The following is a 109,085-nucleotide window of genomic DNA, read 5'->3' as shown; positions in this document are numbered from 1 at the left end:
AGATTCAAATATATGTAAAAGTCGGATTTGAATTTGGATTCAGATATAACTTTTCTTAGTTCACATTTGAATCCAAATAATGTGAATATCAGATTAAGGGTATATTCGGTTTGAATTTGATCTGTTGACATCTCTATACTTGCGGTTTGTCTTGGGTGACATCCCTAAATGTCATTCTAGAGGCAAAATGTTGTTGCCTTCAAAACAGTGTTTAAGGCATGTTTGGGTGACAGTCCAAATTAGGTCCATGAAAAACTTAGTATTTGACAAAACACCATTCGCCAAAGGGAGTAAATAATTATTAATTAGAAAATGCCATTTTCATGTTGGTATCCAAGCGCGTATTCTAATTTAAAATTGGTTAAAATCCATGTCATAAAACAGAGCATACCAAATGTCATTTTTTGAAGTTGTCATCCAAACAAAACCATAGTCTCTTCCTAACAATGTAAAAATGGTTCTAATCTCCATAAAAAAAACTGTACACAACTAACTTACCTTGATTGCCTAAATCTAGAGAAATCATGCATTTAGGAACTCTTGTTTGATCATTGTTTTAATAAATTCATGTATTATGATGAATCCAACATCTAATTTTTATATGATTTAAAATGCAGTTGAAGATGAGGGGATGTATTGTGGGAATTATAGCAAACATATTTTTTTAGCTATCCCGTATATTGATATGGCCTTTATATGCAAGTTCCATATGAATGCATGCACAATATGCACATGGACACACAAAGTATGGGCCAGTAGACAGAGATATGTTTTTGTTCTCACTCTATCATTTGGTAGATTGAGTTGAGCTCGAAAATTTGGATCAAGACGATATTCATTGAGGAACCAATCAGTTTTTTGCCAACGCCTTTTTTCCCAACATAGTATTGGAATGTATTCTTGATTCCAATTACTTCATTGGTGATCCATATCACGTCTTCGTCCCTTGAGTTAACTGCCAATACCCCTCGTCAGTACTCCTTGTCTCGGTCCTCTTTGTAAAAAAGCAATAATCTTCGTCCGCAACAGCGCTAACTGTAGAAATGGCAAGAAAAAAGAACAAAGAACAAAGACAACGATGTTAATGGCAACCCAAAATCCTAAAATGCTTTATTGCAAATCTTTGTCACGTAAATATTGATATGGAAAGTTTTTTTTTCTTGTAATTTTCAGGAGGTTGACATCTGCGAGAATCGAACAAGTGATTAGTGATCTACCAGCGGCTAGCCTAACCAAGTTACACTATGCTCTTTTGGATGGAGGAAAAGGAAGATGAAGGGAGGGAAAGGACAGTCATTCATGTGTTTGGTTGGCTAATTAAAAATGAAGGAAAAGAAAGGACGACAAAAAAAACCTGTTTGGATGCAAGAGAGAGAAAATGAGAGGTAAGGAAAGGGAAGGAATAATCAATGTAAATCCAATCGCTCCAAAATTGAAGAGATTAAGATGCAAAAGAAAGATGTTTGACATTATTTCCTTTCTTCTTATTTCCCTCCTCATTCCTTTTCTTTCGTTTCCATTCCTCCATTTCCCTCTTTTCCTCATCCAAACAATGGCATAAACATCTTTTAACATGACCCTTTTATGGATATTTTTTTCTACTTCCCTGTTAGCACTTGAGCGGAAATACAAGTTGAAGCCAGGGCTGACAAGGGCTATATATATATGCTTGCATGTGATTTTGGAAAAGAAATTATTATTTTAGAAAATTTTTACATTTTCTCTTCAAAATTTTTGAATAATATAGTTTGGCCAGTTTAATTTTTTAAAAAAATATAGTTCAGCCCCCTACTATGAATGTTTAATCTCATATTAAAGATTATTGAGAGAATTCAAGTATAGAGGGTTGTTATGTGATTGGTTGTCCTAAATTCTAGTCTTGTTGGTGGCCGAAACCAAACTTGTTAAGGGGTGGGCTGAGATCCACCAAACCATGAGTTTGAGCCCGATGTATGGACCTAGTTGTTACAATGATATCAGAGAACTGTTCAACACATTAACTTCGGGTCCTGTATGCAGAAGTGTATGCTTTAAAAGGACTGAATTGTAACACTTCACAATGATAAGTTTAGTCATGTATTCAAGAGTATGAGAGATTTTCAAAAACCTATAAAGGGGGTTGTTATATGATTGGTTGTCCTATTTCTTAGTTTTTTTCAGACAGGAACCAAAGCTACTATGGAGCAAGTGAGATATGGTAACCCCTTCTAAGAGGAGGTCGGGTTGTTACATTATTAGTTCTACCTTTGTGGACATCATGCAAGTTGTGGTGAAAGTGTGTTTAGATTTCAAAAATAAGTTACACACAATAATACAAAGTGCTCTTAAATCAACTATTTTGGGGAAAAAAATACAAAATACATAAAACTATACGATACTGCAATTAAAAGCTTCAAGAGAGATATAGATCTCTACTGTTAGGTCCCAGGATCAGAACGATATATATCCAACTCTTGGATCGTCTGACGTTCATTTGGGTTCTTATGCTTTGGGACCAAGTGAACCATTATCAAGTGGGTCCCTGCAAAAGCCATGGTTAAAAACCCTGTAGCTCCTCGCTCTCTCTAGCCTCCAAAGTGGGTGGTGGGTATAACTTTCACCATAAGCACCCTTTTATACTTAGAAAAGTGGTGGATCATCTTTTTTTTTTTTGCATTTTAGGGGTGCACATTCCTTTTTTTTGGATTTCCCACAACCAAATCCTTTTTATCCATATATATTTCTTAAAAATCTTATAAACTCATTACACATTAAGATCTTATAAGATCACATGCATCTTTTGGAAGTGTCACTTTTATATGAAAGATGTCTAGGTGGCTTATCAGCATGAAGTTCTCAAGTGTGAGAAGGTTTGGAAGATAAGTATTCTTTTTTGGATCGGTTTCTAGGGTGATAAATGATTATCTTACATGTGTATGTTTTTTGGATTTATTTCTACACTTGATAAATTATCTTTATAATTTGGATGTAGTAAGTTGTTATGCTCATAATAATCTCTCATTTACACCCAATGACCTGTTATATTTCCAAACATTACCTAAAATATTTATTTAGTTTCCAAAACAATATAGCTGAAGTAAAATATTTGACTTTTAGATGATCATAAAAAGGTAAATTATTTAACTGATTTCACATTTCAAAAAGATCTGTTGAACTACTACTCTGTCCTCTGTGTGTGTGTGTGTGTGTGTGTGAGTGTGTGCACAGGTGCAGATGTGTGAGGGAGAACAAAGAACTCCTTTAAACATTACTATAACTTCCACCTCTAATAAAGGGGAACAACGATCAAAAGACCAAGACATACATCGACCTCCAAACAAGAGAATAAAAACGAAACATAGCACACACACACACACACACACACAAAAAGAACAGTCAAGAAAATCCACAATCAACAAAAAGATCCCATCGATCCAAACCCAAGCAACAACAAGAAATCCTCAACCAGCACAATGCCAAAAGCCAAAAGAATTATCATCACAAATAATCACAACAGATAGACGGAACCGAACCTAGAGAGCCCCACAACGGTGGCCAAAAGGCAAACTCAAGCAGCCCAGGTAAAGCAGAACATCCACCAAGAAGAGAGCCAACGACCAAAGAAGAATGTGAAGAGATGACAGCCGACCAGCTATCAAAAGAAGAGCTTAGGTCATTGAATCTCAGACAATGTTTGAGGAGGGTCTGAAATGGGCATCATCTTCTGACCTTTTTTCACCATAGATGACCGAGGCTTATGGGGAATGATCTCCTAGCCCAAGGACAACCAGATAAAAGGATTTCAACTCCTGAACCTTAGGAAAGGGCAAGTGACATGGAGGGAATCAAACATCTTTTCAATTAAGCACCCCTCAGGGGAAAACAACTACCAACTCATTGTCAGACAGCTGCAAAGGAGAAGAGATGTTCATCCAAGGCAAACACGGTTCAAGCCAAGAGCATAGGAAAAATGTCATCCGGACATACACTCATCGAAATAGATGGCTTCATGAGGAAAGGCTAGCACTCGCACGTTCAACAAAAAAGATGAGGGCAAGAAAAAGATGAGTAGGGAAAACTCTGGAATCAGCAAAGCGTACTAAGAAGAAAGATGCAAGATAACCGAAGCAGAGCAAGGTAGAGTGGGTGAAGGTAATAGTGATGAGGTGCCCCGTTGCAATGCGGAGGAAGGAAGGGTAGCATTAGGAACTGAAAGGACCAATAGGGAACAAAACCACAAAACGACATCAAAACTGAGGAGAGACAAAAGGACCCTCAAGACAAAAAAAAATGCAACCTCTGAAGGGGCTAAGGCGCCAAGCTGCTTATATACGTCACCTTTGTGTATATAATTTCATGCGTCATTTTAAATATGACAAAAAAAACCCATGATTAATACAAAGAGAAACATTTTGTAGGGATAAAAACGAAAACCACAAAATTAAGATTTGGGGATTTGATAAAGGTTAAATTTGTTATTTTGTATATGCATATCTTCATGACCAATACACCTTTTTAAGTAGTAAAAAAATGTTTTTGTTGTTTTTCCCGATTATAGCATTATGTCATAAATATTTTATTATATCATAAAGATTATCTCATTCTTATATTTAGTGTTATCTCATATATCCGTCCATTATCTCATTATCTCATAATATTTTATTATCTCAAAAGCAAGTAACCAATATTAGTCTGAATTATTTTGTTGACCTTTTAGAGCATATGCATCAAAATCTATGCCTTAGAATATATAATATAAGGGCAGATTTCGTGGTGCATAACTTTCCTCATGTTATATTCCATTATGTAACCTTCACATTGGAAAAATTATTGTTCATACTAACATATGTATAACAGCATGTTGTGTTGTTTCCATTGACAGATGACACTATGGCCTTGATGACAGATGTCATAGTCGGGAAATAAAAATGAGTTCATTGTTGAAGTTGAAATGGTTGTTCTTTTCGTAGTTTCTTAAATCTCTTGCTCTTATTTTACCCTATTATGGTTGTTTTCTATTGCCCATATTTTTCAAATTTTGTTTCCTTCAGTATGGGTGGAAAAGGCACATATTGTATTGTACATCCTCCACAACGTAAAAAAAAAAACAAGTGCACATATACGATCCATGTGTAGGCTATGGTGACTACCAAATTGTGGAAGACCTCTACGGACTGATATGCAGTTTATCCTGAACTGTTGTTAAGATAACTTCTATTTCTTGTTTAAGAAGTTTTGGTGCTTTTATAGAAATATTGCCTCAGACATGTCTTCAACATCTCTTCAACATCAAAATGTTTGACAACTACAAACTTTTACCAGCAAAATGTTCACAACAAAGAAACAACTATGATTAAGGTGTGTTTGTGATGACATACATGTAGAAGATAACATCTGGAAAGAAACTAGCTTCACCCAAGCTGATGTTACCAATAGGATTAGAAGATCTTTTAGAAACTTGATTCAAACAAGTAGATGTACTGAGATTTGAATAATATCATCCTTGTAACCATTTCTATTAGTTATTGTGTCATTGTAACCATTTCTTCTAATTAACGCATTTGTAAACGCTACGTTATCTCATTCTCTCTTTTAATTATCACATTAGTTTGTCTTCATTTAGTTAACACATTTAGTCGTCTTCATACGGACGGATTGTTATCCCATTCTCTCGTCTTCGTATGCAACTATGCATTCTCTATAGAAGCGTTATCTGACTATCTCATTCTCTCGTCACCGCGTGCCATGTCATATCCATTCTATCACATTAATTCATTTTCGTTTAATTATTGTCATCTTGGCAGACACATTATTATATCATTTTCTCATGTACGTACCAATTTACGTATTCTGTTGATGTGTTGCAATCTCATTCTCTCGTCGCCGTGTGCCCTATTGTATCTATTCATGTCCTTTCTGTTGTTATCTCTTTCTCTTGTTATGATAGACTCGTTATTATCTCATTATTTTGTTACGTTAATTTTTTGCATTACTGGATGTCAATTTACTTATTGCCTTCTTTATACAGCCATTGTTATCTCATTCACTCGTCACCATGTGTATTGTCGTGCCCATTTTGGCCCTTCCTATCGTTATTGAATTAATTTGTCTCTGTTTACATATCATATTCTTGGCAAACACATTGTTATTCTCATTCTCTTGTAACTGTGTGCATTGTCATATCCATTGCGGCCCTTCCTAGCGTTATAGAACATCCTCTATATATTAAAGCATGCTTTGAAGTTTGCTTCTCTTATAGAACTTCCTCTAAATCAGTACCAGCAAAACATATTGATGCAACTCAATTTGTTAATTGAAAAAATGTTAAAAGTGGTTGAGCATGGTAAAGCCTATTGTCAAACGGTGGCTAGAAAATTTGCAAGTCAGTTATAGAGAGACATTTCAAACTGAATAACTTGGTCCAACGATCCGTGGTGTATCTCAAAGGAAGACCTCATGGCAAGTTTGTTCCCAATTTGGAAAACTCGTATGTTGTTAAGGTAGTCTTGCCCAATAACTCATATAGATTGATTGATGTTGATCAGGTGGAACTCACTGATCCAGTTAACACTCTTCATCTCAAGAAATTGTATGTTTAGTCCTCTTATATTCACATTTTAATCAATGACAAATACTTATGTTAAACATATTTTATCTTTCATCTCTTTGGATCTTCCTCAGTTGTAAAAATAATAATTATACTTGGGCATTTTTTTTAGTATTATTATGTAAAAACTCAAGAGCAACCTATGCAGATAAAGGGTTACACTTGGACGGAAGCCAAAACAACCTACTCAATTAAACGGTTAAACCTGAACTCAATCTTGGCAAACCCATACAGGTAAGAGGTTATGCCTACAACAAACTCAAATAATCCAATCAAACAAGTGGTTAAACTTGAGATGTCATTCTAAACATGTTTTTGTTTTCAAAATTTCTAGTGCTCGTCTTTGCCGCTAAGCAAAGGGTATATATATATATATATATATTTCTCTCTTTCTAAAATCTTTCTCCATCTCCCTCTTTCTCTTTCTAAAATCTCGTTCTCTCTCTCCCTCTCTCCCACTGATTTAAAGTCCTCTTTTATCTATTTTCAAACACACACACACACACATATACATCTTTCTCCATCTCCTTCTTTCTCTTTCTAAAAATTATTTCCCTCTCCCTTTTTTCTCTATTTATTTTGGCTTAAAATCATCTTTTATGAATGATCATACACGTAAGTGTGTGTGTGTGTGTGTGTGTGTGTATATATATATATAAGTCATTTTCACCTAAATCTCTTCCTCTCTCTTTTTCTTCTTTCTTTTTTTTTCTCTTTCACTCATCCAAAAGTCTCTTTGATAAGACCTAAAATTTTTCATTTTTATTTATCGACTTTATTAAGACCAAACTCAAGTAATGACCTAATGTTAAAACCATGCTTGATGATTTATCGACTTTATTCATGTGTTTGGTTGGTTAATTAAGAAGGAGAGAAAGAAAATAAATAAATAAATAAACATGTGATAATGTAAATCCAATTCTTCCAAAATTAAAGGGATAGAGATAGAAATGAAAATGGTTGGTTTTTTCTTTTTCTTTTCTATCCAAACAATTTTTAACCATCTTTTTCTTTCCTTTCCTTCCCTTTTCCTCCTCATTTTCTTCCCCTCCCTTTCCTTCCCTTTCATTGTCATCCCTCCCTTCCCTTTCCCTTCCGTCCATCTATACAGCCGCGTAAGATCCCCATCCAAAGCCAACAATTCTCCATCATTGCATTAGTCCAGGGAGAGACAAGTCAGAAAGTGATAGTTGAGGAAGGAGGAACCACAGTGAGGAAGGAGAGGAAGCATGTATTACTGGAAATGCAGCTTGAAATGGAGAACAGAAAAAGCAAATTGCAGTCAAGGAGGAGTTAGAAGCAGTAAAATCTTAGCATTCCCATCCATTGGATTGATGAAAAATTAATGCCAATAGTTCCTGAATACATATATATATATATATATATATATATATATATATATATATATATATATATACATATATATATATATATATATATATATAAGAAAGAATGAAAAAACAACAAACAAACTTAGCATTAAAAAAGTTCCACTAATTCTAGTTAATTGGCTTCCCCTCCTGTATATCGCTGCAACGCTAAGGGTGATGCCACCAGTTCTTGTAATTCATGGCCTTTAATGGGAGGCACCTAGCAAGTATGCATTCTCCTGCTCTCACTCGATCATGGAACTTGCTTCTTTTACTTCCATCATAGAGCTTGTTAGTTTGATCCAGTTGAAGATGCCGAAGAGGAAGATGATGTGTCATCTACAGAATAAAGCTCACATATTGTGTACTCCGCCTGTTCATTGCACAATTCCAAGTACCATTAGTTCAACACGGTTTAAACGAAGAGTGAAAACCAAATTTTCATTCATTCTTCCATTGCTTTCAAGAATTTAAAAAACGAGTAAAAGACTTGTTCTTCCGGGTTGAGCATATAAGCAATTATACTAATTGGATCAAATATGCTCGATTTCTTTTTGGTAGTAGCAGGAGAGTAATGTCTAACTGGGTCCGATCGGATATTGTGGACCTTCTTGCCCATATAATTTTTTTTTATGGTTGAAAAATGCTCGGGTTTCAGTTTCATAATTAGGAATGTTTGATTACTTTAGACTGTAGATCTAGGGATTTGATCTGACATGGTTGTTAGTACAACAAAAGTTTCATCCTAAGTCCATGGTTTATCAAACTAAGGATCGTAGACTAGAGGTCCACACTTGAGATAATAATTTGCTTTTTGCATTGCAAAATGTTCTTGTCCAAAATATAGAGGGAGAGTCTACAAATATTAAATCCTGACAATCGTAATTCAGAGTAGATCAAATGCAGTCGGACACCACCTTGCATCCTACTTGGATACGGATGTCCATATATCGAATTTGAATCAGATATCCAACCGAACCATTCCGAAAGAATAGGATATGAAAAAAACACTTAATATCTGTTTGAAAAAGTGGATTGAATTCAGATATAAGAGATGACATCTGATCGGATTCAGATTCGGATATACATGAAAATTTTATTGAATTTGGATCCAGATTTAGATCTGATTTAATTTTAAATAAATATCTTATATCCAGTGCTCTTGCATTTTGAAGATTGATCAGATTCAGTTCAAAATCGGATTCAGATTCAAATATATGTAAAAGACGGATTTGAATTTGGATTCAGATATAACTTTTCTTTGTTCACATTTGAATCCAAATATGTGAATATCAGATTAAGGGTATATTCGGTTTGAATTTGATCTGTTGACATCTCTATACTTGCGGTTTGTCTTGGGTGACATCCCTAAATGTCATTTCTAGAGGCAAAATGTTGTTGCCTTCAAAACAGTGTTTAAGGCATGTTTGGGTGACAGTCCAAATTAGGTCCATGAAAAACTTAGTATTTGACAAAACACCATTCGCCAAAGGGAGTAAATAACTATTAATTAGAAAATGCCATTTTCATGTTGGTATCCAAGCGCGTATTCTAATTTAAAATTGGTTAAAATCCATGTCATAAAACAGAGCATATACCAAATGTCATTTTTTGAAGTTGTCATCCAAACAAAACCATAGTCTCTTCCTAACAATGTAAAAATGGTTCTAATCTCCATAAAAAAACTATACACAACTAACTTACCTTGATTGGCCTAAATCTAGAGAAATCATGCATTTAGGAACTCTTGTTTGATCATTGTTTTAATAAATTCATGTATTATGATGAATCCAACATCTAATTTTTATATGATTTAAAATGCAGTTGAAGATGAGGGGATGTATTGTGGGAATTATAGCAAACATATTTTTTTTAGCTATCCGTATATTGATATGGCCTTTATATGCAAGTTCCATATGAATGCAAATGCATGCACAATATGCACATGGACACACAAAGTATGGGCCAGTAGACAGAGATATGTTTTTGTTCTCACTCTATCATTTGGTAGATTGAGTTGAGCTCGAAAATTTGGATCAAGACGATATTCATTGAGGAACCAATCAGTTTTTTTGCCAACGCCTTTTTTCCCAACATAGTATTGGAATGTATTCTTGATTCCAATTACTTCATTGGTGATCCATATCACGTCTTCGTCCCCTTGAGTTAACTGCCAATACCCCTCGTCAGTACTCCTTGTCTCGGTCCTCTTTGTAAAAAAGCAATAATCTTCGTCCGCAACAGCGCTAACTGTAGAAATGGCAAGAAAAAAGAACAAAGAACAAAGACAACGATGTTAATGGCAACCCTAAAATCCTAAAATGCTTTATTGCAAATCTTTGTCACGTAAATATTGATATGGAAAGTTTTTTTTTCTTGTAATTTTCAGGAGGTTGACATCTGCGAGAATCGAACAAGTGATTAGTGATCTACCAGCGGCTAGCCTAACCAAGTTACACTATGCTCTTTTGGATGGAGGAAAAGGAAGATGAAGGGAGGGAAAGGACAGTCATTCATGTGTTTGGTTGGCTAATTAAAAATGAAGGAAAAGAAAGGACGACAAAAAAAACCTGTTTGGATGCAAGAGAGAGAAAATGAGAGGTAAGGAAAGGGAAGGAATAATCAATGTAAATCCAATCGCTCCAAAATTGAAGAGATTAAGATGCAAAAGAAAGATGTTTGACATTATTTCCTTTCTTCTTATTTCCCTCCTCATTCCTTTTCTTTCGTTTCCATTCCTCCATTTCCCTCTTTTCCTCATCCAAACATGGCATAAACATCTTTTAACATGACCCTTTTATGGATATTTTTTTCTACTTCCCTGTTAGCACTTGAGCGGAAATACAAGGTTGAAGCCAGGGCTGACAAGGGCTATATATATATGCTTGCATGTGATTTTGGAAAAGAAATTATTATTTTAGAAAATTTTTACATTTTCTCTTCAAAATTTTTGAATAATATAGTTTGGCCAGTTTAATTTTTTAAAAAAAATATAGTTCAGCCCCCTACTATGAATGTTTAATCTCATATTAAAGATTATTGAGAGAACTTCAAGTATAGAGGGTTGTTATGTGATTGGTTGTCCTAAATTCTAGTCTTGTTGGTGGCCGAAACCAAACTTGTTAAGGGGTGGGCTGAGATCCACCAAACCATGAGTTTGAGCCCGATGTATGGACCTAGTTGTTACAATGATATCAGAGAACTGTTCAACACATTAACTTCGGGTCCTGTATGCAGAAGTGTATGCTTTAAAAGGACTGAATTGTAACACTTCACAATGATAAGTTTAGTCATGTATTCAAGAGTATGAGAGATTTTCAAAAACCTATAAAGGGGGTTGTTATATGATTGGTTGTCCTATTTCTTAGTTTTTTTCAGACAGGAACCAAAGCTACTATGGAGCAAGTTGAGATATGGTAAACCCCTTCTAAGAGGAGGTCGGGTTGTTACATTATTAGTTCTACCTTTGTGGACATCATGCAAGTTGTGGTGAAAGTGTGTTTAGATTCAAAAATAAGTTACACCACAATAATACAAAGTGCTCTTAAATCAACTATTTTGGGGAAAAAAATACAAAATACATAAAACTATACGATACTGCAATTAAAAGCTTCAAGAGAGATATAGATCTCTACCTGTTAGGTCCCAAGGATCAGAACGATATATATCCAACTCTTGGATCGTCTGACGTTCATTTGGGTTCTTATGCTTTGGGACCAAGTGAACCATTATCAAGTGGGTCCCTGCAAAAGCCATGGTTAAAAACCCTGTAGCTCCTCGCTCTCTCTAGCCTCCAAAGTGGGTGGTGGTATAACTTTCACCATAAGCACCCTTTTATACTTAGAAAAGTGGTGGATCAATCTTTTTTTTTTTTGCATTTTAGGGTGCACATTCCTTTTTTTGGATTTCCCACAACCAAATCCTTTTTATCCATATATATTTCTTAAAAATCTTATAAACTCATTACACATTAAGATCTTATAAGATCACATGCATCTTTTGGAAGTGTCACTTTTTATATGAAAGATGTCTAGGTGGCTTATCCAGCATGAAGTTCTCAAGTGTGAGAAGGTTTGGAAGATAAGTATTCTTTTTTGGATCGGTTTCTAGGGTTGATAAATGATTATCTTACATGTGTATGTTTTTTGGATTTATTTCTACACTTGATAAATTATCTTTATAATTTGGATGTAGTAAGTTGTTATGCTCATAATAATCTCTCATTTACACCCAATGACCTGTTATATTTCCAAAACATTAACTAAAATAAATTATTTAGTTTCCAAAACAATATAGCTGAAGTAAAATATTTGACTTTTTGATTATCATAAAAAGGTAAATTATTTAACTGATTTCACATTTCAAAATGATCTGTTGAACTACTACTTTGTCCTCTATGTGTGTGTGTGTGGGAGTGTGCGCAGGCGCAGGTGCAGATGTGTGAGGGAGAGCAAAGAACTCCTTTAAACATTACTATAACTTCCACCTCTAATAAAGGGGAACAACGATCAAAAGACCAAGACATACATCGACCTCCAAACAAGAGAATAAAAAACAAAACGTAGCACACACACACACACAAAAAAAAAAGAACAGTCAAGAAAATCCACAATCAACAAAAAGATCCCATCGATCCAAACCCAAGCAACAACAACAAATCCTCGACCAGCACAATGCCAAAAGCCAAAAAGAATTATCACCACAAATAATCACAACAGAAAGACGGAACCGAACCTAGAGAGCCCCACAACGGTGGCCAAAAGGCAAACTCAAGCAGCCCAGGTAAAGCAGAACATCCACCAAGAAGAGAGCCAACGACCAAAGAAGAATGTGAAGAGATGACAGCCGACCAGCTATCGAAAGAAGAGCTTGGGTCATCGAATCTGACACAATCTATGAGGAGGGTCTGAAATGGGCATCATCTTCTGACCTTTTTTCACCATAGATGACCGAGGCTCATGGGGAATGATCTCCTAGCCCAAGGACAACCAGATGAAAAGGATTTCAAATCCTGAACCTTAGGAAAGGGCAAGTGACATGGAGGGAATCAAACATCTTTTCAACTAAGCACCCCCCAGGGGAAAACAACTACCAACTCATTGTCAAACAGCTGCAAAGGAGGAAGAAGATGTTCATCCAAGGCAAACACGGTTCAAGCAGAGAGCATAGGAAAAAATGTGATCTGGACATACACTCGTCGAAAGAGATGGCTTCAGGAGGAAAGGCTAGCACTCGCACGTTCAACAAAAAAAGATGAGGCCAAGAAAAAGATGAGTAGGGAAAACTCTGGAATCAGCAAAGCGCACTAAGAAGAAAGATGCAAGATAACCGAAGCAGAGCATGGTAGAGTGGGTGAAGGTAATAGTGATGAGGTGCCACGTTGCAATGCAGAGGAAGGAAGGGTAGCATTAGGAACTGAAAGGACCAATAGGGAGCAAAACCACAAAACGACATCAAAATTGAGGAGAGACAAACGACATCAAAACTGAGGAGAGACAAAAGGGACCCTCAATACAAAAAAAAAATTCAACCTCTGAAGGGGCTAGGGCGCCAAGCTGTTGATATATGTCACCTTTGTCTATATAATTTCATGCATCATTTTAAATATGAAAAAAAATCCCATGATTAATACAAAGAGAAACTTTTTGTAGGAATAAAAGAGAAAACCACAAAATTAAGATTTGGGGATTTGATAAAGGTAAAATTTGTTATTTTGTATATACATATGGTCATGACCAATACATCTTTTTAAGTAGTAAAAGAATGTTTTTGTTTTTTTGTCCTGATTATAACATTATGTTTTAAATATTTTATTATATCATAAATATTATCTCATACTTATGTTTAGTGTTATCTCATACATCTGTCCATTATCTTATTATCTTATATATATTTTATTATCTCATACTTATGTTTAGCGTTGTCTCATGTATCCATTTGTTATCTTTAAATTTTTTGTAATCTCATAAACATTATTTCATAACATTATTTTATACTTATGTTTGGTGTTATCTCATATACATTATAATCTCATAAAGATTATTTCATACTTATAATTAGTGTTATCTCATATACATTACCATTCATTATCTGATAAATCTTTTGTTATCTCATAAATACTATCTCCTACTTATTTGTTATTTTGTAATGTTTAGACATAAAAATAAATGCAATGTTAGTAGTGTAGGGTCTACTCCCGGCATTCACTCATTAAGTACGCCTGAGGTGGCGCACATAAGCCGGTACCGTTAGGGGCTAGAAACTTACTAAAAAGTGAGGCAAAGAGTGAAATACAACACATATGAAGAATATAAAGAGGGATCTCGAGCACCATCATCAGCTGAAATGGACGGACAGCAAAAAAGAGACCCAAATACCAAACTCTCTGTAGAAGGGCGAGGGACCGAAATGAAGTTACCTAAGCAAATCGGGATAAAGCCAACAAGCAGGGAGGACTCTGAAACACGAACAGGGGAAGGCTGTTGGGGAACAACAAGGGATGGTAATGCTTGGAGATGAAACTCCTGCGTAGCACAGTGAGCACACCAAAAGCAGTCAGGTCGTCGGTGAAAATTGACTGTTTCACAGGAATCACACTGCCAATTGTGGGGAAGGGAACACAAAATTTGCAAGCAACCATAAAAAAATCAAGACTTGTGTCATAAAAGTGCGGGAAAAGAAGATCACCAAGCGGTGGAGTTGTAGAGAAGAAAGGGTGTCAGAAGGATATCCAAACATCAGAAAACTATAGGACCTCTATTCGGATGAAATGAACTAAACCTGTGACATCTGCGACAGACAACAGAAGCAAAGATGATGTCCCAACACTAAAAGACTTTGTTGAGAGACCAAAACAAGGAAGTGCACTGAAACACCCTTTAAACAAAGTAGGCGAGTCAAGCCGAATGAATTCATGTCCTAAATCAACTCGTCAAGGCCGAGAACGAGAGAGAACAAAGAGAGAAAAAGAGACATGGAGTTGATGAGGGAGAGAGGCATGGAGTCTTCAGCCAATGAAGGGGAAAGGTGGGGCAAGTGAAAGGAAAGCAGGAAAAAAGGAGAGCAACAAGAAGGAAAAAGATTGAAGAGAGAGGCAGGCAGGCGGGCAGCAAGGAAAAAATAGAATAGGTGTAGAAGAAGAAAAGGAGAAGGCGACATAGTTAGGGGATTACGACGACGTATAGCAGAAAAACAGGGTTGTGGACTGGAAAATAGTGAGGGAGGCTGCTGGCAAACCAGCACATGGCAGTCGGATGGAGGTACAAATGTTGGTCAACTGGTAGACAAAACGATGAATGCAGTTGCCAAGTGGCCGGTTGAAGATAAATGAACGGCAGGTGGTAAAATAAAAAAGCTACATCTAGGAGGAGGCCGTAAAGCAGAAACGGTGAATGTCAACCGGTAGTTGAGATGATGGTGATGGCTACATCATCTCGATGGTCAGTAGGCAGAGGTCCTAGGGCTGGCAAAAGCAGCCAAGGTATCAGGGAAGACGGGTCGAAATTCAAACCTGAGACGCAAGAGAGAGAGAGAGAAGCGACAAAATGAAAATTCAATAACAAAAATTAGGTGACAAGTAGTCACCAGAAAAACGAACTGCAAAGTAAACAAAGAATCCATAGAGCAGCAAGAACAGAAGGAAAAGGAATAGCTGGTCTGCAACTGACTGCAACCGCTGGACAAGGCAAATTGTAATATGTACATCAAACTTAACTAGATATCCAACAGAATCTGTTGAAGTGGCTGGGTATCTGAATACCCTATTATTGCATTTCTCCCAGCTCTCCAACCAGCAACTGATAAGCCACAACCACCAAGTATAATGCGAAAGCCAAGAGGCAGAGAGAGAAGAGGTAAGAAGGAGGAAAAGGTGACCTGAAGGAGGAGGCAAACTAAGGCAGGAACAACGGAAGTTGCATCAAACAAGGCAACCAAAGGAGATGATGTGGCAAAAAAAGAGCAAGAAATGAAAAGGTGAATGTATGACTCAACAACTGAATAGCAAAGGGCGCACTAGTTGGGTAGGTAGAGGCCAAACTACTAGAGATGGTTTAATGCTTTCCACGCAAAGATATTGGCAAGAGGGAAGGGCCAAAGGTGCAAATTAGCAAGAGGCAAAGGTGTAAATTTGAACAGAGGTGATGGGCCAATGAAGGTTACTTGAGGCGGGCAATGGGAAAAATATAGGAAGGAAGGGAGAGCATCAATTATGCATGTCTAAAGGTGGGAGGTTATAGATGAACCCAAACATGTGGGACAGGGATGTCTTTTTTGAAACAGAGGAAGACAAACAAATGAGAGTCAATAGTAATCAAACGCCACAACCAGGATGATTGCAATGATAGATTAGTACGACTAAGGTCAGGAATTCCAGCATCCCAGAGGCATCGAAAGTGAGCAACGACTTCCCATCGCACGATGCAATTTGAAGGATGGTTTCCACCTGAGAAGAACCGACAGAGGATGAAATCCAGCCAACTAAAAATTTGGCAATGGGAGGCTGATAGAAGGCAAGGTATGCATAGGAATGGAGATCATGCAGTGCTTAGCCAAGTAATCCTACCAGGTATTGACACCACTTGCCCTGTCAAGCCAGCATGTGCTACCCAATAGAGACCAGATTGAAGTAGTGAGGGTGATGGAAAGGCCAAGTTAATCAAAAGGTAGATTAGAAGACTTGCTACCAAAGCATGAGTCAGTGAAATGAGTCATAGTCAGGTCAGTACAAAAAAGAAAATTGACACTTTGCAGGGTTGATGGAAAGACTAGAAGCAAACTCAAAAACCATTAGTCATGTCCTAATAATCGATTGCAGATAGGTGGCACTGAAAATGACAAAGTTGTCAACATACTCAAGGATAGAGAAGTGTGTTAGATTAAGAATGGGAAGATCATGGAGGAAGCCTAACTGAATAGCTGAATGGAAAAAAGAGGAAAAGGACTCTGCAACAAGATTAAAAAGAAGGTGAGAGAGCAGACAACTCCAACACAGACCATGTTTGAGGGGAAAGAATTTACAAAATACCCATTGAAACATATGGCAAGCTAGGCACCAATAACAAGACCCTGGATCCAACTGCAGAAGTTAGGGCCAAAATCTATATTGCATAGGAGATGAAAGAGGAAATCTCAATTGATAGAGTCAAAAGCTTTAGTGATGTCAAGTATGTATGTGGAAAAATGAATGAGTGGAAAGAGTAGACAACTTTGTTAGTGAGGAGGACTGCAATGACCGGGAGTGAAGGTGGCTCCATAATAAGCTTGTAAGGGATGCCATAGATGGAAATGAGGTAAAAATCACTCTCATCCATGGGTTGAGACTTCTGGAGGATGAGGACACAGATTGTTGGAAATTTCTGGTAGGGAATCTAGTGCACCAAAACAGGAGAACAGATCACGCCAAAAAATCAGGAAAACAGAGCAGATCGAGTCAAGCTAAAATCGGGAGCAGATCAGATCAAGCTGTTACAAATTCTTTGGAATGAGACGAGATTTTTTTCTGTTATTGAAAGATTAACTTCCTTTTTTGGTTTCTGTGAAGATCATGTTAATCAAATTCCTGTTTATGTGCTCTTGTCTTCTATATATTGGAGTTGTACCTAGATCAAAGGCACTTCAATTCAATGAGAATCTAATCTCTCCCTTCTCGTGGATGTAGGCTTAAATTGCCGAACCATGTAGTCCATGTTTTCTCTAGTATTCTGTTTTCTCTACAATGTTTTTTAACATGGTGTCAGAGCAGGCATTGTGAGTCATTGCTTTCTCTAGTCTTCATGGCAGAATCTAATCAAGGCAGCTCCAGCAACGTCAAAGACAATCCATGAAACAGCGATCATCATACCAACAGTGAATATTTCCTCTATGCTTCTCAATGGTGTAAACTATCTAAGTTGGGCAAAGGCTGCTCGTTTGTTCCTCAACAGACAATCAAAACTTGGATTCATCAATGGCTCTATAAAACAGCCTAACAAAGATGATCCAAAGTACCAAGAGTGGGAGTCAAAAAACGACATGATTATGTTGTGGCTAATCAACTCCATGGAGCAGCCGACTACAAATTTGTTTCTTTACCAAGATCAACAAAAGAAGTTTGGGATACCTTGAAAGAGCTGTATGGGGAGCAGAACAATCTGGCTCGTATATATGAAATTCAAATAGAAATCACTAAACTTACTATGGGAGACAAGCCGATTTAGCTTTACCTTGGTCAGTTACAAAGTCTCTATGATGAACTTCTACAATACCAACCAGCCACTTCTGATCCTAATGTTTACAAACGTAGAATTGAAGAAGATAAGATCTTCAAAGTTCTTGCTGGTCTAGCTGATGATTACAAAGTTGTCAAAGTCAGATTCTGATGACGTCTCCTCTTCCAACGTTTAACAATGTGTGCTAAACCATACAAAGAGAGGTAGCCCATCGAAAAGTTATGAATGTGTCTTCCCAAAATAGTAGTGAAGAAAGTCTTGAGAAAATGGCATGTTATGTTAACATCGACAACAGAAAGGGAGATTCCAAACTACCCAATGATAGTAGCAATGGCCAGAGAATCTGAAGCAAGTTCAAATGCAATCGCTGCAAGAAGATAGGGCACACACGTGATAGATGTTGGGAGTTAATTGGTCATCCAACTAGATAGAAATCATTATCCAAGCAGTCAGATCTGGCGAACTTTGGGACCAAGGAAGACCTTGAAAAGTTCTTCCAAAAATTTTTGAAGGCAATCTGGTTTCATCTCAACCAGTTGAATCTGAAGGTAAGAACCATGCTCTTATTTTTGTATCTATTGTTTCTACTTGAATTGTTGACTCTGGGGCCACCGTTCACATGACTAGAAATTCTTTTAAGCTTACTAATTTAGACAAAGAACAAAAACAGCATGTTTTTACTGCAGATGGGTCACCTATAGTAGTTGAAGGAGTCGGTAGAACTACATTTCTTGAAAAGGATATCAAATCTAGTGTTCTTTATGTCCCTAAGATCTCTGCCAATCTAATGTCTATGAGCAAAATAACAAAAACTCATAATTGCTTGGCTGTTTTCTCTTCAAATAAGGTGATTTTTCAGGATTGAAACTTGAAGAAAGTGATTGGTAGAGGACGTGAGCAGGGAGGTCTTTATATGATTGATGCATGTGATGTTAGTTTTCTTACTTGCAAAAAAAAAGAATCTGAGTACCAAAAGTGGCATGCTCGACTTGGACATGTCTTTGATAGAAGTCTAAAGCGGCTGGTTCCTAACCTCACCATTGAAAGTTGGGCGTGTGATGCTTGTGAGTTTTTCAAATCAACAAGATTGTCGTTCCAACCTAATAGTGAGAGATCTTCTAGTATTTTCATTTTAGTTCATTCTAATGTGTGGGGGCCTGCCCTTGAAGAGTCTTATGCTGGTTTAAAGTATTATGTCTCGTTTATTGATGATAAGTCTAGAATGACATGGATCTATTTCTTTAAAATAAAAGTGAAGTTCCCACATTGTTTGAGGAATTTTATAACATCGTTCTCACATAGTATGGTTCTAAGATATAAAAGCTTCGGTCAGACAATGTAGGAGAATATGTCAATACATCCTAAAATGTTTCTTAAAAGAGAATGGCATCCAACCTCAATATACATGTGCAGAAACTCTTCAACAAAATGGAGTTGGAAAACGAAAAATTGTCAGTTACTCAATATTTCTTGATCTCTTATGATGCATATGAATGTTCCTTCACGTTTTTGGACTGATGCTATTGCCACAACATGTTATTTAAGCAATAAAACTCCAAGTTATAGCATAGATGACAAGTTTCTTATCGAATTTCTTTTAAAAAGGACAGTTTCGATTCAACATCTCAAAGTTTTTGGGTGCAAATGCTATGTTCATGTTCAAGAAAGTTTTAGAAACAAGTTTCAGAAACGACCTACAAAATGTATTTTTTTGGGTTACTCTAGTAGGAAAAGAGGAGACAAATGTTATGATCTTATCTGTAGAAAATTACTTGTTGCTTGTGATGTTAAGTTTTTTTAGCATGAGCCATACTTTGGCACCTCAGTTCAACAGGAGCAAATAAGTAATGAAGATTTGCAGCATAGTGAACATGTCTAGCCTCTTATTGATGTTTTTAGCAAAGCTCCCACTACCAGCCACCAGCCTATAGAATCTAATTCCATAGTCGAAAGTATAGATCATAGAGAGGAGTCAATCATGAAGAACCTGAACAACTATCCCTAGAGATCGATATATCCCTAGAGATCGACATATTTGAATCAACCCAAAGCCAAGGTCCTGAGCCACTTATTCACCGTTCCACCCGTAATGCCAGACCACTAATAAAACTAAGTGACTACTATACCTACTTGACTACAGACAAAGTTCATTCAATAGAAAAGTATGTAACGTTTCATACCCTATCTCGTCCTTACCAAACCTATGTGTTAAATACCTACTCTCAAACCGAACCAAGAACCTTTGACGAGGCCAATAGGGATAGTAGGTGGAGAAAGGCTATGAAAGAAGAACTTACTGCATTGCAAAAAAAAAAACCAAACTTGGGATTTTGTTCCTCTCCCTGAAGGAAAGAAATTGGTTGGATGCAAGTGGGTGTATAAAATAAAGTTTAAAAGTGATGAGACTATGAAACGGTTCAAGGCTTGTTTAGTAGAAAGGGTTTCATACAAACTAGAGGAATAGATTACAATGAAACATTCTCTCTAGTTGTCAAAATGAACACTATCAGGATTTTACTTTCTATTGCAGCTAATAAAAGGTGGAAACTAATGCAGCTTGATGTAAAAAATGCTTTTTTTGTATGGAGAACTTCATGAAGAAATGTATATGGAAGTTCTGCTGGGTATTCTGAACCAAATTGGGTATGTCTATAAGTTAAAAAAGGCTTTATATGGACTAAAACAGTCTTCTTGTGTTTGGCCCTCTCGCTTAAGCAATGTTCTTACTCGGATTGGCTTTAAAAGGAGGTCTACATATCATACCATGTTCACCTATACTAGAGGATTGAAAATTGTTATTTTATTTTGATAGGTGATGACAGAAAATTCATGTCCCAAGTCAAAAACCTCCTTAATAAGCAGTTTGAAATCAAAGATCTAGGTGTTTTAAAGTATTTTTTGGGCATTGAAGTTGCGCACTCTGACAAAGGTATTTTTTATTTTCCAGCGAAAATATATTTTTGATTTATTAAAAGAGACAGGGTACATTGGAGGTAAGGCTGCCGTCACTCCTTTGGAACTAAACTACAAACTGAGCAAAGATCAAGCTGATATCGAAAGTGTTCCATGAATGGGAATAGGACTGAGGATGGAGACATTGTTGAGAATGTTCAAGGCTTTTAGAAACTCGTTGGTAAACTCATATATTTAACTGTGACCAGACCTGACATTGCTTATGTTGTTAGGTTAATAAGTTAGTTCGTGCATAAACCAAGATCCACACATGTCGAAACTGCTCATAGAGTGTTGAGGTATCTAAAAGGGACTCCAGGAAAAGGAATACTCATGAAATGTGATCAACAACTTGAAGTAGTCGGATATGCGGATGCTGATTGGGCAGAAGATCCAAATGATTGTAGACCTATGCCTGGCTATTGTACATTTGTTGGAGGAAATTTGGTAACATGGAAAAGCAAAAGACAAACTATTGTGGCAAGATCAAGTGTTGAAGCTGAATACAGAGCAATGGCAGCTTGCACTTGTGAACTTATGTTGGTCAAAGCATTGCCAAAAGATATGAACATTGAAATAAAGAGAGCTATGAAATTTAACGTGCCACAACATGGCTGCAATATATATTGGAACTAACCCTGTCTTTCACGAGCACACCAAACATATGGAAGTTAATTGTCATTTTATTAGGGAGAAGGTTCAAGATGGTACCATCATAACTCCGCACGTTAAAAGCGAAAGGCAACTAGCTGACATCTTCACTAAGACTCTTGCAAAGGACAAACATCTATACATATCAAACAAGTTGGCACAGATTGATATCTGCTCACCAACTTGAGAGAGAGATTGTTGGAAATTTCTGGAAAGGAATCTAGTGCACCAAAACAGGAGAACAGATCACGCCAAAAAAATAGGAAAACATAGCAAATCGAGTCAAGCTAAAATCGGGAGCAGATCAGATCAAGCTGTTACAAATTCTTTGGAAAGAGATAAGAGATTTTTTCTTTTATTGAAAGAATTTTTTCTATTATTGAAAGATTAACTTCCTTTTTTTGTTGCGGTGAAGATCATGTTTATCAAATTCATGTTTCTATGCTCTTGTCTTCTATAAATTGGAGTTTTACCAAGATCAGAGGCACTTCAATTCAATGAGAATCTAATCTCTCCCTTCTCGTGGATGTAGGCTTAAATTGTTGAACCACGTAATCCATGTTTTCTCTAGTATTTTGTTTTCTCTCCTTCATCTAGCCTGTTTCTCTTGGATACAATGTTTTTTAACAGAGATAACTCAATTAAGTTCTCTAAGAAGAATAGAATTGGCAGAAAAAATTTTTGTGAAGTATAATTGTCACAATTGCAAGATCTTCAAAAGGTCCTAAAAGACTAAGGAGAGAACCCATCAATGCAAGGGGACTTTCCTGCTTTGAGGCACAGACAACAAACTTAATCTCCTCTTGATAGAACGATCTATCAAGGGTAATAGAAGCCGTGATAAGAAGTGAATGAAGCAATAAGCAATGAATATCATAACATCTCATCCTTACTGAAATAACGAGTGATAATGGTTGGATAAGGGAGATATCATAACATCTCTAGTGGCAACTATGTCTCAGACATGGAGGAAAGGGATGTAGGAGCAACACTTTTTGTGAGAAGCATAAAGATGAAAAAAACGAGTGCTATAATTTCCTTAGGATAGCCAAAAATCATAAAACACTGCTGCCATTGGATGGAGTCCTCACTTGTGAGCAAGGTTAATGAGAGGCATTAGATAGGTGGCCTCAGAATGGGAGAGGGAGGTGGAGGACTGGAGCTAGGAAATATCCTTTTATCAAACAGTGATGCTAGAAAATTTGTCTTTCAAGAAAAACGTTTTCTAAAGAATGGTCTACTTTCTAACAACATGATGCTTACAAGAAAGCTTAAATGCATCTTATCGGTGATGGGGTTGCTCCAATGAAAGTTACGAAAAGGGCGAATGTGGAGATGGTGAGAAAATTCGGTCGAAAGGGGTGCATGGTCCAAGAGTAAGTTTGGGCATCGAGTCGGGTACCCGACGGGTACTTGGTACCCGGCCCGACTCGGGTCCGGGCTCGGGCCATAAAAAAGGAACCGGACCGGCCCAATAAGTTATCGGGCTGGTCCAGTGGGCCCAACGGAGCCCGGATCATCCCAATCAATTTTTTTATATTTTATTAATTTTTATATATTTTATTAATTTTTATATATAATTATAATATTTTATTAAGATTAATTATCTTTATACATTATTTTATATTTAAAATATATGTTTTAAATTTAATCGGGTCGGCCTTGGGTTTTAGGTGTCGAGCCAGGCCCGGGCCTGGGTTTCGGGTGTTGGGTCGGCCACAGCCCGACTCCTTATCAGGCCAACGCAATGCCCAGGCTTATCCAAGAGGTATTTAGCACCCGTAATAGCATAAATAAGACAGAAGAAAGAAAGCAAGTCTGCAAAGGCATACAATTATTAGACCAAGTAAACTGCACCCCAACCAAAGGGACATCATATAGTCCATGGAGGATGATAAAATCAGAAAATGCTATTATGGAGACATAAGAAGTGACAAGGTCAAAGAATTCAATGGGACTAGGTTGAATCCCCAGCAAAAGCCAAGGGTCAGTGCATAGGGAACAAGCAAGGTTGAGCTCGGTCCAAAACATCGACTTAAGGGAACAAATACAAGGATCGTGCACAATATTAACAATGATGAACGTAGATGATGCAAGATTATTGATGCACGTAGAAATGGAAACGCTAAGAACAAAGCCAAGTTATCCCACTAAGATGGGAGACCAACTTAAAAGGATGCCCCCTACAGACCCACAACGACCTTTGAGTTAGTGCGGAAGCGAGTAGGTCGCCTGATGGTGCAGAGTTGGAAAGGTGGGAGATGGAAGTACTCCCAAGCCAATGCAACTCAGCTTGAGTCTAGAGATAACTAGAGTGAATAGAGGTTTCGTTGTCGTGTGAAAAGATGAATAGATGATGTCTTTGCAACTAGGATTGAAGGAGACACCAAGGAGACCTAGTGCAATAGAAAGGAGGATACTCAGCTCAATATCAAAGGCAGAAGGGTTGGGGTCCACCCTAAGGGTGACGACGAAGCCAATGCAGGCCTAGTATGGTCGTTGTGGGGTGATGAGTGCAGGATGAGTGGTGAAGGCAAACAACAGAGGTAATGGAGCTGACAAGGAAGAAAAGTTGGGTGGGAAGAGCGAAACGAGTGTCAGATGGGAGAAAATCAGAACAGACAGTGATATAAGGGAGGGATAGGTTCAGGCTGTGGTTGGGGATGGTGGGCTTGAGTCAACAAGGGGGAGGGGGGTTGGACGGAGATGCAGGGTAGACTTGGGGTGAAAGGGGTGGAAAAAGAGACAGCATCAGTGGCAGGGGAACAGAGAAAAGGGGGAGGGCGGCAGGATGGGAGGGCTAGAAAGGAGGAAGAGTAGGAGGAGGAGATGGCAAGCAGTGGCATTAGGGACACACGAGAAAGGAACTAGTGAAGGGCAGTTAGAAACGATATTTAGTATGATTGAAGCAGGTAGAGGGGAAGGAGGAGGGACAGTTGGCGAGGTGGATGGTGAAATTTCAAGGCATTGACCAGTGCAACAGCAATGGTAAGCGAGGTAAAGCATAATGGAGCTAGACATGAGGTGTTGCATAGAACGGGTAGCAGAAGTGCATGTTGTGACACAAAATGAAACAACTAGTAACAAAACAATAATGGAACGCCATACCTTATGTTGCACACAATGAACTTTACAAAGCAACTTTTGAATTAGAGGAAAAGAGCACTCATACAACTCACTACTCTCATAAGGCTACCTTGTCACATCTTACATTTGCTACAAATAACACAAACCAAGACACCTACTTATAGGCTACCTTAAGGCAGTCAGCTTATGACTCATAAACCTCCACACTAATGGTCATTACAACCATGATATTAAAAGACATTAAAAATAAAAAACATCCCCATAACTCTTAACATTAAACTCTTAATTTATTATGCCTTAACTCTATGACATTAAAACAAAAACTGTAATATTTATTCCACACATTTACTAAAATTAATTGCATCATATTTTAATACTTCCCTTTAATGCAAAACTCGATACTTAAAGAGATGACCTGAAGTTTACAACTTTTGAATGGTCGAGCGCTTTCTTAAATTTGCCTGCAACTTACTCATTTGTGGAACAATATTTCATTATTATTGTTCCATCAACAACAACTTCACAGATAAAGTGATGACGTAACTAAATGTATTTAGTTCTTTCATGGAACATCGGATTTTTGTCATAGAGATTGTCATTTGATTATCACAAAAAAGTTTAGTCGCCTCATCTTGATTTTGGTGCAAGTCACTCAAAATTCTTTGAATCCAAATAGCTTGACATGAAAATGTGGTGACTGAAATATATTCCGCTTCAGAAGATAATAGAGCCACAGTTGTTTGCGTTTTGGACATCAATGACACAACCTCCAACCCAAGAGTAAAAGTACCCACTTGTGCTTTTACTATCATTCAGAAAAGCCAGATAACTTAAAATTAGAATTAGATCGGTACCAAATCCTGTAGTTGGTTGTTGATCAGATGTAACGAAGAATTTGTTTTGCTGCTCCAAAATGATGTATTGATGGACAAGGCATAAACCTTGAAATCAGACCAATTCGGTACCTAATATCTGGGCATGTTTATAAGAGGTACATTTAATTTCCCAACTAAACTCAAGTATAACTTTTCATCAATTCTCACAGTACTATCATTTATAGCTAACTTCTCATTAGTGTTCATGGGAGTAGAACATGATGCATGATAACATATTAAATTTCTTAAGTATGTTCAAAGCATTTTTAAAAAAAATAATAAAAATACTATCATGAATCTGTTGATCTAACATCAAATTCGCACATCATGCTTGCTTGAAATTTTTCAATGAGACTATTAGAGGAGCTTGTATAAATGATGTCATCTACATAAACACATACTATGAAAACATCATTACATATTCTCTTCAGGTATAAAGTGGGCTTACTTTCACTTTTGTGAAAACCATTATGCATTAAGTATATGTCTAAATCTCATACCAAGCTCGTGGTGCTTGCTTAATACTATAAAGATCTTTTTCCAATTTGTATATTTTCTCTTTTTGTCCATTAATAACAAATCTCTGTGGTTAGCAAACATAGACTTCTTCTCCCAAAAAGCCATTTAAAAATGTTGACTTTACATCAAACTCAAAAACTGACCATTTCATATGAGCAGCTAATACCAAAATGATTCTAACATTTTTAAAACATTGAGCATAGCCTTTTGCAACAAGTATTGTTTTGTATTTTTGCATGCTTCCATCAACATTGTATTTTATTTTGTAGACTCATTTAACACCAATGGCATTTTGGCCATCTGGTAGATCTACAAGTTCCCAACTATTTCTTCTTTCATGGATTTCCTCCATTCTTGTTTTCCACATGCATCTTTATCGCATGTTGGTCCGATAACCATCAAAGCAAGTGAACAATTATAAAGATCAACAAGTATTGTTTTGTATTTTTGCATGCTTCCATCAACATTGTATTTTATTTTGTAGACTCATTTAACACCAATGGCATTTTGGCCATCTGGTAGATCTACAAGTTCCCAACTATTTCTTCTTTCATGGATTTCCTCCATTCTTGTTTTCCACATGCATCTTTATCGCATGTTGGTCCGATAACCATCAAAGCAAGTGAACAATTATAAAGATCATCAACTCTCCTTAACTTTCTTGAAAGACTATCAAAGTTCATAGTATGTTCAATATCTTGGTTAATTTGAGCTCTCCATGAAAATGATGTTGTTGGTGGAGGCTGAGATTTATCTTTTCCAAATTTATTTTGTCATTTTCAATAACCAAATGTTCATCCTTGTTATCCCACTTCCAAAAGCTGCTTTCATAAGAAACAACATCTCGCCGAATAATAAGTTTCTTGGTATTAGGGTTATACAACTGATACCCTTTTGTAACATCTGAATATCCAACAAATATACATTTTTCACTTTCCTTGTCCAACTTAGTATGCTCACTTGAATCAATTAACACATATGAAATACATCGAAAAACTCATAAATTACTTACATTAGGTTTGTGTTTCCACCAAGCTTCATAAGGTGTTCGATTGCATACTACTTTAGTTGGTGAAATATTTAAAATATGAACCACAATAGCCACTGCTTCTGCCATAAAATTATTTGGAAGTTGACTTTCACTTAGCATGCTACTACAGTTCTGTTCTTTTGCTCAAACAATGCCATTTTGCTAAGGTGTCTTCCTTATGATCAACTGTCTATGAATTCCATTTTTTTTTGTAAAAATCATTAAAATCATTGGATAAAGTTTTGAACTTTTGAAATTTTTCAAAAGCTTATGACTTTTGGGTAAGAAAATATACCCAATTCATATGAGTAAAACCATCAATGAACACCAAAAAATATCTATTGTTGTTCAAGAAAGGAGTATTCATAGGCCCACAGATGTCTCCATGAACTAGTTCAAGAGGCTTCTTGACCCTTCTTGCCTTTTCAATTGGGAAAGACATATGATATTGTTTTTCATATAAACATCTTTCATAAATCTATCACTACATGTGATATGAGGTAAACCCAATACCATGTTTTTATTGTCTAATAATTTTAGGCCATTATAATGCAAATGACCATACCTTAAGTGTCAAAGTTAAGATATTTTATCAACATCACTGACTAATGCAACTTCATCTATATGTAAAAGTTCAAGTGGAAACATCTTATTTGGAGTCATTTTCACTGTAATGAAAGACTTACTATGTGAGTGTTTTCTCTTGATTTCAGATGTTTTACTATTAAAATTAAGTAAATAACCATTTTCACGCAATTGTCCAACACTCAATAAGTTGTAAGTTAAACCAGGTATACAATAAACATCATGGGTTAATTTTTTACTACTTGATTTAATCTTAACTTCAAGAGTTCCTTTGCCTTCACTTTGTACTTGCTTGTTATTTGCGAGTTGTACACATACCTTCACAGATTCGTCAATATGAAGGAAAAGATTTTTTTCACATGTCATATAGTTACTGCAACCACTATCTAAAAACCACACATAATCGACCTTAGCTTCTAAATGAGCAGTGAAAATGTTACCTCGATTACTTTCTTCCTTTTCTTCAATTACATTGGCTTGTTTTTTTGCCTTCTCTCAGCTCTTTGCCTCGACATACCCATATTTTTTGCAAAAATAACATTGCTTGTCCCCATAACTTGGTCTTTGATTATTACCATGGTTAGTGTTCTGCCGACCTCCATCAAATCTCTCATGGCCACAGCCATAACCATGACCATAGTAGCCACTTCTGCCACTTCCTCTACCTGCATATTTGCTATTTGGCATACTTTAGTCATCCTTTTGCTTGTTAGGAACTTTTGTCTTAGCCTAAACTGCATGCTTAGTGCTTTTTTTTATTGACCTGTTCAATCTTGCTTCATGTGTTAAAAGCGAGCCCATCAATTTGTTAATAGAATAAGTACTCGTGTCTTTAGATTCTTCTATAATAGTTATGACATGAGATGGCAAACTTCATAAAATCTTTTCTAGTACCTTTTTGTCATCCATTAAAGGTTTTCATTTAATTTATGGTAGTAGACATTCGAGATAAGAAATTTTGAATGCATTAATTTTCTTTCATTTGTAAGGTCCCAATTCTCTATGTAGATTTTTGAAGTTTTACTATCATTACCTTGCTATCTTCATAATAAGTTTTCTTCAAAATATTCCAAGCTTCACTTGACTTGGTCATTGCTGCGATGCAATGAAAAATGTTTTCAATCACAGCTTGCTGCAAAACAAAAAGAGCTTTTGCATCCTTTTTGTGTGTCTCATTTGCTTTGTTTGAAGACTCTGCCACATCACTTTCAACTAGATCTCAAAGATCTTGTGATATAAAAAATGTCTTAATTTTAATGCTCCAAAATTCATAATTTTCTCCATTAAACATAAGTACCAAACTGTGTGAGAGGTTGAGAGTAGTATTCAAATTAATACCATTTGATGACATTTTTCAATTAGGCGTTTATAAGCAACCTTGAAAAATCAACTTCAAAACAATCTTCACAACGTACTAATTCGCTCTAATGAATACGCCCAGCTTGATCAAGTCTGAGTTTTGATACCACAATGTTGGTAATAAAACAGTAATGGAACACAATACCTTATGTTGCACATAGTGGACTTTACAAAACAACTACTGAATTAGAGGAAGAAAGCACTCATACAACTCACTACTCCCATGAGGCCACCTTGTCACACCTTATACTTGATACAAATGACACAAACCAATACACCTATTTATAGACTACCTCAAAACCCTCAACTTATGACTCATAAACTCCACACTAATGGTCATTACAACCATGATATTAAAAGACATTAAAAATAAAAAACATCTTCATAACTCTTGACATTAAGCCTTTAATTTTACTATGTCATAGCTCTATGATATTAAAACAAAAACTGCAATATTTATTCACATGGGAGAAAGCATCGGTGCAGGAAGCAATCACAAAGGTCCCTAAAGGCAGCACTACTGCAACAAGTGCAACCAGGAGCAATGATACATAGGGCTGCACACGAGCCAAGTCGAGCTCAAGTTTTGGCCAGCTCGAGCTCGATTCGGCTCAAAAAACTCGAGCTCGGCTTGAACTCAACTCAACTCGACTATACAAAATCGAGCTCGAACTCAACTCGTTTAACCCATTTAGGCATTAATTCGTTTAGCATTAATTCGCGTAAGCATTAACTCGTTCAACTCATGTAAACACTAACTCGTATAACTCATTTATCTCGTGTAACATGTGAAACTAGTTTTGGCAATATTATATATATTATCGGTTTGCAAGTCCAGTCGAGTATAAATGAGTCGAGTTCTTGAAACTCAAACTCAACTCGTTTATTGTTTTGAGGATCTTTGTAAGCTCAAACTCGGCTCGTTTATAAATGAGTCAAGCACGAGCTGAGTTTTTTCGAGCGAGTTCGAGTCAAGCTTGAGTTGGCTCGGCTCGTTGTGCAGCCCTAAAGATGCGGCTAGTGGCACAGCTAGAATAGGGTTGGAGGAGGCATGAGTAGTACAAGGTGCGACAGCTATAGGGAAAGAAGGCTGCGTTAAGGCAGGCCAACTGGTTGGCCGGACATGCAACGGCCTGGAAAGCCCCTCCTACGCAGGCGCGGGAATGGGTGGCGGCCGCCATTGTGAACAGAGAGACCCAAAGAATATGACAAGGATATGTGCGGTCGTGGAGGAAAGTGCTTTAAGGTAGAAGGGGAGGGATAATGATCAAGCAACGAAGCCATGGCATCAACAACGCAAGCGATGGTCATTTTTAGCCACCGAAAGAGAGCAAAACAAGACCATGTGAGGGCATGGCACTGCTTAAGGAAATGCAGCAAAACGATGAAGGCAGAGCAGTCGTGCACGCATTTGAAGGGCAGTCCTGGAAGTTGCAGATGTGGGACAATGGACGACCAGGACATGGGTTGGTGAGGACGACGCAGAACTTCACCCGAGCTGCTGCAGGAGGAACTGCTGACGTGATGAAGGGAAGAAGCCATTAAAGAAGGGCTAGACGTCTGAGACATGAAGAATGCCTGCAATAACACAGTAAAAGAGACTGGTCTTCCAGACTAATGAGCATTGGCGCAGGGGCCACCTCCTAATGCCCAGGCCAGGGGGCGGCAACATCCATGGGGGATCAGGCAGTACAAGCCGCATTCAGAAGAGAGAGAGAGAGAGAGAGAGAGAGAGAGAGCTTTCTGATGACGACGAGCTCGAGCAGGGTCCTGTTTTTTGCTTATAATGGCAGGTGAGTAGATGTAGAGAAAACTATTCACGGTGATCGATGACGAGCAGAGGAACGAACAAAGAGGGGGATATCTGAACCAGAGAACTGCGGAAATGGGAGACACCCGTGTGCTTGGTGTCGACTAATTGCTTGCTGCCGGACTGCTATCGCTGTTGGGGAACAGGATAACATCGTTGGAGAGTGTGCAATAGGTTGCCAATGACTTCCAGTCGCCGTTGGGGAGAGGGCATCGAAGGAGAGGTTACTAAGGTTGTGTCCCACAATAGTTTGAACAAGCAAAGTTTACAACTGAGTTAAACAGATAAAATGAGTCAAGAAACTGAAATCAGGAAATATATTCCATTTCCATTTACATGTGATGAAAAAATCATCAAGCATCTTGAAAGTCGTGAACGGGACGTCTAACTTGGTGTGTATGTAAATCATGCCGTTCCTGCACATCCAAATATCCTTCCAAAAAGTGTAAACTCATATATATGTATATATATATATATATATAAGTGTAAAGGCATGATTGACTGATGCTTCTTGTCAAGAGTTGTTTCTTTGTAAAGCATTTTTCTTGAAAGTTTTTCCATAAGTTTGTCATGTATATGTGAAACATATTTTCAAAATTTATGTCAAAGATGCTGAAAATTTGTATTACAGACATGTCATTTCGATGGATATTAATACTTTGATCAAGACAAGTATACCCTTACTTCTGTTCATATAGAACCTACGAATAAGACAATTAGAACTACTTTTTCAAAGAAGAATAGCATAAGGATAACTTTAAAATTTATAAAGGAGACAGCGCGCGTAGATTATATTATAGCATTTGTTTTAAAAACTGTTAAAGTAAACAAAAGTTAAACGCTAAACTTACTTCCGGCCTTTTTAATATTAGAAACTAAGACGAAACATGAAAACCCGTTTCAAATGAAAGCGGCGTAATGTTATTATAAAATTTTGATACACATATACTTACATACATATAATGCTGAGGGTTTCAATTATAAAAATGTCATTTCAGAAATCCTCAACCAATGAAGGGAAAAATAAGAACATTGATAGACTGCTGTTGCTTGGTCTTTATAATATATAAGATTAGATAAAAATAAGAAAACTGGTTTATTGAAAATGAAATAATTACCTTTCAATATGAGAAAAATCAGCACTTGGTAGAATTTCAACACAACCCATTTTCGCAGATAACCTGATCATGGTCAGTCGTTAACCATGGTTAAAGTCACTAAAGCCTAAAATGCATTTCAAAAGTTCCAGGAATTGGATAGGTTGTGTTGTCAGGAAATCAGAATTAATTATGACAAAGAGCTAATCTTCTTTCTTGAGAGATCTTCATATTTAGTATTATATTAAGTAGAGGCTCCCATGCGGTTGACCATGTCACTGCACGCCCCAAAGCTGCACCTTTGAATATCTCGAGTATCAACATCTTATACCAAACATTAGCTGCATTTTTAAATATAGCGAATATCAATACTTTAGAGTACCAAAGATTCCGTTCGAGTGTCCCTACCTTTCTTTATATATATAAATTCGGTTCGAGGGTCCCGACCTCTCTTCATATATATATATATATATATATATATATATATATATATATATATATATTGATTGGTCAAAACCAGACTAATAGGTCAGGACAAAAATCAGATCCTTTTAAATATGATATCTAAAGTGTTTGTTTTTTAATCTAACCTTACCAATATAATTTTAAAAATAGGTTTATGCAAAATATTTATTAAATTGATCATTTTGTAGGTTTTAATAGTGTTTTTGTAATAAGAAAAAATAAATTGTTCTCATAGCGTCTACATTTTGGTAACAGGAAAATCAACATTTTCCATAAAAACAATTTGATTCAAAACATGTTTTATATCAAAATAGTTTTTATAAATATATGAGGACGTTTATGTTTTATTGAAAATATTTTTAGCCAAAAATTAAAAGGTCTGGTTTTTGTGTGTGTGAGTGAGTGTGTGTGTGTGTGTATATATATATATATAGTGAGAAACATATATTAAGTTAGTTGTTCTCTTACTTAAATAAAGCTTTTTTAATATTAAAAAATGAATGGTTGTTATAATTTTAAAATTTTGGTGGTAGAAAGATTTTTTTTTAACATAAATGAATTGAACTAAAGCTTGATTAATATTAAATTAATATTTATAAACACATTAGAATGCTCACATTTTGTTTACAATGCTTTTAAACATGAATCTAAGAGGTCTAGTTTTTATTTCTTGCCCAAGCAGTTTGGTTATATATATATATATATATATATATATATATATATATATATATATAATTGGTAAAAACCGGATCACTTGGGTAAATGACAAAAACCAGACCCATTAAACAATGGGTCTCGTTACACAGACGATTATGACTCACTAATGTCTAAAGGTTGGCCTCATAGTTCTAGTTTTTGGTGTAAGCCCAATGTGTATCAGTTAAACATAGGCCACTGGAATCAAATTGGGATGTGGCGCCCCCAGCCTCATTGGGTCTTGTGGGGCTTCAAATAACAGGTTACCATGTATTTGGGTACCTGTACTGGTAAAATTACAATCATGCCCTTTAAGAAATGATTTTAAAAACCACCTTAAGAGGACAAAATGAGAAAATGAAAAGTTATTTTTTCACATACCCTCAACACTAACTAAGGTCTCAATATTATTGATTAGATTGCTTTCCTGTCAGTACAATGCAGAGGTCGATATGATTTTAGCTTTCTTAGTTTAAAATCAATTTCAAAAATTTTAAATTACTTTTTAATTAAAAAAGAATTTAAATAGAGTGTACAAGATAACTAGGGTTGTTAATGAATTGGATACAAATTCACATTCAAATGCGAATGAAGAAAAATTATATTGAAATTCAAATAGAAAATCCAACTTCCCAATCTGAACCCAATCCAAATCTGATATGTGAATTCATATGCTTATCAGAGTGTGAATTTTAAACTGAAAAGGGCATTGGATGTAAGATATTACTTAAGATTCGAATCCAAATCTGATGCAAAATTTATATATATTTGAATCTGAAACCGATTAGATTTCATTTTTTAATTCTGAATCTGATCCGATTCATCAATCAGATATTAATTTTTCTTTTTTCCATGTATGATTTTTTTCGGAACAGTTTCAATATAGTGAGGATGAGTATCCAATGGAACCTACGTACCGACACAAGGATGTCACACGTTATACGCTACTTAGTTTTTCTAACTATTTATATTTTTCTATTTTAGTTTACAAAGAATAAATATACTAATAATTTTTGTTGATTCAATTGATCGATTCAATAAAACAAAAGCCTAGTCAATTAGATTTATTTTAAATTGTGAGCAGCTTTGAGGGCCCGTTTTATGATGGTATTGAGGGTTTTATGCCAAAAGCAGTTTTGCCCAAGTCAAATGAAAAAAAAAAAATTAGCTGGGGGGCACCAATATATATAAATAATCAAATATTTGAAAACATCAATATAAAAGTAAACGTATTTTGTGGGGCTGGTGGCCAACTGCCCACACAACATGGAGCTCTGCCACGGTCAAAATGCGTAAAGAAAAGTTAACAATAGCAAAGGCGGATAATTTTTTTCTTTAAAGATTGATGATAACAAAATTTTCTTTATAACTTGGATTTGAACTAATGTATTTAAATTGAATAAGATGGGTACTGAACAAATTGTTCAGCCGTGCTCGGTAGGGTCTGAGGTCTGCTCGAAACATCTGCTATGTCCTGGGAAGAAGGCCGGGCTGGCTTCGTTCAGGGTCAGAAAGGCCTGCTGTGCTTTTACAGGTCTGTCATTGAGCTGCGCCGGCTCAGTCCAGTGCTTGGCCTCAATTACTTGTGTACATGGAAAGAGTCCAACAGTTTTTACCACCTAAAGGCCTGCCAATGTTTACGTGGTATTGCAAAGTTATTTTTAAAAAAATTAAGAAAATATACGTTCAAATTTAGAGCGGGTCATATGTCAGGCCCTTAGCAGGCTATGGCTGTAAATGACAAAAAATATCTTTCATGAAAAATAGGGGTGATTTCTATAAAACAAAGCCAAAAAAAAAAATCTATGGAACAGTAAGCATATAGTTAACAAATTTTCAATTGACCATATAGCAGCTTATGTAACTAAACCTAGATTTGCAAGTTCAACCATTAATTTAAACTTTCAAAAAATGAGCCCTGATCTATCTATGCCCCTGCCCCTATAAAGACAAAAGTATAATTTTACAAAAATAATAACTTTTATAAAGAATAACAATGCCTAAGTGGTGCAATAGTATAACATAGTTTTCATATTAGGCGCCAAACATAGAGCGCATATGGAAAGCTACCAATGTACAAGTTGAAATGTAATGTAGACAGTATCTTGAAGCATCAAAAACAAACCATATACCTTAGAGAATGAAAAATTGGATGAGTGCTTCACATTCAACCAGATGTCCAAAAAGTGGGTCTTCCCTACTCAACCATAAACCTAAAGCCCAGCCTCTTCAAAATTAATTAGTATAACTAAAATATGCCAAATTCTATTTTTCTTTTCTTCATTTAACTGTTCAATTTGCAAAGTAGGTGATTAAATGAAACAAAAGAAATTAAGCATGCTTTTGTCTAATACGGGTATCTTTGTGAAAATTGGTATACAATATTTATGTTAGCATAGAGTCATAACTGACATGGGACTTAGTCTAGGACAGGATTCCGCCTGAGACAGAGCACCAGAGTCCAGTGGACAGAGGCAATATCCGCGGCGAAGTAATGGAAACCATGTCAGCTGCAGGTGCCCCACCAAGTTTGCAGGAGGTGAAAGAAAGCAGCCTCTGCTGCTCCATTGCCATCAATAAATGCTCTTTCACGGGGTGTGATCAGGAGGCGTTTGATGGGAGATGTTGCCCAAGACTTTGGATGGCGTTTCTATAGCATGAAAGTGAAAAAATTGAACTTCCACAAATTCAATTTCTTTTCACCTTTCTCCCAATGAACAGGGATCAAGTCATTTCCTATTTGCTGAAGTCACCCTTCGTCATAACAATATATTCTTATCAATATACTGTTATTCTTAGTAGACCAGATGTGTGGTCAATTTATTAGGTGACAGGCACATGCAGGTGACCTGATTTTAATTCCCTTTCCAATGAAACATGCTGGAGGATTGTCCTCCTTCCATTTGCTGGTCAAGCAATGTACAAATAATCAAAGAAAAGAATGACAAAACAAAGCAAGATCAGAAACAGATCTTCCTGTTCCTGACAAATAGGAGGAGAAAACTACAAAAGCAGCGAACCAAGACCTGGCCAACTCTGCGTAAGCAGCACAGCAGCAACCTCCTTCCAAAGTTCGTTTCTGCATATTTGAATAATGGGCAGAAACTTTCTATTGAAAGCATACTTCACAGGAGGCATCTTCCGGCCCTCTAAGCAATCTTTCAGCAAAATAGCCATCGCCTCTGTCGGGAAGCGTATACTACATGCATGTATTAAGTTCATGATGTATATACCTCTTGATTCAGCAATAAAAGATTGTAATGAAAAAGTTCATAACTTTACTTTGTTACTTCATTCTTTCTTTTATGTTCGTTACTCCTAAACTTTCACGTTCTTTATCGGCTTTACCTGCCATCTATAACCACCTCTAAATGGTCCAATAGATGCAGCTTTGCAACTTGTTCTGAGCTGCTTTATGAGCTTGGATCCTGATTGTCAGACCCACATTTATAAGGTCTAATATTTTTCCTCTCGCAGATGGGTGGACAACCAGATACACTCCTATATATATATATATATATATATATATATATATATATATATATATATATAACATAGTATCAATAAGTTTGTACGGCCTACGAAAATAGATGTAAATAACTAAATATGTACCGGCTAATGTAACACAATGGTTTAATATGCAAAAAGAAAAATAATTTGTGCACTCCAGCTGTACACATAATTCATTGTGCGATCAAATTTCATTTTCATAAGTCTCAACAGCCTTGCACATGATGATGCTAAATATATGCCTCATTCAATTGAATTGCTCATAAAACATTAACTCATCATTTCAAAATATAGTTGGGTTCATAAGGCAACTAAAATTAGATATCAATACCGATATAGAATCCAATATTCATGGGACGGTCACACAATCATGGAGCAAAGGCCATAATTCATTTCTCATAATTGGTTGACTTTATTTATCAATGCAAATATATGTGGTCTAACATCTTCCAGAGAATTGATTAGAGTTCTCTGTCTACTAAATAATCTGAGCCCTCAGATCTAGTTATTCCGTTTACTTTATTTTTGGAGTTCATGTCGGTTTTGTAATCTTTTTCTTTTTAGCATCAAATCTCATCTTGATTAAATTAAGGTGATACTTTAATATATGTGTAAGATGCGATCAATTTATAGTGTTCTTTGTTAAAATATTTCAGTTTATTGGCACTTCATCATATAACATTTATCTTGCTTGTGTTATAAATGTCCCTTAGTCTTGTTCATCTCATCTTAGCTCATCTACCATAATGCCTAAGGCGATCAATTCATGCGAGTGAACAATCTTAACCTGGTTGCACAACCTTATACAGATACTTAACAAGTCCAAACAAATTACCACACAAAAATTTAGTTTTGTTTTCTATTTAGCTTCAATGACATTACATGCTTCTTGAATACATTAGTAGCAATTGGCTTGGTTATAGATCAGCGAACATTTCACTGGCATGAATGTAGTTCAAAAACACTTTTCTTTTCTAAACATCTCATAGGCATTTGTATCTAAACAACCCTTTAATTTAAATACCCAAAGTGAATGTTGTTTCACCCATATTTTTTATCTTAAAATGAATTGACAACCAATCTCGAACTGATTTTAGTATATTACCAACTAATAGTATGTCTTCAATATATAATGAGAGAATCATACATGCCTCATTCTCTTGTTTATATAAACACAGTGGTCTTCATCAACTATATCAAAACCATTAGAAATAGAGGATGTCTGCTTAAGCTCATAGGTAGACTGCTTGAGCTTACAAATCTTGTGTTCATAGCCTTTGGTGACAAGCCTCTTGGGTTGTTCTATGTAGATTTCTTCCTTTGATTATCCATTAAGGAATGTAATTTGTGCATCCATCTTATATAATTTTAATTTCATATATAAAATGATAGCTGGTATGAGACGAACAAAAGTCAACTAACTACTAGAGGAAATAATATAAGCATATGAAAATAAGGCAATACTTGAAATAAATCAGTAGATATGGATATAGATCTCATGTGTTTTAATTGCATCTACTTGATAAGAATCTAAGTCATTTCACATATATCTGTCTACATGCAGCTTAGTAAATCTGTATCTGACTTCATTTAAATTATGGAAATGCTTGCAGCCATGGTTGACAAACTCGAGAATCATACTCGGATTGGTAGATGATTGGGTCAGTGGGTCACTAAGTTAACTCAACGACTCAGTTGATCATGTCATAAAATTTTTACAGTGTATTTTTTCTATAACTGTATAGTGTAATCTACTATCTCCTTACCCAGCATAGAGCAACATTATGTAGGTTATGATTTGTTCAGGAGGTCATGAATCTAATCACATTTAACTTGTGTTTATTGCTATATCTTTCTATCTCTCTATATATCAACAACTTAAATTCTCCATGGACCTCTCGATGTTTAGAAATTGATTGTGAGAATATATTTACAAAGTGTTAGGCTAGTATTCCTTTCATGTCCTTAATAAACGCTTTTATGAGAGGGAAAAAAATTGGCTAAAAAACCTAAGGATCAAGATTAACTTTTACACTTTAAAACAGTTGAACCAAACTTGGATGATTTCAGTCCCAACCAGCCAATTCTTGGCCGACTTGGCCAAGTTTTGGTGTTGTCTCGTTGGGTCCTGAGTTGTGGCCCTGTGAGAAGGCGATTCCGAGCTGATCCGAGTGGTTCCCGAGTCAACTAACCGAGTTGGCCAACACTGCTTGCAACATGTGCTTATTGTAGTTATGACTTGATAAAATGATGGATACTATTTGAATTGACATTCTAAGTCCAAGTCTGGATTATTGCATGTCATGCTATTTAATTGCTCTGGTCCTACATATAGATTTATGCAAGAATAATAGCTGCCAAAAAAAAAAAAAGACTTGGATAAGTTCATGGTTTGAGATTTACCTATGTGTGTATATCATAGTGATCTTGATAAATTGTGAGTGTGCTTGAATTTAGATTTGAAATGCATATTGTGTGCACGTGATTAATAATTGCTTATGTTGGTTATTATTAGGTCAATTATTGCATTCAGTCATGCTATGTGAAATGTTTATATCTGTTGACATGCAGTAAATAAATCATATGAGCAAAATTAAAGGGTTGGAGGCCCATCCTCCAGCAGGCTTACTACATGTGTATTTATGACATTGTTGTTGTAAATATTTGTTATTTTTAAATTATTTTACCCATGTGCATATTTGAAGTTGAGTTTATGTATTGTTTGTTCTAACTTGATAATTAGAATTTTCTCAAATTCTCACACCAATTTTCAACTGATCATGAATAAAAGTGATGATGATGAGGTTACTGTGCGGCCATGATGACCTAATACTGCCCAACTGATTTATTTTTTGAATTGGATTTTGTAATTTAAGGATTTTGAAATACCACTAACTTTGGTACTTTGTCATTTTACGAAACATTGTTTTTGAATATGTAATCTAATTTATTATTTAAGTATTGATGGTTTGAAGTTAGTCAGTAACGATGCCAAATAGCTTTGAAAAGTTTATGTGTTGACAAGTCTGCACATTAAGATTTTAAATTTCAAAAAAATAAATTGCCTCAAAAATTGGGATCCTTACATCCATCTACTGGTAACCGGCCATTTTCAACGACCATCCAAGCTTATTTTATCATGACCAGGTTCAATACTACTTCAAATTTGATAGTGATTAGAAATTCACCCTACCCAAAATGGTAAACTTGCAAAAACCCTAGCTCCCCAGAGCCTTTGGATTTCATTAAAATAGCAAGAGCCTTCAATGGATACCTAGGCTTGGGCAAGTCGGGTCCGAGCCGGCCCGATGTTCAAAATCCGAGCTCGAACTCAGGCCCAATGCCAGAAACCCAAGCCCGAACCTGATCCAGTTACGATAATAAATATCTTTTTAATACAAAAGTAATGTTTTGAGTGTAAAATATATTTTTAATAATAATATAAATATTATTAATTAAAAAATAATCTTTAAAATCTATCGGGTGGAACCACACCAGGCCGATTTCACATTTACTTCCAAAATCTACAACGGGGGAAGTAAGGAGAACTTTGTTGATAAGTATGTCCAGGGTTGATCAGCCTCTTGGATGCAGAATCCCCCTCTTCCGGCAGAGGGGGATAAACCTTTGCTCCCGTTTTCTGCCTCCTCTTCATCCATCCTTTTCCCGACCTCATTGTAATTCACTTGATCTTATTTGTATAAATAAGTACCAGCAAGTATTTAGATCCAAGGAGGCTATTTTGAGATTCATCTTGGCTTGAAAACCATGGATCTTTCGTCCAATCCCTCTTCCTCATATCAAAGATATATAGAACTTGAGTGTAAAATGGATTTGAATAACCATGGTTTATCATGGGCTTTGTAGGTTGGTGGGAAGCAGGGCAGAGGCAGGAGGTCCGCCAGGGGCCATGGCCCCTTTAGATTTTTTTTTTTTTTTTAACAAAATTTTACTTACAAATTTGAAAAAAAAAATAGTTTAAACTATACAAAAATTTTGAAAGATTATATGTCGTCTCCTAGTAAAATTTTTGAAAATATAATTCTGGTCCTCACAACCAAAAATTAGTAGCTCGCCCCTAGTGAGAAGTATATTCGGTGTCGCCAATTTAAACTTAGTGGTTGCTATGCTGTTGCAGTTTCTCAATATGAAGTTTTACACCAAATGGCAACCAACAAAGTCTCTCAACCAGGTTGCAGTTTCTCTAACATTGCAATGAAAAAAAAAAAAACATTGTTTATTTAAATAAGAGATCTCTCTTAATACTTGATCTCAAATCAGGATTCACCCTAAGTTTATTATGCATTACACGTACACAAAAAAAAGGTTAATTGCATTTTTGTGTATTACTCTCTTATTTTTAACCACGTTATTACCTTCTTACCTACAGTTTTAAAATTTCAAACAAACTTTAATTTAAAGCTTTTTTTGACAGTTTTATGAAAAGTACAGCCCTTACTAAAACAATTAAAAAGTGGGTTTCTTAAATTATGGGAAAAAGAACAAAAAAAATTATCAATTTGTTATTATACCATCTTAACAAAACAACGTAGCCTGAGCAGTGTTTGTTCAGATTCATTCCTTGCTATGAAACAAAAAAAAAACTCAAAAAACATTTGAAATTTGACAATAAAATAGCTTTTGAAAAGAGCAGAAAGAAAGGATTGAAAGGAGGAGAGCTTGGGATTCCTTTTTCTTGTCGATCCGATATAACCGGAAGAAAGCAAGTGGAGAATCACGATGGGTATCACGTATGCGGTTCCGGTGGGTCACCAAGTCCCACCCTGTGAGGAGAAAGATGACCCACCGCTGCGGTAGCCATTAATGCAGCGGTGTCGTCTCCTGCACTGGAGAAAAATAGGAACTGTAAGAAAAATATAAACGGTAGAGAGAGAGAGAGAGAGAGAGGAGGGCCTACCGTAGTCAAGAAAGTGGGACCCCGAGAGCCAGCGGACACATGGAAACTCAAAAACATACTCACTCTCTCTCCCTCTCTAAAATGTTAGCAGACACACTCCTCTCTCTCGCTACACTGAGCAGCTCGAGTTTTCAGGGAAGACAGTCTCGTTCTTTGTTCTGGTTTTGTCTGCAGTTCCCTCTCTTTCCCTTCTTTCTTCCTCTCTCTTTTTAACTCCTTTGTCGTAGAAGCATCTCTCTCTAAGAGAAGAAGAGAAGAAAGCTTGGTATCTGAAAGATCAGTTCACTTTCAGCTCACTAAATTCAACTGAAGCAAAGCCTTGCGAGGTGCATCATCCGTTAAAGAAAAAACTCCTCCATTGGTGTTCCCGACGCCTAGGGTTCTGTTTGGTGTCATGTGGAGAGCACACCAACTTCAGGGAACTTGACCATTCCCACACTTCTCTCTCTCTCTCTCTCTCTCTCTCTCTCTCTCTCTCAAAGGAAAAAGGGTGCTTCTGGAAGTTGGGGGGTTAGTGAGAATTGGCCTCTACTCTTCAGTGTTGCAAAATGCAGGAACAGAAACAGAAAGCAGCATCAGGTATATACTACCTTGCTTTTCTTGTTCAACTTTCTGCAACCCTTTACTTTCCATTCCTGTATACTATTTACACAGCAAACTTTGGTAACTTGGACAAACATCTTGTCCTTATGGATCTCTTTCTTGTCTTGTTAAGGACTCGAGTCTTTTCCATTTGGAAATGGGAAAGTGGGTGGTCGTAACTTGCGCCCCATGCTACTAATGAGTTCTTTTAGTGGAAATAGTGATGATGTTATCATTCTTTGTTCATTTGTTTTTGGTGGCATGGTGATAAAATGTGTGATTGGTCTTAATGTGTTCGGTGTTCGTTTTTTCCTGGCTTCAAGCCCAGTACTTACTTGGTAAAATCTCCCTTTGGGGAGTTAAATATATGTGCATTGTGCAGGAAATCAGAACAATGGAGTTTGCGTTTGTAACAAGTGCGGCTGGGTGTATCCAAACCCTCACCCCAGTGCCAAACACCGGCGGAATCATAAAAAACACTGTGGGAAGCTCGGGGACACAGAGACAGCCGGATCCCAAAAGCAAGATCGGCCGAGTTCGCCAGATTCTGAAGAAGATTTACCCGTTGAACGACATGGTTCTGCTGGTGCTGTTTTCTGCTCCTTCGCATGCAATTGAGACTAATTTGGAACTGGTGCTGGAGTTCTCACTGAAACGTTTCTTTTTCTTTTGCCACTTTTTATCTTCTTACACAGTTAAGCAACATGATGGTGCTCTTGAAGACGAAGTACCTGATGCAAGTCCGCACGAATCCTCGATTGTGGAAAATGCTGGAGAAGAAGCTGGAGAACCGTCTAGCAGATTTGAGGAGGAAGTGTTTGCTGATGCAGCTGCAGAATTCTCAGAGTCTCTCCCGAGTCCCAGGAGTGGATTTATTCAACTTATTGACAGTGACCAGTCTGATGTTGAGAGTGGCTCTGCAGCGGGGACTCTTCGTCGTGGACTTGAATCTGTGGCAGTAGAAAGAGGCATTGCTGCGAGCAGCGGTGAAGGGCAAACGGAACAGGAACCCGTGGTTTTATCTGATTCGGTTGAACTTTCTAGGCTGCAAACTAGTTTACACGAATCATTTGAAACTAAGAGACGTGAAGATTTTGTTGGTTTCATAGGGCATCCAAATGATGGAGATGCAGGGAACAGCTCTGGTGTCAGAAGTAATGGGATCGCTTGCATTCCAGAACAACATTTATCCAAGAATGAAGCCTTCGCCCCCATTGATAGCGCCGGTTTGGATAGCGGTATGTGTTTATTGATTTTCTAATGTCATCTTTTTTTAATTGTTCTTCATGTCTCCCAATCAAATTGATCCTGATGTACAAGATAAGAAGGCTTCATTATCTTCTTCTTTTTTTTTAACTTTTTTATTGCAATAACAGCCACCAAGTCATGTCTTCTAGTGCATGATGAGACTGCAAACCTGGGTATGTCACCACTTCACAGTACTTCTGAGAAGATGTTACCCATGTGCATATCACCTACGAGTAGGACCGTATTCAGAGGTATCTTGGTTCCTCTTGAGAAAAGAGAAAGATTTAGTCTCGCAGTAGGCAGCCTTTACAATGGTAGAATGTATCTATGAGTACACTAAAGATTGCCATTTGCTCTCATGAACAATTTGTTGTGATTAATTGTATAGTGATCTTTCATCATGAGAGCATCTAGACACACGATTGCCACTTTTACTTAAAGAGGAAATCTTTTAGTTTTTGTTTACCAATTGTTGGTTTGTTCCTTAAGCAATGGCTTTGAAGTTACAATGAATCTCATTTTTAATTTTGTACTTCTCGTGTTCTAGCTTTACTATTGTTGTCTCTTTCTCTTATGGCATAATACTAGCACAGACTGGTTTTTATAAAGTTTACATGAACACAATCAATTGATGATGCTGCAAAGGTGAGAAGGCACCTTAAATCAGTCACTAAAGTTTGAAAGTGTATTACTATATGTTGGGACTTTAAGAAATATAGCTTAGAAGCCTTTTTTAAATGTATCTTGCTGATATAACTTATTTGCTGCAGTCAATGTGTGCTGTACCAGATTTGCTTTCAAGTACTACTTATTAGCTTTTATAGGACAATGTTATACTTGTCGTTGTACAATCATCAACTGCCAATATATACACTGTTATCAGATTTGCAATTTATTTTATGTTCCTGCTATTCGTAGAACAAAAAAATTGAAGTTTGAATTAGACCTAATTTAACTCCACCAGTCCAACTCACTGAAGAGGTATTGTACTGACATAACAGTTTGGATCTTGAAATGGTTACAGAAGTCATTGATGTGAAGATGCACAAGAAAAGGCTTTGTTCTGTTTCTTTCTTCTACATAATAAATGCTCGATGCAGGCTCACAAAAAACGATCAGATTTGAACTTGCAAGCTATCATGAATAACATACTTTTTATTTACTCCGTAATGATATTCCCCAGTGTTATCCAGATTGGGGTTCTGCATAGCCATTTGTGCGCAAATTAGATCAAGTATTATGGAGGTGTATGCACAAAATCAAGTTCTGCTCGACCCATATTGGTCGATCAATTTGGGTACATGTTTGGTTGAGAGTGAACAGGTTGACACTTAAAGTGTGTCCATTTTGTGTCAAGATGGACCCCATAACCAAGCTGGTAAAAAATGGGTTTCAGACTATTTGGTGTTAGGAATTAACTGGGTCATGTCTTCATGGGTGCAAGTATGAAATGGTCAGGCTTGTGCACCTTTTCAGTACTATATTTGGATTGGATTTATTCAATAACCAATGTGATTGAAACTTCATGAAGAAGTACAGTTTTGAAAATATTGATGTTTGTATTTAAGTATGGGTGGCAACCTGGATCTAACTGTGGTCTGTTATAAATTGGTCAGTGTATTTAAGAGTGGGTGGCAACCTCGATCTAACTGTGGTCTGTTATAAATTGGTCAATTGTATCTATGCATGAATTGGTTGGCTCTCCTGGTAGGTTTCAGATATAAAATGCATTTGGAGGGGTTACTCGGATGAAAACACATATTCTAAAACTACTAACTTGGTCAGTTGTATCTATGCATGAATTGATTGGCTATCTTAGTAGGTTTCAGGTATAAAATGCATTTGGAGGGGTTACTTGGGTGAAAACACATTCTTTAAGACTACTTGTTTCTGGTAATTCAGGCCTACTATGAATTTGGGTAGACTACGATTTGGGTCTTAAGACTCCAAAGTGTAGGTAAGGTATGAACATGGTCGAGTTGGTAATTTCCTACTCAGAAGCTGATCCTTTTTCAAACACCTGATGGGTCCACTAAATTGTGCTTGGTGGGTTGCACTTCTTGATTAATATGCTTTCCTAAATAGGCATGAATGAAGTCTGCGTTGATCACCAAAGTTCAAAGTTCACTATTGTAAACTGCTGATTTTTCTCAGGGTTAAAGAAGGATATTGTTGTCACTAAATGCACATGCATTCAGGCATGAGTACAAGTATGATCATTCAAGATTTTTATATTTTAATGCTGTAAATAGAAATTTGCTAATTCTAATACTGGCTGACATTTGGCCTCATTTGCAGTCCATAATATGAACGTGAATATTCAAGACGATGCTATGGAGACACAGAACCATCAAATAATGGAAGCAGAAGCAGAACTTTCGCAGGGGAAGACTCTGTCTCCTGATCATGCATTTTATGTAACAAAGTGTGCCTTGGAAGCAAAAGGCAAGAATATACCACTTTTATCATTATCTGAAGCACCCGAGGTGCAACCTGATCATTCATCTGATAGTCATCTTGAGGTTTCAAGTGATCAAACTTGTGAGAAGATAAAAGGATGCAAAAAAAGTGAAGTCAGGATTGAATCGTATCAGGAGTATCAGAGCAAAATGAATGTGAACAAGGATCCTGCATGTCATGGTTGTGAGAAGAGCAACATGTTATGTCGTCTACATGCATCTGCTGAATTGGAAGCCTCTTTCAAGGATAATGTTGTCCATTCAGAAAGTCCTAGCTCCAAAACCTGCTCAGATACCATAGATGAATCCATGTCACAGTCATGCCCTCCTACCTCAAGATCTGCAACAGATGAATCTCATGCGACGGATCCTGTCTCCCAGGTTACCCAAGGTCTAGATAGAAGTGTGCCTGTGGAATCAGAAATTGAGAAAACTGGACATGAAAGTGGAAAGGGTGATGGAGCTAATGGTTCTCACTGTCATGGAAGCAAAGGCCGAGATTCATCATCTCCTCTAATGTCCACAGAGGAATCTCCAGGGAATTTCACTAGTATTAGTTCAGAAATTCCCAATCCTACAATAAAGGAAGAATTAGAAAGAAAAGCAGAATGTAATGCAAATCTTTCTCATGAAAACTCAGTTTTTAGAGACAAGGATGTGCCAACACCATTGGCAACCTTGAACCCTGGAAAGGCTTTAGAGGCTTCTGATGTTCATGAAGATCTTAATCTTGTGAAACAAAAAGCTTCTTTGAGCCATACTGGTACTGAAGCACCAGTACAGATGGATGGTTATACTCAATTTGTAGTTCCTTACTCAAATGGAACACATAGTGCAGGCAGTTCTCCTTTCAAAGAAACAGAAGATCTAATTCCTGAACAAGAAGGAAAAAACAGAGACTCTAATGACAAATATGGAAGCATAATACTTCATTTACAACCAAGCAGTGATGTTACCATCCAAAGTGAATCAATCTTCATTGGGAACAACATTGATATGGAACACAAGGAACATTCACCACCTGCTGCACTACCAGAAAATTCAGATTTCGAGATCCAAGAGAAGCTTCATAGGGAATCAAGGTCAGACCAGAACTGTCCGAATGAAATGCCAATGCAGGCTGATATAGAAGTTTCAGGCACAGTATTAGATAATTTTAATGATGACAAGTCATCTTCTGCATTCATTTCGAAATCTTGTGATCCAAGTGTTGTTGTACATCTTGCGGATGAGAATAGAGCACATGCTGTAAAACAATTGGTTGAAGTGAATTCTTCTGATGATTTGAAGGTAGAGCTTATACAGAGTGAAGAAAATTTGGTTGCCTTAAGTGAAGATCTTAAAACAACAACAGTGGGAAAAAGCGACTCATTAACTACAACCAACCAGACAAACAGTATGAAAGATCTTGGAGTTTTTGTGTCAGGTATTATCTTGTTATTTTATTTTATATGCAGGTTTTACTTCAATGCACAGCATAAAATTAGTCTGATTCAGTTCATGATATGTCTCTGGGATCTCTTTGAATGAAGGTTGTTGCAGCCTTCCTTTTCCTGTTTTCTCAACCATAGGTTATTAGGGCTTTCCTGTGGCTTGTGACTTTGTTTGGGTTGCATGGCATAGTAACACGAGTTCTAACCATTTTTTTCTTGAAAAAGGAAACAAAATTGAGGACATAGATATATGAAGCATTTGTTCTCGTATGTAGTAGTCATAAGCCAATGAAACATTGGCTTGAGGGAGATATGGTCTATTTTGCAGAGTGCATTGAAGAATGTTGACTTGCTTTCTGTGTGAATTTGGATGTCGTATGTACTTGTTTCTAGTTTACTTCTTCATAAATTGTTCTAAATAATGTTGCAGAACAAGCAAATTCTGCTGTTGAAGATGATATCTTACAAACATCAGAACATGGTAGTAAGGCAGAACGAAAAAACAAAATAGAAGAAAGTTCTTGCAATGATAATTCAAAGATGAGTGCTGTTTGTGAGCGTCATGAAAATGGAAATGGCACTGATATTTTTGTGCCACATTCTTTGGTGGCCATGGTGGAGCACAGCAGAGACCACACCAAGAATACCATCCCTTCTAATTCAACAGCAGAACAAGTTCTCCAAAATACAACCACCTCTATCTCTGATGTCGCAGGGTCTCATTTTCTTTCCACACTGGTAAATGACTCAGAAGGGCAGGCAAATGATGAGACCATTGATAAAGCAATGAGCTTGGAGAAAACTCGCACCCCTTTAAAAAGCCTTCTTGTTGAAAGCATGGAGGAAAATACAGATCCTGAGTGTCATAAAAGAACAACTATGAATCATCCTAAATCACCAAGTACTGCCACTGAAACTATGTCAGAGGTGAAAACTCCTGAATTGCCGCCATACAAAGTTTATCAATCACAAACCAAAGGAAATCCTACACCAACTTATGCTGCTAAGATACGGCTCAATTCTCCTGCATGGATCCTGGGCAACAGAAGAGAGAAACAGAAGAGCAGAGGAGTATATTCATGGATTGCATGTGTATGCTGCTCTTCCATGAATTGAAGTCAAATATTAGCCTTCTTCATGCCTAGCTTTTCTGCAGAAATGAAGGTCTACATATCAAGCCTCTCTCTCTCTCTCTCTCTCTCTCTCTCTCTCTCTTATACATTTTGGTGATTGTTTTGTTATGCTGTAGAAGCACGTTACTAATAAGTTCCAGAGAAGGTGTGCATTCTGCCTGCCAATGATAGTGATTTGATTCTGTGGAAAGTTTAGAGACAATAGTGGAAGTATGAATTTTTTTTTTTTTTGCCCTATTTCTTTGCGGAGCAGAACTCTGATAGTAAAATTATGTGGTTTGCATTGGGATAAGTATGGTGAGGCATATTTCAAACACCTCACAAAATCTGAAACCTGAAGAAACTGAAGTTGGGAAGCGATATTTCTCACAAGATATGCAGGTCTATGGGTTGGCAACTATATTACAGTTTTGAAGTCTGAGGTCTTGAGATTGAAATGTCTCTGATCGAGTACTACATAGTTGGGAAGTTGTGTGCTTGCTCTTTGTTCGGTCATGTGTTTACTTTTGTAGAGCAAGTTTGTTACTTTGTTAGTATATTAATCAAGGTGATGATCATATTACTGAGGTTTAGATTTAAGGAAAATAGATATGATTGCGTTGCTTTAATTATTGACAGATCCAAATTATCCACGTTATCAGTGCCTTGTCTATTGATAACAGTTATTATTTGCTTTTGTATTTTCTGCATGTTGGTTTCATAAAAGCAAGCATATTATCCACTTCATTATGTCTGTAGCAATGCCATTTGCATCACTGCCAACTGAAAATGGCTTTTGCTGTTGCTATCTACTGTCGGAGCATGCATCTTTCAATTGGTAAGTTGCAGAGCAAGTTGCATGATCTAAGGTGTTCCTGTAAATATATTAGCTCACAGCGAGGTTTCTTTTTCATGATTTTTGTCCACTAAAGGACCGACAGATCCTCATCATCTTGATGCATGTTGACATATTTAGGCAAATGTATGTTCGACCAATGCTTTCTGTTTTCTTCTTTTGGCATGAAAAGCAAGAGCAAGATGTTGTGTCGTGTAGAACTCAGAAGTAGGGATATAAGAAGTTAGGACAGGCTGTATGATCATAATCGAGATGCTTAATGTGATTGGTAGGGCCAAAGAAAGAGGATTTTGCAACTTTGGATGAGTGGGGGGGGGGGGGGGGGGGGGGGGAGGCCAAAGCTCCTTTCTTGTTCCCATCCCTTAGGGCTGCTTTCCGTGCCTCGGGGTGGTGTCCCTGTTATGTTATATCTTGTATATGGTGCCCTTTTTTGCAGCATAAAGAGTTGAAATTATGAGAGTTCACACCGTCCATTGCACCAACCCCCTCAGGGATACCTCTTTAGGCATGATAAGTATGGGGAAGAAAGCTTTTAAGGGCTCGTCAATGTCTCCTTCCAGTCTTGATGGTTTGGTCCTTCGGTTTCGATAATCCCCAAGAAAAGGAGAGGAACTCATTCTCGTCTACATAGCTACTCCTGAATTCGTTCATTTCTTTTCCTGGTTTTTGTACACCGTAAGCATTCATAATGCTAGGGGGATATTCAACTTATTTCATTATTCAGTTCTCGGATAAACCCTTCGATTTCTTCTAGCAACTTTTGATGTTGTGATAGATGACTATTGACTATGGTATTTGAAGCTAACATGAAACTCTGGAGAACTCTAGTTACATTGGGTGCATTTTCAAGAACATCAAGCACCTGCTCAAATTTTTCTTCAGCACATCTTTTTTTCTTTATCTCCAAGTAAACATGCTGCCTGCATGCCTGCAAGAACAATGAGGCAAGATCAATACCGAAAGTTCAACTTATTGTAGCTCATTGGTGATCGCTTCGGAACAGAAGAGTTATTTTCATATTCCTAACATGATCGATCCTGCTTCTTACTTCTAAATGTCAAGCACATCGTCCTTTAATCAATGGAAATACGCACTGATGCTGCCATCAGCTGTCGTATACCTGTTATGGTTCCAAATTAAAAGGACATCTAGATTGCGAGATCTATATTTCTTATCTCGAGAGTAATTTCCAGTTTGACACTCTTATTGAAAGCAAGAGGTTGTGCTTTCTTACCTAAAGTATAGTCACCTATGCACTAACGGTAGGGCCCTTTTTGTTTTGATCTGCAAAGGACCGGAACACATGGGACGAGGAGTCTGATGAACCAAGGTTTCTGTGTCCTAGAATTTTTGAGGTATAATATCTATGTTCTATCTAGGCCACTTACCCATATCAACAGGATTTTCTTCCTAATATCTGAATAAATTAATCTAGGTACTTTTGAGCCCAAAAGTTGCTAAAAGAGATCTATCTGACACAAGGTGATGTGTATGATCACCATTTAGAAAGCTATCAATATCCTGCTGATTGCAGCTACCTTGAGCAAAATTCATATTCCTTTTTGTTCTTGTTCCTTCTCTCTTATCCTGAGCTTTACATAATGAAAGAAATTCTAGTTTTAGGCTAGACAATTGAATAAAAAATGAGGGATAGAAGTTCTCTTGATAATGGATTAACAAATGCTGGGTAGCAGTTCTTTTAGGCAGGCGTACCTAAACTAAATGCAATAGGTGATAAATTAATGCATCGTGATGGTGCTCTCGTAGAATGCAGCTCAGATTGTGCTTCCATGGTTGAGAATCTTGCCTGAAACACATGGTGAAGACGGTTGATATGCTCCTGGTTCAGATATCCAGACCTTGCTAGTTCTCGAAACAACTGCACAATCTCAACACTTATATTAATGGAAGAGAGATTGTTGATTATAACTGAAATGCAAGCATTATCAAATACTGATTTTATCCACCTAGGCGTCGGTTCTGACTTAAGTAAAGCTGCCGCTATGTAAACAGCTGGTTTGTATTGATTGGTGAACGTCTTTGATGCCAAACTAGGGGTTCCCAATAATAGTGCTAGTTCCTCCATGATGACCCTGCACCATTTGTCCTTGTTAATCGCTTGTTTCTCATGCCAACCAAAATTTTCCCAACCTAGGATCATGGAAAGACATAGAGCACAGTTCATTGCTACTCTGATATCGCTGTAAAATACAAGCCCTTGCAGCAGAGCGATCAAAGATTGCAAGTATTCAACTGAGCATTTGATCTCATGGGGGTTGCTTCTCTTCTCCTCTGAAATCTTAATGAGCAATTCCAACAGATAGTGAGACGCCACAAGCTTCATTGAAGAAGAACCAAAGTGTATCAGCCTGCAGATATCTTGGCAATTTATGCATGGCAGTTTGAGTGCAGAGGTGGTGCTGATTGTCGGAAGGTAATCTTGCCATCTACAACTGTCCTGAAAATTGAGAGGCAGACTGAGAGAAGGAGACGGTTAGTAATTTAGTATAAAATGCTACTGCCTGGAACTCAACTCAAAGCTGGAGTGTTCATGACTAGCCTTCTTAAGGAGAAGTAACACATGAAAAGCACAAGGAGCGTAGTTTTCCCTGTACTAGTCTCTTCATCATGGTCCATTAAAGCAGGACCTCTCGAACAAGCGTGCTGTACAATTGCGTGCATCGAAGAAGCCAAGGTGGAATTAAAAATAATTGCTGTTGAAGCCTCCTTCAAAGCCTGGTTTTCCGAATGGTATAATATCAGACTAAGAATACTAATAATCAAGTGCCCTTCGTGGTTGCACTTGTTAATAGCTAGTGTAGGTGCCAAAAAGCTTATTAACTGCAGAAAAGGATGAAACATGTTAGTTCTAAGGAGAAGAGAGAACTTGTGAGAAACAAACAAGACATGTTTTACCAAGAAGTAAGATCACCTTGATTGTTATTGAAAGCCAGGCTGTTTGATCTGAAAGTAATTGAGGATTTGCAGGGCGCAGAAGATTGAAAAACAGAAGTGAACAGCTTAATAAGATCCTTGGTGAGAAATCAGCTGCATGGTACACATTGTGGATTGAATCACCAATTCCATTTAGAAGAAACTGGTTTGAAGCAAAGGGAAACATGTTAATGATTGCTGTCATGACATCAATTACTGCAGTAGCTTCATCTTCTTGGTTTAATTCCACCAGCCGCTTTACCAGAAAGACAAGCAATCTTGCCGCAGAATTATCTCCTGACTTTACCAGTTCTCCGATAATATGAACCTCCGACATCTCATCTATGCTCCCACGATCAATAGCATGTAATCTATTATATCGCCTGCATGAGTTCAGCAATTGCTGTGACAAGGGAATAGTAAGACCATCTTGCTGAAACAACCATGTAATAGCTGCTTTATGTATTCTAGGAAAAAACAAATCCCAGTTCGTTCTATTCATTAGCTGGAACAGGATCTTTTCTGCTTCAATGCAATAAGGAGTTTGATATTCATTTCCAGCAACTCTGGATAGACTATATAAATGTATCAACTGTGTCAATGTTAAAGAACCGGCCAACCCGTTTGAGATATTGAAACTATTAACGAGAAGATATTGCTCCAGAGAGGCCAAAATCTGTTTGTCGTCTGCAATTCTGTTGATGAGAAACTTAAACTCTTAGGAAATGCAAAATAGGAAGAAAAAGAAAAAAGTATGAGGGAAAAAAAAGGGACGAAAGTGTAACTAAGGCAAAAGGGTATCTTACTACCGCGCATTATATAAAGAGCTCATATATAGTATCAAAAAGGCTGCAGATTGAGAGCGAATCAAGCTAGAATCATTTGAGCTCTTCTGGCCAAGAAGAAATAGTAGATCCAAGGGATCCGATGGGAGATCGATGGCAGTTTCGGAAATAGATTTTCCATTCTCACATCCTAAAAGCCTCTCAGCAACCAACCCGAGCAACAAATAGACGCGCTCTTTGATCTGTACAGATGGATAGAGGCCCAAGCATCCAAATGCTAAATGAAACAAAGCTGATGTTGCTAATGAACCTGCAAACTTTACACTTTGGTTATCATGTTGTTGAAGCACCAAATGAAATATCTCCAATATTCCCACCACTATGTCCTGCTCTTCGACTTCCTCTACGAACCTTTGTAGACTAGGTAAGATGTGGTTTTCACATAATTCTAGAAGACCCTCTCTCATCTCCATCACGTCTGGATCAGCTTCATGATTTTTTAGCCAATATGAATACGATTCCTTGACAAAGTGCAGAGCATATAGAAGTTGATCGTCACTCCTCGAAGGCAGATTTAGTGAAGATAAGACTGCATGCCTCAGTGCCTCCACTACCAATGCTGGCAAATTTGGTATCCCGCGAGAAGACGATGCTTCTAGAAGGAGCCCGAAGGTAGAGCACAATGTACAGAAGGTTTCTCGTAGCATGCCCATTTGGCCATTGCTGTGCCTCTTGAACATTCCTGTCGCGATAGTAGACAGTTCTTCTACTTGAGATCTTGATACAACTCCAGGAGAGTTGGATATGGCCGTAAGCACCTGAAATTCGAAGACATCATCATCATGGTGCTCTCGACCCTTAGGCTAACGGTATATAACTATCGATTGGGCAAGACAATGCGAGGACGAGAAAAGGAGCTTTCGGAGTTGTCCTTTTTTTTTTTTTCTATAAACATATTAACGAGCAGCAAGATATTTACGGTTACCAGTCTCAATACTTGAGATTGAGCAGGATGGAAGGGAATTTCCGCGACGTATCGAAGGACTCGAACTAGTGTGGTGAATCCCATAGCAAGCCTCTGTCTGAATGCTTGTTCAGCCGTTGCCAAAAGACCAAGAACTCGAACGCAGGCTTGAAGAAGAGGATCATTATCCGCTTTTACCATTTTAAGCTACAAGTCAATAAGCAACGCATACCGCTATAGCAAACCAGTAACCGGATTCAAGGCTCAACTCACCTGCCAACCTGAGAATCTCAAACACGTAGTCGGCGACGTCTTTTTCAAGCAGGGCGCCTATCTGTCTGGAAAAATCAATTGCTGGTGAGAGAGAATGGAATATCAGATCTAGGGTTCGTATTTGAACTTGGGTATCGGAAGAAAGCAATGGGCCTTTGACAGCGTCGGCGAACAACGAGAGGAGGGAGCTCTCTGCTGAGCACTCAGCCTGCGTGAAGTTGTCAGACTTCTCGTTGTTGCTCATTTTGTCATCATCAAACGAATCCTTGAAGTGTCCCTTGCGAGCCAGTACCGTAAGCAGAGCTGGATACGAATCATGAAGAGTTAGGCTCAAGAAAGAAATCCATTTAGAAGAAGGCTCAGAAGGGATGAACACCTAAGGAGTTAATCCTGACTACGTCATTCTGTGTTTTGAGAAGGGCTTCCACAGCTAAATACAACAGTCTGGGGCAGAAACGGAAGAAAAGCTCATCATCATCTGCATAGTGTGGGATTGAAAGCTTATAAAGAACAAACAAGATCTCTCCACGTATCTCCTCACTGCGGTCATACAAAGAACAGAGGGTTACCTCAACTGGAGATATTAACATAATTGACGAATACGATAGCTGAACATCCTATTGGTGGAAAGATTATATGCGCATAACTCGTTCTTGGCTGTTGTTCAATTTTTTGTCATGCTAACATAGCTTGATGGACTGCATCTTCACGTCTGTTTTATGCTTATTATTGAATTTGTTTGAACTCTATGTGAGTCATGTGAAGATATAGAAGTTTATATATATATATATATATATATATATATATATATATATATATATATATATATATATATATATATATATATATATATGCTAATTTTTTTTTCCAGCTAAGCTAAGAAACTCACAAGGTAAATTAATGTACATGAAAATGTGATCTATGACTGCCAGTAACAAGTAGATAGAAAATCCAAGCTTCAACATAGAAAACTCACAGGCATGCATGAGTAAATAGTCAAGGAAACTTGCCCGTAAAATATATTTTGTAAACCTGACTACCTGAGCGCGAATAAATCCATATGACCTAAGTGTTACTGTTTTTAAGAATTGAAGAGATAGCTTGGTTGAGGTAATGTTTATCTGCAAAACTAATTCAGGTCGAAGTTTTAAGAGAACGCTTGAGATTGCTATGGTTTTTCAATTACGCATTTGGCTACACTTGTATATTTACTGGTTTCTAGTTTCTAAATAATAATATACTGTACATTTTTATGAAAGTTAAAAAACAGTTTCAGAATAAATCAGGGCTACACAGATCATTCAACTTACCTTTATTCAAGCCCACTTCCTGAATTTTTGAAAAATAGTGCAGCTCAGAAGTCCATTCTAACGAAGTTATAATAAATTTTAGAAAGGCAAAATGAGCGGACAAGGTGATCTGCAAATCACATACGATGTTCTTGCATATTTGTGGATTTATATAACCGTTCCCCAAGTCAGTGTTAGAACCCATATCAATAAAGATGCAATCCCAATGTCATTTGTTTTACGTTGTCCTTGTCAGTGTTCTCTTCGATAGAGAAGCATGCTTTCATTAGATCGTGAAAATTTTTCATTATTTTTCACGACTATTGATTTGAAATGCTATAATTTCCTGTATGCTTATATGGACAATTCAGGTGGTGAAATTTATCAGATCAACCATAAAAATCACGCCTATGATTAAATCTTACTGAAACAAAGTATTGTAATGTCAGGAATAGTTTATAAATAAGTTTAAGACTTGTTTGGATATTAAATCCAAAGCTATTTTCCGGTGTACTTCTAACCCACCTCGGCAGATGAAGGCCAACAACAAGGTTCGATACGAGAGCCTCCTTGACTTTGATGCAGTTAGAGGGATTTTCGTCGGCGTGGCGATCCAGAAGCATTCCAAAGCAATGAAGCTGCGGATTCTCGTAAAGAAACGAATGTAAAATCATGAGAGACGTGTTTCTTATGATACTAAAATTCCAAATAGCAAATTAATCTCGAAAAAAGGTGAAATTGACGAAACTACTGAAAGCTTCACATTGTTGAACATTGAATTAGCGGATTACACGAGGCTGGAACATACAACCAATCCAATTGCTCGTGGCATTGCATCGTTAAGACAGGCCGGGGAAAGGAACAATAGCTTCAAGGATATACGTCTATAAGTAAATCCGGCGGCCACTAGAATCCTTCCCAATTTTCACATTGAAATATTCAAAAGGAAGGGAAAAAACGTTTCTGAGTAACTAATCTGCTTAACTATTCGTTTGTCGTCAGCGAATAGACAAACAGAGTGAAAAATAGAAGTCGAAGAAAATTTTCTAGAAATAATTCATAATTTACTAGTCATCAAGCAGAAGAAGAAGATGAACTGCACTCTACAAGTCATTCATAATTTTGAAGATCTTGAAAGTGAAAATGAAATCCACAACGAAAGTAGGAAAAATCACCAGCCTTACCGTGTGAATATATGGCAACAAGATCTCGAAAGTGAAAACGAAATCCACAAGGAAAGTAGGAAAAATCACCAGCCTTACCGTGAATATATGGCAACGGCCCAAACCTAACTCGCCAGAACTCAGCCGGTCGGCGATTCTCGCGATAAAATCACGAGCGACAGCTCCATCGACCGCGGAGAGATCGGCGATCAGCTCGATCGTCTGCCGACCGATCTCCTCATCGGATCGGAAGGAGAGAGAGTCGACAAGCGGGGCGACGAGGAAATGAGCGTGGAACTGGCGCAGGGCGTGCAGGAAGAGGGGGTCGCCGAGGGCTTGGGCAATCTGGGAGATAGCGTAAGAGACGTGGACGGAAGGAGAGTTGGGGCAGGAGATGAGGTTGCAGAAACAAACCAGGCAGATGCTCCCTCCTTCGGACGTCTTTACGGCCAGGGAGGGGCGATGACCCCTGCTGCACGCGCTCCCTTCTTCCCCCATGACCACCTAAGTGACCTTTGGCGCGCTATCACGATACAGGCGGGAACGACGCCTTGCTTTAAACAGAACGGAAGGCCAAAAGAATGGAGCGAGCCAAATGACCATTTTGCACATTAGAATAACGTTTACTTAATTAATAGAACATGTATAAGCAAATAGGTAAATAGCAAATAGCCACCTACCTCACTTTTTGTTTCGAATTCTTCGGCCGCTGCTCAACTTTTTCTACTAATTTTGTACACGCAGCTTCTCAATTAAATAAAACTAAGATACAAGAGTAAGTTCAAAAAAATTGTCTCTCTAAACTGCAATCTCTTAAAAAAACAAAAATTCCACAAAAACAAAGAAAGCAGAATCCTCCAACCATCACAGTGCAGTGCCACCTCTATTAAATGGCATAGTTTTTTATGTCTTGTTGATGAGTCAAGCCCATATAGTGTGGATTCAAACACTTGCAAGTAAGCGTGGACGCGGGCCGGGCCACCGGCAGGAACCTGATACCTGGCCCGGTAGGAGCCTAGGTTCGAGCCAAAAAAACACAGCCCGAATCTACTCGACGGGGCTTGATCCAGCCCAAATTATTTTTAAATTTATTTTGTTATTATTAATAATATATATTTTATTATTAAAAATATAATAATTATACATATTAATAAAATATGTATTAAAAACTATTATCGGTCCACCCAAGCCAGCCTGATAATATTTTGGGCAGGTCCGGTGTCCTTTTTTCTAGGCTTGAACCTGATTCTGGCCAGGTACCAGCTACTCGCCGGTGGCTCGGGCTGGTGCCCAGGCTTATCCATCCCCTTCAACATCTAAGTTCCAAAATCTACGTAGCAGTTGCACAAAAGCCAGTCTTTCTAGTAACCAAAATCCACCTAAATACCTTACTTTTTTTGCCACAATAAAACATTGTTGTTAATTTTCTCAAGTAATTGTTTCTTACTTTTTTGTTCAAAAAAAAAAATAATGTCAATGAGTCATACATGCAAGTCAATTACAAAGCCTTTTAAAGGATGGAGCATAGCTCATAGACTGATGGGTCAGTAAAAGTCCGATCATGATTTTTAAAGGTTTTACTATTATATACTACAAATGATAGCAAACACTACTCTCAAACTAAAGGGAATAATCATATGTTCAGTCAGACCCCAAAACAACCTTAAATCCTCACACTACAACAAATAGGGACCCTTGGCCTATTTGGGATATCATTTCCAAATAACATAGATGTTTTGAGAATTCTAACAAAATTCCACCCAATGTATAACGACCATGTGTGTAATAAACACATTGACGACCACAAAAAACAAGAAATTAATGTTCTTTCTTCCAGGTGAATTATTAAGGTTTGAATGGGACGTGGAAAGCCGGTAATGCTTGAGATGAAACTTTCCTATATTATAACTATTTGAGGACTTTTCTGTGATGTTCTTTATTTTATTACTTTTTAATCATCACTAATAAATATTTTATAACCAAACAAGTTGCAATTGTTAAATTATTTTGACCATTCTATAGATTTAATGTTCTACCAAATATGATTTGAATCGTGCAATGGCTCTTACTCACTATTCAAAGATTCCAGAAAATTCAGAATTTTTACTTGCTTGAATCCTGAAAAGTATTCTACCGGCTAGTTCTCCTCACTCGTCTAGTACTCAAGCCCTATACTTCTCGATTACATTTTGTACAATATTGTATACATGCCATGTTCCATTAGCACTCTAGTTGTTCCCTGAAATATCAACACAGCTCTAGACCATAAGAAAAGGAAACAAAGAGGAGAGACTTTGGGGTTCACTGAAAAATTGGACTAGATAAACTTTGTTTTATACAACCTCATCAATGAGAACAAATATTTATGTCAATTTGAGAAGAGCTGTTACATTTGATACTATAGTCACAAATAATATTCCAAAGTTTTAAATGGCAAAGTCTTTATCCAGTATAATACAATGAACTTGAAAAAAACAGAAAAAATATGATATTTTTTTTTTAAATTTAAAAAACTAAAAATAAAAGAAAAATAAAATAAGTGAGAAACTAATAACACAACTATCAACTATCAAAGGATAAGTAAATTTACAGCAAAGAAAAAGATTGTTTGGCATTAAACAATGAAAAAAGTAAAAAAAAGAATGCATTAAAAAATATTAAGAACACGGTCTTTTGGTTTTTAATGTTTTTTCCAAAAAAACTCATTTTTTAAAGTTTTAAACAACAATTTAATTTATAATTTTTTTTGAAAAAAACACGTTTTTTGTGAGTATTAATTGATACTAAACACTATCTTTAACACTTTGAGATGATTCACATCCAAAAACATTTGTTTTTGAAGGAGGCCGTTATGATATGGATATCACTTTTTCTACCAGGTCAATTCGAATCCAGATTCTATCGAATATTTATTTAAAACAAAATCCAAATCAAACAACCTGTTATTTCTAATTTGAATTCGATCTGATTTTTTAATTTCGTAATGTGATGGTAATTTAGTGTGTTTGTGTTCATGTCTGACATAACATAAAGAGTTCGATCAGATACTCCATCCGAATCCGATTCATTGAGAAACGAGAGGGATTTGGTTCATGTGGAGCGAGACGGGACAGGATTCGTTAACATCTCCAACTAGATTTGGATCTGCCAACCCGCCCAAATCCAATATTACTGCTCCGTCTAGGGTTTTAAGGTAGCCACGAGCCCTGCCTCCTCTCCTTCTCTCTCACACATTCTCCCCGGAGGCGTGGCAGCGCAAGTGCAGAGAAGGGGTTCGTTCTCTTCGCCAAGATGGGTAAGAAACTCTAAAACCTAGCCCTAGTTGTCAAGATCTGCAGACTGTACGCCCTCCATTGATCGTCCGGTGGACCTCTTCCTTTCTTGATGATGGCGTTCGCTTCCTGCAGGTATCTCTCGGGACTCCATGCACAAGAGGCGCGCCACCGGAGGGAAGAAGAAGGCGTGGAGGAAGAAGAGAAAGTAAGCTGAATCCGTCTTCTCTGGCTTTGTTTGTGGGGGGTTTTCTTCTGCTAAACGATGAGGGGGCCTGGATTTTGTTTTTTCCGTATAGGTATGAGCTCGGGAGGCAGCCGGCAATGACGAAGCTGTCCAGCAACAAGACGGTGCGGAGGGTTAGGGTTCGTGGCGGGAACGTGAAGTGGAGGGCTCTGCGACTTGATTCCGGAAATTACTCGTGGGGAAGCGAGGCCATCACCCGTAAGACCCGTGTCCTCGAGGTCGTCTACAATGCGTCCAACAACGAGCTCGTGCGGACGCAGACTCTCGTGAAGAGCGCGATCGTCCAGGTCGACGCGGCGCCGTTCAAGGCGTGGTACACCCAGCATTACGGTATCGAGATCGGCCGCAAGAAAAAGGCCGCCCCGGCCGCCAAGAAGGAGGGGGAGGTCAGTTTCACAATGTTATTCGTTTTTCACCTTTTTTTCTGTGCTTTTATTATTGAACTTCTTTGATGTGTACCAGTATGTTGTGGAATTCATTTTTGTTGTGTCGAATGTCTAAATGTTGCTGATTTTGTTTCTTATTGAAATTCTTGTATGCTATGGCTGGATGATAAAATGGTGGTGATGCTGATCCTGTGCGTCTTTTTTCATCTCATTCTTTTAAGATTGCTTCTCTTCTGAGAGCCTTAACCTTTTGCATCGCTTTTTCCCTTTGTAACTTTTCGTTATATTGTTTGATGTTTACTATATTATAGTGAGCTTGACTTTTCACTCATTTCTTCTTAATGTTTGTCCCGGACTAGTGCTTCAAACTTGTTATTATGGCATTAAAAGCTTGTCCTTGTGTCTGGTCGAAGAGTGTATGGGGATTAAGTTGTTAGCTTGTGTATTCTGTTGTATTGTGTTTTGGCGTTGATGCACGATGGGGTTCCCTTTGAACTGTGGTCCACTCAGTGGTGCCGTTAACATTAGAGTTCACACTATTCTTCTAAAATGTAGCTGTCCTTGTAGGCTGGTAGAGAATAGGTGTGACTGAATGCAGAACTGAAAGCATGGTCAGACTGAATATTTCGTGCGCTTTTAAAGAACTTCTTATTGGGGAGATTGGTATTGTTGCACGATATCTGAAACCTGAAAAGTTGGCTAGTCCTTCACTTGATAACTTACTATATGTCAAGAATCTTTCTGAAATATATCCTGGGTCCTGGTGTGATCATGGTTTTTTGACTCCATTAAACAAATGTCAGCATTTTTTTTTCTCCGGATTCTTGAATTTTATAGCAATTATTATATAAGTGTAGTATATGCAGGAGAAGTATGTTTCAACTTTCAACATGCCATTTGGAAAATTTTATGCCTTGATTGGGAATTTCACATGGACAAAGTTCCTTCTTTTTTTTGTATTATTTATATTTTCTCTTTGTTTTGGTATTTATGTTTTAATCTTTGGACATTTTTGAGGAAGCTGTATTTTTAAATTTGGTTAAATGTTCTCTTGCTGATATTTCCTTGAAGATAACATCTTTGTATCTATTGTTTCTCGAAACATTGACTTGATTGACTGCAACTGTGTGCACCTGAACCTTCAAAATTGTATTTGAGAGGACTGCTGAAGTGTTCTTAATTGGGTTCTTGATTATTGGAAAAAAAACTCTTTTCTCAAATTGTCTGCTAGAATACCTTAAATGGGAATGTGCCTTATGATTCTATGATCATTAAGAGTTAGTAGCACTCTCGTAGTGGTTATTTTATTTCCCTGTAATGGTGAGTCCAAGGACAAAGTCGATACCCATATTTTGGAGTGTTATATGGAAGTCGATGTATGTTTTGTGCATTGCAGCTTTTTTTCCTTTTTTTTATTTACTTACTCCAAAAATACAAGTGGTAATTTTTTAAAATGTAAAATATAATGCACGTCTATGTAATTCAACAAGAATTTTAAGAAAGAGCTCAATGTGCATGGTTGCTGTGTGTGCGGCTTGAAAGTCACTTAGCTTGATGGCATCATGGCATATTTTGTACAATATGTACTAAACATGGTATTTGTCTAGGCATTATTGTGTTGAAGCCCTAGCCTAGGATGCCATGCCTCCCTGCCTCGGGTTTGTTAGGGATTGCATTTGTTCAGCTGGTCATTCTGCGCATCTAGTGAATCTGTTGTTTGGATTTGTATCTGTAGATGATAGTTGTATGGAGCAAGTACCTCATTGTTGCATAGTGTGAGCTGATGAACCTCTCCATGTCTTCTCCATGCTATATTTTTGCTTTTACCTTGTTCAAATGTAGTCTAAAATGGCTTATTAGTATATGGAAGTTTGTTTGTTTGCTTCCATAAGAACCTCAATCTAACCACTTCTAGAAATATTTGATTGCAGCATTTATATCTTTAAACTCAGTGATGGATAAGTGCATGGACATTTTTCCATTTTGTCAGAACATGTCCGGTGGGGGGATGGTAACAGTAGATTGATTCACAATATGTATTGGGCATTCATTATGTGAAGCCCTGTTACCATTTTTATTGCAACTGATGTTCAGATAGTTTTTCCGTTCCTTTAATGTTTCACCTGCATGCACATGTCTTTCAGAACTGACATCTAAGTTCTTGGTATTCAGTCTTTTGATTTTTGTTAGTTCTAAGCATCTTATCATGACGTTTCTGTTTAACTTGGAATGCATGCAGGATGGCGAGAATGCCGCACAGGAAGCTAAGAAAAGCAATCATGTGATCAGAAAACAGGAAAAGCGAGCTGAGGGCCATAAACTTGATCCTCATATTGAAGAACAGTTCAGCGGAGGAAGATTGTTGGCTTGCATCGCATCCCGCCCTGGTCAATGTGGACGAGCTGATGGGTAAGTTCTCTTCTGCATACAAAGCTATCTATAATCATCTATCCCTTTTTTTATTGATCAGTGGAGCTTCGGCAACAGGTACATTCTTGAGGGCAAGGAGCTAGAATTTTACATGAAGAAGATCCAAAGGAAGAAGGGCAAAGGTGGAGCTGGTGCTTCTGCTTAAGCAACTGCTCCTTCCCGAGATTTTGTGTCCCTCTAGGTTTTGCTCTTTCCTCCAGGTTAGATGCATAGTGTTTTTGAGGCGGTAACTTGAAACATTGAAGTTGTTGATTCTATGATATTTAATAGGATTTTGTGAGAGATCGAGAACGTCACTTTCTATGGACAAATTTTGTACGCTCCTAAATTCATTTGCTATCATTTAGTTTATGAAACAATTTTTTGTTGATCTTTCCAATATAGCTTCCGCCTAATCTGCCTTCTTTAATCGCCTACCTGTTGGTCGTTGAACTGGCGCAGACCTAAATTTTGGATTATGGTTCAGTTGGAGGGTGGTCTAATATAGTTCTTTAGTACGGTCGATTATTTTGAGTGAGCAATGAAGGGAGCTAGGTGAAACACAGATGTGGGCCATATGGCGCTTCGCTTCATGTTCATCACAAAAACAGTTGATAATGCAACTCTCTTCTCAATACGATATTCCAACAAGAAGCCCAGTATCGGCGACAAAATGCTTTGGTTGGATTTAATCGTTCTTTGAACAGGAGCAAGAGGGATAGCCAAGCTTTAATTCTTGGTATGACAAGATGAGGGGTTCCCAAACTTCTCGCATGGCTTGCAGTTTCATCAAAGACTTTCCAGCCACTTTACCTATTCTAAAATCAGAACATTGTATTTTTTAAACATGCATTTGAAAACACTATATCCTTGTTTTAGAAAATAATTCAGGCAGGCATTTGTGTGCATCCTAATCAAGTCATATGTAACAGCATCTGCACAAATTCGTACATAACAGTGAAAATCTTATACAAAGATCCGCATGCATTTGTCTGTAAGCAATTTATGAAAGTGTTTCAAATTGTTGTGTAACTTTCTCTAAATTGTTGTGTAACTTTCTCTAAAAAGGGCTTATTGATACTTTACAGTGAGTCAGCGTAAGCAGGTCCAGTACTTAAAAGGCCCTTTGTCATAAGGAAAACTTAAGTGTTTGACATAAGGAAAACTTAAGTGTTTTATAAAGCTGTTTGGTATAAGGCAGACTGTAAGTGTTTTATTTAATTATTGAAAAGGTTGATGAGTAGTTGGTTAGGAGCTTCGGCTCTTGGCTGTTGGTGGTGGGATGAAGCCTCCAGTTTTATGAAAATTGTATAGAATCGAGTATTTCTCCCGTCTAAAAACAAAGAAAGATTCTCCAACCAGTGTTGTAAAAATTGGTTTACGAATCTAATCGGCAAACTTGCTGATTCGGAGAACTGGCCATTCTTTTGTTCGGTTGAATTGCTGTAAACCAGCCAAAATAATCAAAAAAATACTTCTTATTAAGATAAATGAGTAATGTGTAAAAGGTAATTAAAAACTTAGAAAATAGTTTAACGTTGACACGTAAAGTTGAATCCCTTTGCCACGGATTTGATTCAAGTAGGCTGATTTAACTCGATTCTGACAATCAATGACCCAAAAGTACTAGTTCTAGTATTGTGACCTCTCTCAAACTCAGTCCTTAGGTTGAAAAAATCAAGAGATCAATACATCGCTTGGTACAAACTGGCATCTGTCTACCTAAACATCAACTTGGTTACGCAGCATAAACTGTTGTTCCAATGGAACCGCTTTCAAAAAAAAAAATCAAGGAATTGACTCGAACGAACCGGAAAATTTATACTTCGAGCTTCAAACATATGAGAGACTTAGAAAAATTTAAAAAAAAAAATCATTGAAAAATGATAATACAAAATGTAATGATTTGTAAAGTTCAGCTAATTGAAACAATAATCAGTCACTTTGCTGCTATGCATCGTGATGTGTTGAAAAGTTGAAACCTGTTAGGGCTGCCGAACCGGCCGATTCAGATCGATTTCAAACAGTATTCGGGTCAGGCAAAATACTTGATCCAGACGATAACCCGAACCGTCCTTCTGCGAAACGGGAGGGGGCGCTAGGCGCGCCATTGCTGGACGGACGATCCTGTCTCCTTCCCGAAGCTCCTCGTTTCTCGTCCATCCTCTTTCCGTGGAAAAATCTAAGCTTGAACGTAAACCATCTCTCGGCCTTGTACCTGCGGGAGGACGTAAAGGGCAAGAAGCCATCCGCGAGATGGGGAAGACGCCGCCAAAGGTTCTCATGGTGAGAAGCCCTCACTAACCCTAGCGCTTCTTCTTCTTGTTCGTCTTCTTATTATTGTTATTATTTTTTGTCGCCTCTGATTTGCTGAATTCTCTTCGGCAGGTGGGCGAGAAGCCGAGCATCGCTCTCGCAATCGCCAATGCGCTGTCGGGTGGCCGTGTAAGTCTCTACTTCCTGCTTGCTTCATGCTTCTGGTGTACTTCATGGGAGAAATTTTATGGGCCAAGTGTGAAGAAGTACTTTGCTTTTATTCATTTTGATGAAAGGAAAACGTATGCATGTCTTTTTAAGAACACAGTAGTTCACTGTCGTTTGTATTGTAGATAGCCAGAAAAATGATAACTGAAACTTCTCCGGCCCCGTCTTCTGAGTTGCCTACCTAGCTAATTATGCCTTCACCAATTGCTAGTGAATTCTACAGAATCTATAGCGTAGCTGGGACAATGCCATCACATTCTTAACAAGGAAATTCTCTGAAATGTCAACTACATTCAAGTTGTAGTCAGCCATAGTAGGTAAATTTGGCAATCTAAGCCTTCGGGTTATCTTGCCAACGCAATTGGAGGACAGGCATCACCTGGACTAGGTATATGCTGACAAATAGAAGAGGTGAAAAAGGCAGGACGCCTCTATGCATGAAGATTGAGGAGGAATTTAGATGCCCCTGAACACATTCTGCACATATACTGTATTCGCGTATTCACTTTTTCTTTTGGGCCAAAATGTTAGTGATTTTTTTTTTCTGGACTTTCATTTGCTCTTGGAAGATCAATGTTTTCTTCTTTCTTTGTATTTTGTAGTATTTAAGGCTGTTCCCCAACTTCTTCTAGCTTCAGATGTGACATATATGGGTTCCTTTTCTATTTCATTAAATATCTCGTTGATCTTTGCTCTGTACGTCTTTCTTACATGGAAATGTACGTCTTTCTTTCATCTTTCCATGTAGTGTCCGTTATTGGATTAACTCATTCTTCCTTTTTGGTCTCAACAACAGATGTCTACAAGGCGTGGTGCTACTGATGTTCATGAGTTTGATGGAACGTTTCAAGGTTTCCATGTTCACTATAAAGTAACTTCTGTCATTGGGCATGTATTCAGGTCTATCTCTGCAAAATAAATGCTGATAACAGACTCTAATCTTGTGAATTGTTATAATTGACTAGTCTCAAGTTAAATGTTCTCTATAGATATAAGCATGAAATAGTAGCATTTTTTAAACTTCTAGAATCTGATGTTTCTTGTTGATTTTAGTGTCTTTTGCATGATAGATTGGCAAAAGTCTTGAAATAATACCTTGTAGTTTCAGAACATTATCTTGTGCTCCACACAAATGAAATCAATATAATAAATAAGGAGAAGAAGAAGAAGAAGCAGAGTAGAAGGGATAGACGCTAGATGTCCAAATATATTGTTTAAGTTGTCTACCCCATTGGCTGATATACGTTTTATGACTTAAATATCCTCAAAATGCAACAAACAGCAGTTTGTAAGAACTTCTAAATTAGAGAAATATCCTTGATGCTAGTGTATCTCTAACAGTAGTATAAGTAGCATGTCAGTATTTCTACATTATCCTTTTTATGAAGTTTAATCTGCACAATTTGGTTGTTTCTTTTGGAAGATCTAGCTTGCAAACAAAAAAAGGTAATTGCTTTATCTTGAATGCAGTTCCATATTCATGCTATGGTGTTAGGAAATTGTTGATTGACTTCTCCCAAATCCCTGCTGATAAAACACCTATATATGTTAAAAATGTCAAATGTGAAAGGGACTAAATCCTGCACTACTCATTGCAGTATGATGGATAGTGTAAGCTGTATCAGAAATAACATACTAAAAATATGTAAATGTTCAACCTCGCTGCATTTTTCTTGTGCGCTCTTAGTCATGCTCTGTGCTGTGCTTGTCCATCATATTCTGATTATTTGCTTATCATATTGGTCTTCTAAAGCATGCTAAAGTAAGCAGTTTGTTTCTTATCAATCATGCGTGTAGTAATCAACTGGCAGGAAGAAAATCTGTTCTTACAGGACGATAGTCGTTTTGGTCTATCTAGGGAAGCTGACAATGATTTTGATCAATTATCAATCTAGGCAAGTGAAAGGACTGGATTGTATAAATTGATCAAAGTAGTCAATTTACTGATTATGTTTTTATTGGACTATGCAATTTATTCATTGTGCTTCTTTGCTGTTCCATTCATAAATAAATATCTGTAAAATTTTATTCTTAGATGCAATTTAAATTTGAATACTCTTTTTTAGGCATTGTTAGCACAATCATGTGGTAGTGCTTGTTTGCTAATCCAATTGTTATTTGCCCACATTTTTACTTGTCTTACTCTTGAACAGTTCTTTTTCCCACATTTAAAATCTATTTTATTCCTATTGCAGATTCTCAATCCTTTGATGGCTAGAAACATCAAATTGATTTGCTCCTATATTTTCTTATTTATTCGATTTTATTTATGCCATTGCAGTATTGATTTTCCTCCTGCCTACCAAAATTGGGAAGCAACCGATCCCATGGATCTTTTTGGAGCACCTACTTTAAAAGCAGAATCAAACCCAAAGGTATGCTTATAATACATTCATCAATCCTATTGTTCCCCTCGATCTGTAAGGCTTATTTTAAGTTCTTATTGTGAAGATTTTGGCTAGTTTTAATTGTGTTAGGTTTACTTTAAATGCTTTTACTGTATTTGCTCCTTAATGTGTCCTCTTGCATCAGTATAATTAATCTTTTCTTGAAAAAGAAAATGTAAAACACAACTACACGTTTATAGCAAAACAGATGTGTTGCACTTTTAAGGGAAACCTGATTGACTAATGATGAGATCCTCATTAATTTACTTTAAAAATTTTAATTCTAATAAAGGATATGAATATAATGTTGATAATATTTTATGAAATCAAATTTCTGCTAATTAGTTTTGAAAAATAACAGGAACATCCACCAAAATAAACTGCTTGCAAGTTGCAACTTGCTCTACGGAATGTTCTTATTCATTGGAAGGCTTCAATCTATATGATAGGTTAGTTCAGAAAATTTAGCTGCAGTATACACGGTCACACAGCTGAATTAGACTGCTAAGGACGTGTCCTGCTCTGTGATACGTTGTCACTTGTCACATAAGGAACAAAATTCAAAGGACTGTGATTGATCAGTGCAGTTAGTTGCAGCGCACACACAAAATACATACATATATATGATGGCTTGGTCTGCAACCTGTAGACACAGGCAAGTCCTTTTTGAAACATTGTAGTCACCTCTCAAGGTACATTACATATTATCAGGTGTACATACTTAAGACGAGAAACTGCAGTTCTTGCTAAGGATGTTGAATTTGATGTACATCAGTGCATTAGTGCCAGTTTCTGGGTTACTTTACAAAACGTCAAGCTTGTCCTCCAAAATGGATTAAGTACTTTGAGGCATGGAGAGAAATTTCATCTCTTGCTTTTGTTTTGAACCTTCATTGTACATCAGCTTCTATATTCAATATTCCTATTTTTTCATTTTCTCTTGGATGGTTGTTGTTGATTGCTTTGGTATGTAATTGCTAAATTTGCGATTATGTTTCACATGAAGGCTCATATTTGTAGACACTTGCGGCAAGAAGCACATGGATGTAGGTATCTAGTATTATGGCTGGACTGTGATCGTGAAGGGGAGAACATATGTTATGAAGGTACCTGTATCCACTGTTCATTCTTAATTGATACAACAACCTCTCTCAGATTAGTGATAAGAACATTGTGTTGATTTTACTTGTGGGGATTGAATATAAGAACCCCAATTAATTTTGTTAGTGCTCACTTCTAGAAGTATTTGTTGCCTTTAATGTAATTTATTCCATACCTTGGCGATTGTTCTTTCCATGGAGACAACCTGATTTCCTTCCTACAAGAACAACAATAACCTGTTGTTATTCTTCTATTTTTCAATAGAAAGGCCCTTAATTGAGCACTTTTATAAATCATTCATTATCAGGTATCAAGGATGTAGATATTATAAGATTTTGGGTATCGAACTATAACACATTATCAGTTTTAGCAAAGGAAAGGTTAAAGGAGAGAACAAGAAAAGAGAAATGAGGAAGGGAAGTGAGGTTCTACATTCTCACGCAGCTCATTTATATAATGATCCCTCTACACAATTTACAAGAATATAGAGTGAAGTAACACAATAATCTAGAGTCTAGAGTGAAGCAACAATATAATCTAGAGTCTAGTATAAAACAATTATAAAAATTACAGTCATAACCCTGCCTAGATAAATGTCATTAGACATAGTTAGACGTGTTGGATTTGGATTATATTAGATCCAACATCTTATCATCCTCCCTCAAGTTGTATATGGTTTTGTACCATGTCTAACTTGCCTTTTAGAAACCAAAATCATTGCTTGTTAGTCCTTTTGTAAATAAGCCTGCAACTTGTTCATCTGTACGAACATAAATAGGCTGAATCTTCTTGTCTTCCACCTTTTGTCTAACAAAGTGTTGATCAATCTCAATGTGTTTTGTTCGACCATATTGTATGAGATTAAAGGCAATGTTAATAACGCTTTGATTATCACCCATTAACATTGATATTTTAATCTTTTCTCCAATGCCTTCTAGCAAATGTCTTGCCCATGTAACTTCAGTAGTACTTGCAGCCACACATATGTATTCAGCTTCAGTGCTGGATGTTTGCCACCGCCTTTTGCTTTCGACAACTCAAAGACACAAGGTTACGTGCAATGAAAATACAAAAACTAGAAATAGACTTTCTTTGGTTGGGATCTTCAGCCCAATCTGCATCCGTGAATGTCATAAGTTGATGTCCAACAGTTATATTTCCACTCTTACTATAAACTAAGCCATCTCCTGTTGTCTCCTTCTTTCATAGCTGGAACGAGTTCTTTGTTTCCTTCTGTATGTGTGATATGTGAAGATCCTATCTCGTCATGTGGATGAGATTCTAGACTGTCACTTGCAAATAACTTAGCACTTACCCAAGGATCATATGATTCCACGAGTTGAGAATTCTCAGTAGAAATGTTAAAGTTGTGTTCATCAAACACAACATGATACTTTGATGCATCTGGTTGTAAGGTCATAACATCTGAAACCTTTGTATTCATTTGCATAGCCAACAAACCTGCATTGCACTGCTTTACTCTAAAATTTATTTCTTAATGACGAGTCAATGTGAACATAGCACATGCATCCAAAAACGCTTAAATCATTGTAGTTTGGATTTCGACCAAAAAGAGTGAAGTAAGGAGATTTTGAATCCAAAATTGTCATGGGCAGATAATTTATTATATATACAGCAGTGTGAAAAGCCTTCGTCCATAGAGTAATAGGAGTATTACTATCATGCATCACACTCATACCACTTTCCATGATGTGATGTTATTTCTATTCAGCTATGTCATTTTGTTGTGGGGCGTATGGCCATGAAATCTGTCGACTTATCTCATTTTCTCGTAAAAAATTAATAAAGTCATGTGAAGAATATTCCCCCCCACCATCACAATGAAAATGCACAACTTTAGACGAAAATTGTGTTTGGATCATGACATGAAATTCTCGAAAGATACTAAACACTTCTGTTTTTTGTTTCATGAAGTGAATCCAAGTATATCCAGAATACAAATCTATGAAAAAAACATAATAGCGAGAGCCAGGCATGGAATCAATGGGAGCTGGCCCCCATACATCAAAATAGACAATCTCAAAAGATTTAAAAGCTCTTTTATTGATATTATGAAAAGGAAGTATATGACTCTTACATAGTTCGCAACTAGAACATTTTTTGTCATAGAAATAAAAGGATAGACTGGATTTTGGAATGAGATTATCTGATGCAAGTTTTTCCAAAAACCCACGACTACAATGTCCCATATGACCATGCCATAAATTTGACTTACTGACGTCTGATTGGGGACAGCTAGAACTTGGAATTAGGGAAGGTGCGTTGGAAGGAAAGCATGTCAATTGAGCTGGACTTGAAGAGGATTGTAAGAAATAAGGACTTTCCTTGAAGACATACATATTTCCTTGGCGTTCCCCTTTAGCGAATGTTTTCTTCGTTAGAAGATCCTTGACATACACAAAGGAAGAAGTAAATTCAACAGATGAGTTTGTATCATATACAAGTTTAGAAATGGAAATAATATTCTTTGTGACATTTGGAGCAAGGGCAACATTTGACAAAGATAGTGGACATGGTGATGTTGGAAGAGAAATTTGTGCATTTCCAACATGTGTGATAGGACGAAAACTTCCGTCATCTGTAACTTTATTACTTTTACCAGAATAAGGAAAAAGATCATGTAACTTACCAGCATTTCCAGTTACGTGAGTAGCAGCACCTGAATCCAAATACCATTCGCCTTGATCATTTTGTCTCATCGTCATCTTGGAGAGGACAATCATTAGTATTTGTTGCACATCGGCCAGTGAGAGTTTGATAGTTTGTTCAACTTCAGGTTTAATGCCTCTGTTTTGTGGTTTGAACCAGCAATTTGCTTTGATGTGACCCTTCTTGTTATTGGAAACACATTGGCATCTTTTTTGTTGTATTGGTCTGAAATCTTTTTGTAACACTCGGTGTTGGCAGAATACCTTGGCAATTTTGTCCAATATGCTACGATTCATGCCTCCTTGATGAGCCCCTTTTCCTTTTCTATGACCTGCAGCAGCTTCCATAACTAAACATTGTGAGCATTACCTTGGTTTGTTCCTCCTATCAGTTGTTTCATGTTCATTTCATGTTGAAGCAGCTTGCCCTGAAGTTCGTTGAAGGTGGGCAAGATAGGCCAAACTTCAAGAGCAGTAGTGAAGACATAAAAATCTGGTCTAAGACTGCTAAGAATCTGCTGGCCTTTTTCTTTGTCCGAAACAAGGTAGCCAGCAACTCTCAACTGATGAGCTATCATTTTAAAACGTCTCAAATATTCCATAATCGACATTGACCCTTTGATGAGATTCTGAAATTCCTTCTTCAAATGTAGAATAAGTGCCTCTGAAATTTGAGAATAGGTTTCAGCAAGTCTGATCCATAACTGTCTTGCTGTACATTCATCAAAAAGAGAAATCAATACTTCTTGAGAGAGTGTTGATGTGATATACGCAACAAGACTTTGATCTCGTTTCATCCATGTTATAAATTGAGGATTACGAATTTCCTGAGTGAAAATTGTCTCCCTTCTCATTCTTAATCTCTTGTTGAATGAACTGTGGTGGGATTGGAATGGATCCATCAAGATGCCCGTACAGATCTTGACTCCTTATGAAAGGAGTGATGTGCCTTTTCCAAGTAAGGTAGATGGAGTGGTTCAGTTTTTCAGGAATAAGGTGTGATAAGAAGTTGGATGACATACTGGTTTGGGAGAGAATATCCATTACAATTTATATATCTATTAACGTAGATATATACTAAGTACTAATCAGAAATATAAGAATATTGTCAAGATAGATGAAGGATTAGGAGCAGAATGTTGGAAGGGGTATAAGAGAAAAGCAACCAGGAGATTTCAAGTCTGTTCAAACATTTTCTTTGGTAGAACTAGCCAAACCTTGCTCTGATACCATGTAAGATTTTAGGTATCGAACTATAACACACGATCAGTTTCAGCAAAGGAAAGGTTAAGAGAGAGAACAAGAAAAGAGAAATGAGGGAGGGAGGTGAGGTTCTACATTCTCATGCGGCCCATTTATATAATGATCCCTCTACACAATTTACAAGAATCTAGAATGAAACGATCACAATAATCTAGAGTCTAGAGTAAAACAACACAATAATCTAGAGTCTAGAGTGAAGCAACAATATAATCTAGAGTCTAGAATAAAACAATTACAAAAATTACAGTCATAACCCTGCCTAGATAAATGTGATCAGACATAGTTAGATGTGTTGAATCTGGATCAATAGACGTGTCGGATCTGGCTCAGATTAGATCCAACATCTTATCAGATATGTAGACTGCAAACTAAATGATAATTATCAAAGAAACCTGAAAGTTCTTCCATGTATACATTTATATGGATGTTACTTTGGCCCTAATGAATGTATGTTTATTCAACAAACTGATTAAATATGCATTAGTCAGGGATCCATCATCATTATCTAGATTGAGTTCAATGCCTAAAATTGCATTAAAACCATTAGAATGATACACTGACCGAAAGGAAGTCTATGTCATGCTGATGATCTAAATAGGATAAAGTGGGAGGTATGACTTGCTTGGCTGTTGACTAATGACCCAAAGTTGGTCTTGTTGATTGTTTCACTTTATGCGATCTCCTATCTTTATCACATAAAGTGACATCTTGGGGCTTATCACCAAAGTGACATCCTGACTGTAATGATCCCAAAGAAGATAATCTTAAAGTGACTACACATTTGTATTCTTAATTTTTGTTATTGTGCTTGTCAACATATTTATTCATTAAATGTCCATTTTACAATGCCAAACACTATTTACGAATTGCTCAAAGTTTATTTACTTTTTAAGTTGTCCGAACTAAAATGACTGAAAGAAATGGTCTTATTTTCATCAAGGTACATGGGTTTACTTTATGCCTTAAGATCTGACAAGCCAATGTTTCTGGCCGTGCATAGTACACATTAACAGAGAATGCACTATGGAAAATGAAAGCATTAGAATCAACTTAGGTTGCTACTCTTGCAAATGAGGGTCACAAAGAAAATTTGTGGAGCACTTCCACCATGTAGAACTGTCAAGGAATTCTTGGATGTTATTGAAGCTCAGTTTATCAGTTCTAATATGGCACGACTTTGTAACTTAATGTATAAGTTGTTGTGTATGAAGTCCATGAATGGCAGAGATGTTTGGTAGCATATCAAAATGGGAAACATTGCTTTGCAGTTAAATGACATGAGTTGTAGTCACAGTTATCATTCATATACGATTGTGGATTGAATATTTTTATGTTATTATCTGTTTTTAGCTTTCTTTGCAACATATATTTATGTGTAGGTATGCATTATCTTCTTTATATTTTTCTTGTTGATTAGAATTATAATACTTCATGGCAAAGAATATTAACAAACCTGTGATTATGGTAGGAGATACACATAGTTACATACATAATGTCATAAACACATGCATGCATATATACACAGTCACACACACGCACACACATTTATTTATATGTAACTGTCACAGTCTCACAGACATCACTAGTTTTTTTGAAAACGTTGCAATATTTACGAGAAAAACAACTAAAATGAGAGAAGGGAAAAATTATGAGATTTGAATATATCGGCAAAAATGAACATTTTGCATTTTTTCGAGTTTTTTCTCCCTTTTTTATAATTATTAGTTTCCCATATATTTTATGTTTCCCTAGTTTTTATATTTTTTTTATTTTTTAAAATTTTCCTAGATTTTTCCCAATTTTTTTCCTGAGAGAAATAACTTTGCCAAAAAAATACTTGAGGAAAACCTCTTCGATATGCACACACACACACACATAATATATATATATATATATATATATATATATATTATATATATATATATATATATATATTATATATATATATAGAGAGAGAGAGAGAGAAGAGAGAGAGAGAGAGAGAGATCAATAATTTTAGGTTTTTTTTTTTAGGCTTTTAATTTCAGAAACTATAATTAGAGATTTGACCATTGGTCTTTAATAAATGGTAAGATTTCACATGTTTTATAACACGGAAAAGCATTTATATTTATTATTTACTTATTAATTTTTGTTGTTTCGGTGCTGTATAGCTTATAAAGATCAATAACTCCACTTCATTAAGTTTGATCTTCTGAGCTTTAATTGTGCTTGTTATCATGTTATGAAATATTTATTGTGTTCCTGCTATTGTGCATTTTAATTATTCTGTTGTAGTAGGTTGAGAGTTACAGGTTTCTAATTAGAAATGCTTTAGTTTCATTATGAGCATAACAATTAATATTTCGTTTTATAGTTTTTTTTTTTTTTTTTTTGGGGGTGGGGGGGTTGTGTGGTGGGAGGGGAAACCGCTTAATGCACCTAATCTTGCCTAGTTTTTTTTCTAGGCTCTAGGTTCATCTAGCCAATAGGCTGAAAGCCTGAAACTAATTCTTTTGATAATTCCATTCCCAATCCTTTGAGTATATATATATATATATATATATACATACCTGTGTGTATGTTTCTGTGTGGGAATGAGCAAAACCAGTCTCAAAACCGGACTGGGTTTTCAAAAGTCCTTTCCCTCCCTAGTTCGTCCAATCTTTGAGTGGAGAAGATGGTTGTGACAAGGAAAAACAAAAAAAGAAGAAGAGATAGAGAAGAGTAGGTGGAGTGAGAGAGGAGAAAAGGGATATGGAAAACTCTAACTGGTTGAACCCATATGTATGTTATGACTTAATGTGATTGCATTTGTTATGTGAGTATGCCTGTGTTTATATATGTGAGTCTGTGACTACATATTATAACATTTAGTGTGGAGTTTTGTTAGTTTCTATATGAATTTTGTCATACTACTTGGCCTAGGTACATCTATTCATCAATCGTCACCTACGTAATGCTTTTAAAGGTATAGATGATAACGTATTATGTACCTGCTGTTATTGGGAACATTTTGTGTTCATGTTTTCTTCCTCATCAACATATCTTCAAGTAAACATGAGTATGCTGTGACAGGAAATTATTTATTTTGCACCCATAAGATTGGTTAGGTCACAGGCTCATCAGAGTCTAAGATGTTGTTTTCTGTTTTTTAGTTATTGATTGTACAGGCATACGGGATATGGAAGGAGGCCAAAGGGTATTCCGTGCTAGGTTTTCTTCTGTAACTGAGAAGGACATACTAAGAGCTATGAACAACCTTGTTGAACCTGATAAGAACGAAGCATTGGCTGTGGATGCTCGACAAGAAATAGATTTGAAAGTTGGAGTTGCATTTACACGGTTTCAGACACGATATTTCCAAGGAAAATATGGCAACCTTGATTCAAGTGTTATTTCGTATACCTTCTCTCTCTCTTCCTACTTTTTTTCCTGTTTTACATTTTGGGTGCTTATGTGCTTGAAGAATGTTTCTAACTTTAGTGTTGCTTCCTTTCTTTAACCCCCTTTGACTTGTCTATTGATATCATGAATGGTCATCTTCTCGCCCTTCCATTGTAGTCCATTAAGAAAATCTCCTGACGTTAGACTAGCTCCTATTGTTGCTGATTTAATGTTTTGTTCCCTCCTGCTAGACATTATCATTAACAGTCTACTTCTTCCCCTTGGTTGAAAAAACTTGCTCTTTTAGCTTTGTTACTAAGAAAGGTGATGTAGTTGATGCACTCTGTTACTCTGTAGATTTGTACTAGCGGATTTATGAATATTGTAGCTGCTTGAGTGGTTGGTCAGTTATAGGAAATTTATTTCTCTTCCCTACCTGCTGGAGAGCCATTATGTGGCCTAAGCCCATACTTTTAGGGATGCAAATGGTTTGAATCTGGTTCATATCTACCATTTAGGCATTTACTATATGCAGCCTGATTGGATCCATCCTAATTAGATTTGGTCTCAAACCTGAATTTCTAAAACTGAATCTGGATCTGACAGACGTAAGATCTGACACTTATATGTAACTGGGTGAGATCCTTGTTGCATCTTTGGATTCAGTCACAAATGCATGCTGCATTCAAATCCAAGTACTGTTCTGATATCATTTTTTCCAATGGGCGCTCCTAAACAATACATGTTCGGGTTGGCAATTGGACAATACTATCCCATCGAAATCTCTGCATGTGAAGGTTAGCTCTTGAAGATTTTAAGATTGGTACACAAGAAAGTCTATGATTTCCGGGTTCCTAGGAGCAAGAAAATCAGGGATGACACAAGAAATCAACTGATTCATTAAGATTTTCTTTAGTTGTTGTGAAATGATAAATTATGTCTGGCTTCTCCATTGGAGGAGCACTTGCAATTGATTTTTTGTCAATGTTGTTTCATTTCTGTAAGCTAGATTTGTGAAGAAATAACTTCCAGTCAAGTGAGACTTTGACTTGCGCATTGACTTGCCTTCTCTCCTCAGCTACGGGCCTTGTCAAACCCCTACTCTTGGATTCTGCGTTCAGAGATATTTTCAGATTACCACATTTAAACCTGAAAAATTTTGGGCCCTGCGTTGTTTCATCACCAAGAATGGTTATGAACTACAACTAGATTGGGAGCGTGGTAAGGTGTTCAACTTTGATGTAAGGGCTCGTCTCTATTTTAGGTGCTCCATGCATTCTTGTATACTCCTTTTTTTCATTGCATTTGATTCTCCTTGTTTATGGCAGATAGCATCTATGTTTCAACAATTGGTGGTTGGTGATGGGATGGTGAAAGTGGTTGATATATCAAGAAAGGAGGAGCGCAAAACACGTCCAACTGGTCTGAACACTGTTAATATGCTTAAGGTTAGTTTTGAACTTTTAATTTGAGTAAGCCCTTGAGTTTGGTTCAACTACAAACTTGTTTGAAGTAGGCCCAAAAGATGGTATTGTGTATCTACTGCATGCAATGAACCCAATGATGGATTGGGATGTGATACCAGACGGTGGATGTGTAACTTTGTGAATCACATAGTTAACTTATATACAGGAAGATTGCAGACTTCAACTTGCACAGCTTCTTTTGATAATAATATCAATTGATTCACTTGATTGCAGTTTCATGGCTGTGGTGGTTTTCCGGAAAAAGGTTGATTGTGTGAGTTCTTATCATGAAGATTTCACTGTTCCATGTTTGATGAAAATGCTTAGAAATGATTCTAAGTTGGCATTTTTTCCATACTCACATATATTAATGTTCCTAAAAATATTGTGATATTAAGAACAATTGAATATTAAGAATGGCATGAATTTACAAATATCTCAAAAATGTCATGAGAATAACAGGATAGCATAGGTCACAGTCTTGCATTTGCTAATTTTTTGTGAATTTAATTTTTACGAATGTTTTTTCTTCCTTTTATATTTTTAATTCAATAACCTTATAGCTTTGTCGTTGTTCCTTATTGTGTCTTAGGACTTTTGATTTATATTTTTCAACTTCTGATGATAAATTTTTTCTGAGATCTATCTGGATCTGTCTTATTTCAAGCTCTGGCCTTGCTGAATACTTCTAAGACATATATTTTAGAAATATGTTTTATTTTGTGGTTCATGCTTGGTACAGTTTGTTTTTTAAAGTTCCATATTGCATTGAATGACTTTTTGGGCCTTATGGCAAATAAATGAACAATAGTTGAGTTTACTAACTTGGTGTTTGTCTTGTTTTCTGTAGGTTGCTTCCAGTGCTTTGGGCCTTGGTCCTCACAATGCCATGCAACTGGCAGAGCGTCTTTACACTCAAGGCTTTATCAGGTCTTCCTTTCCCATGTCTATAGTACCTTTTACTAGCACTGACTATTTCTAGGCCATGCAGAAATAGAATACAGTTAAATATGTTTATGGTTGTGAACAATGGAATTTTTTCTTTCTTTTGATTTACCTTTCTGGTCCTTACAATGAAATATCTTGAACTTTGTTTGGATTCTGTGCATGTTTAACTAGAAAAGTCAACATTGACAGGAGTTCTGTTGTCTCAAAGTCATAGGTGTCTCTTATTCCAATGTTTGTCTGGATGCTAGGCGTGAATGTCAGTTATTCCTACAGGTGGTATTGGCAGATTTAGTTGTTCCTTGTCCTCTCATTGTGATCCTCCCAGCCAAGTGGTCATGCATCACATGGTATTGGCATGTGCTGTGAATTTTTATAGTACGTAGTGTAAACTTTTTCTTCTCTGTTGATTCTGGGAGTCCCTTCCAACCATTTACCTCCATAATTGTTCAGTAGATGTTATATAATTACTTTTGCATAGATACCTTTTGTTATAAAGTTACGGTCAGTATCACTACATTGGTATACAATCATCATCCCTAATTTATTTCAATGAATAGTTTTTGTATTTCTTTACTTTGACAATCTCATCTGAAATTTGATCTGGTTAACCTCTGTGCGTTGTACATTACAACTTTCAGTTATCCGCGTACAGAAAGTACGGCTTATCCTGCATCATTTGATTTCAAAGGCACCTTAGCTGCTCAGCTGAATAACCCTTATTGGGGTGATGATGTTAGAAGACTACTAGATGGTGAATTTCATAAGCCACGGTCTGGATCTGATGCAGGTGATCACCCTCCTATAACTCCAATGCTTGGTGCAACACAAGATACATTAGGAGCTGATGCTTGGCGATTATACCAGTACATTACCCAGCACTTTATTGGAACTGTGAGCCCCGACTGCATCTATCTAAGGTGATGAGCTGAGCTGATTTTTTCTTAAGTTTGGTTACTTTCTTTTTCTATTCCTACAAATCTGACATCTGTAAAGTTTATGGAATTTTCTGTAAGCCTGTGAAAAAGTTTATCTGTCCTTTTGTTTGTCTTGATTTATCAGAATGGGAAAGTGGAAAAAGCCATGCATGAATCAACGTCTTTGGCAAATATGCAACTTGCTAACCTACTTTAAGGGCCTGTTTGGTTGCATAAACATTTTTTTTTCTTGTTTTTCACTTGTCAAGCTTCTACATGTCTATTTTCTTTCTATTTATTTATTTATTTTTTAAAGTGCATGTTTGTTACATTGTCACAAATATAGTTCTAGGAAAAATATCGACAAGGTTTTTCTCAGGTATTTTTCAGCCAATTTGTTTTTCTCGGAAAAAATCTTGGCAAATTTTTAAAAGGTGAAAGATCCTAAAAATTATAAAAAAAATAAAATTAATGAGAAACTAATAAAAAAGTGAAACAAAACATCAAACAATCGCAAGAAAAATCATGATATAATCATGAGATATTCATTTTTCCGAGATTTTCTTGATATTTTCATTTTATTTATATCACGAGACTTCAAAAATCTTGTGATATTTGTGACAATGATTTGTTATAACCTAAAAAATTTAGAGAAACAAAATGTCATTGTCATTTTTTCGTCTGCTTGAATGTTATTACACAATGAAAAAATTTCTTTCTATAAAAACTCTCTTATATATGCCCAAAACCTAAGATTCACCATATCTTACCTGATTCTGTGATTATAAATTCGATTGCATAAGCATCTTATCTCCTTAAAATCAATGTCCCCGACAATTGCCATGAAGTCTGGCATATGAGGGTCTGGTAGCTGCCCGTTTTCTTTATATATATATATATATATATATATATATATATATACATCACTTGTTGTGGCATTTACTTCTCGCTCTTCACTTGACTTGTGGTGATTAAAGTTAATTTGCTGCAGGACAAAGGTTGACTTCTCTGCTGGACGGGAATTATTCCATGTTTCAGGTCAAAGTGTCATATCAAAGGGATTCACATCAGTCATGCCGTGGTTGGCTGTCAGTGAGAATAGTATTCCTGAGTTTTCCAAAGGAGAAGGCATAAAAATTTCAAAAGTTGAGCTATTTGAGGTAGTGTCAACTGGAAACCAAGCTATCTTTGTAGTTAACCTATCTCTATCTGTATACAGACGAGACAGAATATAGCATTTTTTTAAGGCAAGAACGACCATTTAAAATTTCTCGGCATAGATGCATCATATGATTTGGTACTCAAATGTCCCAACTCATTGGGTCAATGTAGTGACAGCTTGATGTTGGTTGGCAGGGATGGACCTCGGCTCCTGATTATCTGAGTGAAAGTGAGCTAATATCGCTGATGGAAAAGAATGGCATTGGCACAGATGCATCAATCCCTGTTCATATAAATAACATCTGTGAGCGCAATTATGTACAGGTTCACAATTTTCATGTCGACTTTCTTTCTGAATTTCGTTCCAAGGAAGATTTTTCCCTTTTTTTCCAAGTTATACCACTAGACGTTTTGTCCATCTTTGAGTTATGTTTTTTTTTTTTTTTCCATTTTCTAAATAATGTTAGTATTCAATTTAGTTATTTTATATAAAAAAGTATCAGTGTGAAAGTCGCAAGATATAATTTTCTCAAACAATTCCTTTATGTAATCTTGACCTTTGTCAGGTCCATTAACTTAGAGTTGCTCATGACAAGTACTTTTGTTTCGTTATTATGTTGTTGTGGAATCCTTTTTGAAGCATATAGTGCTATTGTGAATTCAAGGTTTACCTGAGTTAGAAAAGCAACTGAGGCTGACATGCTCATATAGCGGAGGTTACTTAATACTTATGTATACCTCCTAAAATGTAATGATGCTATTGAAATTATTGACAGACAGGCTAGTGATATTTCCTAATGATACTTTGTTATCAAAGTTTTACTGTAAGTAGCCAGAATGGGAAGTTGTTCAAGGCTTCAAGCCCCCAAGTAGACTAGTTAAGGTTAGTCTGTCTCCAAAAACAAAATGAAATTGATAAAAAATTATAGGAACAAGATAACTGAAGTGCCAGAAACAACAACCATGCACAATAGGAAAAATAATTTAAGATGAAAAAATAAAAGAAAAAATTAATAAGGAAAAAGGCATTTTGCAGTAAAATGAGTTAAGCATGCATAGGGCGGAACATAAAAACATTCTGGAAACCATTAGACATCAGAAGAAGACTGTTATTTAATCTTAAGCTTGTCGAGTGGAAAAAACATTTTAAGTGCTGACATAATCTGCGCAATGCTGAACATAAACATAAGGAAAAGAAAAGGAACATGGGCAGTAGAAAAAATAAGTTAAATAGGGAAAATAATATGCTTTTGTTTTTAAGTATACTGAACAGTAAAAAAATATCCCGATTGCTGATGCAGTCTGCACTGTCTTGAGCATAACAACATTTAAAAGAAAAAAAGACTGTGCACAACAGAAAATAACAACTCAAACAAAAAGAAAATAATAATTTGCCTTCAATTGCCCATGAGAAAACTTTGGGCAAGAGGGTTTGGTATAGCAGGATCTCCTCTCTTCTAAGCATGTTGGGAAAAGTAAATAAATTTCCAAAGAAGTGGATGATATATTAGGGAAAATAGCAAATAGATTTCAAAAAAGAGACGGTCGGTGATTTCCATTGACTAGTCGTTGGCTGGTCTACCAAGTTGATCGACTGGTTCTTCTTTGGGTCTTAGTGGCTTTTCCACAGCAGACTAGTTCTTTTTCCTTAATGACCTGATTGGCTAGTATCAGTTGGTTGACTAGTTTGGTAGTTTGACAATTGAGGTTTTACTCAATTTTTCTAATTCGGAAACATTATATTTTGAATGGTTCTTTCTTGATTGTTTATTTTCAACATTTGTGCTAATGCATTTTCCATTAAACTTGTTTTTTTTTTTCCATACAAAATTTTCTACGTTCCCAATGCTGTAATGATGAATCTAAACATACAGTGGGACTTGCACAGCCAAGTTCAGTTATTAACACCATTTGTAAATAGTCTCATTGATGTGAACAAGGTTTAGATGGTAGGTGTGTTATTTGAATTTATTTTAAAGTATAAAGAAGATCTATGAATTTTTGTTTCTCTTCATGCCTTTTGTACTTATTCCATGATAATGATGCTTGCAATCAAAAGAAGAAATTTCAAGTTCTTGCTTTGATTTTTATGATGTCATTTACGTGATCCTCTGATCCAATGAATGTGTATGTGTGTATGTCAACTCCGCATCTTTTGAAATCATTGCAGGTACATGCTGGGAGAAAGTTGGTTCCAACACCGCTAGGAATAACACTAGTTAGAGGTTATCAGTGTATTGATCCAGACCTCTGTTTGCCGGACATCCGCAGCTTCATAGAACTTCAGATCACACTGATTGCAAAAGGCAAAGCAGATCATATCCATGTTGTGCAACATGTACTGCTGCAATTCCAGAGAAAGTTCTCTTATTTTGTGAAGCAGGTGCCACCTCTGTGCTTTGTTGAGCAATGATATCACTGCTGTCTCTTCTGTAACATTGTGCATTCTCAATAATTTCCTTGTTGTTAACTTTATGTTGTTAAAGTTTTTATTCGTAAAGAGAACCTTACTTTCTTAAAGTCCAGTTATTGTTGAGTTCTGGTTTTTTGCTGTTAGCGTCAGGCTTTCTAGGTCTATTTTTTCTCCCCTTTTATTGGGGTAGAGGATGTTGGCAATGAGGTAAAGTTTTTTTCAGGAGATACGTTTTATTCTATGGTGTCACTGATATATGTCTATTGTTTCACAGGTTTCATTTTTCTCTAGCAGTAGTCTAAATATATCTCTACCATATTCATCAATTAGGTGTGCTAAACTGCTAAAGTTAGATAGTATTGTTGTGTTATGACTTGTATTAGTGCCACTGCTTAAGAAGTGATGTTATTGTATAAAAGGCCTTAGGAAAAATGAAACCAAAACCATGATTTAAAGAATTAACTGTTTTTATTTACAACTGAACAGATTTGATTTTCTCCCATATTTTTTACATTTAGAAAATCAATGCTTTTGTGTTGTACAATTTGCTTTTATTTATCCTGTGGTGAGAATATGCCAATCTTTCCCTTTTCTGGGCATATACTGTCAAATGACCTTGATGTGTTTTTTCCTCCTCTAATGGTAGATAGAAGGCATGGATGCACTGTTTGAAGCTCAGTTCTCGCATTTAGCTGATTCTGGTCGCATGCTTAGCAAATGTGGCAAATGTGTTCGCTACATGAAGTACATTTCCACACAGCCACCACGATTATACTGTGGAACCTGCGAGGAGGTTTATCATCTTCCTCAAAAGGGCACAATTAAGGTATTGTCTAGTCACCTGTGATGAAAAGCTGAATGTATTGCTGAATAAAAGAAATAGTGGGCATCTGTGTTTATGAGTGTTTGGGTTTTTCCTGATATCTTGCAGTCTTTTGAGCCTTTGTTTTCCTTTAGCTCCTCTCATTTGTTTGTCCCTTCTTATGACTACGGATACGTTCCATATCCGGCTATCCATTGTTGGAATTTTCCTTGAGAATGTTGTCAATCGAAGCCATAAGGACAATCCTCATATCCTTTTTGGCGTGGGAAATATTGACTGGAAATCCTCATGTCGTCCTGATAGATTTGGAAGGATCAACAATGTCTATTCCGGCTTGTTTTGTTTTAAATTCAGAGTTCATTTAAGTTTTGCTCGGTTCCAATTCTTTCTCTCATCCTGATGACTTTAGTTTATGCTTTTCTATTAGTTGTACAAGGAGCTGGTCTGTCCCTTGGATAACTTTGAGCTTGTCCTCTTCTCCTTGGCTGGCCCGGATGCGAAGTCTTTTCCTCTCTGCCCTTACTGTTTCAACAACCCACCTTTTGAGGGAGTAGATTCGCTCTTTGGAGCCCTTCATATTGGGAAGGGTGGGAACTCAGGCAAGTCGGGAAAAGGGATAGGTATGCCATGTTCCCTCTGCCCTCACCCAACATGCCGACATTCGATGATATCCCAAGGAGTATGTGCCTGTCCTGAATGTGAAGGCACTTTACTGCTTGACCCTGTCAGTGCACCTAAGTGGAGGTTGTGCTGCAACACATGCAACTGTCTTGTCTCTCTGCCAGAAGGTGCCCACAGAATCTCTACCACAAAGGAACGATGTTTGGAGTGTGACTCAACAATTATAGAGGTGGATTTCAACAAGAAAGCAACTCCGCTTAGCGATGGGTCGACTTTGTACAAGGGTTGTATCTTATGCGATGAGCTGCTGCATTCGCTTGTGGAGATGAAACATGGAAAATCCTACTTCAAGCGTATGGGAGGGAGAGCAAGAGGGAGAGGGAGGGGTAGAGGGAGAGGTGGAGGCAGAGGAAGAGGCAGGGGTCGTGGTAGACAGGAGGACCCGAAGATGAGCTTCCGAGATTTTTGATATGACAAATTGGAGGTATGGATGCGCGTAATGTTTAGCATTTCCTCATTGAATTGATTTCCATATAATTGATACATCACTCAAGATGCTTATAGGATAGAAAATTCACGCTGCAGTCAAGTGAAATTCATCATTACATCCCATGAATTCTTCCCTTCTTCCAGGCCTCCAGTATGAGCAGCAGGTTCTTAAGTTTCCATCCTTCAATCTTCTAGAAGTGACTAAGGTTGATATTGATCTTTTACTCAGATTAAGATTTTGTTTTTAATTATTTCTGAATTCCCACGTGCAGATAATAAATTTGTCGGCTGGCGGCCAAGTCCATCAAGCTTCAACAGATTTGATCTTACCAACCAGAAACGCTTACACTGACAGATTGGCTCCTCTTAGCATGGCAAGTCCCAACTCCTACCAAGATTTGTTTCTAATCCCTGTTAACCCCTACACAGGCACGTCACCTTATTTAGTTAAACTTTATAGACGTAGGTTCGTATTACATCAGCCTACCTAGACCATCCCCCCACCACCACCAACCCCAGCTCGGAATTATAAACTATTATTGTTGTAAATTGCGGAAGAACTCTTTTTTTTTTCTTGTTTATGTTCTCTGGTAGTCTGACATTGTGGTTATGAGTCAATAATAATATATTGTTAAGTGGTTCTCTTTGCTTGTTCAGTTGGGCCAATTAATGTGCTTGAAATGTACTTTAGAGTCTCCAACCGATGACTTGTACAATTTATGCATCAAAATCAGATAGTATAATGGATAAATGATCCCTGAATGGGTGGATTTATGTGGACAACTTTTTATTTCAAGTTCGGTAAAATGTATTTCACGAGCATTCAATGTAGGGGGTCCTACTTGTTATGAATCTGTTACCTTCTGTTGGCTTCTAACCTCGAGAGGAAAACCATAGCCATGTCAGTTGGACTGCCCAATTATAATCAGTAAAAGGTGAGAGAGAGATAGAGGTGCACGAAAGAGGGGGGGGGGGACAAGAACCGGTTCACTTAGCTTGTGCTGTAACACGCCACGCAACCCAACTGCTTGCTCTACCCATCAAGTCTTGGAGGTGTGAAGAGAGCTTTAAAAAATGCATTGAAAATAAGATGTCGTATAGGCAATGGAAGGACTTCCTTTGGGAGTGTTGGTGTCTTATGTGGACCATACTTGGAGAACCATAACATCTCCAACGAACAATTTTCGTTCATGGGCACCTTGATAAACTGATGTACTTTATTATCTATATTTTTTTAAAAAAAAAATTGAGGTTGATCTCGGAACGCCAAGTACGAGGACGACTATTGAAAAGCTCACAATAAAATAGCAGGTTTGAAACTTCATTCGACACCGTTCACAGTGACTTCTTACCACAAACTGGTAAAATCTTAATGTGGGACGGCTGTAATTTGAGCAGGATATCCGACCAAGTCATAGAAAAGTTTCTTTAATGGGGTGAAACATTTAGATAACATGTCAACCTCCATTGCTTCCTGCTGAAAATGAATTCTTGTTCAAGATTCCAAACTCAATGGTAGCGTTCTATTAGTGAATCATTTGTCCAATCTCTGGATACAATTCTAATGGTGATTCAATTACTTGTCGTGGAACCTTTCTCATTTTATCTTGGTTCTTGCTTTTGTCTTAGAGCCAGAGACTTGCAGCAACCTAAAAAAGAGAAGTGTTCCTTCACTTTGATTTCTGTAAATAGAACTATTTTGATCATCCATGCTTGTTTGAGTAGAAGCAATACGACAAAGTAATTTATGGAACTTTATACGCATTGGAAAAGATGGATGATGAAGTCCGATACATCTATTAAATTCAAATGAACATGGTAGAATAAGTTTATTTGATTAAAATTCTGTCAATTGTATTGTCAATTGCATTTGACTTCATTCTTCATTGGACTCTTGCAACTTATTCTTATAAAGAACAAATCTACGGAGAGCCAATGGCTAAATTTTTATGGAAGAAATTCAAAATTACATTGCCATGGCATAAAAAATTACACGGGACATCAGGCCTTGGTTTGTTACTTGAGAGCACCTCAATAAAAAAAAAAATCATAGCTTCGCCACTATTAAGAGCCTATGCGCATGCTGCTTTTGTCGTAAAAAAGTAAATAGGGACATTTTTCATATCCTTCATGGTATTGTTCGTCAGATTATGTGAGGTATTCCACCAAAGCATTCATATAACATTCTATAACATGCCGAAAAACAAGCAATTTGTCGGCTTTCCACTTATTAAATAGGCCACGTTTGGTGGCCCCTTTAACTTGCTAATAAAGCATTCTACTCGCTTTCGGCGCGTGGGCGTTCCGGATCTGGATCTATTTGTACCGGTTTCATATTTCCATTCTGGATCCAACTAGGCACTTCTGAATCAGATAAGGATCATAAGATTCCCCAATTCCTTGCACCGAAAGCGAATACCAAGCTCTTCCATTGGGCGTTATGTTCCTGGCGTAGCTGGTTGAGCTAGGGGCCTGTACTAAGGCAGGTCTCTAGTTCGATTCCCGTGGGCGTTATGTTCCTGTGTCTTAAAGCGATAGGGCGCGGCATTTAAGTTGAATGGTGCACCGTTGCTATCGCTGACATCGACGCAGCTCAGGACCCCGGAGGCAGGGGGAATGGAAGGGCCTTCGGGCCTTTTTCGAGCGGTGGGATTAATACCCCTTGCTCACCTAAAGCTCTGCCATTGCTTCTCCCGGTCGGGGATCAACAGATCGGGTCGGATCGGTCCGGTCCACGAACGGCAGCCCCCCGGCTGTCGGCATGCATCAAAAGGATTTCTTCTGCGGACCCTACAACGAATGACGTTCGTCCACGTGGCAACCGCAAAACCTGCGGGTACATTGAAAAAACCTGATCACTCCTCGGCTCTACTCTAAAGTAAGTGAAGTTCCTGAAACACCCTTCGCTCTGCCGACCCAAAAACAATAGGGTTAGCGGAGAAAACGGAACACTCCGGCGGAGCCAACGGAGGAGAGAGAGCGAGGGGGACGGAGGAGACGGGTGGGGAATGGACTACGTGTTCAAGGTGGTGGTGATCGGGGACTCGGCGGTGGGGAAGTCGCAGCTGCTGAACCGATTCTCGAAGAACGAGTTCAGCGACGACTGCAGGGCGACGGTGGGAGTCGAGTTCCAGACCAAGACCCTCCTCATCCAGAAGAAGCTCGTCAAAGCCCAGATCTGGGACACCGCCGGCCAGGAGAGGTACGAACGAAACCCCATGTCCAACCCACCTTTCTCTCTACTCTGCTCCCTTCTTTACTGTATCGGCCGATGTTCTACCGGCGTCCCTCTTCCTTCCACGAAGAGAGTCCGCATTCTTCTGGTCGTCGTCAGCCGCTCTCCCGAGGAACCGCTTCTCCCCGAGGAAAGGCGGAATTAGTCGGGTCGGGACTCGAGACCCTTGGAGAGCGGGGGCGACGATCTTGACCTCCGAAGGAATCGCCGCCGATGGGATGCGGTGGCTAGTGGTGGAGTGTGTCTGACCGTCAAGGGTGTTCTCGTCATTTGGAAAGCTAAGGCACTGCTTTCAACTCTGTCTTTTTCTTCGTTTGCCGCGAAAGGGCATTTCCTTTTCCACAATGACTTTCCTGTCCGATCCCGCCTGGTCAAGTGGTTTCGGGTCCGGGTACGCAATTGCGAGTGGGGCTCCTGCTCATTGGACCGTGTGAGCGCTCACGTTTGTACCTGTTTGGTTTTTTAAATGTTTTGTTTAGAGAAAACTGCCTTCCACATCAAATTTTAAGGGGTTTTGGTGTACCTAAAATCATAAAATTTTAGAATCAATATATATATATTTTGAATAAAATTATTAAACAAACAAGATATTTGTTTCCAAAATTAAGATACTAAACTTAAAATTTTGATTTCAATCTAGTTTGAATAGAGGAATTATCATTTTTTATTCAAAATTTCAAACCTTCAAATGCTCTCTAAAAGGATACTTTATCAATTCAAACTATGAAGCAATGGTATATCTTTCAACTAGATATAGAATGTTAAGCCGTTTATGACCTAAAAATAAAATAAAATAAAACACCACATACTTCCAAACATTGAATCCTTTGAATGTGAACGGCCTTGGTACCGGATTGCACTATGTTGATTAATAAATTAAATTGATTAAGCTGAATTTATGGATCTATCAGCTTTTTGAATTAATTTCTCCACGTTTGTAGTCATAATTTGCTTATCTTTTCCAAGACAATAGAGAAATATATTTAATATAAGCACCCAAAACGAATTGACGTTTTTCTAAGGTTATAATTAGAAGGGTATCGTCGTCATTTAAGGAAAGTATAACACGACGATGATGAAGTCATCGCCGGAACTGCCGCACTAAAGCGGTGGGGATTTCCAAATCTGTCCCTGAGTCCCCTTCCAAAATGCCGAAACCAGGTACAAAGCGATTACCAGCGCCTACTACAGGGGCGCCCTGGGAGCGCTCATCGTGTACGACATCGCCAACCGGAGGAGCTTCGATAATGTGCAGAGGTGGCTGGAGGAGCTCAGGGCCACCGCCGACCGGAACCTCGTGATTATGCTCGCCGGAAACAAGTCGGACCTCGAGAATTTGCGGGCGGTGCCGACGGAGTCCGGCCGCGAGTTCGCCGAGCGGGAGGGCCTTTTCTTCCTCGAGACGTCGGCGCTCGACGCGACGAATGTCGAGAGTGCGTTCCTCACGGTGCTGGAGCAGATATACATGAACGTCACCCACCGGACGATCACCGCCGACGACGACCCGCCGGTGGTTGTGAAGCCCACGCTGCAGCTCAAGGGGACGAGGCTGGACTTGCCCCAAGGTGGCAGACGCGAGGCTTGCTGTTCTAACCGGAGCTGACTCTTCCGTTCTTCCCAACGCAGAATTTTCCGCGATTGCCTACAAAATTTTCAGGTAATGAATGACTCAGGGAATAAGAGCCTCCTCTTCTTCTCTTTTGGAGAGCTCTCATGGAGTTCACCGGCATCAATGTAAACTTGGCAAGAATGTTTTTGCGAAAAAAATTCATGAGTAACGTTCTCTGACATTCAATCGAATTGTTTTTGAAAAGTATACAGAGAACTGCCGAATCCAATCAGATTGGAGAATTTTAAAATTTGAGTTTTGTTAACATACCTGAATTGATACATGAACTGCCAAGTCATTTCTCCATTTGTTGTATTACTCAAATAAGCCGATTGGGATCCAAGGTGCCACTTGATCTAAGATTCAAGAATGGAAATACTTGGAATCTGGATTCCTGGATCACATATATGAGCATCTAGCAAAGGCTCGTGAACTGTGATCACATTTACATGGAAGTAGAGAAAACTTCCAGGAATGTGGAAATGATGACCCACATAAATGTTGTGTTTCATGCTGCGTTTTCTATTATTTTCTTACAGTATCTTGATATGGGTTCGTAATAAAGGGGTGGAGGACCAAATCATGGTTCAAAAGGGTAATATTTATTTGTTCCTTTACATTAAATTTTTTTTACTATATGCAAAGCTCGAGTTGCATAAATCTCTATCAAATTGTGCCAAGAGAAATGCAATGCGAGTCTTGAACTCTCTGCCTTAGATAGCGTGGACTTACGAAGGCAATCGGTGACAGGAACGCAACGTCTTTTGGAACACATGAAACACTAAGGCAGCGTTTTCGATGGTACATTGAAAAAATGGTTTTTGTGAAAATTTGGTTTTGTAAAAAACCAATTAATTATTTTAATGTGTTTTGGTACCAAAACCTGGTTTTTGTTTGGACGACAAAAAATGAATTTTGAAGAGTGTCTTTTAAAAGTTGATTTCAGTGCACAACTACTTATCTTTTTCAAATATCCAAACTCATGATATTTACATAAAAAAATGTGGTTCTCTTACTCTTAGGGAGCTTGATGTCTTGTAGCTTTGATCATAGAATCAAACAAAAACAAAATTTCACCTGAAAATGGAATTGGAATAAAACTCAAGTTGCAATTTCCTTTTATGTTTCACAGTATAAAATTTTAATTTAAAAAACAGAAATGACTTAGTTGATGAAAACAACATTAGATTGCTAGAATTTTAATATATAAACCCTCTATGGGTTAAATTCTTTTAATAGGTTACAAATCGGACAGATAAAACCTATGCGTCTAAACATAAAAGATCTCAATAACATTAAAATGCAAGCTAAATGGATATAGATCTTATTTCAGTCAAAGAATAAATGCTGAATGTAATTCATTCTAAAAGCTTTCATTAATAATATATTTCCAAAGTTACATACGTTACATATCCCATAAACCTGATTAATTACATATCCCTTTCCCTGTTTCTGAACGACCGCCGAACACCCAAATAGCGTCCGACGGTTTTAGCTGCCGATGGTGCAGAGAACGGCAACACAGTCGGCGAATTAAGAGGATGAGGAAACAGCACAGTCGGCAAAATGAGAGAGGAGGATGACGGCAAGCAACAATGGTGGCTCCTGCTTCATCCAAGGGGTAGGAGAAGTAAGCACTTGTAAAAACTAATCCTTTGTTCACCTTAGAATTTTATATTATTGGAGCCGGAGGTACACTTAATTAAAATAGTGCAGCCGAGGTGTCAACAATTTGTAATAGCAGCGACTACAAACAGAAGTTGTGAGAGAGAGACGAAGATGTTAACACCACGGCTGATGCACACATGATTTTAAGAAGAGAAAACGTTGAAGGAAGAAGAAAACATTGGTTTGCTCCTCTTCGGCACTCTTCTAGCAATAAAGGGAATTGCAAACAGAAGCTAAGCGGCAAAGACATGGTGGAGGACCTAGATAGATAGAAAGAGATGAAATCGGAACTCCACGAGCAAGAAAGAATGTCGAAACTCCACAGAAGCTGCACATACAAGACCCTTTGGCAGACAGATTAATCCCATGAATGAGGAAAGGGCAGGAAGAACTGGCGTCCATGGAAGGCCATAATCCATTTCCTTCTAGCATTCGAGTTCTGCTTTAAACTTTGATTTGATTTTTAAAATGTTTTTTTTTTTTTTTTGCAATCTAACCACCTTATTGATATGATCTTAACAATGAGTTGATGCAAAACACATACTAAACTGATCATTTGTTAAACTTTAATGTTATTTTTACAATAAAAAAAATGACCAGCCCACTGATGACAAGATAATAAAAAAATCAACATTTTTCATTAAAAAAACTTGGATCAGATCATGTTTTATATCAAAATAGTCTTTACAAATATATTAAGATGTTTATATTTTATTTAAAATAGTTTTTTTTGACAAAAATCAATGAGTCTGGTTTTTATATCTAACCTAAGTGTCTGGTTTTTATCAATCTCTCTCTCTCTCTCTCTCTATATATATATATATATATATATATATATATATATATATATATATATATTTCTCCCTCTCTTTCCTTGTGTGTGTGTAAAGAATGAATCCAATATGGAAGTGAATTTGCTTACCTGTAGTTCTCTGTGCTGGCATAAAAAACTGAGCTAGGTCTCATTTTTCTAGTTGAGCACAATGGCCAGGTGGCTCGAAGCGACTTCGGCTTTCAGCTGGGTGGTACTCGAACTAGCGACACAGATGAATTAGAATGGGATCCAATGTAGCCACTAGCGAGTTGAGATCGACCGGTTGCCTCCCTTTTCACCTGATTACGTCAGGGGCATAAGATACTTTTATGAGGCTGTTAATCTACTCTCTTGAATATATTGGCAACTCAGGTAGGATCAGATGTGTAGTTCAAGTTGTTGTGAAAATGACAATGAACCTAAGTTCCATAGGTCAGGGACGAAAAACCAAAACCACTTAAGTTGTTGTTAAAAATTATTTTAAACAAAATATAGACATGATAATATGTTGTTTATGAACACTAATTTAGTATACAACATGCTTTGATTCAAGTTGCTTTCATGCATTGGCGGAGCCAGAAAAATTGTCTGGAGGGACGCTAATTCACATATTTTTATACTTTACACTTACATATATAACAAAGTAAATATTAAAAGTCCTTAATGTAAAAATGAAGGAAAATTGAAGGCAACTGCCCACATAACTCTGCCACTGCTTTCATGAAAATTTAATCTCTTAAAGATCGCAACTCATGTCCTCACGGCACCAGTATGAATTATGCCAGCTATGGAACCCTTGCGAGCTTCAATATTTTCCAGCAACCAACTGCAAGAGAAGAATGAGGATTGGCTAAAACTCTTACCACAATGCATGATCTCTCATAACATTGTGATTTGAATGTATGTTTTTCTTTTAAAATATAAAATTGGCACTTAATATCCAGACTGTTCTAATCCATCTTAGTGTCATAGAATTAGATTATAACTTAACAGAAGCAGCAGAACGGATCTAAGATCAGGGGCTTAGCCAGAAAATTTTCAACAAAGGGGCACTAGTTACATAATTTAAGATTTTTAAGGGGAACGTGTATGTAAATTTAAAAAACAACTATGAAATTTCAATATAAGAGTAATCAATTTTTGTGGGTCCGTGTGGGCAATTGCCCACACTACCCTACGCCCCTGCCTAAGATCATGCATCGCAATCTAATCTAAATGCGCAAACGAAAAAATGTAGCATCCGATTAAGAAATCAAGTCGAATTCACATTTGAAAATGATATCCGACTAATTTGCGATTGGATTGAGTTTAGTTTTAAATAAATATCATATGTCCGATATTCGTATTGTAATGTGGTTCAGATTTAGTTTAAATATTGGATTCAGGTTCAAATGTGGATTTAGACATTGGAATTGGATTGTGAAATGAAATTAAGATTTGAATGTAGTATAGATTTTTTTTTTTCATTCATATTTATATCAAATTTTAGATCCTAATATATGAACATGAAAAAAAAGGTAGTCGTCATTAATAGTACATCCGATCCGAATCTGATCTATTAATATCTTAGATTTACGCAAAATCTCGTCATCATGATTCACACGTTGGCAAATGTAATTAAAAAGAAATTATAAACATGAACTTTTTTTTTTTGGAAAAATGAAGGGTGTTTAGGTAATTTGAATAAAATTCATAGTACATTAATAAAAATTTTCCACAATTTGCATCACATTTCTTTGTTGCCTAAAGTACTAGCATGTGACTTACTCAGTCTATCCAGTTAATATTTAAATTTAAATAAGATTGTGCTTGTTCAGTCCTATTTTATTATTTAGAAACTCACGTTAAATGCGATTTACCTACCACCTGCTACACAAAGATATCGAAATCGCACATGTTGTAAACGTTTACATTCGCTATTTATGAAAACTCTAGTCAAGTTGATTTCCGAACCTTGGGAAACTACACAATCAATTATTCTTGCATAAAGTTAGGCATATAAAATATTTTTTTTAGTGACAGTTAAATTTTAGAAAAAGCATACAGCGTTCCCCTCACCTCGGGAAGCATATTCTAATTTTAGGTTTGGAGTAAAAATTAATTTATTAAGTAATTTCTTTTACTGGTTATTTTTTCTTTATTGATGTAGTATGAAGGATCTCATTCCACTCAAAACCAACAACTTTGCTCTCGTTGTAGTCTTGGCAGGGTTCTCTGGTGGCCCTATTTTACTAGTTGATGAGATTGTATAATACAAAATAAGGGGATCATGAAAGTAAACTCAAGACCCAAAGTCACCGTGTGAAGTACCAACGACTAAACTCCTCATATTCAGAAATCAAGTAAACGAATATATATATATATATATATCCAAACAAATAAACCAACTTTTTAAAGCTCATTAAAAACTTGGTTTTCAAAAAATCAAGTTTTCACAAAACTAGGTTAGATAATGGTGTCATCCAAATAATCCCTATGTTTCTTTCTTTTAAAAAATATGGTGATTACGAATGTCATTTTATATCTAATAATTAAACATTAGATATAATCACATTATGTTTCTTAAACCAAAAGCATGGTGCTCTTGAAATATGGTGCATTATGGAAACTGCAGGTCATAAGAACGTAATACTTTCTTTATCAAACACCATAAAAAATATATTAAATTAAGATTGGAGTGTAAATTGAATTATTTAACTAATTTCTCTTGTTGCATGGATGTATTCACGTCTGAAACTATGGAAATCAACATAAAAATGTTGCTTCTTGAACATATTAAATGAATATTAGAAGCTGAGAAAAAAAATAGTTGTTGATCATTAAACTTTTATGAATATTATTTATATATGCACTTCAAAAGTATCGTTACGAATTTTCAGTGTTTTGGTTATGTAGATCGACAGATTTCACAAGAAATAGCTAGTAAATAATACCAACTTTTTTGTTCTCTCCGGCTATATGTAGCTCTTCTGCTAGATCTGGCAGACATTATTAGTCAGATAGCTAGAGCCATAGTGATTTTCTGACTTCTATTGGAACACAATAAACTTGTTGTTGACCATAATTTACTTGTAATTAAATTTGTAACAGAAAGAAGAACTTCTTTCAAAAACACAAAAATCGGTGACAATATTCACAAATTAATTGAAAACGACCATTTGCATGCCCATTGGCTTAGTTTATGACTAACTTAAGCTTGTGCTAATATGATATGGGAAACCAAATTACAAAAACAAATTGTTAATCTTACTTCATAATTTGTATTAGCTTCCTTAGAAGCTACACCATTGATTTAATGCACTCCCATTAATATTTAGAAAGATAATGTGATGTTTTTTATTAGTGTCAGAAAGATCTTGTCAATCTCTTTTGGTAGCAGTAAAAAGCTTTTGTCTTTTTATTATTTATGGCAATTGTTCATGTGGCTTGAAGGAAAGAAACAAAGAAAAGATTAAGGAGAAGGTTCATCATGCCATGTTTATATAGGAGGTCGTTTAGCTAACATAAATGTTGTGTTTAATTTTTGGGTCATATTTATGAAACACTTACAAAATATACCTGTTGTTGAACGACTCTTAAAGGCACATGCATATTGATAAGAGTTTGGTTGAACTTTACATTTTCCCTCTTCTTTACAATAAATAAAAAAATTTGAGTTCACATGACTTTGGTTGAAGCATGGAACATCGTGCACAAGGATGTGAAATACCCAAAATACCCTCATTAAAATAAAAAATAAACTTTTTAAAAGAATAAAAAAAATTGTGAAGAAGTGAAAAAGTTTGAAATGTCCAGTACTTGATAAACAATTTCAAAAGTACCCCCACCGCTACACATTTGTTGCATGCAAAGAGGTGTGCATACAACTGAATTTGACTTTGGTTGGGTGAGTAGGAGTATTTCATGATACCATCGAACAAAAGGGCCAAAAATCCCACACTTAATTTCTTTCAATTTCTTTAAATTATAAACTTACTTTTTATGTTTCAGGTAAAGTGCTTCATGCTATGCTTCAACTTACATATCAATGTCTTTTTTTGCAGTACATGAAGTTGGTGCCGTGGAGATTCAAAACAAACAATGATTACTTACCAATCCTTAACTTGCTTCTTACACCAACCCCCTCGAGGTTGGCGAGATTTTGGTCCCACTTGACACGTTATAAACAAGTTCAAAAATCAAGCTTGACATGTTTAACTAAGCTTCTCTTACTATTGGAGCAAAGGGGCCTCTGGATGACGTTGAACAGAGAAGAAAATTCTCGAAAAAAGAAACTCTGATTGGCAAACTAAGTTAGGCAGATTTTTACCAAATTATATATGCACCAAGTGATGTATCCCAAACATCAAAAGCATCAAGATTAAAAAGAATAGACATTGGCTTTTAGACTTTAAAAAAGCAAGTAATCTGACTTCGAGATAGGATATTCATAGAAAAGACAAATTGTTTTGGAGTTCAAAGAAGCAGCGCTTCTACTCTAAGCCTATCGCTTCCAAGTCAACATTTCTAACTGCACCTAACGTTTGTGCTTCTTGTTAATAACATACCTAAAAATATTTCTTCTCATTCAAGACTCTATCGTAGTGTGGAACTGAACACAGAATTTCATTTCCATGGGCTTCTGAAGCTGGATATGAGAAATGCGATATTCGTATATTCTCTCTCATATCAAGCTCATTCAATTATGTATATATATATATATATATTTCTGAATTTGATTGTTGAGAAACTATTAGGCTGTTAAGTTTATCCATGTACGAAGATGGAGGGCGTAGACTTGCAAGGCTTAAAAATCAAGAATTCAGCATTTTTATAAATATTTAATCTACTTTTTCAAAGGGGAACAACGATGCGCATGTACGATGGTATACATAAAGTCATCCCCATGGTCGGTCATCGCACTGAACATATGTTGCACGATAATAACTTTGTTTTTAAAGAAGCAAATGGATAAAGGCAAGTAACCCCGATTTAAATATCAGTGACCAAGTCGTTAGTTAACCCACAAAAGAAACGTGATATAAACGGCCAGTCTTTTCTTTATAAATTGAAGTTTATAAAATGTGGGTGGCGTGAAGTAAGAGAAATTACCAACAGACCTTTCGTTTAAGACAAAAGGCCTTTCGTTGAAAACGTAGATAAAAAAAATGCTAATTGTTGATTCCTAAGCCTTGCAAGTCTACGCCCTCCATCTTCGTACATGGATAAACTTAACAGCCTAATAGTTTCTCAACAATCAAATTCAGAAATATATATATATATATATATATAATCTTTTTGTCTTTTCCAATTGACAATTAAAAGAAACATAATAAAAACAAAGCGTGACAAAAATTCTTCGTTATATATATATTTTTCATTGTCTTTTTTTTTTTTTTTTTGTTCAACAGGTCATTTGAAAAAGGTTTAGAGTTGAGATTGTTTCTTTTCTATCTAACATATAAATGTTTAATAGCTACCAATTTTCTCTACAAGTCATTTACTATTAACAAGCCTTTCTGCTTATTTTTCTCTTAATCATTCATCTTTTTTAACATTGTTTCAGCTTTCCTTTTGTTACCTTGACTACCGTCTAATCTTGCATTGGGCAGCATGCAATGAGAGGTTGGAGGATTTCTCTATTAAAATTTGAAATGAGAAGTTCACATGTAGGAGCGAATGAATGGTCATTCATATGAAGTAAATGGATGATTGAGAGAAAAACAATAAGAAATAAATTGAAATAATATTAGATGTCGAAAATACACATCACCTTTTTCTCTTTATTTTTTTTCTAATTATCTGTCATGTTGTTTTGAACGACTTTTAATAGATAGTTGGGTGGCTATAAAAACCAAGTATGTGTATATATATATATATATATATATGCATGAGAGAGAATAAAAAATAAAAAATGGTTAGAAGTACTATATAATATAATGCATATGTAACATATATAAATGCAAATTTATTTTCAGGTAACTACACATACAAACAAACAAACATGCATATTGACGTACTAACGTTTGTGGAAGGATGCCACATTGCGAGCAAAACGTAGCCATGCATGTGGCGGAGGGATGCATCCTCAAGTGCCATATGATGTTCACGTGCCAATTTGGCCGGATCTAATTTACCAATCAAATCCAATAACACCAAAAAAAAGTGTTGTCATCCTTTACGTTCGTTCGGTCACCATTTGTATCCGTCGGATCCAACAAATTTTGTAACCCTCGTGCTCAAAGGTAGAACCAAGGGGCACCAAAGGTCTTGACTAGGGATGAACATGAGCCGAGTTTGAGCCGACCTCGGCAACTGAAGAGCCTAAGATGGTTTAAACTAGGCTCGTGCTGAGATATGGCTTGACCTTAGCCGAGCCGATTTACGAAAAGATTTTCTTTTATGTTGGTGCAAACAACCAGGTTTGAAGTATGCACCTCTCTCTTGCTAGCTCAAACTATGCCAATCTCAGCTAAGAGTAGCCCGGGTTGCATTCTGAGCCACGCACACGCGCCTGCCATGCAACGATCACGTACATTCTGCAACATATATAAGTTCACCAGTATGGTTCACTTTGTTCATGACTTGTTTAGCTTAGCCAACAATCATAGTATAGGGGTCCCACCTTTAATCATAGTATAGGGGTCCCACCTTTTTGGACGTATCATACACCACTAGTTAATGGCGGAGCTATATGGTGGTTGGTGTGGGCAGTTGCGTTGCTCACGCCAGTCTCTTTTATTTTTAAATGGGTACCTTTAAACATTTATCATTATATATATATATATATATAAAAGTGCCCCACCAGATATAACTATTGTTAAATGAGTGCTCCTCCAACCAAGTTTTCAGACTCCGCCACTGTCACTGGTGGAGTTATACATTTTTCGATGAGGGGCACTAGTTTGCAAATAAACAAATGGCTAAATAATTGACTTTGGAGCAGTAATATGTGAATAACTATTGTGTCAGTTTGTGCTGGCGATTTGCCCACACAAGACTACATGTGTCTTTACCACTATCTTGCACATGTATGACCGCTCGAAATGAACCTGGACTAGTTTTGTGCCTTGGTGGCTTAAGGGGGTTGGATTGTTCTCATAACTTCGTTTCTAACATTGGATTGGATTTGGATTCAGATATGAAACTGTGAGACACACATTGCCATTCAATAGGAATTTCTGGACCTTGTCACTGCGAATTGATTTCTTCTTTGTCCAGAAAACGTTAAAATTAATTTGGAAAAATCTTACAGTTTTAAGAAACTTTTATACATATTAACATACAAAAAAATACAATATTATAGACAAGTAAGATTGTTTTTCCATGACAAATATTACTATAAAAGTTGGGGGATGACAAAACAAAACGATTTCATTAGTTTTTTTTTTAAATTTTTTTCAAAAAGAACCTTTCAACAAAAATTCACAGATTAGAGATTACAAATATTAATATTTGTGTGCATAACAGTTACTAGAATTACAAGTGCATTAGACTTAACCTTCGAAAACGGCCTACCCATTAGGAAAAGGAAATTCTCACGCTAAAGAAACCGATTTATATTTAGAATCATACCCGAACCAAGAACAAAGCATAAACCCGTACGGGTTCTGTAGGTTCATTGCACCTGGACACTTTGGACACGTTCAATGAATCTGGACAACTATGTATACCATCCCCATATAACCTTTTTTAAGTTCCACTCGAATGAGAGAAAGAAAAAGAGTTGGAAAAGAACTATATTAAACGAAACGAGACAGCTGAAGAATGGATTGGAGAAAAGTCACAGAGGAGAGAGCACTGCGACCTGCTTACAAAATTACGTCCCGTGAATTCTAAATAAAAAATAATTTTAATAAAAGATGAAAATAATGAAATAAAACATTTTTAATTTAGTCGCTTTTATGGAAAGCATTGGTTTTTAGAATATCAAAGATTTGGTGTTATAAGAGATTTAAAACTACGTTTAAACTTTAAAACAGTTTATTTAAACTTTAAAAATAGCTGCTATAAAAACAGTTAATTTAAACTGTAAAAACAGTTAATTTATTTTATGTTTCCTAAGAAACCGGTGGGTCTAAGCGTCAGGCTCATCATGGATGATCTTAATCATTGAGTTTGTTTACATTGACGGCTGAGAAGAGAGAGAGAGAGAGAGAGAGAGAGAGAGAATTGTAAATTAATATTACATGACAAGATGTCTTTCTTTTCCATGTTTGTTCATATGAATTAAATATATAGCTACGATAAGATGTCTTTCTTTTTCATGTTTTTCTTTCAATTGTTCATATGAATGAATCTAATAACTAAGCTGTTGCTGTTAGAGGCAACAGTACTAATATTTTTAATATATATATATATATATATATATATATATAACATATATTTCAACACTTAAGGGTGATATAGCAACAGTAACAATATTCTCACACACACGTGCGCGCACACACACACATATATATATATATATATAACTTTGTATCAGACTATGAACATGCTTATTCTCATGTGTTTGCTTACTTGTCATTCACGAGTTTGTTACATACATACACATACACATGTTAAAGTGTGCAAAACTGCCGATTAAAAACCTGTCACACATGCAAAGGAGATGGGCACATGGAAGTCCCAAGCTTCATTCTCAAGGGCACGAGGTCACCAAGCTCAAACCACGCCAATGCTGCTGAGGTATGGCCCTCTTGGCTTGCACTTGACCATCACTTGCCTCGCCGAGCCATGCGCTTGCACATGCTGTGCACCAATCATGTACATTCTCAATCTCCTTTCTACAATAACCGTTATAGGTGCGTTACGTGTATGTTTGATTGCTTTCAAGGGCAGAGCTAAAAATTTTTGTGAGGTAGACCAAATTAAAGTTTTTAAATTTTAATTAAGGCCGAAATATAAGTTTTCAAAATTTTTATATAGAATAAGTGATTTTTTTTTAATTTACGTGTAAATTTTAAACAAAGTTGAGGTAGGGTTAAATTTTAAACAAAGTTGAGGTAGGGCGAGAGCCCAAGCCGGCCCTACCTTGGCTCCGCCCTGATTGCCTCGGATTTCAAATTGGAGTATAATTTGAAATGTAAAATTTAAGGGACCTACTATTTAAACCGACAATCTATTTCTTAATAGTGCATTTTGTGTGTTTAAAAAACTCGTATATGAGGCCTAGGTGGGGGGAAGTGTGGAGATTCGACTTCAAATCCTTACATAGATTTCACTGTGTTCTCAGGTCTATGGTAAACAAAGTATCTTATGTGGTGTTTGGCAACTAAAATACTACCTAATTATTTTAAAGAATCTTCATTAAAGAAAGATTAGGGCATATCCATAGACCATGAATTCTAGTTGGAATCTGGATAATTATGGGCTACATCTAGTGTTTGATAGCCTCAGATCTTATTTTCGATCCTGATTTTATGTTTATATATATAACCAATTTTTTTCTACATTAAATTGGTTGGATTCTGATTCAGGTAGCAATTGGTGGTCCATTTCATTGTGTATCAAATTTACAGTTTTAAGAAATTTTGACATTTATGGACAAACAAAAGATATATTATAGACAAATAAGATTTTTTTCAATGACAAATATTCCAATAAAATTGGGCGATTAGAAAACAAGAACAAGTATACGCTTTTAGCAAATCTCCAACAAAGTTCTCATTTTAGGAAAAAAAAAAAGAGGTTGATATTTGTATGCATAACCCTTGGGAGGCCTGGCTAGTTCAAACATAACCTTCCTCATTAAAAAAATAAATAAATAAAATAAATAAGTCAATCAATCAATAGTAAAGAATCTACCCAAAACAGCATGCGTGTTAAAAATATAAAACGATCCGCACTATAAAATCCAGTGAAACCGATATACATTTAGTATGGACCGGAACCCGAACCGGCTCGAATCCAGGCGGCGAACCGGCTTCATCACGTTCATTGAACCTGGACAAGTCGGGGCAAGTTCAATGAACCTGGACAACCATCCTCCCCGCCCGTCCCCTTTTAAGGAGGCTGCAGTCTCTCCAGAGGGAGAGAGAGAGTTCCGTTCTCGGCAGGTTCAGACCTTCTCATCAAGCATCACGCATCCGACGGTCCAGATCTTCCCACGTGGCATTGGAACAAGGAAGATGCGGTGAGATATACCGCCACGTAAGTAGAGGCACAGGGAGGGCATCCCTCCGTCGCCGGCATCCGCGCCGAGCAGGTGATCGGTGCGAATATCCTTTTGAGAATTCTCTTCTCCCCCGTTTTCATCTTTCCTTCAACGCCATTTCTTTTCTCGCTTTTAACTCTGTGGGCGAAGAAGAAGTGAAAAGCGGAGAAGACCGAGAGAGAGCAGGTGACTGCGGGGTTGGTATAAATGTGGACATCGTGAGAGGGTTCTGGGGGTTAGAGAGCGAACAAGGGAGAGGGCGAGAAAAAGGGCCCTTGATCGGCTACGGAGGGAAGAGGGAGATGAGGAAGGTGACGGACGCACTGGACGAGAGGGCGAAGGCCAGGCTGTGGGGTGCAGCAGACCGGTGGCTTGCCGGGTACGCCAGCAGCGGCAGCGAGCACGAGGCCGATTCCGTCTGCCTCGCCGGCCTCATCCACGGCTTCATGGAGGACGACGACGACGGCGGCTGCGAGAGGGAGGCGGGAGATGGATCCGACTTGACGTCCGAGCAGGATCAATCCGACAGCGAGGCGACGGAGGAGCTCGAAGAGCTCGTTAGGTCCAATGACGAAAAAGACCCTGTCAGGGAGGCGATCCACGGCTTGGTTTCGGAGGCGATCGACGCGGTCGCGGGGTCGAGGCAGGCCGTCCGACGGGCGGTGATGACTCGGCTGAGGGAAGCCGGGTTCAATGCCGGGGTCTGCAAGGTGAAATGGGAGAAGGCCGGCAAGGTCGCCGGAGGGAGCTACGAGTACATGGACGTCGTGTTGACGGAGGACGATCGACGGTACGTCGTGGAGCTGGACTTTGCCGGGGAGTTCGAGATCGCGCGGCCGACGCTGCGGTACGCCAGGATCCTAGCGACGCTGCCTCGGGTGCTGGTCTGCCGGCCGGACAAGCTCCGCCGGGTCGTGCGCATCGTGGCCCACGCAGCCAAGAGGTCGATGAAGGCGAGGGGGCTCCACCTCCCGCCCTGGCGCAAGAACGGCTACATGCAGGCCAAGTGGTTCGGTCCCTACCGCCGCACCACCAACTCCGTCCCGGCCTCCTCCATGGGATGCGGCAGATTTGCCCCCGACCAACGCCGGGCAGTCGTCGGCTTCAACCCGGGGAAATGCTGGCCGGTGTCGCCGTTCGAGCGCGAACAACTCCCTACCGCCGCCACCGTGAGGATCGCCCCTTTCTGAACCAGCAGCGCTATCTCCACCGTCAGGGATTGGAGTGGGTCCCGCTTGGGCTCACCCAGTGCAGCATTACCAGATAGTGCGGCGAAACGTTGTGTTGACGTTATCTCTCTCAAGCGTATTTGCTGACGCCAATTGAATTTTTTTTTCCCCCTTCCTCTTCGAGGTTGGTCGTACTCTGACGAGGCAATTATCCAGATGAGTTGGCATGGAGAGGAAGAAAGAAAGAGAGAGAATGAAATATGAAACGGAGCTCCCTTCGCTTTAGTTGGCAAAGATTTTGTAAATATAGGATCTTATTGGAGTTTGAATCAACTTATTGCTACTTTAATGAGAGAAATCTCCTGCTTGAATATATGGCAGATTTCTAGCCAAGTGGCGAAGTTGGAATTGCTAGTAATCAACTGTGCGCAAGCTTCAATTCCATGATCATGTCAACGCACATTAATAGCTGATGTCTTCCCAAAGGGAGTGATCATCAACTTTGTTGAAGGAGATGGAGAAGAAGAAATGTTTCATAATCAATGGCTATAAGGATGTGCTGCTTTAGAAATGTTTCCCCTTTCTTCATTTCTTTAATGAAAATGAACCATATATAGACCAGTTCTTGGTCTTTATTTCTCAGAAAATCCTCCCAACATGCCTTCAAAATCAAGAAGCCCTGGGACTTGGAGTTCGTTTTCATTTTTCTCCAAGACCGAAGCAATAGATTCCCTTTTTATGTGAGCGGGAACAAGATTTTTCTTTTCTCATCCATATAAACTGGTCGCTCACTTAAACTTCACAAGTAATGACTTGCTTTGAGGACTGGTATCACAGTCTCTTCCATGTCGGCCGACACATATTGTTATGGCGTTCACCGTTTCATCCTAGATTTCGTGATTTTAAAATATAATTTTAAACTTTTTAAAGGAAATAAAAAATAAAAAATTTATATTGACCTTTTATGTAGGACTGGGCAACAAGTTCAGCAGAGGCTCAATTTTAAATCGTTTATATAAACGAGTCGAGCTCGATTCTAAATTTATGCTTAAAATATTAAATTAATCAAATTTGATACAACAGTACAACTAGTTTAAACTAGGCTTGGCTCAATTAAATAAATGTGTCGTAAATGAGAGATTTTCTATTGCTAAGCTTTTTTAGCGGATGTTTGGATACACAATATGCACTTTTTTTTGTTTGAATTTTTTATTACATAGTTGTTGATAGTTAAATTAGTTAAAGGAAACCTATTAAACAAGTTAAGAGTTCAATGAAACGAGACAAGTAAAGTTAACATAAATAAGTTAAACGAGTTAAGCGAAGCAAACTCGAGCTCGATACTGTATCTTCGGGTTGAGCTCGAGCCTGTTTTGTAGAGTTCGATTAGAGTTCAAAGTTTTTTGAGTTGAGTTTGACTCAGTCTTCGTGTTTTGGCCTATTTGTATCGTGGCCATTGAATTGCTATAATATATACGGAGCGATATGGATCGATATTGGCTTTGAAGGCACGCAACAAAGTGGTTACCTGAGACTTTTTACACCAAGAAACACAAAACTGAACACCCCAAGAGATACATGGATTTTCTGTGGGTGGACAAGTCTAACACAGAGAAAAATTCAACGGTTTTCCATAAATCAAACAGTGCAAAACTGTCGGTGCGGCCTGCTGCTGAAGGAAAGGCCCTTGCTTGGTCTTGTCGAGAAGGTGGCACATGCGATCGAGGATTTAAAATCGGAGATAAAAAAGAGAGGTTTCTCGGTTCATGAGCTTGATGAATATCGCACACCGGAGGTTGAGACTAGTAGTCTCGAACGGAGTGCTTTTGCGTTTCTTTACTTTTCCAAGATTTCAGTTGCCTATATTTTAGTTTTAATTTACAAGGATTCCAAAATTTCACTACCAAACTAGGAAAGCAACTTATATCCTGACTCTTTTATACGTTATTGATTTGATTCTCGAGATCCAGATCCAACGGCCAACAGCAAAAAGTAAAGCATATAGGCTTCCACATTATCAAAATAGGGATGTTAAATGTATCCATTTTGAATTGGATATTTGATCAAATCTTTTTAAAAAAATCAGATACAGAAAAAAAAATATTTGATTTAAGAAATCGAATCGAATCAGATTTAAGAAATGACATCTGATCATATTCGGGATCTGAATATACATAAATATCCGATCGATTTAGGATTGGATTTAGTTTTAAATACATATCTTATATCTTATCCTCTTATATTTTTAAAATCCGTGAGATTAGTTTCAAAATTTGGATTTGGATGTGAATGTAACAAATGGATTCAGATTGTGAAATCGGATTTCAGATTCAGATATGACTTTTTCTTTTGATTATATTCAGATCCAAATCCAAATTCGAGTATGTGAATATGGATACAGTTAACGGTATACTCAATTTGAATCCGCTCTCTTGCTGAGTCAACCTCCTTTCAGTTTTTTTTTTTTTTTTTTTGAAAAAAATTGCTCATGGGGTACCATTTTGAACTTTGGAAAATGCATAGGAAGAGAGGATTGTTGAAATTTAATAACTCCGTAAAAGAAAACGGAGGACAGTTCAGCTTGGCGGTATCCTCGTAACTATGCACCGTAGTTGCTTCTTCTATCGACTATGAACGCACAGCAAGAATATCCTGAGGAGATGCCTTTTCCTTACAGACTGTTGAGTCAATGCCTTTGAGGTAATGCCTTTGAGGTTAAGTAAAGGAGTTTCGATATTTCTTGTAGTATGTTAATCTAGCTAGAAGCAAATTTGTCTCTCTCCAGAGGGTTGGTGCAATGGCCTGGTACAGAGGAGGTAGACGGCCAGTCTCTATTTCGAGTACCAAGGGCAACAACATTCTATATTGTACAAGATGAGTCGCCAATGCACAAGTTGAAGCCAAGCGGAGGTGATATCCGAGACACCAAAAGCGGGCAATGTACCCTTAAAGGACAGGAGATCAGGTAGGAGCTTCGGCTCTTTATTGAGTGGCGAGTCTCTCCCACTCAATTGAAAATTAAGCCTGTGAATGCACAAAACTATCCCATACAGGTATGATATGCACAGTGCTGAATATGGTTGGATTTTGGCAGTGATGCAAATGGATCAGATATGTCCAACTGCCAATCCAATTCCAAATCTGTTTAGTTGGATCTCGAAAAGAAATCTGGGTCTGGATATTAACTAACCAGATTCTGATTGGTAAGCAGCTTCATCACAGAATCTTAATATGAATCAGGTATCCAATAGGGATCTGACGAATATTCGACTGGTTATATATGAATGTCGGATCTTATGAGTGTTGGATCTAAATTTGGTTCAAAAGAACTAGAGTTCAAATCCAAATATGTTCACACAGGCTCTGATCGGAACTGATTACTAGATTCTGGGGTGGGGCATCTGTAAATTTTAGTTCATTTGTTGAACCTGATTTGCATCCAGAATCATTAATTTGAAAGGAGCTTCGAGATACCTTTGTGGTCATGCATGGGATTTGAACTGATAGACCAGTCAAAATCGCGCCCGTTATTATGCTCATTTCATAATACTAGTACGAGAGATTCAGATCTAATCAGAGGATTAGCACAATGGATGGAACGGGAGCTTGTAGGCAGCCAGTCTCCATTTCAAATTCTTGAGGACGTCAACTCTTTGTATAGTAAAAAAGGGTCATTGACACACAACACAGCGAGACACCGAATATATATATATATATATATTCGGCCAGAGAGTAACCACATTCTCATATAATCGACTTCAAATACTCTTCAAAGGAGGAGAAATCAAGAGAAAAAGAGCGAAGCAAATGAGTTTACTTAAACAAAAACCCAGTGAAAAAGGCCATGAATTTTATAATTGCAACTTAATGTCCACTATTTGATCTCTTTATAATAGACAGTTTAGATGATTATTTTTAAAGTTTAGTATATAAAGGTGTGGTAGCTACCTGTTCACACACACACATAAGATAATTGTTTTCACTAATAGTAAATTATTTTTTATTAAGGGAGCCGAACTAAAAACCAAATGAAAAACCCAAACGCCTGTGATGATCACTGTCTTTGCTTAATGCAAGATGAACATTTGCCCTGGTAAATATTCACCTTGTTTGATTGTTCTTCAAAGCTAGCTTCACCTGGAACCATAGATGCTCGCACATGTGCAATCAAATACAACAGATAAGTTGCATTAACTCATCATGTAGGGGTGTGTTTGATGGTTTGGAATTTTGATTACTGGATCAAAATTGCAGGATTCAGTTTCCTAATTTCAGAAAATCAAAATATGTTATTGGTTTAATAATTCTAATTTCTTAAAAATTGAGTATTTTGATTCTAAAAGTCCATGATTTTGGGTATATCAAACGCCCCTTTAAAATTCAAGATGAAAAATGAAAACCATAATTCCTCCTCAAATTAGGGGACGTTCATTCACGAATTTTGTTATCCAAAAAAGCATTCATATACATAAGAAAGCAAATATTTAAAGACATTAATATGGAAATAATGAAACACATGCTCAACTTTTCTATTGATTTGACGACACGGATTTGACTGCGCATGCAATTACGTCAAGCAGGTATGTTTCTCTTGGAATTCTTTCCTTCAAAAGAAGGAAAAACAAGGTTCAACCATTATACTTTCTCGACTCCAATATTTTCCCAAGTTTTGATCTATTTTTTAGAGTTTACAAGGAAAAACAAACCAATTAAAAAAAAATACTAGCTATGTTGAGGCAGGAATTTGGGATTAACAATTTATTAAGCAACCGTTCTTTTATTTAACCATGTTAGTACCTTTTTGTTCGTCTGAAATTTTCAAGTAGAAAAACTCATTTTTCAAAACAGGAAAAGAGGAATAAGGTCAAAGAACTTTAAGAAATATTCACATTGATGCGAAGAGGTGAGACTATAAAAATAAATCATAGACGATCATATATCGTTGTACCACAAACTGATGTCATTGCATTCATAATCATCATTTGTTGACATTCCAGAAGAAAAATATCATATAAAAATATTATGAGACCATTGTTGGTGTTCCTGTGACCACAAATTGATGTCATTGCATTCCTAATCGTCATTTAGTTATAGATATATTCCATAAAGACCAAATTATAGTCAATATCTCATCATTAATTTACTATATATTTTAATTTCTGTGCTTCATCTCGACATGCAAAGTTTTCTTAAAAAAAAAGAATCTTTCTTTGAAGACCA

At 37.1% G+C, this 109,085-nt stretch overlaps 6 protein-coding genes across 7 annotated transcripts; 5 read left to right on the top strand and 1 right to left on the bottom strand.

The window, feature by feature from the left end:
* The first annotated feature begins 41,780 nt into the window (after positions 1 to 41,780).
* LOC116249557 (uncharacterized) lies at positions 41,781 to 49,181 on the top strand. The gene is made up of 5 exons (XM_031622683.2): positions 41,781 to 42,297; positions 42,683 to 42,886; positions 42,996 to 43,538; positions 45,847 to 47,433; positions 47,871 to 49,181. The coding sequence occupies exons 1-5, from the start codon at positions 42,267 to 42,269 to the stop codon at positions 48,554 to 48,556; spliced, it is 3,051 nt and encodes a 1,016-aa protein (XP_031478543.1). The 5' UTR covers positions 41,781 to 42,266; the 3' UTR covers positions 48,557 to 49,181.
* Positions 49,182 to 50,111: 930 nt separating this feature from the next.
* Positions 50,112 to 57,314, bottom strand: LOC116249971 (protein PUTATIVE RECOMBINATION INITIATION DEFECT 1). Its single transcript, XM_050076594.1, has 10 exons — positions 56,916 to 57,314; positions 56,179 to 56,291; positions 54,741 to 54,904; positions 54,365 to 54,667; positions 54,113 to 54,282; positions 53,152 to 53,945; positions 52,341 to 53,037; positions 51,950 to 52,249; positions 51,216 to 51,866; positions 50,112 to 50,336 (listed from the first exon to the last, which is right to left on the bottom strand). The coding sequence occupies exons 1-10, from the start codon at positions 57,312 to 57,314 to the stop codon at positions 50,112 to 50,114; spliced, it is 3,816 nt and encodes a 1,271-aa protein (XP_049932551.1).
* A 2,658-nt stretch (positions 57,315 to 59,972) lies between these two features.
* LOC116249583 (40S ribosomal protein S8-like) lies at positions 59,973 to 63,530 on the top strand. Its single transcript, XM_031622718.2, has 5 exons — positions 59,973 to 60,111; positions 60,224 to 60,296; positions 60,388 to 60,721; positions 62,961 to 63,130; positions 63,209 to 63,530. Exons 1-5 carry the CDS (start codon positions 60,108 to 60,110, stop codon positions 63,294 to 63,296), a joined length of 669 nt encoding a protein of 222 aa, XP_031478578.1. The 5' UTR covers positions 59,973 to 60,107; the 3' UTR covers positions 63,297 to 63,530.
* Positions 63,531 to 65,232: 1,702 nt separating this feature from the next.
* LOC116250852 (DNA topoisomerase 3-beta) lies at positions 65,233 to 85,891 on the top strand. 2 transcript variants are annotated; one of them, XM_031624808.2, is made up of 17 exons: positions 65,233 to 65,416; positions 65,519 to 65,575; positions 66,411 to 66,514; positions 67,896 to 67,989; positions 69,008 to 69,107; positions 76,172 to 76,415; positions 77,479 to 77,641; positions 77,729 to 77,848; positions 78,717 to 78,796; positions 79,453 to 79,731; positions 80,720 to 80,888; positions 81,085 to 81,213; positions 83,060 to 83,272; positions 83,949 to 84,128; positions 84,553 to 85,230; positions 85,311 to 85,399; positions 85,508 to 85,891. In XM_031624808.2, exons 1-15 carry the CDS (start codon positions 65,387 to 65,389, stop codon positions 85,213 to 85,215), a joined length of 2,625 nt encoding a protein of 874 aa, XP_031480668.1. In that variant the 5' UTR covers positions 65,233 to 65,386; the 3' UTR covers positions 85,216 to 85,230; positions 85,311 to 85,399; positions 85,508 to 85,891. The 2 variants fall into 2 exon arrangements, with proteins under 2 accessions (XP_031480668.1, XP_031480669.1); XM_031624809.2 differs by having other exon boundaries at positions 65,234 to 65,416; positions 85,332 to 85,399.
* Positions 85,892 to 88,163: 2,272 nt separating this feature from the next.
* LOC116251384 (ras-related protein RABA4d-like) lies at positions 88,164 to 90,607 on the top strand. Its single transcript, XM_031625613.2, has 2 exons — positions 88,164 to 88,437; positions 89,632 to 90,607. Exons 1-2 carry the CDS (start codon positions 88,244 to 88,246, stop codon positions 90,071 to 90,073), a joined length of 636 nt encoding a protein of 211 aa, XP_031481473.1. The 5' UTR covers positions 88,164 to 88,243; the 3' UTR covers positions 90,074 to 90,607.
* Positions 90,608 to 102,593: 11,986 nt separating this feature from the next.
* Positions 102,594 to 104,376, top strand: LOC116251182 (uncharacterized). The gene has a single exon (XM_031625295.2). The coding sequence runs from the start codon at positions 102,999 to 103,001 to the stop codon at positions 103,884 to 103,886; it is 888 nt and encodes a 295-aa protein (XP_031481155.1). The 5' UTR covers positions 102,594 to 102,998; the 3' UTR covers positions 103,887 to 104,376.
* Positions 104,377 to 109,085: the final 4,709 nt, after the last annotated feature.

Source organism: Nymphaea colorata, chromosome 3 (genome assembly GCF_008831285.2).
Source record: "Nymphaea colorata isolate Beijing-Zhang1983 chromosome 3, ASM883128v2, whole genome shotgun sequence".
In the NCBI taxonomy this organism is placed as follows: Eukaryota; Viridiplantae; Streptophyta; class Magnoliopsida; order Nymphaeales; family Nymphaeaceae; genus Nymphaea; species Nymphaea colorata.
Note: the sequence above shows the minus strand (reverse complement) of the source record. Positions and strands in the feature narration are given on the sequence as shown.

Coding starts and splice junctions, on each gene's coding strand:
- LOC116249557 (XM_031622683.2), top strand. CDS start 42,267: ATGCAGGAACAGAAACAGAAAGCAGCATCAG. Junction 42,298..42,682: donor GAAACAGAAAGCAGCATCAG/GTATATACTACC, acceptor TGCATTGTGCAG/GAAATCAGAACAATGGAGTT. Junction 42,887..42,995: donor TGAACGACATGGTTCTGCTG/GTGCTGTTTTCT, acceptor CTTCTTACACAG/TTAAGCAACATGATGGTGCT.
- LOC116249971 (XM_050076594.1), bottom strand. CDS start 57,314: ATGGGGGAAGAAGGGAGCGCGTGCAGCAGGGGTCATCGCCCCTCCCTG. Junction 53,038..53,151: donor AGCTCTTTATATAATGCGCG/GTAGTAAGATAC, acceptor TCTCATCAACAG/AATTGCAGACGACAAACAGA. Junction 52,250..52,340: donor GGCTTTCAATAACAATCAAG/GTGATCTTACTT, acceptor CCTTTTCTGCAG/TTAATAAGCTTTTTGGCACC.
- LOC116249583 (XM_031622718.2), top strand. Junction 60,297..60,387: donor GCGTGGAGGAAGAAGAGAAA/GTAAGCTGAATC, acceptor TTTTCCGTATAG/GTATGAGCTCGGGAGGCAGC. Junction 63,131..63,208: donor CAATGTGGACGAGCTGATGG/GTAAGTTCTCTT, acceptor CTTCGGCAACAG/GTACATTCTTGAGGGCAAGG.
- LOC116250852 (XM_031624808.2), top strand. CDS start 65,387: ATGGGGAAGACGCCGCCAAAGGTTCTCATG. Junction 79,732..80,719: donor CCCGACTGCATCTATCTAAG/GTGATGAGCTGA, acceptor AATTTGCTGCAG/GACAAAGGTTGACTTCTCTG. Junction 84,129..84,552: donor CTCAAAAGGGCACAATTAAG/GTATTGTCTAGT, acceptor CTTTTCTATTAG/TTGTACAAGGAGCTGGTCTG.
- LOC116251384 (XM_031625613.2), top strand. CDS start 88,244: ATGGACTACGTGTTCAAGGTGGTGGTGATCGGGGACTCGGCGGTGGGG. Junction 88,438..89,631: donor GACACCGCCGGCCAGGAGAG/GTACGAACGAAA, acceptor TGCCGAAACCAG/GTACAAAGCGATTACCAGCG.
- LOC116251182 (XM_031625295.2), top strand. CDS start 102,999: ATGAGGAAGGTGACGGACGCACTGGACGAGAGGGCGAAGGCCAGGCTG.